This window comes from Haemaphysalis longicornis, unplaced genomic scaffold (genome assembly GCF_048455015.1).
Source record: "Haemaphysalis longicornis isolate Haplotype H1 unplaced genomic scaffold, Haemaphysalis longicornis Haplotype H1 scaffold_6, whole genome shotgun sequence".
Classification (NCBI taxonomy): domain Eukaryota; kingdom Metazoa; phylum Arthropoda; class Arachnida; order Ixodida; family Ixodidae; genus Haemaphysalis; species Haemaphysalis longicornis.
The window spans coordinates 55,067,918-55,212,096 of NW_027526407.1; the positions used below are offsets into that span (position 1 = coordinate 55,067,918).

The window sequence follows — 144,179 nt, forward strand, 5'->3', positions numbered from 1 at the left end:
GAGGGAGAAAATCGCGAACTTCGAGAGGCAAGTAGCATTACAAAAAGTTTTTGGTTTAAATATGTTGATCGGTAGGTGTCAATTGGGTCTGAAGGAGGCCACGTGAAGATGGCGTGCATATCTTCTAACCAACATATTTTTCAACTAATATTGGTGCCCGACTTGGAGGTATTGTGTACCGCGAGTTCGGCTGACGGTATGGGGTGGGGCAGTAGGTTTACCTGCGTAACTCATCTCACTAGGAGAAGGAGGAGGAGGAAAGCGAACGCAAATGCGGATAGGTTATCCAGGCTTAGAACCCGGACGGCTATTCGACACTGGAGAAGGGGTGTGCAGGGGTTGAAAGAGAGGGCAGGCGAAAAAGAGTGGATAGGAGCGGGGCCGCGCACACACTTGCCAGAAATGCCTGTGGGGATAGTCAAAGTAATATCATAGCATAGTGGACCCGCCAAAAATGACGTCATTGTGGCGTCTGCAGTAATGACATCCCTGTTTAGTTGATCACATTTGCTTAGCTGCAGAATGCTAATGAGTTTGACAAATTGAGTGAGGTAATTGATGCCAATAGTGGGCAAGTAATTAAGGTTTCATTCTTTGAAATTAGTGTATGCCCTGGAGCTGGGCCAAGGATGCTAACGAGTGTCACTTAGTAAAATTTCATTAGCGATAATCTGAACGAATATGCAACCTTGGACTCAGACGTCGCACCACCACGCGACTGCCCCGGGAAGCGCCCTACTATGACACGTCAGGTTTATGAAATATGCAAGCTGTCATTTAGATGACCACTCGCTCCGGAATACTGTGGCTGTGCGAGGCTATCACGTGGAAGGAGGGAAAAAGAGGGGGGGGGGGGTAGTGCAAAGACGGCCTTCCTCATTCACATGAGGAAACATGGGACTACAGAACGGGTGTACCAGCACCTCTCCCGTCAAACAAGAGTAATACCCCTGTCACACGGCAGATCTAATGACATTTGCAGCAAATGTCATTCGCTCTAAATGTCATTAGTTCGGCACTACACGAGAATACCGAATGACATTTGAGGCGAATGACATTTAGCGGCTAACTGAGGTCCCGGACCTCAGTTAGGGGCCAAATGAGTAGCCTCGACAGCAGTAGCGCGTCCCTAGACAGGAAAATTCAGTAACAAACCAAAGAATACTGTTTCAAAAACTGTCAGTAAACTTATATTTTCTTTTTTGTATTGTTTTTCTAATAAAGAAAGACCAGCAGGTACTAACAAAAAAGAAAATCTCATCCCCAGTGCGCGCGCTACCTTAATCCGGATTTTTTGCAGACTTGTCTCAGCTTGTGATGTCTACTGATGTCACCTAAATCGGTGGTTTTCTTGTTTTTATTTAAAAATATTCCTTTGTTACGTTTTTAAAAAAAAATATTACGCGTGAAAACATTCTAGATGCGCTTGAAATGTAATTTTGCGGTTTTGCGAGCTCGCTAATCGTCACCGCTACCACAATCAAATGACATTTGTTCCGCCGTGCACACCCGCACGGCCGAGCCGAATGTCATATGTCATTTACATCTAATGTCATTCAGTTTGAATGACATTAGATTTGCCGTGTGACAGGAGTATTAACAATCTTATTACACCATACTGACGAGGTAGCCATATTCTAAATGAAGTGGACAAGGCGTTTTAATCCAAAATACCGCTAGGCTGGTCCTAAGACCTGATTTCAAGGGGATCTTCCATGAAATGGCACGGATTGCTGTTGAACGATACACGTGTCTCAAGGTTTGCTTAGGGGGGCATCTAGTTGACGGACTGGAAGCTTTGGATCGCCAAAATAAGACACCTAACGTCCCTCTGAGGATGTCTAGGTATTCGACAAGCTCGTACAGTAGCTACAGTATCACTGCATCAAGAGTTTCCAGTGGTTTTTGGGGCACGTCCGGGATATATAGAGAGACGCAGGCCACGCAAAGAGTGGGGGTTAATATATAAACTGACGGGCAAGGAGGAATGACAACAGCTTGGAGACAGCGGCAGACCTCTGCTAACAGTACGGGCTCAGGGCGTGGACCTCGGCTGTTGCGCTCCAACGCTCTACGATGCTAATGGTTGTGAGGCAGGGGGAATATTGATTAAAATCCTGCCCTGCTCCCTGATTTCTTCGCGCGTTGGCCGAGGCACTGCCGAAGGTCTTATCATCGTTGGTCAGAGGCAGTATCGAGTGTGTTGTGACTCACTGCATTTCATTAGGATAAAAATTGAAAAGAAGTGTGCTCAAAGTGAAACCTTGTGGAACCCCAGCAGGCGCTGCAATGCAACAACGCTGGACACCACTACAATGAACTCAATTGGGTTAGCGGTGTTGATTGCTCGACGCCCTTGCGTGGAGGAGGAATTTCCGGATAAATATTCAAGAATTAAAAAATGTTCTTTTAATCTTCCATAATCACCAGCAGGTGTTGGGTGTTCATTGAGCGAAGAATGACTTCTAGCTGCCTCTATCCAGCTACGGCCAAATCTATGCCGAATCCACTTGTGCTGTATCCTGCTGCTCACTTCGCGGCGCTGCGTTCTGCCCCTGTCTAAGGTCTCCGCGTGTTTTCGAGTTCTCGTCTGTTTTTTGTTTTCTTGAGAGGCATTAACGTTTTTCTGGTGATACTTAAAAAATGCCCATCATGCTATCCTAATTCTCAACTTGATTCCTTTTAACAATTTGGATGGGAAGTAATCACATAGGAGAATATATTTCTGCTCGACTCTGAATGCTTCGTAAACCGTGCACGTCAAAGTGCGACTGCCCAGATGGCCGGTTCTATATATATGCAATATCAAACACCACCTTTATTGGCTAGGCGAACTACATTGTGCGGCCTAAGCTTAAACTACGTAGTCCAAACAGTGCGCTACACGCTACACGGCAACTGTAATTGTAAGCACCTTGCCAAAACGTACGCCTAAAGAGGGTGACTATGTATCTCATTACGGTACACCCACTAGCTACGTTTCAAGGTGCTCGGTATCTCATCTATGGAACGCGGTCGGTGCCATGAAGGAGACGGTCAAGAGAGGGATTTCTTCGTCTTCCTTTGGCTGTTTTTATTAAGGCGGAGCCCCCTAGGGGCTAGGGCTGTTGGAGTCTCATATCGTGTCCGTAATCGTCGTTTCATGTAGTCACGGTACTAAGGCACCGGAAACTCGTTTACGCCTCGCGGTAGAACGTAACGCGTATACTAAAAGAACACCGGGACACTCGTTTACGCCTCGCGCCTGAGAGAGAGAGAGAGAGAGAGAGAGAGAGAGAGAGAGAGAGAGAGAGGAGAGAGAGAGAGAGAGAGAGAGAGAGAGAGAGAGAGAGAGAGAGAGAGAGAGAGAGAGAGAGAGAGAGAGAGAGAGAGAGAGAGAGAGAGAGAGAGAGAGAGAGAGAGAGAGAGACTTTTATTCTGTTCAGCCCCTTGCGGGAGGTCCAGCAGCCAAGGGCTTCGGGCTTCAAAGACACGAGACTTTTACAGCAAAGCTGTACACCTCTACCCCCCAGCGGTTCCACCTCCGTTGGAAAAACGCCAAGGCGCCAAGAATACACTTATACACTGCATGCTTCACCCCTCCCCAGGTTTCACGTTAGTGGAGATGGCCCGGTATTTTTTCTTTTGCTAGACGTTCTGAAACGCATTACAAACTTTCCCACGAGTTATCGCTTGCCGTGATTTTAAAAGTGAATCTGAGTAGTGTGGTGACACCGTCCTCGTATATTTGGGGCTCGACCACCCAAACCTTATGCCGGCCGGGTGCACCCCTCATTCACGGGAAACGACCTGGAGGATTTACGATTCACACAGCGCCACCGTGGTTCGTGCTTCGACTGAGCGATCATACACCACTTTCCGCGACTTAGCCCAACCAATCCTTTCTACTGGAAAACAGCGCGCGATTGGAAATGGCCCTACGAAGTAACAAAAGCCTCGCACATCTCCTTTTTGCGGTGGCATTCCGCGTGTTGACGTCTCTTCCTTTGGCAGCGTGGTAACGCTCGGGATACTGTAGTTCAACGATATACTGGACGTGTGATTACAGTGGGCGATCCCAGATGTCTTCCCGGAGGTTCTAAATCGGTGCTCCCAACGACTTGTACCCTAGGCAGATTGCCTCACTGAGGCCAACTAAACGTTAACCTGCGACGTCCCCTATCCGTGTGAGTGTATGCTCAGAATTTTCATTATTGATGCATTCCTGAAAATAGTGCGGAGAAAGCGAAGAATTGGATGGAACTAAACATGCCTTCGCGCACACAGGAGCGAACTGCCTGTTCGAGAATAACACTTGTATAAAATTTTTATATCTTGGGTCAACATTGTCCTCTTGACTGCCCCGGAACGACAGCAAACCCCATTCACTCCGACCACGAGTATCAACAGTAGTCAGGTATAAAAATCATCTGACGACTTTCCTCCCCGCCTTAGAGCACAAGTGTCACATCATGGAGCATACACTCGAGCAATCAACCAACGCAACGCGTCTATGGTTGGTCCGGGGAAACGTATACAAGAACCTTGGAATCGGTTCACGGCCAAGCTTTTAATGGAACTGCATGAAGAGTTTTTCGCCGTGGTGATGTAGGCGGATAGATTCCAGTCGTTGGCGAAGCCAACATCAATGCTATACTCGGTGACAACTTAAGAACGGCACCGGAAGTTGCCGCCTTATCACCGTAGCCGGATGTTTCTCCGCGCGGCGCAAGTAGGGCGTTACTGGGAATATTTTGAACATGGCGTGAGCCGTTCCCGTGATTTTTTGGACTTAATATGCTTATAAACGACTCCAGTGACGACAAACAAACTGCGTAAGACAAGGCAGACGATATCACGCATTCATAGCAAACCCCTGTCAAAACGCGCGCGCACTGACGTCACGGGTCCGGCGCTTTGGCGGAGTGATACATTACATGAGGTGGTGCCGTTCTTGAGTTGTAACCGAGAATAATGCTAACTACCGCAGACAACGTACGTCAGCGACATGCCCCTGTCTGTTCATAATCGGCCACCCATAACCGACTTCATCCCTGTGGCGTCTTATTCGACGAAGTATATTAACAGCGTAGCTGTTTAGCGAATCGTACTTTTTCGTGTCCGCAGTTAAAATTACGAACAAATTGCCGAGCGCACGCATGTGAGCGCGGGACTCGTGGCGACCACCCGGCAGTTAACAAAACCAAGAAAATGCCAAGCGCTCGTGCGTGCGTGCCTCGCGACGACCCCCCAGCGTCTTCTGCGCACGTTTGTCGAGCCAAGAATACCCACTTAGGAAGATTGGCCAAGACTGCGGCGACCGCATGGCAGTTAAAAAACCAAGAAATTGCCCAGCGCTCTTGTGTGCGTGCCTCATGGTGACCGCCCAACGTCTCCGGCGAACGTTTGTCAAGTCAAGCATGCCCACTAGGGAGATTGGCCAAGATTGACCAAAAAAACTCCAGCATTCGCCGTAGTCGTGGCAACATTTGCCCGGAACGAGAAATACTCCAGCATTCACCGTAATCGTGGCAACACTTGCTCGGAACGAGAAATACACGTCATAGTGTACGCCACTCCAAGCATGATGTCCAATGATTACCACTTCAAAAAAAAAAAAAAGAAGCTCACACTTATAGCAACAATGATGGAGTAAAGGTCGTTGCGGCAGCAAAAAAGAAGCAAATCGGCCACAATCGTGAACTTAAATCTCCGTGATGGTCGTGAAGGTTGCGTACAGCTTAGCTACCTTCAAGTATTACGCGTTAGTGTAAGCTTTCTTCATTTTTTTGGTTAATTTGCTTTCCAGCTGGCTAATGTCCAGCGAAATCTGACCATCACCAGCATAAAAGCTGTGGGAGCGAGCTTTACAGTGGCGCGAGATTGCGAAGGGAACGAAGCTTTCTATTATCATTTCTTTCGAAAGCAGGGTAAAACAGACGAGTCGGAGTTGGGCAACCATTCATTCTGAACTGCCCACGACTGCCCACGCTCGAATAGGGGCCGAAGCGAGCAAAAGCACAGAGACGCCGGAAAAGGCCGCAACGCTGATTACCATATAACTGCTAAATGATAACAAACTGTTCCAATCATGTCGGCAGTTCGCTGCCGCGGTGCGCTATTGCCGAAGCGGAGCCTCCCCCTTTTCCCGGCGTGCCTGACTAATGACGGCAGTCAAGGGAACGTTCGCTAATTGCTAATGAGCTAAGCCTAACCGGCGCTCATTTGCATCCACAGGACATTACGGCGCCGGCACCGTTCAGTCGGCGCATGAGCGCGCGCTAATGCCGCTTTCTTGCCGGGCATGCGCGCGCTGCAGGAAAGCGCACCTCCCGAAGCGAATTTGCGCTCTCCTCCCCCTCTCGCGCGACGATTAGATGGCTCGTTACAAGGCGGCCGCGCGGGCCGCCGATTACGGGCGCACGTGCGATTACGGGCTCCTAGGGACGGTGCGGCCTCGGAGAGCGTGCTGCCGGGATAGGTCCCGGCAGGAAGGCCCATTCGCTTCCTCCTCTCCCATTGCGCAGTGAGTGTATTTATTGCTGGAGGCTATAACGACGTCGTCTGGAGCTTGGCCATCTGAAGCCCGCAGTTGGGCAAGTCTCCGGGATGTTGAGAAAAGATGAAGAAGGAAGGAATGATAATACAGTGCATGAAAGGCAGGGAGGTTAACCAGGTTACAGTCCCGTTGGCTACCCTACGCATGAGAAGTAGGGAAGGAGGGATTTAAAGAAAAAGAAAGGGTATTGAAAAGTCAGGGAATAGAGCTTTAGGAGCAAGAAAAAAAAAGATAACTACAAAAACAAAACAACGTGCGATAATAAAGCCTTAACTGAAATGGTAAACTAACCAAATGACAAATGAACAATGGTACACAGTGTCTCTGCAATCGTTCAGACAGGTCTGTGTCCTTTGAGAAACGAAGTAATGCTTTTGTGGCCTTTTGGGACAGTGATGGGCAACGCCTGTGACACAAAACAGTCTGCGCAGTTAATGGCTGGTTGTTGAGTTTCCGGAGTGCGGTTGACAGGTGCAGTCTCTGCGTTGCAAACCGGGCACAGTGACGCAAGAGGTGTTCTATTGTCTCGTCCGTGGCGCACGCGTCCCAAGCAGGGATGAAGAGACACTCAAAGATCGACGTACAGTATAAGGAAGTCCTCGAAAAAGGAAACTGAGTTTGTTTCAAGCATACTTCGTTAAAAGCGGGATGGTTTGCTCTCTATACACTGCAGTTAGGACAGTGGAAAACTTTATTGAAGAGGGGTTCGAGAACTTATACCCCTATCACACGGCAGATCTAAGAGCAAATGTTATCTGCTCTAAATGTCATTAGATCGGCACTACACGAGCGTACCGAATGACATTCCAGACGAATGGCATTTAGCGGATAAGTGAAGTTGGGGAGCTCATTCAACGGCCAAATGAGTAGCCTCGACAGCAGTGGCATGTCACTAGACGAGAAAGTTCAGTAGTAAACCAAATAATACTGTTTCTAAAAACTGTCAGTAAACATATAGGTGTCTTCGATTTGGCTGCACTCGCTGCACTCGCTGCACTTAGCGCAGAACTCGCCTGTTCAATTTTTGAGTGCAGCGAGTGCGGCGCCTGCACTTTTCTCTTCGATTTACCGACGGTGCAAAGTGCACCGTCAGATGACGGTGCACTCTGAGTGCAGAGTGCAGGCTGAGTTCATGGCTTTCCCTGAACTTCCCATGGAGGAGGTGCAGTGGCGGCGCCTGCGGTGAACTGGCTGAACTAATTCTGAACTCATGCTGAAAGTGCAGGCCAAATCGAAGGGACCTTATATTTTCCCCTCCATGTTATTTTTCAAATAAAGAAAGGTGAACAAGTACTTACAAAAAGAAAATCTCGTCCTAAATGCGCGCGCTACCCTGATACGGATTTCTTGTGAACTTGTCTCGGCTTGTGATGTCTACTTATGTCAACCAGAACGGTGATTTTCTTCTTTTTTGTTTTAAAAAAAGGAACTGTTTTGTGTGAAAAAACTATTATGCATGAAGAAATGTTAGACGCTCCTGAACTATATATATTTTTTTTGCGATTTTGAGAGCTTGCTAATCGTCACCACTTTTACTATACCAAATCACATTTGTTTCGCCCTGTAGACCCCCACGGCCAAACCGAATGTCATTAACTACTAATGTCATTCACTTTGAATGACATTAGATTTGCCGTGTTGCAGGGGTATAACGCCCTTTCATCTAACGACAACGATGGCTGAAAGGCGCAGCTTCATACTTAGAACTGCGCATTCGGACGGGACAAGGAAAAGAAGAGACAGGGCGGGCGCAGCTTCCTCGTGAGGGATTCGTTCGCTGTCGTTGGGGTTGTAAGGGGTTCACAGTTTTGGTGACGGTACGGTAGCCATCAGCGATACTAAGAAAGCTTCGCTTTAAATCCGAACTGCTTCGGCCGTGTCGGTGTGCCGCAATCCGATAGACGTCGGATTTGTAACGCGAAAGACGCAGGTTTGATACGACCACGCAAAGCGTTTCTTTCTTTAAGCGCTTTATGCGGCTTCGCTTGTCATCATCAGCATCGTTTTGTGAAACCCATTCTGTAAAGCTGGCATTCCTGCAGTGCACTTTGCCCGGACGAATAACGCCATCAGTGGGCATAGAAAGCTTCGCTTTAATAAAGCTATAATAATAATCATCATCATCAGCCTTACTAGCCCCACTGCAGGGCAAAGGCCTCTCCCATTAATCTCCAATTATCCCGGTCCTGTGCTAACTGCGACCAATTTATCCCCGCATACTTCCGGATCTAATCTGCCCACCTAACTTTCTGCCACCATCTGCCACGCTTGCCTTTTCAGGGATCCACTGTCTTACCCTTAATGACCAATGGTTATCTTGCCTTCACATTACATGCCATGCCCACGTCCATTTCTTCATCATTTGTACTATACTCGGTTACAACTCAAGAACGGCACCACCTCATGTAGTGTATCACTCCGCCAAAGCGCCAGACCCGTGACGTCAGTGCGCGCGCGTTTTGAAAGGGGTTTGCTATTAATGCGTGATATCGTCTGCCTTGTCTCAGGCAGTTTGTTTGCCGCCATTGGAGTCGTTTATAAGCATATTAAGTCCAAAAAATCACGGGAACGGCTCACGCCATGTTCAAAATATTCACAGTAACGCCCTACTTGCGCCGCGCGGAGAAATATCGGGCTACGGTGATAAGGCACAGCGCCAACTTCCGGTGCCGTGGCTCAGTGGCTAAGGCGTTGCGCTGCTGAGCACGAGGTCGCGGGTTCGATTCCCGGCCGCGGCGGCCGCTTTTCTGATGGAGGCGAAAAGCAAAAACGCCCGTGTGTACGAGATTTCGGCGCACGTTAAAGATCCCCAGGTGGTCAAAATTAATCCGGAGCCCTCCACTACGGCGCGCCTCATCGCCTGCGTTGCGTCGGCGCGTTAAACCCCACAATCAATCAACTTCCGGTGCCGTTCTTAAGTTGTCACCGAGTATAGTATGTCCTTAACACGCGTTTGTTCCCTGACCCACTCCGCTCTCTTCCTGTCCCCCAATGTTACACCTATCAGCTTCGGTTCCATTGCTCACTGAGTCGTCCTCAATTTAAGTTGAACCCTCTGAGTGAGCCTCCAGGTTTCCGCCCCGTAGGTGAGTACTGGTAAGATGCAGCTGTCACACACTTACCTCTTCAGGGACAATGTTAGGCGGCCATAAGGTATAATCAGCCTGTTTTATGTCCACGGCAGGATGAAGCCTGTTTCACTGACTTCCAACTGCCTCTATCCTGCGTGGTCAGAATCCATTCTTCTAGGCGAGCATATTTTCTCGTCTCATCCCTCAACCAGGTTGTGGTGTTATACCCTTGGTCTTATCTCTTTCTACAGCCGTTCGTCACTCTAACGGTACTCCGATCCTTTTCTCGGTACCGCATCGAGGTATTGGTCTTCCCCTATACCTCTAGTCCCATCTCTTAGTGGGCACTTCGTTACCCTTCTAACATGGTTCTTCTTCTTCTTCTTCTTCTTCTTCTTCTTCTTCTTCTTCTTCTTCTCCTCCTCCTCCTCCTCCTCCTCCTCCTCCTCCTCCTTCTTCTTCTTCTTCTTCTTCTTCTTCTTCTTCGTCATCATCACCACAATTACAATTATGATTACCGCATCATCATCAGCATCATAATCATCATCAACGTTATCATAGTCACCATAATAATCATCATAATCATCATCAGTCTGTATACGCCCACTGCAGGGCAAAGACCTCTCCCATAGATTTACAATCCTTCATATATAGATATCCATACGTCTACCAGTTGCCAAATCTCCCCTTTACATGTCCAGCCCCACTCCACCTCTTTGTTTTGATTTCAGCTAGGATTTTCGACACGCGCGTTTGTCCCATAAAACAAGAGGCCCGTTTTTTTATCGCTAGGCGTTGCTCCTATCATTGCTGTTTCCATGGTTTGTTGGGCCGACCCGAATAATCTTTCGATGACCTTCTTTGGAAACCCCAACTTTCAATGACATAAGCCATCACCCCGGGGCACAATAGACCTTCTTCGTATGTCTTACCTTCGTTGTGGCTCCAACTTTTTCCGACCTAAAACAATGTGTGAGTTTTATCAGCGTACTCGCCCTGTATTGGCGGTGAGCCCGACCACGGGCGGCGCTGCGAAGCGCGCCTCCGTGCCGTCAGCTTAGGGATTCTCGCATTTGTCGTCTGCTTCACTCCGGCTCGCTCTCCCTGCTGTTTCTATGCGCCTGGTTGACGTCTGACGCTCGTCCGCACCTGATTTTGCGTGTGCGTAACTTTTTACCATAATAATAGACTTAAAATCGCATACACTAGCTCTGAAAGTGAGTTAAAGTACAGTTTTGTATACCGCTACGGAAGAAACATTGCCGGCGTCACCCCATTCCTGACGAAGCCGGTTCTGTGCACAGCGCGAAGGGCCGGAGTTAGGCGTCAGCTTCTGTATTAACCAGCCTTTCGAACAAAGGGAACAGCCAGCTGGTAGTAACCGACAACAGCGAAAATACAAGACCAAAGCAAATTCCAGGCCTTCGGGGCTTTCGGCTTTGACAGAAGGCATTACGATTCCCGGTAATCACGTGCAAGGTAAAACAGTTTTTAAAACCTTGCAGAACGCTGGAAAGTATTGTGTCACATCACTTTACGTTGTCATGCATGAAAGTATGCCGACATGAACTGTGGGCTGCAAAAACTGTGGGTTAAGTTTCAAATAACCCACTGTGTATAACCACGTGCTGGTTTTATACCGGGATTCGAACCAGTATGAAGGTGTATAGAGCAAAACGAGTCACGTCTACGGTAAATATACAGTAACACTTTCCTTTGTTCAGACCTCGAGGGATATTTCGGTACATCTACGTCAGCCATATCCTAATTTCAGATAAGCGTTATAGGAAAACTGCACTCAAGAGGAGAAGGAGGAGGAGGTGGAGAAAACTTTTATTACCCGTAAAATCGAGCTGATTATTATGCCAGGTCCTCAGTCCAGGACAAGAGAGCAAGATGAACTTTCTTCAATTTATAGAACCACAATCCCGAGTAGACCAGGATTTCTTTTTTACGCCTGGAAGGGTTGGAAAACATTAAAGAGCCGCTTGGGAAAATTCATCGGCTTCGGTTCTTGTAATATATACACGTATACTATTTATTGCATTAGTTAGCGAATTTATCAAACCTTCAACACCGTAATCATGTCATAATTGTTCGGGTTGAGAGTCAGTTCGTTATTATTACGATAGTTACGATAAGAATTCGGAGCACGAAAGCCGCCAGTACTCGGGACAACGTTGTCTAAGGCACGATCGCGGTGCATAGCACAAACCTTGTCATTGTATTTGCATGTGAACAAGCAACGCACGCTGCCGGTGTGCCCCTTTTTGCACGCAGCCATAACTAAAGCCAATTTGTGAAAAAGGGAATGTATGCCATACAGCCTGAAAAAAAAAAAATCCACACGATCTTTGTGAGCCTCCCAAACATCCCCAAACCTATTATAAGACGTTTGTGACGGTGTAGAAAAGTTAATGCGATGGGCATAGAAAAAATAAAAAAAACCTTCATGTGATACAAGTCAACAACAACTAAAGAAATACAAGACAGCCGCTTTCTTTCCTGCTGTGCGATGCGCGTGTACGAGCCCGGCGCTTGGTATACGTAGCGTTAGAGTGTTGTCTTCATAAGAGCATCTCAAGAATACTGTAGGGAAACCTACGCATTTTGCATACTTATCGAGGAGCTCTTAGCGCTGAACCTTGCGAATAAACTAGAAAGGACGAGTTAGACACGATCTTCTTACCGATGCTGTGAAGAAAGTTGTTCTTTCGCTCCTAGTCTGTTGCAAACTGATGGGGTATACAGCTTGAAACTATTCAGATGTGTCAGAAGCTGGCGAAAATAACTGAATTACCAGAAATACGCTTTTAAATGCAATAAAGCACCAACGCGGGCTTTTTATAGCACACGCACTACTGCCCCTCACCAGCGGAGTGTAGCAGACGACAGCGGCGCGAGTCCCTAAGCCGACGTCATAGCCAGGGGGCGCCACTCAAACATCTCACCGCCAATACGGCCGTGAGGCGGTCGGCGCAGAGTCTGGCAATCTGCTGTGCAGCAAAGCTTTGTATAGAATGGTCGTACTTCCCGTTTCTTTCCCTGTTGTCCTTTCCCCATTAAACAATGCTACCATCATCAGCGCTCCTTTTACGGCGGAATAATTTCAATGTCTTTATAACTTTTTTTTTTTTAGTTTCGACTGCAGATTACAGGGCCTGAAATACCAGTATTAGTTTTCTGGTCCCCGGTTGCACATCTGAGTGTGTACAATTTCGGTGCTTCTTTACCTCCTACAAATTGTTGGCTGCGTCAAGGTTCTCCATTTAGTGCGTAAATATACATTTCATCTCGCTCAGAACCCCAAACCGCACCTCTGTATCTAATCTGAAACTTCATCCTATTTTTAATCTTCCTTCATTTTTTCTGCCTTGTTGAATGCCCTAGATATAGCGTCACCTGATTTACCCCTGCTTAGAAATTTGGACATTACCACTACCGTGTCAATCTTTATTATTGCAATTCTATGTACCTATTTGGGGCGCCTTCTCAGATGATTTTTATACGTTACGCCCCGCCTACTGCTTATTGCAACGTAGTTATTTTACACTTCTATGCTGTCCTTATCTTCATAGGGAGCAAATAGTATTTATAGCTTTGGTGTTAACACACGTTCTGAAAATGCCCCCTTGTATTGAATGATGGACATAAGGAAGGAAGATAGAAATAGAGAGAGAAAAGGAAGGAAAGAAGGAAGTGAGACATACAGAGAGAGAGAGAGAGAGAAAAGGAGGGAGGGAGGGAGAGAGAAAATGATGGAAAGAAGGAAGTGAGACATACACAGAGTGAGAGGGAGGGAGGGAGAGAGAGAGAGGGAGGGAGGGAGAGAGAAAAGGAAGGAAAGAAGGAAGTGAGACATACACAGAGTGAGAGGGAGGGAGGGAGAGAGAAAAGGAAGGAAAGAAGGAAGTGAGACATACAGAGAGAGAGAGAGAGAGAGAAGGAGGGAGGGGGGAGGGAGAGAGAAAATGAAGGAAAGAAGGAAGTGAGACATACACAGAGTGAGAGGGAGGGAGGGAGAGAGAAAAGGAAGGAAAGAAGGAAGTGAGACATACAGAGAGAGAGAGAGAGAGAGAGAGAGGGAGAGAGAGAGAGAGGGAGAGGGAGGGAGGGAGGGAGGGAGGGAGAGAGAAAAGGAAGGAAAGAAGGAAGTGAGACATACACAGAGTGTGAGGGAGGGAGGGAGAGAGAAAAGGAAGGAAAGAAGGAAGTGAGACATACAGAGAGAGAGAGAAGGAGGGAGGGGGGAGGGAGAGAGAAAATGAAGGAAAGAAGGAAGTGAGACATACACAGAGTGAGAGGGAGGGAGGGAGAGAGAAAAGGAAGGAAAGAAGGAAGTGAGACATACAGAGAGAGAGAGAGAGGGAGAGAGAGAGAGAGGGAGAGGGAGGGAGGGAGGGAGGGAGAGAGAAAAGGAAGGAAAGAAGGAAGTGAGACATACAGAGTGAGAGGGAGGGAGGGAGAGAGAAAAGGAAGGAAAGACGGAAGTGAGACATACAGAGAGAGAGAGAGGGAGAGAGAGAAATAACCAAAGAAAGAAAAAGGGGAGGAAAGGTAGAAAGAAAAAAAAACTGTGGTTGATTCCTCTCTCATAGGAATCGGAAAAAACACGAAAGGGAAAGGTGCAGCGAAATCTGCAGCTGAGCATGATTTGCGGGTCGGCGGCTGTCTTGTGGGTGTGCTTGGCGAGCGGCGTCCTGCTGGCGGGTCGCTTCGGCAAAGGTGTACATGCGTCCTTTCCGTGACGGATATGAAGCCAGTGAAATCTTGGCGTATCACGGCATAAAACACTTTCGTGTTAAAAAATAAAACCCGAAAACAAACAACCCCAAGTATAACGTACCCTACAGCTCCTGCTGACGTCCAGAGCGGAGGAAGCCATGGCCACAGCTTCCCAACACGGCGCCATGGACTAAGGGTGCTTAGGAAAATAAAGTTTGTTTGCTTCCTTACTTTAGTTCTAAAGGTTGCTTCTCCGCAAGAAGACCCTGTGTGCAGGGGTGCGCCCTTTACAGGCTTCTTGCTTTGTTGTACTGGCGTCACTTCTGTGATGGATATGGCGTCAGCGAAATCGGTGAATAAAAGACTTTCGTGTCAAAAAAGGGAATAAGAGGAGGTTTATGGGTGGTTGTGGAGCACAGAAGGCGGAGGAATAAATCATCATGCCTGGTCTCAAATTAAAACATCAGCCACTATAAAAAAGGGGCGGTGGTGGCGCAGGTCGTCATTTTGTCCTCTTCGCTCTCGCTCGGTTACCACGACTCAGCACATATGCGGTTTGCATCGCCAAGCCAAGAGGACATTTCGCGGCAACGCACTTATCTGTTCCCCTAGTTGCACCTCCTACGCTCAGCACACTATAGAGAGAGGGCCGTCGAGCTGTGTGGTGGTATTGGAAATTTTCAAGTTCAATTTTGATTTGTTTATTTCCACACCAAGGAGCAGTGGGTTCGGAAATAAAAGCTGTAGCGAGTTTGACAATGTCCCCGAGCCTAATACAAATGCCTGCTCGTCTCGCATTCTAGAGGCCCCGGGCTTGATCCCCGTCTGGACCTCAGTCTCCTTTATTTTCCAGTCCAGAGCAGTTTTGAGCAGTGTCTGGGCAGTCCGAACCTGCTTTCGCTATAGAAGTTCTACGGGCAAATAAACACGGAACGGATTTGGAGCAGTTCTGAGCAATCCAAGACTATCACAAAAGATGCATTTTGATTTGGAATTTCGTGCACTCGGTAGTTTCAGCGCAGGGTAAACTGTCATTTCTCGAGAATTTTTTTAGAGCAAGGCGATATTATTATAGAAACGCAAATACCAGTATAGACAATGGCAGGACAAAAAATGCGCGGAAAAATGGTTCTCCATATGCGTTTGACGATCAGCTTAAATTAAGGAAAATCCCTAAAGTGGAGTAAGTTTTTGCGGCGGGAAAGCTATGTGGCTTCCTGTGAAAATTCAAATATGTAGAAAAATTCGTTAAATTCACTAGTACCCATTAAAAAAGGTAACCATCGTACTCATCGAACTTTGGGCTTCGGGAACCGGTTCACGTCGTATACTCTGAAAGCGAAGTCCTAAGCTCCGTGCACGGGCACATACTTGACAGTTGCTGCTGTTATTTTAACAAAGTGATACATACTCACACACAGTTTCACATACCGCAGCGGGGCATTGGTGAACACTTTACGAAGATGAATCTATGCTACTACAGAGATCGTTACATGGTACAGACGCTGGTGGGTTATGTACATTTTTTTACTTGTAAATCAATTAATTAAAAATCGATTACTAACAGTGAAAGCACTGCCCATACTCTGAAGCCTGCATGCGTATACCTACGAAAGTTTACCATAGACACACAGTAATACTCCTAATTATTAATTCGGAGCATGGCGCGCATCATAGTTGAAATGCAGCTTCGTCGCGTTACCCCCCCCCCCCCCCCCCCCTTCCCCAATGGGATATAGAACAACGGTTTATAAGCAGTAATGTTTGCTGGTTTCGTTCGAATTTGTATGGTCAGCACAGCCAAAGCATTTGTATTTTTTTTTCATTTGGGTTTCTGCACCTTAAAAACGCCGTAAGTGAAATGTCGACTATAAGGTATACCTTATAGTCGACATTTCACTTACGGCGTTTTTTCACGCCCAAGCTTATATATAAGCTTGGGCGTGTTGGTACGACATCCTTGGAACAGTTCAAATAAACTACGACGAGACGGGACACAGCGCAGACTGATCAACAGGTGTACCTGAAGTATCCTGAAATAGGGTGGCTCCGTAAGCATCTATACATCCTTCAACACGAGAGAGCAGCTCTTTGTGAGGAAGAGAACAATACAGGTCTTTTATGTCCACGGAGCAGGCCGAAAGGCTGCTGCTCCTGCTGCCCTTAAGAAGTGTAACGACTTCAGAGGAACTTTTAATCAGAAAGGGATCGTGAACTGGAAGAATGTCCACATTACGTTTGAGGTATAACGCCAAGGACTTTTGCCAAGAACCATGCTCAGAGACGATGACTCGAGGTGGGCTGTCTAATTTGTGCGTTTTAACAGTGATAAGCATACGGAGGCTATCACTTGCACTTTTATCTCTGCGCTTGACGACGGTACACAATTTAAAGTCATTGTACAACTTCTTGGCTTTCGATTTGACATCGGGTAACTGCACGCCATCCTTACAACAAAACGAACAATCATTAGCATCACATTCTTTCGCATTGTGTATCGTAAAGGGCATTAATAAGAGTGTAAGTGACAGCCTCCGTACGTTTATCACTGTTAAAACGCGCATATTAGACAGCCAACTTCAAGGCATTGTCTCTGAGAATGGTTCTTGGCAAAAGTCCTTGGCCGCGAACATAGTCTTGACGTTCCTCCAGTTAACGATCCCTTTCTGATTAAAAGTTCCTCTAAAGTCGTTACACTTCTTAAGGACATCAGGACTAGCATGCCTTGAGGCCTGTTCCGTGGACTTTTATAAAAGACCTGATCATTCTATTCCTCACAAAGAGCTGCTCTCTTGTGTCGAATCATGCATAGGTGATCACGGGGCCACCTTGTTTCAGAATACTTTAGGCATCCCTGTTGATAAGTCCGCGCTGTGTCCCGTCTCGTTCTCGTCCGTCTGAGCTGTTCCAAGGATGAAATGTTGTATTGCGGACGGGTCACCCGCAGTTCTGTGACTTACACGGAACCCCCGGGACACACATTTATTTTGTTTCTTGTATGTACTAGCCATGTAACAACTAGCTCAGTCACGACACATCATAAATACGTCCATTAAGACAGGAACACCTCAGCTTGTATTTTTATTCAGCGCCAGGAATTATGTTAATTAAAAAATAATGAACAGTTTTTCAGTTGCTCCTGGTGTACCGTGTTATAACACTTAACCGGGCAGGAGAAAGCTCATACATTTTATTCGAGAGGTGTCGATATTTTCTTTGTACAGTAAAATAGGGAAGGTATGGTAAAATAGTGCCTGCGAGTGACCATTTCTGATCTGCATAATCTTTCACTACCGCGAGACAGCTATAAATCGCCTGCCATATAATAAGGCAAAAAGAAAACTTACAGATCCAAAATAAAATCAACCACAATTTTAAGTATGATGACTCCGAGTCATCCACTTTCCCACTCCCTTATAATAGATAATAATAAATACTTGTTACTCCGGGATAATTGAAATTAATTGCAATCTGCCGCGGTGGCTCAGTGGCTAAAGCGTTGCGCTGCTGAGCACGAGGCCGCGGGTTTGATTCCCGGCCAAGGCGGCCGCTTTTCTGATGGAGGCGGAAAGCAAAAACGCCCGTGTGTACGAGATTTCGGCGCACGTTAAAGATCCCCGGGTGGTCAAAATTAATCCGGAGCCCTCCACTACGGCGCGCCTCATCGCCTGCGTTGCGTCGGCACGTTAAACCCTACAATCGATCAATCGAAATTAATTACAGGTAAGAGAACTTTCATTACAACAGTGTCGAAGTGTCTTCTTTCAGATCGAAGGACCTTGAAATCGAAAATGTTTATATGATGAATTTTCAATGCTAATTTGGGTTGTCCATGAGACTGATGCACAACCCGGGCACAAGGTCACGTATACAGGTTCATTAATGGACGCTGAAATGATTTGAGAGAGAGAGAGAGAGAGAGAGAGAGAGAATAAACTTTATTACGAGCCCCATATCGGGGGGGGGGGGGGGTCGATGCCTTGGCCACAAACCGCAACACATTCACTTTACTATAGCAGGTTAAATATGACTAAATTTACATTGATACAGCGTTCTTGGTTTAACCAGAAAACTTGATGCTAGTTGGTGCTCGTAAAAGTACAGGCCAGTGGAATAGAGTAGAATAGAATAGAATAGAACTTTATTGGGAGTCACAGAAGGGTATGTCACTATAGAATATATTCAATACAGAAAGGGGTCCCACAGTAATAAACTGTAGTGGGATCCCTTGTTATTGATACCATACACAGAAATAGCTTAATTGCAGCTGCTAGCAGGATCGATTCCAACTTTTTATTACCTTTCTTATACAAAGAATAAACAATAACGACACTACGCATACATGGCGAATTGTTAAGATTGCAGGTATTAGCAAGAAATAAGGAGCATACTGAACAAATAAAACACACAGCATCAAAAATAACAGGAATAATTTAACAGAATAAAGCATTCTGTATTGTAAGCATGGAGGAAAGAATACTCAGGAGAGGCCCCTAGCACCCCAATGCATTGCGAAAAGTGTGGAGGAAGTCACGTGAATTTTCTTGAGCCCATAGACAATGTTGCTTACTTGTTTACAACTGCGGCGGCCAAATTTGGGCGAATAGAACGGACAAATGTTTAAGGCGCTTGGTATGTGGCTGCCTCGCTACGCTTGCAAACCAGCGCAGTCGCTACGAAAAACGTTTTTAAATTAGGCCAGTTTGAAAACTCTGCCGTCGGAGGCGCCTGCGTTCGCCATCCCGCCAGCCTGTTGCCATGACGACGACAAACGCTACTTTGACAGGCTTAAGAGCTGAAAAATCGTCCTTCTATCTCAAAAACGAAGGCCGTTTTTCGATTGAAACTTTGGGTGAGGGTTAGAATGGGCAAATTGAAGGCGAAATCAACAGCTTAGAAGATGACATCGCACCGAGGAATTAGCGACGAAGCTGTTTTCGCTTCGAAGCGGGATGGCAGGGCGACGCCATGTTAGTCAAATCAAACCGGAGACAGCAAAGGATGATGGGATAGAGTGCTGGGCTCCGTGGGCTCAAGTCATGGCGAGACTCGGCTTCACAAATGTGACGTCAGGGCCTCTCCTAACCTTTTCTTTCCTCCATGATTGTAAGTGACCTGCTTTACACAATTATGAGTGCAGTCAATACATATACGTACATATAATTTATACGAATGCAGTGGGCAGTGGACTGTGAAGAATGCATCTGAACAATATAATGTGTGAGTATGCAGTTTTCTGGACCTCTTATTTGTCTCCTCGGACTGCTAAGAACTACTTCAGAAGCGGCTCCGTATTTTAGTTGCCCATAGAATTTTTATTGCGGCAGTAGTTTTGAGCGCCCATGAGCTGCTGAATGCTGCTGTGCACGGGCAAATAAGAGATCATCTGTTTCGTATTCATTGTAACCACCCAGTCCTCGTCTGGCGTACAATTCACGAACTCTACGCACGAGCGAGACCATCTCCAGTATCGAAACAGCGAAAACCCGTCGATGCAACTACACTTGAACGCTTTCCAGAGCGACCCGCAGTCCGACTGCAGTCCCAGATGGTCACGTGACGTCACGCGTCTTTAATTAGGCTCTTTCCTCCTCCATCCTTTATCGACGCGGCGCGGGCGATAAAAGAGTATATATATATTTCGTCCTCTTTCCTAATCGCGCTAGAAGGCTCGCCGATCTGTGTGTTCAAGAGCGTCAACCGCAACAATCAGCCGAGGCGGAGGAAAGAGAGGATGGAGGGGGATTGTCGGCCCTGATCGGCGTCGTTTGTTGCGCTTTCATTCTCCTCACCCTTCTCCCACTCCGAGCCCGGCCGACGTAACCGTTAATCGCCGCCATGTTGGAAACGTGGGTGGGCATTAGCGTCGCCGACGCCGACCCGAGAGCCCGCCTCCGGGGGCTATCGCCTGCGGCCTGCAGGCTCCGCCCCCTCGGCGATGACGTCACAAAGCACGCCTCTTCCGGCGGAGGCCCGCGGAGACGCGATCGATGACGCCACGTCTGCCGCCGGCTCTCTCTCCGCTCCCAGGTTTTTTTTTTTTTTTTTCCCTTTGCGCTTTCTCTGAACCGTTACAGCCGCATTTGCTTTGCGGCCCCGCTATGTCTTCACCGTCATCGCTCCATTCCGACGACGTTCCTCCTTGGTGCCCGGGCTCTCTTTACGCGGACGTGATGCGGGGCTAAGCAGAAATTCGAGGAGCACTTTTACTGCGCCCATTCGCAGTCACATTCATCCAGGCCTCGCCCCCCCTCTCTCGCCAAATGTCGTCGTCGGTTCTTGCTTATTGTTTCGGCGTAGGCTGTTTCGTTTTGGCGGCGCAAGCGTGCTTTAATGACGCCGCCTGTAGCCGGGAATGAATGCCCGGCCCTTTGCGATCTCTCTCTCTCTCTCTCTGCTATCCCTTTCCCGGCAACGTGCTTCCTTTCCAAGCTGGGTGATTTATTATTGGCGGAGAAAGGCCCCCGCGAAGCTGTGATGCGTGGTTGAACTGTACGCCTTGTTGGGTCTTGCGCGTACGTACAATGGAGAAGTCATACAGAGATACGTCGGGAGCGTGAAATTGCCTCGTTTTCTTGGAATTGAGGGTTTGGTTATTCTGTGTATTAGATTCTGGCTTCTTTCGGCGCTTGCGATAACGCCGGGTTTGATACCTGGTGCGAACGCATCTCATTTTGTGTTGCCACAAAGTTTTCTTTTCCTTTTCTCAATGCGCTAAAGGATATAAGAGCTTATGCTCGCTTATTGAAAAAAAGCGTATGCTGGAACGCAATGGTATACAGCTGAACGTTTGGACACAGCAGCAATTTAAACGTTACATTAGCATGTCAGGTAACGGGATCAGACAGAAGTATGCATTGCTAGCATTTGTTCATTGCACAATAGTCAAGGTATTGAATGCTAGAAGCGTACGTATAGAGGAAGTCCTTACTTTGACAGCTCCTATAGGTTATCAGACAAGAGGTCTGAAGTATGTTACCAGCGTTTTAAATAAATCAGTCTGAATTGACTTTGGGTTCACTCTTGAGCAGGTGGTACATTCGCTTGTACATTCAAGTAGGATTTACGGCTAACTACTAGCACAACTGATTAAACGAAGGAAAATATGAGCACGAAACTGCAGCTGACCGGATAAATATAGCTGATTCAGTTATTTTTAATTGTTAGCGCCACTTATTACGGGCCTTGAGTTCTCCAATCAGGCGCTCAAGATAGATATTCCTGGGGGTTAGCTTATCACAAAATGATGCATATCATTCCCCGCCTCCTGCGAAACGGTTCGATGTGCATGCTACCTGCCGTATTTTCTCCTATATATGCGACGAACGTTATTACTGGACATCTGAGCTTTGAAATCGCTGAGATTGAGAAAAGATATGCATGTATGCTCCAATTGTTCAACGCCTCACTAGTAAAACGTGTTTGGGAGAAGGGGTGGAGAAATAAACTCTTACTGATCACAACGGAAAGAAATGAGCGGGAAATTTTCGCAGAATAAAAAAAAAAGATAGGAATTCGGCTCATGGCTTGATGAAGCAAAAGAAGGTGATTTTGTAACCCCTATTTATTCTTCCGTGAAACAGCAGTTTACGAACACAGGGTTTTCATTAGTGCACAATGCGGAGTTTTATTCCTTCTGTTATTAACGTTTGTTGCAAACTTCAGTAACGAGTGTGCTGATAGCAACTTTTTTTCCTAAATTCAAAGTTTGTAAATAGAACCTGTGTGTCTTACCGTCACTAACCTGACAGTGCACTTGAAGTACACCCTTCTCCAAATTTTTCATGCGTCAGAAATTCGGGTGTGCTACAGCAAGCTCCTCCATTGAGTCATCTTAACGAGCCGATCAGACGCCATAAAATGTCACTACGAGCTGTAGGGCACGAGTCGTATACAACATGTGATGGGCTTCCGAGTGCGTTCCCATAAAACACACGTCTACTGAGGAACTTGGGTCGCGCTCCTGTCGGTATCACACTCTGGCAATGACACCGACAAAAACAGTGTTCTGTGCTGATTAGCTACAAATTGGATGTAGAAAAGGTATACGAGCAACGTAACTGGAGTTTTGCGGGTGGATTTAATGGTCAGGCGGACACTGTTTGCAAAAGAGCATTTAACGACCGCGTGAACAATTACGTTTAACTCTTTAATTGTAGGTTCCGCAACACAATTGTTTGAAAACCACGGAACGTAAACCTTCAGATGTGCATCGGCGAAACGTGGCTCGGGTTCACGCTTGGATTCTCACAACGGTCAAGGTGTAACAAAGCGGTGGGCCCAGGGCCAGGACGGGGACCGAGCGCCAAGTGTTACAAATGGTAGTCCTTTCCGGGGTATGCGCTAAAAATATTGTCTGCCTGTCAATCAAGTCAACCACTTTCCGCCCCCCCCCCCCCAAAAAAAAAAGACCACATAACTCTGTGCAAATGAACTGCTGGTATAGCTCATACATGTCCACATCATTCAGCGCAAAATTAGCCACAGGCATATTTAAGGCAAAATAAATAAATAAATTTGGGGGCCACCGTTGTTTTTTTTTTAAGAATACACGTGGGAATAGTTTTTCTGGTGGATAATGGAAACAACAATCACCACAACAGCATACCCGCCGCGGTGGCTCAGTGGCTAAGGCGTTGCGCTGCTGAGCACGAGGTCGTGGGCTTGATTCCCGGCCGCGGCGGCCGCTTTTCTGATGGAGGCGAAAAGCAAAAACGCCCGTGCGTACGAGATTTCGGCGCACGTTAAAGATCCCCAGGTGGTCAAAATTAATCCGGAGCGCTCCACTACGGCGCGCCTCATCGCCTGCGTTGTGTCGGCGCGTTAAACCCCACAATCAATCAATCAACCACAACAGCATCAACAACGCTTTAAAAGAAGTGTTGAGGCGAGGTAAGACAAAAAACGCCCTACGACAAACTACATCACCTAGGTCTGTTCCCAGCAGTACAAAAAAAATTAAATCCTGTTCCAACCGGTGTGAAATCTGCTGAAACCGCAGAGCTGTGGCCCTCTTGTGTCGGCTCGAAAGGCAACGGGCGCTTACCGCAGAACGGCAGCGCCGCCGCCGAGCAGATTCTGCCGTTCGCGCAAAAAATGTGGCAGCTAAATGTCACCGGTGAGAGGCTCCCTCCCCTAGCGGGAAGGAGAGGAACCCACCCCTGCAAGACCAATGCACCCTCTATCGGTGGGTCTGGAAACCTGGCCCTACCGCTGCGTGACGCACGACCAACAGCAGACTCACAAAAAAGTTCGACCTACAACAGCTTTGCTGTTGAAACAAAAGATAGAGACAAAGACTCGCACTGTTTTAACAGTTGTCGCGCGAGCGAGGAGAACGCCGGAAAATTGAGTTGCATTTAATTAAATTGAGAGAGGAGGGGAAGATTTTGATGAGTGGGAATTACATGGCAGGGGAGGGACGTGGCTGCCGTCTTCGGACAACACTCACTGCGAAGAAGGCAGTTAAGCAGCCATTTTTTTATTGTAAGTGTTCTTATAACCATCAAGCGAAGAGCACATAGAAACCCCGATAATAAATGGTTGAAGTGTGCGTTCCGGCCTGCTGGGTCATCTTCGTGAATCATTATTCATTGTAAAATTAGTCGCTCGAACTCACGATGCCGTATCAATTAGGCCGAATAATAACATCGCTGAATGGTGCGTTGAAATTCACACCGAAAGTCATGCCAAGCGGACAATGCCCATCTTGGGTGTGAGGACGAAGTGACAAAATTTACGAAAAGATGTTCAAAGACGTTGTAAGATGGCATCTGACCAACAAGAACCGACCTGCAAAAAAGTTTGCAAGAATCGTTCGTTTTAAAGAGACGCTTTCTGTGTCTGACTGGTGGCGTTGAAAGCGAAAACGCCGAGGAGAAAAGTCAACTTTACACAATAGGAGGGCACAGGATGCAGATGATGATGAAACGCGAATGTTTCTTGAAAAAAAAATGCACTGCAGGAAACCCAACTCTCACAATGGGTTTCCACAAAGGTACATCAAGCGCCTCAAGAAACAAAATCCCTTCCCGTGGTGGGAATCGAGCCTGTTTCTTTCACGTTATGAAGCCGAAGTCTATGCAACTGTGCCATTCCTACACGGTCTAAGCAGTTTGGATTTTTAATTTTGACTTTGACTCAAGTTGCATTTTTTTGTACAAGTGGTAATCCACGGCGGTTTTATCGGGATGGTTTTGGCTCCGCCTGTTGAGACGCCTAAATTTATCTGTCCAGAAGCACACCGATGACTGCCTTCAAACGACCGTCTTTGTGGTCGCAGTTCATGCGATACGAAATTTGAAATTTGGCGGGTTTCACCCCCAGACTCTGCATCTGGGCTTTGAGGCAAGCTTGGAGTGGAGGGCATACCGATTTATTTGACTGCTGTGGGAAATTTTAACGCACGCAAATATCTCCAAACATCGGTATTCTTGCTTTTCGCCTCCGTATGAAAATCAGCTGCCGCTGCCGGGAATTGAACCCGCGTCGTTGGGCTCAGCAACACAACGCCTTAGTGGCCTTAGCCATTGAACCACTACCGCAACGGATATGATGCGGTGCCCTCCTGTGCCATTATATCCTTGAAAATCTTGTCTTAAATCACGCGTAGCAGGAAGTCGCCATCCCGCACCTAACATGTAGGTTGTGAAATGGTTTATTTAGGCTAACTGCCTTATCATATCGACACCATAGGAAATACGGAAAGTGAAGGCCGACGCAGGCATTTGTGTTCATTGATAATGACGACGACGACCGACGGCGACGACGACGATAATCAATCAATCAATCAATCAATCAATCAATCAATCAATCAATCAATCAATCAATCAATCAATCAATCAATCAATCAATCAATCAATCAATCAATCAATCAATCAATCAATCAATCAATCAATCGTTTAATAACGTGCCCAGTAACAGCCGGAGGGCCTTTGTGCTGCGCACGAAGAAAAAAAAACAGGCAATGTAAGATGCCTACACCTCACAAGTGATGCAATTAAAGGGCGGTGTTGCTGACACACACGCACACAAAAATTACACGCAGTCGTACACCAGAATATACAGGCAACCATAGAAAACACAAACACACACATATACACAAAAACAAGTACAGTGCCTTGCAGTAAGGCATGTGACACCCCGCCAGTGGTCGTCATACACAGATAATTTCAAAAATCTACATAAATGTAAACAAAGTTTAGTTGCACGAAAACGGGGTGAATCGAGATAGCTTATATGTAAGACAAGGATAGAAGGAATGTACATGTAGAGAAAACCAGACATTGATTAAGGGGAATATATGAAAAATAAAGGATTGTGTTGTCATCACTTCATGCCCAAGTGACCGCGCGTGAACAGAGGATAAAAAAGGTCACTTACATGACAACCTCACAGACATGTTTGCGGAACTGTGTCGAGGAATTATTAAATATGTCTAAATATTCGGAGTACTGATTGTACGTACATTGGAGGCGAAACATGGGGCATAAGCCACGCAGACAACTGGGATTCAAAAATGTTTCATGTCTTCTGGTGGATTTTTGCGGCACACGGAGTGGAACATGTTGCAGCCTTTCACCACAAGACACTGCGCCATGAATGATTTTGAACAGGAAAAGAAGATCAGCCTTAATACGTCTGGAGTTTAAGCACTCTAGCATCGGTACAGAGAATGACCCAAAATTCTTATGTCTAGCAAAGCGATGATTGAAGATAGATATAAACTTTTTCTGGACACTTTCAATATGCATACAGAGTGTTTTGGATGTGCTATTCCATACCACAGAAGCATACTCAAGCTGCGGACGACAAATAGTCGTGTACAACTTGAGAAAAGAGCCCGGCTCGTTGAACTCCTTTGATAGGCGACATATAACGCCAAGAGATCGGAGGACCCGCCGAGTGACCTCCCGGATGTGTGGGGAGAAGCTCAATTTACGGTAGAAATTCACACCAAGATCCTTAACCTCCACAAGGCGTTGTAGTGCTTCACCGTTAATGTTATAGGAGAACAATATGTTGTCAGTTTTTCTAGTGTATGTCATTACCTTAGTTTTTGACGGGTTAATAAGGAGTTTGTTGCGTGAGCACCAGTCTGAAAAAGACGTGACCGCTCGCTGGAGAGCGGAACAGCTTGCGGTGTTTGAAACAGCCTTAAATATTTTGACATCATCAGCATGTAAGAGAAAGTGACAATCATGAATTACCGAGGAAACATCATTTATAAAAATTGAAAAAAGAAGTGGCCCCAGAACAGAGCCCTGAGGGACACCGCTTGTGGCCTCGTAGGAGAGGGAAGATTGCACGTTTGCATGCACGAAGCATGGCCTACCCGATAAATAATTACATAAAAGGGATGTGATGGATGGTTTTAAATCGAGTTGACACAGCTTTTTAAATAATATATCATGGCAGACGACATCAAAAGCCTTGCTCAAATCGAAGCAAACGACATCGATAATAATTATAATAATCAATCAATCAATCAATCAATCAATCAATCAATCAATCAATCAATCAATCAATCAATCAATCAATCAATCAATCATTTATTTAACGCGCCCAGGAACAACCGAGAGGTCTTGATGCTGGCGCACAAAAAAAAGAAACAAAAAAACTAAGAATAACACAATAGAACAGGATGACTGTTCAGAAGAAAACTATCAGAGATACAATGCGCACAGAAATATTAGGATGACAGGACAAAAGTAGGTTAACATAGTATGAGAAATAGCTAATGATAATGACGAAAAGTCAGATAATATACATATATACATACATAGATACATACAACAATGCGCCAGATAAACTAAAAGAGAAGGATAGAGCAAATTGCACATGTGCTGTTATCTTATAACGGTAGAAACCTTGGAGGAAAACGATGACTGTGACCCATCAAAAACATCAAGGTCAAGAAAATAAAAATTATAAAGACTTTGTATCCTGTTGAGGGTTGAGTGCTGAGAGAGGCGGGTAGTTACAAGAAACGGCCTGCTCTCTCTTGTTTGCTTCCGCGGAATCCGAAAATTAATACTATTGAGCAGTATAGGACAGGATATAGTACCGTGAACGAGCTTGAAAAGAAAGAAGAGATCGGCGCGATTTCGCCGGCAGCGAAGTGAAGGCAGTGACAATAGTTGAACGGTGTTAGAACACGAGCCAGAGTCATTTTTAGCGAAGCGATGGTTGTAAACGCTTAGAATTTTTTTCTGGACACGCTCAACTACGTTACTTAAGGAATTAGAGATGCCATTCCAGATCACAGATGCATACTCAAGTTGAGGAAGACATATTGCGGTGTACAATTTGCGGAGTGGCATAGGAGAATTGAATTCTCTCGATATTCTACAAACACAGCCGAGAGAACGAAGACCCCGCATAGCAACACGCTTAGTATGAGCTGAAAAATGCAAGGTGCTATCAAAGAGAACGCCGAGATCATTGATCTCACAAACCCTACATAAAGACACAGAATTGACAGAGTATAAAAAAGATACGCTAGATGATTTGCGAGTGAAACTCATGACTTTTGTCTTTGAAATATTGAGAGAAAGGTTATTGTTTTTACACCATTCTGAAAAAGAACACAAATCAGACTGCAACAAGTGACAGTCGTTAAATGAATGAATTTCCCTAAATATCTTTATATCATCTGCATACAAAAGGAAAGAAGAATTGCGAATGGCAGAAGAAACGTCGTTAACATACATTAAAAAGAGGAGTGGGCCTAATACCGAACCCTGAGGTACACCACTGGTCACTTTGTAAAAGGAGGACGTTTGGCCATTGACGGCAACATAACATGATCTGTCACGAAGGTAGCTATGCAATATATTCACAACAGCGGTGTCAACATCAAAATGAGCAAGTTTAACCATAAGCATTGAGTGACTGACTACATCGAACGCTTTGCTGAGGTCACAGTAAATGGTGTCGACCTGTCCTCTCTGGAATACAGGTGTAGATATTTGCGTCATGAAACTGGCAAGATTAGTGACGGTTGAGCGGCCAGGGACAAATCCATGTTGATTATTATTCAATGCGTTTTTCACATTAAAAGACAGTATGTGGTGAAGGGCCAGCTCAAAAATCTTTGACATGGCACAGAGAAGAGAAATCGGTCGATAATTCGAGACATCAGTTTTGGAGCCAGACTTAAATACTGGAAAAACACGAGCAATTTTCCACATGCTAGGAAATGTGGAAGTAATAATCAATCAATCAATCAATCAATCAATCAATCAATCAATCAATCAATCAATCAATCAATCAATCAATCAATCAATCAATCAATCAATCAATCAATCAATCAATCAATCAATCAATCAATCAATCAATCAATCAATCAATCAATCAATCAATCATTTATTTAACGTGCCCAGGAACAACCGAGAGGTCTTGATGCTGGCGCACAAAAAAAAGAAACAAAAAAACTAAGAATAACACAATAGAACAAGATGACTGTTCAGAAGAAAACTATCAGAGATACAATGTGCACAGAAATATTAGGATGACAGGACAAAAGTAGATTAACACAGTATGCGAAATAGCTAATGATAATGACGAAAAGTCAGATAATATACATACATACATACATATAGATACATACAACAATGCGCCAGATAAACTAAAAGAGAAGGATAGAGCAAATTGCACATGTGCTGTTATTTTATAACGGTAGAAACCTTGGAGGAAAACGATGACTGTCACCCATCAAAAACATCAAGGTCAAGAAAATAAAAATTATAAAGACTTTGTATCCTGTTGAGGGTTGAGTGCTGAGAGAGGCGGGTAGTTACAAGAAACGGCCTGCTCTCTCTTGTTTGCTTCCGCGGAATCCGAAAATTAATACTATTGAGCAGTATAGGACAGGATATAGTACCGTGAACGAGCTTGAAAAGAAAGAAGAGATCGGCGCGATTTCGCCGGCAGCGAAGTGAAGGCAGTGACAATAGTTGAACGGTGTTAGAACACGAGCCAGAGTCATTTTTAGCGAACAATATTAATAATATTAATAATAATAATATTAATAATGATAATAAAAATCTATAGCGGGCTTGTTAAATCAGCACAGTTATGCCCTTTGCGTTAGATTGCCCATTTCCAGGCCTGTCCGCTACTTCTGCAGCATCACTATTGTTTTCAGGAACAAGGTTGGAAACACAAAACTTTACTCCACTCTCGCGCACAAAGGAAACGCAAGACGCTGTTTAGAAATGCACATGTGTGCCAGAATCTACCTTTTTTCCCGTCACATGGCAAGAAGTATTTTTGGCGTCAGTGACAATGAATGCGATTTGGGCACTTTTCGGATACTGTATCCTTCAGCAACTCCAGGCAGGTCTATGAAACGGACAGGTGTCGGTGGTCGACCATTAATACCAAAATTGAACCGCGTAGCAGGTTGAAAGGAAATCAAAAAAGAAATTCTCCCGCATGTATACCATTTTCGGCAGTTGTTACCCGGGCGTTCCTTTCCCTCCCCTTTAAAACCAACCCCGCCGGCCACGCATTTACGCATCATATAATCCGGTCCACAAAGTGGAAAAGTATGAGCGGAACAGCCATCTGCCCACCCCATTTTAACGTGTCACTTCGCGCGTAACACGTGGGGTTTGCGGACGCGGGCATACAACAATGCGAGTCCGATTGAACGCTGCGAAATCCCCGCTACGCCGGCCGCAATGGACGATGCGGCCCGCGTCATCCGAGAGCGAGTCCTGAGAGAGGTAGAGAGAGAGAAGCGAGGGCGGGGAAGAGAACGCACTCTCCCTTCGCCTCCAGCGCCGAGCGCCCGAACCCCGCCTTCCGAAACCCCGGGCATCGGCGCCGGCGCTCTTCAACAGTGCCATCCGCAACGCATTAGGCCTAGCGGTTAGGCCTAGCGCCGCCCCTTCCGCTACACAGACCCGGCGGGCGCGCTTCGAGCTCGGGCGCTATCGCGAGGAGCCCCCCTTCGCCTTCCTCCTCTTTCCAAATCCTCCTTCCCTCGGCGCTCGCGCGCCGGCGAACGCGACCGCGACTTCGGAGCTCTCCGTGCGCGTACGGTGTAGCGAAAGCCGCCGTACCCGCGAGAAACATCGTCCACCGTGAACAGAAAGCACACGCGGCGACTGCGTCTTCACAGAGCGTAGATAGGCGGCGTCGACCAGGCGAGCAGCAGGGAAGCTCGCGTCGTCTGCTAATCGTAGCAGACGACAGAAGCAGAAGACGAGAGAAGCAGCGTTCGGGAACGCATGGCAGATACGAGCGTGGCTGCTGCTGCGGCAGCGGCGGCTGCGGCCGCCGCCTCCACTGCTAAGTCCTTCTGCATCGAAGCACTGCTGGCTCGCGACTCCGGTCGCGGGACCCCGGCCTCCAAGTCGCCGGGCAGTTGCTCCGAGGGAGACCCCAGCAGTCCGCCTCCGCCTCCAGTGCCGGTGTCGGTGGCCGCTGTGGTTGCGTCCCAGGCCGCCGGAAGACTCCTGGGTGCCCTTCCGGGCTACCATCCCGTGCTTCCAGCGGGCCATCCGCTGTACGGACTTCAGGCTGCGGCCGGCGGCTTGCCTGCCGGGGCGTTGCCGGGACTTTTGCCGGGAAGTGCGTTCCACCCGACGTTGGCTGAGCACGGCATCAAGTCGCACGTGTCCCTAGACTGGCTAGCTAGGACGGCGGGCTTTTACCAGCGACCGGGTGACGTGATGTCAGGTTAGTGGCCTATTTCTGTTCGCGTCGGCTTACAATGCGCCCTTCCACCGTTCCAGCTGCATCTTATAAATGAGCGGTCTTCTTTAATAACAGTGAATCTAGTTGTATAACATGCCAAACTCTTTGGCTGACGCACAGCTTTTGGGAGCCATTCCACGAGAGCAAATTCGACTCAGCTTATCCTTTATATCCCACAAGAACCAGGGGATCTCCGTTGAGACTTGGAACTGATAATATTCACCTATAATGCATAACAAAACGTAGATTACTGCATTCACCATCGCGTGTTTTTTGTAGTTATTGAGAGTGGCTTTTTGGTCTCCGCTTATCGGCATATCTCAGATGCATTTGCAGTCAAATTAAAAGTACTCCTTTGATTGCTTTTGAGCGGTAATATGTATAAACGTACGCATGCGCCAAGCGCACTTGACACTGGAATGCCTCTGTTGTATATGGCCTCGTTCGATAAAAGTTGGAAGAACACGTTTAACATACCTCAGTTTTAAGGCTTCACGAATAAAACTTTCTGAAGAATACCAGATCAAGGCACATGTCTGCGAGAAGTGACCAGCTTTCGGCGCTCCTCTAAAAAGCGCACATGCATGTTTGCAAACCGGAACCGTGTTGTTTATGCGAATGAACGCATCGAGAAGTGAACAAAAAATAATGTTCGACATTTCTCTGAAGAAGTAGTTGGGTGTATGAGATGTGAAAGTGAGCCCTGTGACTCAGCGCGCAAGCAAACAATGAAGCGAGTGAACAAAGACGACATTCGTGTCCCGGTGCGGAGTTTTCATTAATTTTAGTCAATGCCCCACGTTTGTATGTTTGCATGTCCCATGTGTTAGTATTCGGGTTAGCGCTATGGCATGTCTGTTGTCTTGACACTGGCTAATCAGGCGGTCGGCGTGTAGGTACGTTTTTGGTCAATTCTTCGTATACGTATACGTATCAACCAGGGGTATTTTCGACATTAGCTGATGCTTCAGGTTTGTTTCGCAGACGCCTGTGTTTCTGCTGTTACTGGTGTTCCAGTTGAGGAAAATCCTACAAACCACGATGCATAATCCTCACCCCTCCCGGACTTCATACAGCTCACAAAGCTGCTGTTGTAGACCCTGCAGTTCTACTTTCGCAACGCTGCGAACGATTTATCGCAGAGTATATAGTTTCATTCCCACTTCGTATGACCCATCAGGCCTTGATTAAAACCCGGTGCTGACACGTGCGCTTTTTTCTAAGTATGTGCTAAATGTGTATAAGAAGTATTAGTTGGTTCTGCTAAACTAATTTCAGATGTAGGCAGGAAGTGTTACGTTGGGTACCTATTTGACAAAAGGATTGTTATTCACTTTCTATGAAAGCATTTAAAATCTTCTGGAATATTAACGTGTGACTGTGCCACTTGACCATGGCTGTCCGTCGCAGGGAAACCCACTCCCGATGGGATAAAATGCTCGGCCAAACGTCAGCGGAATAAGTTCCTTGCTTTGTTATAAAATTCAGTTTTTTTTTCTCTTTGGTATTACCGCACCATTCTATTCATCCTGCTACTCGCGTGGTCGATCCACCTCAATTTTTCAGCCTTAGTTTGAATTGTACAAAATTTCATTCACGCGAGCTTGTGCCCTAATTTGCGATTTTTGCCTTCTAATCATGACTGTTACATCTGCCATCTTTTTTTAAATGACGGGAACGTAGGTGCTTATGCGTTGTTCCTAATTTAGCCCTGCATCACTCGCCTAAATGGCTTTTTGTTATTTTTCGCTAAGGGCAAGTTTTATTAAACATATAAGAGTTTTATCAGGTGAAGATGAGTTACGTATCGGCGCTTTTATCTTTTTATTGTTGGCACAGTTAACATTATTTATAATGGCATAGAAAGAGAAAAATTTAGAGAGACACTTGGAAGAGAAAGGGAAACACTTGAGAGAGTGAAAAAAGAAATCGGCAGGGTGAGTTCCAGTAACCGAAAAAGTGAGAGTGTTGTATGAGGCGACGAGGAAATAAAACACTACAGAGTCGTTTTTTGTTGGCTGAGTTGCTGAGCGAGTTGTTCATTTGTAGCAGTGCGGTCAAGATGCTTTTGTACTGACCTGATTGTTTTTCATAATTTTTCGTCTCGTTTAGCGGTTATTAGTAACGGTAATGACATCCTGCTTGTTATTGGCTTATATTTTTTTTCTATAGTTCATCCATTTAAGCACAGGCATTTCTTTCATCCGTATGTATGTTGTACAAGGAAATGTAAGAGTGGGCAAGACAACACAAAAATACACGCTACCACATTAATACAAAGTATCTTCACAAAGTGAAAAATCATTTTCAAAATCTTAAGCGCACAGAAAGAATTCATAATGATTGTTTTGTCAGGAAGATAACTACAAAGAAATAAACATGTAGATAACATCACATATGATTGCGAAAAAAGAACGCAATTTTTTTATAGCCGGGTTGTACTTGCGACAATATATTAAGTGCGTGTGTTTCAGTTAGAGTTATAACGTTGTTCAGTGAGTTCTTGTTAAACCGGGCATTTATATCTTTGTGAAGCAAGTGGTGAATAAACATTTTGTTCATCGTAATTTTACACTTCTTGTAGCTTAAAACCATGCATGTCTTTAATGTGCTGACATTGGGAACATTTTGTGCACATACGTGCAGTATGCTGACAGCAAAATAGACTCAGTCTAAAAATTACACCACCATATTTATGTTTTCTCGTAGCAAGGATGTCCGGTAAAAAGAATGCATAGGAAAAAATTGGGCTTGTCTTAAGTGCAACACAACTGCTCGTATTTATTACAATCAATGCTTATTTTCAGGCTGTGCACTATGTCATAAAACAATAAATTACCAACTAAGGCCGTCAGCAGCTCCGTGGGAGTAATGGAGTTACACAAGAAACCATCACCGGCGAAAGAAAAATTTTAGAACTGATGCCACAAACCAAATCATTACTATCAAGTTTAGCATCATCTGTAAAATTTCATAACCTTGAGGGGTACGCCGAAACGCACATTAGCACATAAGTGTGAAGTTATAAAAACAAATTGTGAACGTTCCGAGAGAAAATCAGAAATCTAAGTAACTAATCATGGGTTGTTCATTATGGTGTTACTACTCAAAAGCTAAGGAGAAGGTACCCTGTGAAACGCGGGATAAAAATGAATTAACAAGGCGTCCGCAACTTCAAATATCTGTGTCACCATACAGATCCATGCCCGAATTCATGTTGCAAATTAGGCAATAGATTGTGCCATACGAATAATGCAATCCACTACCACCACCACCATCATCACCATCATGATCACCATCAACATCATCATCATGGGTCTAATTATGCAACCTGAGGGACAAGCCCCTCGCATTGACTTCTAACAACTTCTATTTTACGCTTTCCAAATCCATTCCTTGCCTGAATTATCTTTCAAATAGCTTCTCCTGCCGCGGTGATGGCTTCAGGCGTTCGGGCCATTTAATTTCTTTACTCACATTTGTTAATACTGGAGGTTTAATCGCGAATGTACCAGGGTTAGCAAATGTCTTTGAAGAAGAGCAATGGGGTTGTTTTTCTCATAATATTGTTGCAATAATATATATATCAAGTTGCACTTGCTGCAAAACATCCAACGATCACCAAGAAACTTCCTTATTAGCCCGGTTATTTCAATTAACTATTGTTCTCGGTAAAAAAGAAACCGTAAAACGGCTCGTCCGTGTTCACAAATGGGCTGTTGTATATCTGTGGTTTTGCCCTCCGGCACATATCGAAAAAAAATGAATTATCTCTGAAGGGTACCTGTCATATTACTTATTAATAATAAGTACAATCTCAATTGTAACACGCACTTTCTTTCTGATAATGAAGTAGGAGTTTCTCTGAATAAGAGTCCATCACTCAAGAGCGCACCGCAGCAGTAATGAAGCGGGCAGCCTTTTCCTGTATTTTGTCTATTTCTTTAATGCTTGTTTTTATGTAAGGGTCCTCAATAATGACTCATAGTCTAATGTAGGGAGCACAGAAGTTTTGCAGGCAAGTAGGTGTGCAGGCAAAAAGGTTTCGACTGGCGAGCTTCCAACTGGGTTTTTGTGACGAATAAACCGAGAAACTTGTAGCCTGTGACTTTACAGAGGAGCGTATTTTAACATCAGTAATAGTTGAGAGGATTCTTACCCTTAGCAAAAAAAAATAATTTCAATGAAAGCTTACATTTGCCAAGCACCACGCCTTGAAAAAAATTACCGCGCATAATTCTGCAGTTATTGGTCAGACTCAGATGCGGTTCCTATTTCCGAATATATCACACAATCGTCGGCACGAAGTCGCGCATTTTTTTATTGATGCTTTCAGCTATATCATCAATGTACGAAATAAACAGCAGCGGGCCGAGTAGAGCCCCGTGAAGCACCAGAACAAAGGTATAAATGAAACAATGATTTTGAAAACAACATCGTTTGCGGCCCTGCAGGTGAGCTGACGTCCAATAATTATTTCTTCATTTCTTTAGTTGGCACACAATCTTTCTTATAAAAACCCTCGTCAAATACTTCAAAGAAGTTCATAAAAATTCCCCTTGTCTATTGCTATCATTCATTGCCCTCGCGAAGTCATGGACTACTTGGATCAGTTGAACTGCTGTTGAGTGGTTCTTTTCAATTCCTGGATGGAAGTTTGTAAGAACTTTGCATGTTTCAAGAAGAGTATAAATATTGGCATGCCCGAGTAAGTTGCAAACTGTTGGTTCGAATGAAATTGGATGGTAGGTCCACTACATTGGTAATGACTAATTTTTATTAGCGTGCGGAGTATACCATGTTCACTGTGGCAACGTCAGGTATGGGCAGCAATGATATTACAAAATGTGGCAGCACACCATTGCCCTGCGTCAAACCAACTTGAAGGGCGCGTCGAAAAGACCCACTACCTTTTTGTTATCAATTAGAATCCCATAAGCGGTGAACACATCAGACCCACCAGAAACTGGTGAAATAAACGTCCAGAACATTTCTTAATACGTGGGGTTCAATTTTATCAGTTACTCACCGTTACGAGGATCTTTGCCTCCGCTAATTCAATTATGAAGCGGTGAGAAATTATTGCAAATTTTGTACTGTTAAAAGGTTGCTCGACTTGTAATTTACTCTTTTCATCAGCCGTTTTAACTGTCTTCCTTGCTTGGTGTATTTCGAGAAATGCAAGGGCTGCTATTTTCGGCCTTTTCCTCATTCGAGGTACAAAGCGATACACTCGTTTTCGGTGTCCTTGAACCAGTCGTACAATTTATGCATATCGCCATGGATTTTCAAAAGAAAACACTTCAAATTTAAAGTAAAGAGAATGTTACAGACACATTATCCGCACAAAAAAAGGTAGGATAAAATGAACACTCGAAATCTCTATTTATTGAAGTACCTACGAAAGTTTGCGCGGCAGCTTGATGTTAGCAAATTCCATGGGGACCACTACATAATAGTTGTTCAGCCAAATTGATCCACCCTCAAACAAAATGTCCAGCAGTGACTGCAAAGGCATATAATTGGGATTTAGTTCTATATGTAACAAATGAAAAGTAACGATATATCTAATGTCACTTCACCGGAAACATCAGACTTAAGTGAGAATGTCCACCAACATAAGCTATAGGTGAATTGAAATAGCCCAAGAAAACTTTTCTGTTACCGGGAACTACTTGTGTCCTAAACTGTCTTTGAGCCCACTATAAAATGACAGATGCATTATAGTGGGCTTGTAAGCAGCTGCGAATAAGTATCTGACAAGATTTACAAAATATACACTCCCCACACCCTTACGTCACGCGTGCCAAATATTTTGTGCCCTGTCTTAAACATACTGGTAACTCCACCACCGCTAATTTTACTGCCTTTCCGAAATAGAGTACACACAACTGGAACACTAAGAAACTCACTATCATATATTGCCCCAGTAAGCCATGCATCAGTCAACAGTACGACAGCCAGTTCATGACGAGTGTTGTATCACTTTGCCTAAAACGACAACCATTTGCTTCACCCCTGCCAAAATGACCATCTTCAACTTGAAGCTTGTTGTACACTTAGCTGACTTTTAACCTATATTTCCCCTATTTTGTACAACTGCTACACAGCTGGCCCCTTTATTACGGATAATGTCAAAAAATCTTCATACGGATTTTCTACTGCCTTGGAGTTCAAACAACGATGTCAAGATATATAAGTCGAGAAATGGAACAATAACAGGGCGTGATCGGTTTTCTACTTTTCTGCCAAGTCGATGAGTTCGATCGAAGCAGAATACTGTTTTTCCAGCTAACCTGCGAAAATCTCCTTTGTAGCTCTGTTCTCAAGTTCTCCATTTGTTTCTTCACTTAGATCCCAAATCCGTAAATAATCACACTATATTTTCGGCTCCTAATATTTAAGCCTTTCACCTGGTTTCAGAGCACGACAGGCTTTTCCTTTAATTTTCGACAATGCCGATTCGAGAATGATTTCTCTGCTATTCCCGGTTGTTAGCTGTCACCGATGCCGTCAGTGCAATAAAACCAGAAGCTTCCGTACAAAGTTTGTGTGAATTAGTGTGAACCGCATATTTAGTTTATTCTCCGGCCATAAAATAGCTTTTGTAGAATTTCTTTTTTGGCCGGTCCCGGATTTGCTCCCACGTCCCGCAAGCCAGCTGATCTTTCGCGAAAGGTGAAACTCAACAGCGTTCTAAAGAAAAGTTTTGGGCGAAATTTGGCTGCTGCTTTGTATTACTGGCATCGTGGGTGGTCACAGTTCTTTGTGGCCGTTGAACTGGCGCACACACAGTAGCAGACCAGAAACGTGCTTGGAATACTATAGAATCGTTAAAATTGTATGCACAAGTTAAATACAAAATATATTACCCTCATGTGTTCCTCAGGATCCGGAACAGAAACCCCTGTGTAAAAGCATGCCACAAATGATATATGCATTTAAATTAAACGTTCCACAGCTTGCCTGAATGGCTGGTAAGAGAGATTATGCTTGCCCTTGTATTTGTGTAAAGGTACAATTTTCTTTCTTTCCTGTTCTACATTCTTTTGAAATATGGGGGCAATATAATAGCAGTTTTGAATGCAATAGCGAACGAGAAACCTGTTAGGGATATCATTACATTTTTCTGCTTTTTGAGTATATATAATAAATAAAGCACTTTCTTCATCAAACAACGCATAGCTGAGTAAGTCTGGATCATATCGTCCTGCGAATTTATTCAGGGTAAACATAACTTGACATTTGAAGTTTCGGCCGCTTCTACGTGATAAAAGTGACGCTTTTATCCTTCAGCATATATGATTTACGCCTAATAAAAAGTTACACGTAAGAGTATGAACTGAAGAATGGAAAAAGTTCTATATAAGAATACTGAGGACGAACACAGCCAGGGAAAAAAGTTGGCTCAAAGTAACAAAAAAATGACGTTAGTGAAAATGTTTGTGGTCAAATTATTACGCAGTGCGATATGTCATTGGACAAGACAGTATGGGTTGCTCACTGCACCGCTAACGCACTTGACCTTTTGAACTTATGCTGGGCCCCCGCAAAGGCATCGTCTTCGTATCGTTGTGCTAGCGACCCGAATCGAAACCCTTGTGCAAAAACATGGCACAATGCATTCCTGTCTTCGAGCGGGGATGATAGCATTCGATTATATTATTGCGAGTAACTCAGAGCAAAATACAAGTGCAGTTCTGTGATATTTTATATTATTTAAAGCAAATACAAGTGCTTTAAGTGTGATAATGAAGCTGAATGTTTTCGAAAGGTGAATTTTCGATGTCGCGTGCACATGTATTTCTGAAATTAAGGTAAATGAACTCACCAATTTTGCCCTTTTGCTCCATAACCTCTTCTTCGCATTCTGTTCAGGGGCCTGTAGATGTTAAATAATGGTTCAGTGCACCAGAACACTAGTGGTTGGCCTCTGGACGTGACCAGGGATCTTAGAATTTTCAACAAACGCTGAGAGCGAACAAGCGAGCACGGAGTTGCATGCTTTGATGCTCTCTCTCTCAAATCCACATGAACAGAAAACGCAAACGCATGCATGCACGCACGTATGCACGAGCACACGCACACGCACGCACGCACACAAGCACCCACACACATAACGTCAATAGCAAGACGAAAGCCAGCACTCATGATTTATTGTATAGTCAAACAATTAGTCTTTGTGGGATTGCACCTGGCATTGTAGGATACTCCAACGACCGTTAGTGTGAGACTGAAGTTCCTCCAGAATTTGCAAAACACTAAAAGGGCATCAGATTCAGCGACTGTACAGGCATGAGAAACCGAATCCTGGAATACTAATCCGGTCATTCCTCCAGCAACATGGCCTGCAAGCAGATCCAGACCATGAGGTGACAAAAACAATACACGTCTCTATCATAAATGCAGCGGCACAAAACAAGACAGCGTTGTATACGAAGCAGTCATATCAGACAACAAAGCAATTCTGCTTGTTCACACGTACTATCTCGCATGCTTTCACAAAGGGAGAATGCTGTGCTAAAGTTCCGCTCCAAAGGTAACTTCAAGACTTTGCAGCCCCAAGATTCCCGATGTGGTGAATCAAAGAGCAAGGGGACGGAGTGAAAACCAAACGCTTGTTCTAGGTTTCTGGGTAGCTTGCGATATTTTGTTTACAGCTCCAACAAGCTTGAAGTGTTTATGACAATTACGACTACACCACACATCCTGGCCATTAGCTAAGAAGCGTCCACAACAGGCATGCAGTTCCGGTGCTCAAAGCACCGCAACGTTAAGTGAATGATAAAGGAACAGCATAGGAAAAACCTTTTTTTTTTTTTGGAAAGAGGCCGCTCATGAAAGGTCGCATTATGGGAACTAGATATCGTAAACACTATGGGAAGAACGCTTCTAAATGTAAGTGCCTGCTATCAGCTTTTAACGTCCGCTCATCAAAATGCTCTGATAGAAGACTAAGTGCCCCAGAAGTGTTGTTATTAAGGAGACAGAAATTGACGTCAATGGGAGCAGCAACATAACGCTACTGAAGACAGAGTGGAACAGTTCCAAAGGCTAAATCTTCGCAGTAAGATAGTTACATCTTAGGGTTCATTGAGCGTCAAGATCATCAAAAAGTGATCTTGAAAAAGACATTGTTGAATTGTACATGTAGCTCTCTTTATATAACGGTGCGAGAAATGGCAAATGACTTTAAATGTTAACAAAACATCGTTAATTCTTTTCCATCGCCGGCAGTCGTACCCATTACAAAACTATTTCCTGCAAGAGTCAGTTATATTGTCACGTGTTTCATCGGCGCCAAGAGACGACTGTGAGGACGAAGAAGTGGTTGAGTGCGCGTGCTCTCTCATCATTGTCATTCAGAGCTCTGGCGCTCGCGCTCGGAACCCTGGGCTCGAGCTATCCGATTAAAGAGGCTCCGGCTGCTTGTTCTGACCCGGTCGTCTCCTTCAAGGACCCCGGCTCAGCATCTGCGTGTTTATAGTACGCGACAATATAATCCGTTTGTTCGTACAAGAACGTCAGTATTACCTTTCTCACAAACCTTGCGTACATCTCGCACATAACGCACATAACCGTGTCCTCGGTTATGCTAACCATGTCCTCGGCTACTTACGTCGTAGCCTCAGACTGCCCCCGGTCCCCGTAAAAGTTCTAGCCTATAGTATTATTTTTGACAACCCAAAAACTGGCGCACGCATGTGCAGTTTGGGACCCCCATCAGTCTAACCTTTCAAAATGCATGGAATCCGTCCAGAATCGTGCAGCCAGTCTACACATACCATACCAGTGTGACCGAACTTAAATCTAAAGCTAACCTACCAAATCTTGAAACAAGAGGCAAAATTGCCCGCATATGTCTGTCTGTATACGTTTGCACCGTAAATTCTATCATTCGTCGCTTGGTAACTGTCATTCGCATGCCCACCGGTACTCATGCCGTACCAATCACCCAAAAGCAGTTTACGCGCCGCATGCCTATACTCTTGCGCATTTTGAGTCTTCATTGAGTCTTCATTGAGTCTTCATTTTCGAACTATCTCCTCATTGACGCCACGCACCATGCCAACACTTCCCAATTATCCATCGAACGCATCATCATCCTTCCCTAAGACGGATCATCTCATGTAATACCCCTACCTACGGGTATTTGAGGAAGTAATGATGATGATGATGGTTTGTGTTTAATGGCGCAATTAAGGCCAACAAGGGTAAAGAGCGCCAAATACAAAGTTATTTGATGATGACAGATGTACAATTAAATACTAAATTATCTTAGTGAAAACAAATGTGAAGCGACTTAAAATCTATGAAGATGGCTGAGGCATAGGGCAGGATGATTATGCGTGATGTGAAAAAAACTGTAAAGATTTGACGTCTGACAAAAACTGAAAAACACGCCTAATAGAAAACATTGGGTTGCCGCCCAGAAGTGTGATCGGTGTAGCGGGATGTGTTGTCTGTAAAGTTCAGGAAAATGTTTGCGTCGTGTGGTGTCGTGTGCCTTGCATTGAATAAGTATGTGAACTACGGATGGGGCCTCTCCTCACATGCCGCGCTGGGGTCTTGAAGACCCAGTGAGCAGATATGAGTGCGTTGCATGGGTGGGACCTATCCGTAGCCTAGCCAAGGCGACTTCCGTGTGTCTGCTGTGTGAGTCAGTTGTGTACCGTCCCAAGTGTGGCTTTATTACATGTAGTTTGTTGTCTGTCTGTTCACTCCAGTGTGTTTGCCATGTGTGTTTGAGGGAGTAATAAATAAACAAATAACTAAAATCTGTATCTCCTAACAAACCCTGAAAGGTCAGTTGCGGATTTTGACCGAATCTTAGGCTGGGACGCATTTCATGGTGGAGGCCTTGGAATTAGTCTGTAGCAGCTGCGCTATTGCTAGAATTGCACAGCACGTTGGGGACAGTGTTGTTTTCGTATTCCGCCTCCAACACTAATCAGGTCGGCGGAAGGGGGGGGGGGCTATGTTATACCTAACTCGCAGAAATTCATGCTACAAAACACTGCCTGTGATCGGAGATAGAGGGTGAAGCGCAATATTTTTGTATATAAAAATGACAGCTGGCCTTTCGTTCTGGAAGTCCTACAGTCCAAATCTATTAGCCGTTGTTCGCCGATTCTTCACAATGGTAAGTATCACGTGTCAGGATGCAAGCGTTTGTCTTGGGTAGAACCGCAGCATGTTCTTTTGGTGTGGGTCTTGTTAGTTGCGGCGAAATGTACAAGCCATGATTGTGATTCACTCTTCGCCAAGAACATCTCGCTAAACTCGTACAGACCACCCGCAGTTACACCTTATCAGCATAGAAGCGGGAGAGCGGTGGGGCCGAACGTTTGACTCTTGGAAACTGCATAGTGCAAAGACGCCATTTTATCGTAAATTCGTCTGCGCGCCCACGCAGGAATATTTGATAATAGACCGGTATGGCTCAAAGCATTTCATGCAGGCACACTTTATCTTAATACACCAGTTTGCAGTTAACTCATGCATCTACCTTCACTACACACCCAGTTGCACTTACAACGTTGGGGATGAGCTCGCGTATTCAACTGCAGCTTCGGTTCATGCTAAGCTGTTGTGCTTTGTTTTGATTCTAAGTGGTTTCTAATGGGGTTAGAATTACGAGAATCCCCGATTCCTTGTCTTGTTCGCGGGTGCACAAATAGCTGGTGTGTTCAATGCACAATAACGACCTGTGGGCGTGCTGGCGCTTGCGACAGGGGCGGGTGTGAGGTCAGGGGTATGCTCGCACACAGGGTTTGCATCTGTCAGTTGTGATAATTAGTACAGCCTCTCGGGGATCTTTTTCCGTGCTTTCCCGCTCACTTTCTCTGTAAACAATGCGCCAATATGAGCATATACTCTGTTTTGCGCAACTGCATTCATCATGCATGTACAAAGCACAAGATAGCCTTGGAATTGCTCTCGTAAGCAGTGGGATGAAGCGCTTCCACAGCTGTTCGGACATCATCCTATTCATTTGTGGCTCCTCATAAGCCGCAAAGCGTTTGCAAAATACTCGTGTATGTAAGCGCACCTTCGATAGATGGTACAGATAAACAGCTAAGCTTCCCGCAAGGGCCAATTTGCGGGACATAGCTTGGCATGTCTGCTATATTTGCCGCTGTGATGGTACATTCTGTTTTTTAGTATTATTAGCTTTTACTTCTTGTAAATCTTATCACTTCACGTTTCATGTGTACCAAGTGAAATATTTCATTTGAAGTCTAACGAACGCCCTGCACTGTGAATCTTTCTCTGTCGTTGTCTTGTTTTTGCTAGTGGAATGTCACATAGAAAATACTGACAGCGAATAGGATGTTATGCGAAATTTTACGGTGTTTCTATAGAAACAAGCGCAACATTCCACAAGGCGCTCAATAAATGGATCATCTTCTTGTGTCAACTTCTGCGCGGGTAATATGGGTGACTTTGCGGCTTCCAAAACGCACGCAATTTAGGAAGTAACTGACTCGCTCCTTGCCATACGTTTGGAATTTACACACTGTCGTGGATCGAAGCAGTGTGAATGTAATGGGAAGTTAAGATAATGACACTGGAGTGTTGACAACAGCGGCAATTGCCAAGTCAGTGTTGTAATCATTGTAATCGTGATAATCAACACTGGAATTGTCGTCATCTTTTGTAATCGGTGCGCTGCTGACAATGCTGACAATAAGAAGACTTTCTTTAGGAAATGCTTGCAGCATATTCATGAGTTTTCACCATGAGGGACGGAAAATCAACCTGTAAGTTAAGCAATCTTACGTCCAGTAATGGCGTATTGCTCCGAGAAAATATATCGGCTTAAATTTTTTGGTAACACGCAGCGTTGCCTCAACAACCGTGCTATTTCAGTGTCAGGTGACACAGTTGGGTTAATAAGCTTTAGGCAATATCATTTGACAGATCTGCAGCTATAAAAAACGGCGATTCTAAAAAACTCTGAAGTGTAGAAAAGGTGTTCGCACAAGTAACACCTACTTCATTTTGTGTGCTGTTATAATTGAGATTTTTACACTACCCCATGTGATAAAAATTGTGGATGCATGTTAGTATCAAAATTACCCGCTTTTGAAATCATCGCAAGTAAAATGTGGCAGTGGCACAAAGCTATGGAAACTTTTCAAGATAAATGGTGCCTAATCACTTGGAGATCCTTTTGTATTCCTTATCGATTCACTGTCCACAACACTTGTCACGTAAGCCGGTGCTAAAAATAACTGCGCTTTGTTTCAAGTTGCACTACATTGACTAAAGCTGCCCACTCTTGCTAACAAATCGTTCATAAATGGCGATTCTCATAAATGATCATACTCATTAATAAATGCGCGAGGAAAACATAAGGAGTCCTGATGAGTGTGGCAATAGGCTTGGTCGCTTTGCCGTCATTGATTTTTCGACTTGTGCCATTGCATTAACAGAGCGTATATTGACATAGGTGTCTGTAACTATAAACCTGGTAAAACATGCTTAACATTGTCACAGGAAACTAGCATTCGGTGTATACTTTGCTTTAGAACCAGTGACCGGAAACATTAGATCTAATCTAGATCTAATGCATCCACAATTATTACCATTTAGTGCAAGCATTCAGTTTCGAAACTGAATGCTTGCACTAAATTGTAATAATTTGGAGTGATGTCATGTGTTCATGACGTGTGACGTCATAAAGCATGAAATATGAATACCTATTTGCTTAAGACCCTGATTTCAAAAAAGAGCATCACTATAATTTACAGACGTGAAATAGTCATCGGTGGCATCATCATCGTCATCTTCACCATTTTTATGAAAGTCATGAGCTTCGTCACTATCTGTTGTAAGACACTGCGGGAAAGGCTCATAATTTAATTATTTCGAAGGATCCTGCCCTTGACTGCTTGTGCAGTCTGATGCAAAAGTAGTATAGACGGTAAGGATTTTTTGGTCTCAGGCCGTCACTGGTGCCGTCGCTGTCAGTGACACCGCACTTCTATTCCATCACGTAGAAGATTTGCAGATGAATTCCAGCCATTTTTTTGCCTCCGAATTTTTGCGCCCTACTGCTCCACCTAATTCTTTTTACTTTGCTCCACCTGAGGGCATTCATCGTGCTTAAATTTGAAGCATGAAATTTGGATAATTCGATCGTAACTTGCTTCTTGTTCATGTGAGTAAATGATCAGAACTTGCTCCATATTTATGGGAGTGAACAACGACATCGGAACGCCGTAGTTTTAATGTTCATACAAGTAGATGATTACTTCTATCTGCGATTACGTTACAAATTGGAACACCTATGTCGACGACACTGAGAAGAGAGCAAGGGATAAGTTTGGGACTTCAGCCTGTGGAGTGTTCACAACGTCGTCGTTACTACGATCACCACCATAGTCATGATAACCACTACTTTGACCAGTACTTGTTTGACCAGTCTTTGACAAAGTCGGAGTCACCCCTGCCTCTTTGCGGCACCCATTTCTATCTCTCGTCGGTAGCTCCTATTGTTTCCTGTCTTTCCCAGCTGTTTGCCCCGTTTCTGTGTATCCATGCTGTAAGTCGTGTAATCCACCCCTTGACTTTTAAAAGCATCAAATGCGCAGCCATAGTTCACGCCCAACTGATTTAAAGAGAACCGTCCTTTATTCGAGTTTTCTCTGCTCGCGTTGAAGCAAGCTTTATGGAATCTCCGGAATTCGGAGCTTTTTTGTGGAAACGTTGTGCAGAAATATGAGTAACTTCGCTGGTGAAGCTTCCAATTTATCTTTTTGCAGAGTTTGGTTCGTAGGGACATTTTGAACGCGCACGCACGCAGACGCACGCACGCACACATGCACACTAAAACAGACACACACTCGCACAACGTTCAAATTTCTAAGCTGAAACCCATTAGTGCCAACACTGATCCCACGTAAAGGGCAAAAATCGGGGCCATATGATCAAGGATCTACAGCTTCAAAAACTTAACAGTTCTTAGTATTGCTAAATTGCTCCGAAGGGCTCATACACGGCGCAACTTTCATATCTCCATCTCGCCCGTGCCACAAAACACGTTCGAAGCAATACAGGGCACATGTGGCCGGAGTCCTCGATCGGCACGACGTCAGAGATCTCGTGTGAGTACGCACGTGGGAGTATACTGAATGAAAGAACCAAGGCGTCCACCTCTTATCGCTAATAGCCGGCCGGAACACTCGCATTATCGCCTCCGCCGGCACGCACTCGGCTCCGCGAGCAATGAAGCGCCATTACGGTACAGTCCGCGGGTTCGGGTTGACATTACAGCGCGAGCGGCCCGAGCTCTCATCGGCGGCAGTTTATCGCGGCGACGCTCGCGATCTCGCCGGAGAGGCTTATCCGGTCGACGGCCACTCAGCGGTGCGGTTCGGCGGACGTGCCTTTCTGCACGCCTGCTGGCGTTGTGATCTAAATTAGGTGCTTGCACGCTGGGCTAGGCGACCTGCTCCTTCGGAGTACTGCGCGTGGGTAGTTTTGACTGGTAGCTTTCAAGGCACGAGAGTAGAGACTATTTGATAATTACTTGATATTGATAACCCGATCAATGCAGAAAGCCTGAACAAATACTTCAAATCAGTATTCACTGTCGACAACGAAAACATTCCGGACATCGACACCAGTGTGAAGTTGCCTTGGAAACCTTGAGGATGGAGTGTTTAAGTGAACAAGAAAAAAGGAGCAGGGCCTGATAGCATTCCTAACATTATTCTTACCAGGTATGCGGAATTACTAGCTAAATATTTGTGTGTCATATTTACCAAATCCCTTCCAACGGGCTCCCTAAAGGCTAAAGCGTGGCCTTTAGGAGGAAGCAGAAATGGCATTGCTAACTTTAGACCGAGCTCTTTGACATGTACTTACCACAAAATTTTGGATTCCATCATTCTTACGCATATAATAGTTTACCTAGAAGAAAAATGTATATTATCTCCCATCAGCATATGCTTCCACCGAGTTCTTTCAACTACACTCAATTGCTGGAATTAACACACGGGGTGTCGTATAGCATTGGCAATAAAAAAACTTAAATAATTTTTCTTGATTTCGCAAAAGCATTCAGAAAGGTGTGAAACAAGAAACTACTAAAAACGTGAGGTCGCACTAGGAAATTCTACGGTTAATAAATGGATCACTAATTATCTGACTGACCGTTAAAAGTAGCAGAAATTTTCCTCAGTTACATCGGGCGTTTTGCAAGGTTACGTCCTGGCTTCCATTTTGTTTCTTCTTATTAATGATCCGTCTGAAAACTTTCAAGTGAAAATCAATCTGTTCGATGAGGACTGCGTACTATATCGCGAAATAAACACACACGATGACCATATAGCATTAAAGGGACACTGAAGTGAATTTGTCAAGCTCCCGTTTTTGCTTGCACTGCGTAGACTGGCTCAAATTAGCACACTTTTCATCGTTTATCCGGTTGACAAATCGGTAATTATTTTACAAAGCGCGAAAGAAGAAAAACTACCATGCGCAGTTTGCGGCGGCCGCACCAACTAAGGCTGTGACGTTGGGAGGAGGGGCGCCGTGATTGGACGATGCCCAAGGTTAGCAATCAAACAAGTTTCGGTTTCGGTTTCGGTTCTGTAAAACATAACCAATGGCGTTGTTGGATGGGCATTCTCAATATCCCAGTAATCATCGTACCGCGCTGCTGCCATGTTGTCGGCTGTAAAATGAACAAGATAAGCCTCCCAGGACGGCTTGTAGTCGTAGCATTCACTACCCGAGACCTACGCAGTGCATGAACGCCCTCCGCGTACCCGCAGACGCCCAAATGTCATGCGCTTTTCCCCCATATTTGGAGCTTGCCTCCCTCATGCCTGTATCGTAAAAAGCGTGTTCGCACCAGGCCAAGGGTCTGTTCATTCTGGCCTGTGCCCACTGCCTGCAAGCAGTCGGTGCTTATGGCAACAGCACGCCAACGAGAACTCGCTAGCGCGCCAGTGCCAGCCTGCGCGCGTTTTGTGAACTAGTTCGTGTAGCCATGAACGTCGCGGCTCAAAAAAAGGTGAACTCAATATAGAAAACATCGGCGGTAAACAAAAACGTTAACTTACAAAAAAAAAGCACGTAACCGCGGGGATTCGAACTCGTGACTTGCAAAACACTTGCGGTGACATACCAAGCGCCCCAGACCACTGAGCCACGGAGCGGGATGCGAAGGTATTGCTAATATAGGGTATATATTGTACAACCGGTTTACACTTTTATTTAGTTTTGGCATTTCAAGCAGCTTAGGTGACTATTTGTTGTACTGCGCTCGTGCAGTAAGCGTCACCCGAGTTTCCACAGTAGCTCACGTCTAGCAATTGCATTTCGTAGACGGAAAAGCGTTCGCAGATGCGTAGTCGTGCTGCTGACCGCTGTGCTTGTTCGCCCAGCGCAAAAACGTGCTTCCCGCGCCCTAGTTTTACGCTGTACGGTAAAAATATCAGTTGATTTTATTTCCTTAGTACCTATATTGACTTCGCTGACTCTTCTCCCGCCTTCAAGAGGCCTTATATTTTCCTACTGGCGTACCAGTCAGCGAAGCGTCGCATGTGCGCTTGTGAAGCGCTTGTGTGAAGCGACCTTGACTTGGAGCTAGATACAGTGTACAAACAAATCAAGTAAAGAAAGGCACATTATTCCATTCACAAACGTGTCCTGGCTTCGTTTAAACTAAGCGAACGAATTGCGACCAAGCAATTTTTTTTAACCTCCTTGATTGCGACGACCCGGCGGCGGCCGGCGGACGAAACGCTGGGCCGACTGACTCTGTCTGAAGGCCGGGGAGCCGTGCAGTAGCGCAGCCAATTGCCAGCTCATCCCCTCCTGACGTCACACGAAAACGCCACAGAAAATGGGCGAGCGTAAAGAGAGGTGGAGAGCATTTTCGAATTAGTTTTTCTACTAAATAAAATCGCGTAAACGCGCCTAGAATGGTCGAAACATGGCCTGGGGACTCCGGACTACAATTTGCGCTAGTAATCCCGCAATGTTTACATATCACTTCAGTGTCCCTTTAAATACTGCTTTAAATTCGCGACTGGTGCACTGAAAATGGCTAATGTCACATATTGCAAACAAGTGTGCATTTTGTCGATAAGTCGAAACGAAACAAGTCACATTTTGATTACAGCGTTAACCACGTTCCCATAACTACAGTAAATCAGCATAAATATCTTAGAAATATTATAATTCAAGACCTATGATGGTAGGCACACATAAGTTGCGTAACTTCAGCCGCTTTGCGGCACTTAACGCTTAGATATACCGGCTGCACCAAGCTCCGCCTCCTCCGAAGCTCCTCGCGTACCCTTCGCTTGTGCAACCAAAACTAGAAAAACGGTAATATCATTTGGTCACCATTCATTCCCAAAACAGCAAATAAGTAAAGTGGAGGGAATACAAAGGAAAGCTATAAGGTTCATTTACAACCGGTACAGACCGAGATTCTCCGAATGAAATACTAACAAAAGGTGGCGTACTTTCTATAATGAATCAAACGATTTTAGTAAGTGCAAAACCTATGCATTAATTATTCGAAATAATTTAAACATTGATGTATCTGCCTACGTCTCATTTGATAAAACTAGAACAACATGCCTCAAACATCCAATGAGGCTGCTCTAAGCACTCATTTTTACGTTGGCAACGAATGGATGAAACAAACTTAACCCGAATGTTTGAAGCACTACAGAAATGGCGAAGTTTTAACACTAGCGAAAAATAAACTACATTTTATGCAAGAGGAAATATTTAGTTTATTCTCATTTGTGTGTTTGTGCGAATATTGTACCAAACTAAGTGGGTATAATACCATTATGTAGGACGTTCTTCCTTCTATAGTGTGCTTGAGCAATGTTGAATACCGAATTCAAGGCAACAGCAAATACACCGACGATTCTAGATTGTGTCCTCTTAGTGCTTATATAACTCTGCTCTTATTTGAAATAATGAGCCGTCTTATCCTTTTGCTTATTAATGTTTGAGTTCATATTTCATATTACATACGCCAATGTGCCAACCATTATTCAAGTCGCTGCATTTGTTTTCTTCTTGCAACTTTTTGTTGGCTCATGCTTGAATCCTGTTCATGGTCCGAAAATCTTAAATGTTTTATTCTTTTGTATCTATTGAGATCGATGCGTCTTTATTGCATCAATCTGTAACTTTCCACGCCCTCCCTGCGAAAATCCCTGATGGGATTGGCTTTGTGTCTAAATAAATAAATAAAATAAATAAATACTTAATGTTTAAGTCTCGATGGCACCTTCGCATGGTTTGGATTGTGCTGCGCATGCACAGTTTGGTCGCCCTGTCGACAGCGCCACTTGTATGGGCATTTGCCCAGTCCACTGATAAAATCACTGCTCGCATGGACGAAGAGGCTGGAAAGCTGTGTATACCTATGGTTGAAGATTCCCATCACGGGTGTACGAAGCTCGGTTGAACTCAGGAATATACATTTTTATTTTATTTTATTTATTAAGAGCACGCAAAATGGCACGCAAAGAGCACGCAAAGAGCACGCAAGAGCACGCAAATTAAGAGCACGCGTACGCAAAATGGCCACATGCGCTTACCTGGAACCCTGCCAGAATAGAACAAGAACTAGCCTGATGCGTGGCCCGTGACCGGTGAACGTGACCGTACGTCAGTAGAATATGCGCACGAGGAAGAGAGCTCTCGCTGTGGGAAGATGCCGCGTGAGTTGCGTCCGCTCTGCATGCATAATGGAGTAATCCGCTTCAAAACACTAATTAACCAATGCGACGAAAGGGACGCAAAAAGCAGTAGTAGTCTGGTAATCGCTAGTCTTTTGCCTCCAAAGTACTTAAGCAGACTTAAGCTCCCGAGGACATTATTCTGTTAAAATTGCACGATCAGTGTATACAATGGGAATCGACCATGAGCCCCTGTCAACTACGACGACCGAATTAACAGTTGCAAGAGCTTACAGTCTATTACATCAATAACCTGTATCATCCCTGCGATACGCTTCGTGCCTTCGCCTGTTTCGCTCCTCGGCAGCCATTGTGTTACGGAGGGGTGCCTACCGGTCGCCTGTCCTCCACGTATACGTGTCCGTCTCGGCGACAACCACTGTTTCAATGTTGGGCACGCGCACCCCAAATCCTAAACTATGGTTCGTTGGCCTAACTATAGCTGACAGCTCTACTTCTTGCTCTATACGCAGATCAAAAGGTCCCCACGTGCTCTAAATTAATCTGTAGCCCTTCATCACGCGCCTCAGTGCACAAAAAGAAAAAAAAAGTATGAAGATTGTTTGGAGAGAGCGATCCAGTGAATGGGATGAGAACGAGCAGATGAACAAGAAAGCAAACAAACTTCCGTTGACGAGATATTTCACGGGAACCGCGTGAGACGTTGCATCTATTTACACTCGGTTAATTTTCGGCTCTAGCATGTAACGTGTGTGTATAGGGCATGGAGAAAAATATCTACCGAGTGATTGGTAAAGTATTTTTTTGGTTATGGAACACACTTCAGCGCGCTGGTTGACGATGATTTAAAAGGAACACGGCACGAGCTCTGTCTGGCAAGAGTGAGAGTTGGTACTCAGTTTTGAAACTATGGTACTCAGCTTGGCCAGCGTTTGTCCAGCGTTCCATCGTTCTTCATCAACACTCTTGCTGTAATGTGTTCCAGAGCTGAGCAAGCTGAGCATTAGCTTGCCCGACAACATATTCTTGTGCATGTTCTTGCGCCCTCAAAGGTATGAGGCGTATGTTACATGCAAGCGTGCGTCTATAGGGCTGTAGTCATATATATATATATATATATATACAAAATCTTAAAGGCCGTTATTGTTCAAATGCTCGAAGTGTGAGAGAGAGATATATATAGATAGATAGATGTATAGAGAGAGAGAGAGAGAGAGAGAGAAAGAGAGGGAGGGAAGTGAACAATAAAGCAGTACCGGCGGGGCAAGATTTCTCTTCTATGGCTTTCCTTTGCGTGCGTATAGTACTCACTGGCGTTCTCCCTTTCCGGTTTCGCGGCTCTTATCTGAGACGGGCTAAAACAGGCCGCGTCTTCCGATAACCTGACGGAGTTCAACTGCTCGGGCCCGCGCTTGTCGCCTGTGCCGTCTTGCCCCGACGCGCGTGAGTGTGGGTGTGTGTGACCTCGAGCGCTTGCTTAGCGCTTGTAATTGTAGCTAGATTGCGTCCAGATTACGCTCTCTGAATGGGAGTGGAAGAGGATAAGGACTGTGGCCGACGGTGGAGGCGAAGTTTTCAAGGATCCTCGACCGCCCCTGAGTTCTCGACAAAGGTGCCAGAAGATAGTACGTCCAAACTGTTTTCCGAAGCACGTGCTCTTTCCCACGCCACGAACTGACGCTTAGCCGCACACGTATCCACGTACTACTTCACGCATCTTCGCCTGTTGAGCAGCTCGTTCGAAAAGTGTTTGGTCCATTCGCTTTTCAAATCAGCATACTGTGCGTAGCCGGATAATTCGGTATTTTAAAGGGACTCTGCAGCACTGCCGATAAACGCTTGCAGTCTTTCCTTCACGTCTGGAAGCACTGCGAAAGCTACAGTTATTGCCAGCCCGGAGCGGAAATGCGTGATTTGCTCGTCGCAGCAGATGCGCCTTTCGTGTCAGCTTTGCTTGCGTAGCATTTTTTAACGTGGCTGCCAAACGCGTTTGTTGCTGCAGCTTAAAGAAAGCGGCCAATAACCGCTGAATTGCTATAATGACGTAATTCGAGCGCTTGAAGAAGGCCAAAACCGGCTAAGAGAGAAAATTTTTTTGAGCGAGTTTCCAAGTTATCTGATGCGCATCTAGCAGTAATTTTTGACTGAGGTACTTTGTTAGCACCTAACTACTGAATGTGTTTGTTGACTACGTTCTGAGAACATTTAGTAAATAAAAATTAAAGAAAATTGTTGCAGGGTGCTTTTAAGGGCAAAAGAAGGAGGTTGGCTACTAAACTCTACTTTCAAACATTAGGTAAGACGTATAAGCCTTGGTTGCTGCAAATGCAAGTAAATAAAAAAGTATTCTTGTCTGCTAAGACTGTTTAGACGGACGTTTTTACTTCAGTAGGTTTTCTTGAAGACAGTGTCACAGATATTTATATAAGATGGCTCCTGATTGACGGACTGATGCATTAGTGTCCAGCATCTCCGGTGTAAAGGCTTACAAAGTTGTTTTTTATATTCTAAACCCAGATGGATTAAAACACTTGAAATTGTTTTGTAGGCCCTAAATATTTCTAGTTACCATAAAGTCGGCACAGTGCTCTTTTTTCGTCTAAAGAATTAGTCGGATCTCCCGGCGCAAAATTTTGACTTTTATGCCTATGTTTCGAAATAATGTTGCTGTTCTGTAGAAACATTTATTTGAGCCGACAAAAATAAAATAAAATAATGGCTGGTGTCCTCTTCTTGTTCGAAATAAAGTTTATTTACTTACTCACTCGTGTAAACGCAGTTTTTGGAAATCTATGATATATGTGGAACCTTTGAATTTGTACAGTACTGTTGTTGCGACCAGAGATTTCTCATATACGTGTCTCAAAACGAATTTCGGAATCTCACCAAGTCTCACCATTGACTAGTTGAAAGGAGTAAGACTTCTGTTTGGAACCATCTCATTATTTCATATTCGGGTAATGCTGTCGGATTGGTCTCTGCCGTTTAAGCGTTACTGATAACGGATTTGTAAAAAAGTCACAATTATGGGTTGCTTCACTTCAGTCGATGTTGAATGGATAACATCTGGCTTAAGCGTGTGGGCACAAAGCCCGCGACATCTTTCAGGCGCGTTAGTTTATGAACAAGTTTATTCTACGAAACAATGAACTCTATAGTGTCGTAACGCTGGCCACACCTCTTTACACTCTATCCTTACCTTCCCCTTCTTTTACCGTTTCCATCTTTTTTCCCATAGTTCCCCTTCCCAATGTGTAAGATATCAAACTAGGCCACAGCCTGGTTGACATTCCTGCCTTTCCTCTGCTTTTATTCCTTCCTTCCCGCCAAGAGATCTATTCAACAAACACCCAAAAAACAAATCTCAGGATTTCCACAATCTACCCTCCCCCCTCCCTCCCAATTTACCTTACACCAAAGCAGGAGCAGATGATTAGTGGGTAAAACAATGCTCCAGTTAAGACTGTGGACGACTGTACGTCCGTACTTGTTGACTTATTGACCTCAAGGCGCAACGTTAGGACTAACGTCAGAGACTTGGCCAATGCATCACCGCGGATACGTGCTTCTGTCTGGACATTTAACACTGTATGAGTTTTTGTTCTCACTCGTTCGTCTTCTTCCCGGTTAGGGAATTCATGCCCCGCTTTAGACAGAAGTCACTCCCTCTCCTACACACACGGACGACACGAAAAAACCTGACCAACTAGAGACTAACAGCTTCGCTGTAAAATGTGCTAAATATGGTCAAACTTTCAACTTTCTCGCTATGCAATGCCAGCAGGGACGTAAATGTCAAGGCACTTAAAAATGTGTAATCAATCTCTTCAATACACACTAGCATTGAAGCGGCGCCATCAACCGGAGCCAAGGTCTTCACCACAATCGCACGGCACAATCACTAGCGGGAGATTTTAATGGCAGCCGCCGGTCGTGCAAGCCAGTTCATCTGACGTCACAGAGGCAGTGCGTGAATGTGACGCGTGAGTCACCACTGTCTCATGCCCTATCCGTATTATCTCTCGTAATGCTTCGAGCTTTCTGTTGAAATCAGTACGACTGCTGTTCTGGCGTAGCCGTAGTCGGAACGAACCAAACTTGTTTTTAGTCTCCCGCGATCCCGTTAATTATCACGGGTAGTGAAGTGACATGCGCTGAAATGGAAAGCAGGAAATTCAATAACCTCTCCGCTGAAGTACAACGGTGTTACGCTCGCTCCTTAGTAGACAGCGAATCGAGGAAATCTGTGTGCGTGCTTCTAGTGCGCGTGAATACACTCATCACCTGTCGTCGTACTCAGTGTGAATACCATTACCTTCGAAGGAATTGTCTTTCTCGTTATGCGTAATTTCAGGCTGATAAGCTCTCATCCTGGGACACGTTAGACAACCGGGCCTCTGTTTTCTTTACTTTTACGATTCTTGTTCATCGGTACTTCTTCCTCTGCCCGTTTTGCTGTTCCCTCTCCATACTAAGGTGCAAGAAGAGCTATTAAAAAATTAGCAGTGGCTTAGCTCGGCTATGCCAGGATATACGTAGCGTGAGCTAAGGTTCAGCTGGTTATTCTTAGCTTTCCTGGTTGTCTGGCATTAGCTTGATTATCATGCTTACTGTGGCTAAAATGATTTCCAATCCAATTCCATCCAATCCAGTCGGGGCGGTGGCGGATCCGGCGCCCCAGCTGTGCGCCGTGAGATGTCACTCGGGAATGCACACCATGGCTCTTCAGGAGCCACGCGAAACTGCTCAACCTCGGCCAGCGTAGCTCACGCTACAATAAAGTCATTCATTCATTCGTTCATTGCCACAATGTGTGTGTCCACTGTTTCCCACGTTTACATCTCCACATTCTTTCAGACTGCAGATGATCGTGATATGGACTTTGCACGACCCGCTCTAAGCGCCGGGAGAGCTGTTAACGAGTCGATTTCTTCAGTGGCGGTGGCGAGCGCAAAGAACGTTCTGCCAGACGAAGATGGAAAAGAGATCGCGTTGGGCGCCAAGCGAGCTGGCGAGCGCTCAGACGTCTTCTAGGTGGAGGGCAGTAACAAAAGAATGAGGAAGGAAATGGGAGAAAGAAGAGGGGAAGAAAAGCGAGACAAGGCGACCCGTAAGTGAGCGACCAACGGGAGGAAATTACCACACTTCGGGAGGATAAAACGCGCCGTGAAGAACGCTGAACGGGAGAATGGGGAGAAAAGGGAGAATACGGAGAAAGAGAGGCTGAACCGTACTCTCCCGCTCTCCTGAACCGTACTCTCCCGCTCTCCCCAAAGACGTCGTGCAGGGAAAGCCGCTCAGCCGCTTAGCACTTTGTGCTCGCTTTGTTCTCGGCGCCCGAGCGTCTCTTGTGTCTGGCACGTTCACTTCCCGGCTTTTTCAGCAGGGAAGAAGCGAAGGGACGGCGGAGGAAAGGTGACGCTCCGAACGGGCTACCGGCGAGATTGGGAAAGGAAGGCGGGGAACAATTCGGGAAGAGAAAATGGGGACCTGGGGAGTGCAACGCCACCCAACAAACGAAGCCTGCTCCACCATCCGCAGGCTCCCGTTCGAATCAATTGATTTGAGTGTCCTGGTGAACTAACTGACGTCATCAATAGGTGTGTGGGGTAGCCGATGTTCCGCTCAGGTAAGGCGGAACAGTGCCTTATTTGGAGAGGAAGTCGGCATTCGTGTCTCAGTGGCGTTGTGAAGACCACCAGGCTGCACATACCAAGAGGAGGAGATTCGCGCGTTTTCGCCAAACGGGAAGGAGGGACGGGGCGTCATGGTGCCACGGCGCCGCGCGCGTAACGCCGATCTCGGGGAGCAGAGGCGCTACACTGGCGTCAATACATGGATCGTACAGGATCGATGGGAGGTTTTTTCGAGATGGAAACGGTTTCTCTTCCTCCCCATTTTTTTCTTTTTTGCCTTCCCACCCACCCACCCATTCTCTCTCCGCTTTGCGTACCTCCCGCAGCCCCCCGGCTTCCCCACTTGATCGCCCCCCCCCCGCCGTCTTCCCCTCCCCAATTCCCGAATCGGCAGCACAGGTTGCCATGGAAACGGTCCTCCCAAGATGGTCGCCGATCCCTGTGGTTCCGATCAATCCTTCTCTCCTTGAGACTCGCTCTCGCCTTCCCGCCAACTGCTTTGCTCCAGATTACTCCCAAGAACAAAAAACCGGGACAGAACAAATCGGGAATAAATGCAAAAGAAATGTAAGTCTTGGAAGGAGGTGATACGGCAGCTGTGGCTAGCTGTTTCCCAGAATTCTCCTCTTCTCGCATTTTTTGCCGCGCCCTTCTCTCAGTCCCCAGAAAATGAAGAAAGGACGAAACGAACTACATGGGGAAATCAGGAAAATGGGGAACGCGTACAAATAACAGGGCAGATTAGGCGCTCGCGCTGGAAGGCTTTAGGGGCGGCGCCATCTCGAACGTGACAGAAAGAACACAGTTGGAGCCGGTGATTAGCAGATTGCGGAAACGTCGAGCGCGGAGGAGGAGAGGTCCCGTGTTTCATATTTGGCGCTGCCTGCAGCCTGTATGATCGTCGACGCTTTTATCCCCTGCGGGGACAGCGATGAGAGCCATAAACACAATTTATTCGCGCTGTCGCGTTAAAGGTTAGCGTGTGTAAACCCATGCCTTGAGTTTTCCCGTTTTTTTCCTCTCAGGTTCGGGCGTTCAAAAGGCCCGCTGTTTGTATCACCACTCTCTGCGAACGATTTGGTTACGTAAAATGTGACGACACACACACGTCACTGGAATGTGAGCCCGAATGGTTCTGTTGGCGGTAATTGGCGGTAATGACTGTGGAGTCGGTTTGCACTGTGGAAGGCAAATGACATTAGAGCACGTTTGTAGCGCGGGTAACGGCATCGCGGCAGTTTGTATAGGATTCCGCTGAGGGAGGCTGACATTTAAAGCGAAGGCTTTCTTAGTGAGATCGATGGCGTCCTGACAAAAAACTAATGTATTTCCCCATACACCGGTTGAGTAGACCGAAAAGCTGCGATAAGATCTGTGTGGACACACGGCGCGTGCACGAAAGCGGGTTTCCGTGGTATTGAAACGGTTACTTGAAAATCACGGAAACGGAACGGTTCTAGGTAAGACAATACATGCATCGATCATGGAGAAGGAGTACAGAACTATATCTCCCTCCAAAAAAAAGTTCTATAGAGATCTGTACAGCAGCCGGGGCATCCAGGATAATACCGAACGAGAAAGTAGTTCAGAGGAGATAGACATCCCACCAGTAGCGACAGAAGTAAGGAATGCTTTGAAGGAAATTCAAGAGGGGCAAAGCACCTAGTGAGGATCAGATAACAGCAGACATCTCGAAGGATGGCGGGAAAATTGTACAAGTAAAATTGGCACACCTGTACACGCAATGTCTAATAAACGCGAGTGTACCGGAATCTTGGAAGAACGCGAAAATTATCCTAATCCATAAGAAAGGTGACATGAATTACTCGAAAAATTACAGGCCGATCAGGTTACTGTCAGTAGTTTACAAGGTACTTGCAAAGGTTATTGCTAACAGAATTTCTGCCACGTTAGATTTCAGTCAATATAAAGAACAAGCAGGGTTTCATAAAGGCTAATCAACAATGAAACATATTCACACGATCAATCATGTGATAGCGAATTGCTCGGAGTACTCTGAACCCCTATATAGCCTTCATACATTATAAGAAAGCATTTGACTCGGTCGAAACCTCAGCAGTCATTCAGGCATTACGGAACCAGGGGGTAGATGAGCATTATGTAAGGATACTGGAGAATATCTACAATGGGTCCACAGCTACCATCGTCCTCCATAAGGAGAGCAATAGAATACCTATAAGGAAGGGCGTCAGACAAGGAGACACAATCAATCCAATGTTATTCCCAGCATATTTACAAGAAGTATCCACAACATTGGATAGGGAACAGGCGGGAGTAAGGGTTAATTGACAATACATCAGATTTGCTGATTACGTTGCCTTGCTAAGTTACTCGGGGGAGGAATTGCAAAGCATGATTACCGCACTGGACAAGCAGAGTAGAATTGTGGGCCTGATGATTAATCTGCAGAAAACTAAAGTAATACTCGATAGCCCTGGGAGAGCGCAGCGGTTTGAGATAGGTGGCGAGGCTGTAGAAGTGGTCAGCGAATATATCTACTCGGGCCAATTAAGTTGTGACCCCGGATCTCAACCATGAGGCAGAGATTATTAGAAGGATAAGAATGGGGTGGAGTGCATTCGGTAGGCATTCTCAGATAATGAATGGCAGCCTACCATTGTCTCCAAGGAAGAAAGTGCATTACAGCTGCATCTTACCGGTACTCACCTACGGGACAGGAACCTGGAGGCTCACTAAGAGGGTTCAACTTAAATTGAGCACGACTCAGCGAGCAATGGAACGGAAGATGATAGGAGTAACATTAAGAGACAAGAAGAGAGCGGAGTGGGTCAGGGAACAAACGCGTGTTAATGACATAATAGTAGAAATTAAGAAGAAGAAGTGGACGGGCAGGGCATGTAATGCGAAAATGCGAAGGCAAGATCACCGTTGGTCATTAAGGGTAACAGAGTGGATCCCTATAGAGAAGGCAAGCGCGGCAGGGGGCAGAAAAAGTTAGATGGGCGGAGGAGATCAAGAAGTTTGCTGGGATAAATTGGTCGCAGTTCGCACAGGACCCAGATAATTGGAGGTTAGTGGGAGAGGCCTTTGCCCTGCAGTGGGCGTAGATAGGCTGGTGGTGGTCATGACGACGATGATGATGATAATGACTATATCTATTTCAAACGACGTATCGGTATACATACAATTAGATCGTTCGTAGATGCGCTTACTTAGGTCTCATGGGCTCATCCTTTGTGTGCGATTTAGGCCATTTAACCTTTGACGACCGATTGGGCGGACTTTCAGAGAAAGTTTTACGCACTTTTGACGCAGTTTTGATCTGAGGAAGCTTTCGATTTTTTTCAACTTTCTTTAGGAAGGCGTGGTAAAGCTTTTGCTTACATGTAGAATCGCACAGACGGTTCTAAGCCTACCTTTTAAGTGAAGGAGGGGGTGAAAAAGGAGGTGCTGTTCCATCAAACGTGGTCACTGATGAGGGATGACAAACACTCTACACACTAAACTTTTTTGCACCCTTTGCCAAAAAGGGTGAAGCATAAGTGGAAAAAGGGTGTTGTGAGGCCATTATACACTTTTTCTTGAATCTCAACACCCTTTTTTTAGCTGAAACGCCTGTTTGTGTAGAAAAAGGGTGTTGATCAACCTGAACACCCTTATTTTTTCGTAGGGTGTTGAAAGGGTGTGGAAAAGGTGTTCAGCTGTTGATTGATTAACGTCATGTATACATGTATAATTGCACTGTAAAGTACAAGATATCCCCTCATGCCCTCCTCTCCACCTCGACAAGAATGTCGAAATAAAAAAGTTGTTTGCTTGCAATGATCCCTCGTTTCCATATGCGGTGTGCCTTGTTGTCCAAATTTAACTTTGGCACGAGAAGATCGATTTGCACTTTTAAAATTAGAAAGAGTTTATTTTTGTGCCGGAGATGGTGTTGACCGACTGCAACGCGCTTGGCTTTCTCTAGGGTCCTGAAAGGGAGTGAAATAGGTTTTCAGTTGCAAGAGAGAGCGAGTGCGAGAGTAACTGTTTTTATTTATCGAGCAGACGCTAGCGGAGGTAACGGGTTGATCTAGCTTCTTTCGGTGTTGCGAAGTTTGGCTACGTTTTGCTAGGCTCTGATAATTTTTGTTAGGTTTTGCAATGTTCTTGCTGGGCTGGGCTAGGGGTGAGGTCCTGTTCAGCCGGATTTTGCAAGGCTGTATTGTTTCGTATTCGTATTGTTTTAAACGTCGTGAGGTATAAAACATCCCCCAGTTTGTAGAAAATGTTCTGTCCAAACGTGTAAACGGATATAAAATACCCCCAAATTAAAAGGTCTTTCACACCCGTTTTGTAGGTTGGTGGTATTGTGTTACACCCTTTTCTTTGCACCTTTTTCTTAGTTTCCTACACCCTAATTTGTAGCTTTACACCCTTGCGGGAAAAAGGGTGTTGAAATAATGACCACATTGAATAGGTGTATGGTATTTGATAAAATTTCAGGACTCATTGAACATAATAACTACCTCACGGTTAAAACGTTTTTGCACATCCTCATGCTAAATTGTATATGCTCACAATAAAAGTCATAACTACAAAATTACAGCTAAAATATGTTATTTTTGCCACACGCCCAGCGACTCTATCGGAGGACTTTCCTCTGCTGGCTATAAAAGTAAGAAGAGCAGATGTATTTTTAAGTATGTACGCACTCGCTGTCCCCATGCATCCAGTTGGTTTCTTGTTCAATTCCTTAGAGGTTCAAGTGTGACTAGTGGGTGTTGAATGTGTCTGTATGTTATTCTGCGCGCCCGGCCGATCCACATAGTCATGCGTAGGTGCGCTGCCCACACCCTTATTTTTGTGTGTTGAGCAACCTTAGAACCTTTTTATGGTGTCCACACGAACAGTCTTTTTTTCATCTTTACACACTTTTTAGCCAAAACAGCTTTTAAAGGTGTGCGCCATGGGACAAGAGTTTTACACCATTTTCAGCCACAAAGTGTTTAGTTTAGTGTTTTAGTGTTTAGTGTGTGTACTTCAAACCCTTCTAACATATTTTCCCTTCTAAGCTATAATGCAGGCATCCGTTCCGCTCGTTTGTGTACGATAGGCATACGACACGGGATACGATGTAAATGTATACGATGTATTTATGTATACGATGCGGGACTTCTCCGCGAAGCAAGCTTTCGCACTGCTTAGTAATTACTCGTTACCTCGCCTTTGGCAGTACATTGGATTGTGAAAGAATGGAATTAACTTTGCTAGCACGCCCGGGTCTTTTGTTTACGACATATATCCTTTTTATTGCGCACGAAACAGTTTTTCGAGGAAAAGGAGAGACGGCATTGTCTTCCGTTGGTGTCAACACAGTCTATCTTTGAAATCAGCGCTCTAAAAAATAGAAGAGAAATATGTCACACGAAAGGTGGACGCCAACAACTGCTCTTGAGATGATCATTGCGCGAAAAGCACGGCCTCAAAGCCAAGATAAAAACTCCGACCACCGTTCGTCCGCAAGAGTCGTCCTGGAGCGCGGGGCGTCACTGAGGCGAACCTCAAAGCGCGGACGAGGTCATCGTTGCGTCAATTGAATTGTACCGGAGGGGCGTGTCCGTGGAAGAGAACAGCCGCGCACTGATCCAGACCACCGGCGCCACGTGGTGCTTAATGCCACAAAACGAGATTACCCGAATCTGTTAACTCTCTCGTGCTCGTGTGTGTACATCAATCCGGGAAGGAAGGGAATAGCCCACGTCTCCCACTTAGCCGATGGGCGAAGCTGTCGGGATTAGCGCACGCTCGTATAAAGAACCCCGCGTGGCGTCCGCGACAGGGAGAGGCAATCGGCTTTCCCCGCGGGGTGGCGCCGCTGTCGGCGGTGGAGGGGAAAGGACTCGCCAATTAGCCGAATCGAAAAGCGTCGGGAGCCCGGGACTTGGTTGGGAGATGGGGGGAAAACAGTTGGGGAGCTCCCGACCTCTAAAAGAAAGAAGCGCGCACAAAACAGCAAAAGCGGGAAAAGCCAAAAGAGCACCGCGCTGAAAGTTAAGCGAGCGCCGCGCCACCCTGCGGGAGCTCGGCGTCGGGGAGGGAGTCGCGGCAGGGGGGACACGATGGCCAGTTTGCCGGAGGATGAACACGACGCGTGGGGAGCGCGAACAGGACGCGACGCCGCGTGGTGTGGGTTACTGAACAGGTCCGTGCGCGCCTAATGAATTTGCCGCGGTTTTTCCGCCCCGCTCAACACTTCCACCCTCCCCATCCCGATCCTCTCCTGCCAAACATCCCGCTTTTCCCTCTCTCCCATCACCGATACACGCTAGACCCCTCACATCCCTACGCTTTGGAATTCATGAGTGGAGAGCGGCGGCGCGGATGAAACAACGATAGGGAAATAGGGAATGGAGGTGGTAAAGGGCGCCCCCTCGCAGCGGGGGGCAGCGGAACAGCGCCCGGGTGAAGGTACCTCTCCCTGGATCTCTCGGTGCCGACAGACGGCGTTCCTATCTGACTCCTTTCTCGCTCTGTTAGTTCTAGGTTTAACTATTTAATAGGAAGAGTGGATGGTGGGGGTGCAAAAGACCGCAGACGCGTCTGCGCGCACGCTTCGCCAGTTCTGCGCGCCGTGTTGTGAGATCACAGCGGGGCGTCGTTTGCGTCGCGGGGTGAAGGGGGGTAAGAAAGAAGGGCGGAGGGGGGCTCACTTTTATGCGAGCTTTACGCGCAACCAAGCTCCCCCCTCAACTGCGACCCCAAAATTTCATCGCCCTGACAGATGGGCCGTGTAAACGGGCCGTTACTCGGAACCTGATTGCCGACACACGGCGGTGCCCCGTTATATATTTCTGTCATCGCTGAGCGTTTACGAGCGATGCATCGCAAGGTTCGCGAGGATGGGGTGGAGGGGGATGTGCGGCCAGATCGGTCACGCGGTCGGCTCGTGTGGGCAAGAGTGGCTGGGGCAAACAGGCCCTAATGACGCGCGCCGCTGGGCACCGGCCACACGTGTCCTCCTTCTGGGAGGGTCACCGCCGCCACCTAACAGTGCCGCATAGAGTGGGCGAAGCCAAAGCGATGGATAGTTAAACCTCCGCTACGAGCGAACAGGTTTTTCAGCTGACACCGAAGTCGTGGTGATCGATATGGTTCATCTATAGTCATGAAAAAATGAAATGCGAACATAAAAAATATGAACCAGAACACGGAAAATTGAAAAGTGCTGTTCGTGGAGATGAAATAATGGCGCACTATTGGTGCATTTGGAAAGCTACATTTACAACCTTTGTTGGTGTAGTAAAGCCACGCGTCAATTTGACCTAAATGGAAAGAAATCCCGCTATTTGTGGGTTTGGTTTATTATTTGTGATCGCGTCTCGTTTTTTCACGACTCTTAAATGCCCCAGTACCGTAAAGGGTAACCTGTGCTCTGGAATTAGAGCATGGTCTTAACACTTTGACCCCAGTGGGGATTAGTATTTGCGAATTTAATATTTGCAGGGGCAGCAGGAATCCTCAGAAGCAGCACAGGAAAAAGAATGCAGCGGAGAGCAAAATGTTGCGTTGTTTTTATTTGCCCTGTCCAATGCAAGGAACCATAAAAACAAAGTAGGCGCCAGTAACAAGCCTTGAGGCACGCCATTTGTTCCAAGTATGAAAACGAAACCCCAGAATATGTAAGTATAATAAAACAGACCCACAATGATCCTGTTGAAGGACGAACCTATTGGCGTTCGGGTCTGTCAAAAGCTACAGTAACCACTTGCTTCACGAGTAGAGCATTCGAAATTAGAACATCCCCTCCCGTCCACAATAGACATTCGATGATACACGTGCGAATAGATATATGTGCGTAGAACTCTACGGCTTAAGTCCCACAGTAAACGCAGCTTTGGCACCCTGACATGAATGTGGACGACGGAGTTACCCATACCTTGCAAATAAGACGAAACAACTTGCTTCACAAAAACAAAAGAAAGAGAAATGGATGGTTCAACATTATGCATTTCTTCTGACAACAAGCAGGTTCAACGTAATCAGTGCGCGTGTTCGAGAGAGAGAGAGAGAGAGAGAGAGAGAGAGAGAGAGAGAGAGAGAGAGAGAGAGAGAGAGAGAGAGAGAGAGAGAGAGAGAGAGAGAGAGAGAGAGAGAGAGAGAGAGATGAAACTTTATTCTGCAGCTCAAGTCCGAGCCGCGGATGTTCCATTCCAAGAAACCAACACGGCTAATTTTAGGCAGCCATCGAGCCGTTTCCCCTTTCAGTCGCGATGTGCAAATAACCGGCCTTAAATTAGCGTCCGTCCGCAAACAGCGTCCTGAGCGTGGGAGAACGCGCTCAAGAACACAAACCGAGTTGGTGGCAGTGAAAAAATGGCAAAAACGCGCGCCCTTCCAAGACTGCTTCTGCGAAGACAGCAGCAGACGTCGGAATTCCCCAGCGAACGCGAGGCTTCTTGCATCATGGCCGCATTACGCATGCATGTATTCGCGCTTTGGCTCAACAACGCGACGCCTGTGTCGTACACCGACCCGCCCGGGGGACGCCGGAAGGCAAGGTGTAGGAGGAGTCCCGGGTTGCAAAAGCGTTACCACCGCTACGTCTCTCGCGTTCCGGTATAACGCGTCGTTTTATGGCCTCTCGTTGCTTTCCACACACCGTCGCGGCGCTGGGAATAGAAATGCACCGCGCGTTGCTTGAACGCTCCGGGCTCGGAGTTGCGGAGTCGACCGGCATTCTGGTCGTCTGCGACGCTGCTTGTTGATTCGTCCCAGCGGAGGAGTCACGGAAAGCCTTTGCCCGTGATTCCCCAGCGCAACTTATCTCTGTCCATCTTTGTGTGAGCGCTCACTGTGGCCCCTCGGTGGTCTGGAATGTCGCGGTGCGTTTAGTGGAAGAATTTGCGCGTGGGGAACGGATGTGGAAGGCGGGGAAGAGTAGAAGAGTTGGTGCCGCGTCATATGTCAACTCAGAAATCATGATACATCTTATTGCGAGGTGTCTGTTGTGCGTCATCGCAAGCCCTCGTTTCTGCCCCCCCCCCCCTTTATGTAATGCCCAAGACAGGGCTGTTAAGGGTAAATAAATAATGATGATGATGATGCAAGCGGGAAGTATAAGTTGCGAGTCATATACGGAGAAATCGTGATACGTTTGACTGCGAGGTATCTGTTGTGCATACAAGAAGTGGGAAATATCTTTTCTATCGGAATCGAATTTGCGAGTTATAAAATGTCCAACATCGTGTAACAAACGTGAGACACACTTTTATTATGGCTGTATGCACGTCTGCGAGGACTTGGCAAATAAGTCTGCGCACGTATCACAAAAAAAAAATGGACGCGTATCTGCTTCTTTCGTTGCAAATGTCGACCTAAGACGACAGTATTTGTAGACATATACCAAGTAAATGCCTCCCTTCGCTTTCCCGCTCACCTCTCACGTTGTTCCTCTTCCGTCGTGCTCCTCCCATGGCAAACACGCTAAAGGTTTGCTCAAGTCAATTTAAATTTACCGCGTTCCACTGCTCCAGGCCGGGTGCCTCGATGCCAGTGCTGCCGTACGGCGGAGACTCCTTCAACGTTTATAGACACCGTTACCCTACTCCACGTGCGTCCCAAGCAGAACGCAAAACCTATCTAGTGGAACCTTTCGTAACTGTTGCCGCTTGATTTCTTAAAATGTTCCGAAAGCTATAGTGGCGCGGGCGACAGCAGGCGACAGAGTGAATTCTGTTTCTGCAGTGGATGTGGTATTTCATTTCGCAAAACTCAAGCACCTAAAAATTTTTCATAAATGAACGCTGTAAATATCCCTTGTGTATTGTTTTTCTGTATTATATTTGCGTAATGTCTTGCTCTTGTTCAACAATGTTGACTAGTAGGAACATTGACACCGGGCTTAGACACTTAGATTTGGCTCTGAGTATATAAGACTATTGCGCAGACTTCGTTTCACTTTGGCCGGGTGGCTGAATCGAGTCACAGACAGACGGACAAAAATACCAATATTTGCGGGCTTAAGGAGCCCAAGAAAGACTATCGTCTTTAAAAAATGAGGCACCTTGATTCCTAGTGGTCCAAGTACAGGGGGAGAGGAGTTAGCGCGTCGGTGTGGAGCCGTAGGACCGTCACTATAATTTGCCGATTCGATCGTTGCTGACCTGCTGTCAAATGACGGTCCAGCTAAAATCATCATCGCCATTGGATGGCAGAACATCAACAATTGAGTATGCAAGTCATATGGATGGTTCTCTCCTCAAGATGAACAACCACGACTTGTTCTTGTTGCGGGTCAGCCCACTGACATGTACGCTCCCCGCTCCTCACTAATTTCATTCCCCCTAGCCTCTTATTAAAGAGACCCTGCAACATTTTTCACTGTTTTTTTTTCTACATCTCAAAGGCTTTCACAACGTAGTCAACAAACACATGCAATACTTAGAACAGGGTGTCACAAAATACATCAGCCAAAAATTACTACTCTATGGCCATCAGATACCCTAGAAACCTGCTCGAAGATTTTTCTCTCTTTCCAGAGTCTTGGCGTTTTTTGAGCGCTCGAATGACGTCATTACAGCAAAGTAGCGGCTATTGGTCACTTCCTTCCTGCTGCCGCAATAAACGTATTCGATAGCCACTTTGGAAAAAGTCCACAAAAGCGAAGCAGAAACGGAAGGCGTATAGTTCTGCTGTGACGAGCAAATCACGCAGTGCCGCTCCGTGCTGTCGACAATGCTTCCAGACGAGAAGGAAAGAGTGAAAGCGTTTATAGGAGGTGTCGCAGAGTCCGTTTAATAGGAGGAATCTCAACTCCCTCTTCTATGGAAGGACAAGGCTGTGTCATCCGATCTCCGCTCACATAAGGAAGTTGTGCTTCAGTTTTTTGTTCTGATGATGACGACGGACAGCAAAGATCCCGGGGGAAGACATATTAACAACTTCTCTGTAAAAACGGCCCTCACATTTGCGCGAGTATTCTTATAAAATTAAGAGAATTCTCCACGGCCCTTATTCGCGCACTGATGAAACGCGACAAGGATAGCAAACACAGATTGCCCTTTGTTCGCCAGTCATCAAACGCATAGACACATACATTGCCTGTGCTAGTTTTTCCAGATATATGTATACCATGCGTCGGCTGCTGCCGCGCTGTGTATATGGACTATAGGGGCCCCGGTCTTCTCCCATCCACTTTTGTTAAGCTTACCACCCCCCATGGCTTGTCTCGGTAGTCATAAATTGTACGCACTCTCTTTGCCGGCTAGAGAGCGTGTTTGTTCTTCCGCGACAGCTTCGAGTAGCTGTTCCGCTGGGGAGGAAGATCATATTTGCCCCGCAGCTTGGGAGCAAGGCAAGGTCCGCCTTCCTGAAATCGCCGGACAGACTGTAGACGTCATTTGCACTTCCAGACAACACGACTTATGCAGAGAACACGACTGGGTGTGTTAATGGTGTAGCCAAGTCTCCTTGGTAAATCCCTCTGAGTGGGTGGATGGGTGGACATCCATCCATCCATCCATCCATCCATCCATCCATCCATCCATCCATCCATCCATCCATCCATCCATCCATCCATCCATCCATCCATCCATCCATCCATCCATCCATCCATCCATCCATGCATCAATACATCAATGCACCAATGCTTCAATCCATCCATCCGTCCGTCCGTCAGTCCGTCTGTCTGTAGTACACACTGAAATGCAACCCGTAATCTTCGAGTGGTTAAGAATGATTTAAAACGAGCCCAGAAAGTTATGTTGAACACAGGGCACATTAAATTCGAACAACGTTTTAGGGACACTTTCCATGTTGTCTTAACACTCTAAATATTGTAGCGCTAATCGTTTGTTGCAAGTTGGGCGAGTTGGTAGGTGTTCATAACTAATCACAGCGCGAAAGACTGGAGAGACAGAAGAATAACCACAGGACACAGGACAGCGCCTGTCCTGTGGTTATTCTTCTGTCTGTCCCGTCTTTTGCGCTGTGACTAGTTAGGGACATCTCGTTGCTGTAAACGTGTCATGGAGAAGTTCGTAAATATTTACTCAATGCTCCCTGCTATAGTGTCTGTGAAGCAAACTTACAAAACTTATTGTTTTAATTGAGATATCTTCAAACATTCAAAGCGACTTCCTTCACCAGTTACGCAAGGTCGGTCTTCGAGAGCTTTACGGCCCTGCCTCGACCTCCGGCCTTGATAGGGGTTCTCGGCGGAACAGCCTTATCGGTCGGGCCCGATACGTCCCTTTTGACAGGTTAATACGCTGCTCGCCGGCTGCGCGCTCTCCTTCACGAGAGATTAGCGGCGTCCGCTCACCCCCTCCCTCCCTCCACCTCCCCCTGAAAAAGCTCTACACGGCACCAGCCGGTCTGCTCTCTAAGCCGATGCACTTCATCCCGGCCGCAGCTCCATCTGTCGCCTGTAGAGTGGGCTTCGAGGAACGCTTTCACACCGGCGACGCGTACTGTATGTGCCGTGCCTTGTCGCCTGGGAACGTAAAGCACTTGCTCGCTTGACAGCTCTCTCTGTCGCGTTTTCGACGCTCTATATAGGGCGGAAAGCACCGCTTTCCGCGGGTTTCGTTGTTGACCCGAGATAGCGGAGATATGGCCTAGAAAGACAATTATTGCTGCGCTGTTGACTGAAGGAGCGCGAGGCCCGGAGACAACGGAGTACAGTCTCCAGGCTTTTGCGGAGCTTTTTTTTTTTATAGCTATAGTGGCGTTGCTAGACCACTTACCAGATATTTGTGTAGCGCGTCTTGTGAGTCTGGGCGTTTTCGTTCAGTTGATACTATCGACGTTGTATATTTCGTCGTACGACGAGTGCCAATGCAAGGGCGATTCTAAACGTCTAAGTGCTGTTGGTGTATGTAGTCGAGGGTTTGGCGGCATATCGTCTGGGCAGGATACATGCTAGAATTGGCTCACTGGTCACTGACCAAAATCAAAATATACAAATGACGTTTCGGGAGCACTACGGCTCACTGGTCACTGACCAGAGTCAAAATATACAAATGTCGTTTCGGGAGCAACAAGGGACCCGTAGTGCTCCCGAAACGACATTTGTATATTTTGACTTTGGTCAGTGACCAGTAAACCATTTCAATGCTGTTGGTGTACAACTACAACTACAAAATACAAACTATTTCATTTGAAGAGCTGGACTTTGCCAACTCACTCAGCTGCATTCCAGCAGCCAAAGAAGTTTTTAAACAAAGAAAAAATAAAGAAGAAATATTAAACAACTTTCAAATTTCTCGCTATAATGACGTAACATATGGACACAAGGGACGTGTTATAGATCGGAACTAAAACATTTTTATCAATTTTATAACTTCGCGTTATCGTTCAAGTGATACGATCGCAGAAAACCATGGGCCTCACTGCAATTTCCCAGTCATGTTTCTTGGCGGTGACTTAGGTCGACGCTCGCCAATCGCACGAACAAGATTCTGTGACGTCATAGAAAGTTGCCGGAAAGTGGCTAGGGAGTTTCCACAGTTGAACATGTTTTCTTCATTACCGCGATTATTTGTTTTGAAGCTTGGGATAAAATTGGTATTGTTGTAATCGGGACAAAACAGTCTTTTTTAATGAACTGAACTTACATTTTGTTTTCATGGCCCCTTTAAGACTTCTATGCGTGTACAGTCTTTGTCAAAATTTTGTGGGCCAAGCCGGAAACGTGCCGGCTGCAAGAAATTCAATGTAAAAGCTTGCGTCCCCTGAATCTTTTTATGCAGAAAAGCTAGCGAAAACACTTCTCTTTCTTACTGTCATAAAATAATTTCGCCATATTTAAAGGCAAAGCCGATTCTTTCACTTCTTTGTGGTCAAGAAGGCTTAAAATTGGCCCACAAAATTTTGACAAAGTATGCACGTATTTGCAGAACTGAGAGCTTTACAGAGAATATTCTTCTTGAATTCCTAAATCCATAAACAACGGTTTTATTTATGACGTCTTATCACCATAAGATGTCCCGTTCAATGAGAAAGCTGCCAACTACAACATATTCGGAGACAAAACTTTCATGTCGCTGCCTGCTCAAAGGACAGATGACGAGTATGGCTGATGATTGGAGACCGGAACTTAATAGCACGAAAAATCAAAGTTTTAGGCACTTATAATAGGCACTGTTAGGTACCATTTAGGCATTTGTAGGCACAAAATAGGCTCGATTCATATTTACTTCAGCAGAATATTTTAGGGCAAATTCTTGACTTGCCGTAAAAGCACCGAAAAAGTCTTGCGTTGTGGGAAAGTTATGTTATTTTCTTCGTGAAAATATAGCCACACAAGCGTTGATATTTTAATATATTTACGTGAAATGCAGGGTGATCCGCCAACGAAAGAAAAGCTTAAAAGCCATGACAAGCCAGACCCATCCCGGCTTTGCAGCTTGAAGTTGTGCCTCATTTCAGTCGATACTTGTGGGCAAAAAAACAACACTCAACGGAAGTTGGGGCAGCGTGCTTGTACTTCTCAATGCTCTATGAACCGATTACTTCTGGAATATCAGAATGTTTGGTACTCAGACCCTTCGGCAGTTCTTTTAGCACAGGGAATCAAGGAATATCATGTCAGACAGAATGGCAGAATTTAGGACAGGCATGACTCCATCAGCAAGCGGTCCTTTGGGGGGGGGGGGGGGGGGGGGGAGGGGGTGAACGAGAAAGGATCTGTTCTGAACCTTCGAAATGAGCTCAGCATTCTTTGTCAGAGTGTCGCTCAAGCTCTCAGCTGCGGAAATGCTTTCTGCTAAGACTGTCAAATAAGCACACGAATGTGCCAAGTCACGTTCAAGTGTAGCGTGGTGTAAATAATTGTGGCTGCGACGCTTTTATCGTCTGCAAAGCTGTTAGCACCAGCTGCGAATGTTTTTGTAGTAATTTTACGCCTTCATCCGAGCTTTTAAGGTGTAACAACGGGCTCTCATGGAAGAGGCACAATCAGTAACCGCTGCTTGAAGACCCAACTGCAGACCGAAGAAAGGTCTTACGGGTACTTATTCGTTGACAGAGCAGAACGACATCCTCAGGTCTTCACAGCAACGATGAATCCCACATGTAGCACAGGGAAATGCAATAATTCCGTACAAATTACTCAGCTATTCTGTTCTGCAGAATCAGATGACTAGGGAGGCCGCGGCAATAACACCATTCGGGAACTATGCTCTATATACCGATTATCAATATTACACAGCAAGCAACATTGTTTGCAACTAATTCCCTGCTGCGAGGTTTCGAAATGCCTTTGAAGGTTACCCAGCATGGCAAATATCTGTAACGACTAGAGTACTTCAGAAGTGCCGAAATGCTCATTCCTGTAAGCTCAGTTTCTCGTTCCTTCTTCGTCCTACACGTGCTGCATTTTGCCGTCCGGTGGTGTTCCCATGATGGGCGGATCACGGTGTTCGTGGCGTCACCGTAAAACTTTGGTGCACCATATTTGCACGTGGTTTTCCCTTAGGAGGCGTCTTTGACCTTGAGTGGCATGTGTGCGGCTGCATCGCGTTCATTTTCTTCTTTGCTATTTTCTTATTGAGTCAATGGGTAATGCACATGGGCAAAAGCTTCGCCGTTGGTTAGCGGGCACGTAGAACAAAACAGCTCGTGTAAACAGGTGTGACGTCGGTGAGGTTGGCTGCAGTGTCGGAGGTTCCGGCCTCTGGCGGGTCGGCCGATGTAGCGAGGTCGAGATGGCGGTGTTTGGCGCGGCTCGCGGATTTTTCTTGCGAACGGGGTGCGACAAACACCCCGCTGCGGGCTTCTCAAGTGACAACAGTCCATGCAGACCATGGACTCGAGAAAACAAAACTGGCATTTTAGGCGCTAAGATGGCCATAGGCCCATATAGTCAAATTAGGTGCTAAAAAGCCCCTATTATCAAAATGGGCACTTATGGGCACAATAAACTATTGCTTAAAATGCTCCCCTTCCCTTAGTTCATGCTTAAATGTTAAATCGGCTTGATAGGGACTCAAGGGGAAAATAGGCATTTTGCCTGAAGTCGCGGTCTCTACGTGATGATGACGTGTTATATATAATGGCGGCTGGCCCGGCTCTATCTGCATCTCCGCTTCAAGGGGCAATGAAGGTGCTGTGCGCCTATTGTCCCTTTCTTGTACGTAACGAATTACTCCTTGAGCTATCACCGCCAACCATTTGTGTTGATGTCCGGAAACCAAGATACACATGTTGTCTGCATATAGTATTGATAAATGCACTGACTTGCAATCCTTTTTTTAGGGCTCGAGGGAGGCCCGCCATAGCCACAATGAAAAGCGTAGGGAACAGATCACTTCCATAAGGCACACCTCGCGATACACTTCATGTGCTAGCGTTAAAAAGATGCTGATCGGGGAGAGCAGTTGCCGGCCCACCACGCAAGGCTAGGTCCGCCCCGTTAATTAAAACCATCGCCACCACTATGTCCACTCCTTGTCCTACCCTCCGGGCAAAATAAACCATCCCGGTTGCTACCAGTAATGAGGGAACACATCAAGGTAAAGTAGAAGGCCTTGCCGCTGCGGATAACATGGTTAAGGAACTGAATACAGGTCCCAGCAGCAGTGCAGCGATAAAATCAAGTCAAATCAATTCAGGTTTACTTGACATCAACACCATGCACATATCTCAGGAGTGCTGACAATAAGCTGTCAGAAGAGGTTTGACGGGCCCGAGCCCCACAATGTTCTTATAATACATGACACTGCAAAATGATTTACACCCTTTTTGTCTGTAACTAATACCCTTACACCCTATCCAGAAACAAAGAAAAACACCCTTTGAACGGGTTTAAGTAACGATGAAACACCTTAGAAAGGTATATTTTGTTTTTGCTAGCGTGTAAGGGTGTTATAAAGTACAAAATACTCTTAAAGGATGTTTTACTTTGTTTTCTTGCTAGGGTGTAATAGTGTGAGTTATAGACAGCAAAAAGCACCCTGAAGGGTGTAAATTATTTTACAGTGCATAGCAGTGCATAACAACGTATGCCTGTATTAAAATTCAACACGAATGGTTCGAGTGAAAATTCAGTTTTTGGCAGCAATTTAATAACCAATAAAATGCAATGTTTTAAAACTAGGCATTATTAACACAATGCAACAAGTGGCCTGCAAAGTAACCCATCAGATGAGTCAGATGAATACGATAATCAGTAATCATTTACAAATTTGCGAATTCACAAACACTTTACATTCATTCGTTCAGCGAACCAAGCAGTGCGGGTAACGTGTAATACAATTATTGTTTTCCGAAATTTGTTACGCGGTTAGGCTATAAAGGATAAGTTTCTGAATGAGGGCATATGTTTCAGTTTACACATGTTTACTGTACGTGTGTATCATGTATATATATAAAAAAACTCTGGTTGATTCCTCTGTCATAGGAATCTGTAAAGCACGAAAGGAAAATGTGCAGCGAAATCTGCAGCAAAGAGCATGATTTGTGGGTCGGCGGCTGTCTTGTGAGTGTGCTTGGCGAGCGACGTCCGGCTGTCGGTCTCTCCGGCAAAGATGGCGCCACTTCGGTCCTGCTCTGTGGCGTGTACAGTATACGGTTGCTTTGCGACGGTCTAAGCTTGTGGAACGCGAGAGGCGGAGTTTTTAGCTTGGACCGTGAACACCCGTCGGCGTAATGGCCACGTCGGCGTCGCCCGCCGGCGTCTTTGCCTCTTAGCAGCGCGTACAGCAACAGTTTTCTCACACGGGCCATCGCACCATAGAGTCTATATTAGTATGAAACTGTATGCATCGCACTGGGGAACGACGCAGCTTACGCTGCCCGATCGAGGCGCCAACTGTCGGTGCTGATTTGTGTCATGATGCACTGCGAGAGATCACGCCACGAACGCAGGGCAGGGTGTTCTCGAAGGTCGAGCTGGCCGACGCCGAGCGCTCCTCACGAGGCGCAGGCTCACGGGCGCTCGGTCTCCTTTTTGTATTCTTTTCAAGTAACAGAGGTACTAAAAGCTTAACCAGTTCTGCTGCTAAAAAATTATTACGGTGCATATGTTAATTAAAACAAAACAGTGGAGTTACTTTCAAAATCGTACAACTAAAGCCAGCAGATGAATTTTCAGGCCGTGTTAGTTCCTTTTCTCCTCTCACTGCCGCAAGGAGGCGCCACTCTTTAGTAAATCTGGGAGGGGACAGCCGGGGCGAACATCTGTGTTTGCATGTGGAGCGCGCTCCGCTTCGTTAGCGACGCGTGCGCCCTCTGGCGAGCGCGCGCGCGCTCGCGCATCGATGAAGCGTTTTACTCGCTGGGCGGGTGGCGCCGCGATGAATAGCGGTCTCGGAGGATGGGGGATGCGGAAGAGGAGGGAGAGGGGGGAAACACGCGGCACTGGCCCTTAATTGACGCGGAGTGAAGCGCTAATGGGATGAAATCAGCGGCGCAAGCATTCACTCTCCCTCTCATTCCCATCCTCATCCTTTTGCTCCCTCTCCGATGCTTTTCCCGCACCGAGTGCAGCAGCGTCGTTACCGGTCGCAAATTTGCGTGTATTGCGCGTCAGCATTATATCGCTGCAGCGTGCTCGGTGAACGATGCGCGGTCGTAAAATGCGGACCCGAACCTTCCTTCCACCCTCACTGACATTCATCGCCGAACGCTTTTGGTTGAGTCAATGTTGGCCCTGCGGATTGGAACCCCACGGGGGAGTAGACGAGAAATGTCGTCGGGGGAAACAGCATATTTGTCGATGTTGGTGGGCGGCGGCGATTTGGATTTTGCGTGACAAACTGCGTCGTGATTCTCCGGATGCGCCTCCGTTAACGATTCACGTGCTCTCGACGCGGCCGGGGATTACGGATTGCGAATTTCGCTTCAGAATTGCGCTAGCGTTACTACATTCCTCGATGGAAAAAAAAATGCCGGCCATGAGCACAGCTTCTCGTGCCCGTTTTTGAAATTTTGTGGTTATTTGTGGTTACTACAGTCGAACACGGATATATCGAACACGGGTATATCGAATTATTGTCTATATCGAACTCATAAATTATCCCCTTGAAAATTCTGTGTAAAAGTATAGGAATTCGTACGTTTATATCGAACCGTATTTTTCCCGACATTGGGTATATCGAACGCCGCGCGAGCTGGAAGGTGCTCTTCGGCGGTCGCTGCACCCCCGATTGAGGTTGAGGAGGATGTGGAGGAATGCGCGGGCATGGCGAAGACTGGCTCGCGGAACTAATCTCCACTACCGGAACGAATTTGCGCTTGCCCAGTCGGGCACCGCTACCGGCCGCCGTAGCGTTAGCGGACGGCGCCCGGTATGCTAAATCTCTCTAGGCACACAAGCCCGAACGCTCGAAAAATGTGACAGTGCGAGGTAGGAATGCCCCGACTGTGCACGTCCTTTTTTTTTTTTTTTTTTTTGCGGCTGCCTATGTTCCCCGGCTTGCCGAAAAATAGTTTTTTTTTTTCTCTCTCTCTGGGTCTGTCTTCCCCCGATGTCGTCTCGGGAAAGGGAAGAGGGAACGAAGGCGCTGGCGGCCTCCTCCTTTTGCATTTTGCTGCTGTTGCTGCTGTTTGACGAGTTGTCCCGCACCTTTCGGAGATCACTGTTTCTCTCGGAGATGACCATCGCGAGCGCTTTGTTGGAGTCCGTTCAGAGAGCCTTGGAATTGTTACCTTCAAAGTTCTTGTGGTACGTGCGCGCTGTTCTTCTTTTGCGTGCGCGTTGTGCATCGTATGCGAAGGCGCAGCGTACTGCTGAAATTTTCTAGTTGTGCAGCCTCGAGAAGATCGAGACCAGCGCCTTTAATTTCATTTCCAAGACGAAGAAGCATGCCAAGATTATCGATTTTTTTCACGGAAATAAAGCGTCCTGTTGCGTCGTGAGTTCGGCATTAGTTGTCATTCTTGAATGCGACGATCGGTAAGTGATCGTCCGCCATAGGTGAGGTCTGAGAGCCCACATTTTTTATATTGAATTCTTCATATATCGAACTATATCGCGATCCCCTTGGAGTTCGATATATCCGTGTTCGACTGTATATACCCTGAAGTTATGGCTGGTTTTCGGCGTGGGCGTTCCTCCATAGACTGCGTGGTGGACTTGGTAACGTTTGCACAGCAAGAAAAAAGTCGCAAACGCATTTCAGCAGCCCTCTTCCTTGACGTTAAGGGCGCCTATGACAACGTCGTTCATGAGGCTATTCTAGACGCCCTGGAGCACTTCGGACTTGGTGGGCGAGTTTACCGATGGATAGAAAGCTTCTTGTCCGGAAGATCTTTTTATGTCATGACGGAGGATGGCCCGACATCACAGCACTTTGTTCAACGTGGTGTTCCTCAAGGTGCGGTGCTAAGTCCAACGCTTTTCAACCTAGCGATCGTCAGACTTGTGCACGCTCTCCCCAAGAATGTCTGCGTCTCCATTTATGCCGACGACATTTGCCTCTGGGCTTCGGGGGTCAACCGACCACAGCTACGGGCACGACTTCAAAAGGCGGCCAATGTAACGCGATCTTACCTGCGGCAACAAGGTCTGAGTATCTCGGGTGACAAGTGCGCGCTGGTTGCATTTACCCGCAAGCCCATGTTTCGATATTCCATCAAGATCGATGGGAGGTTGGTTCCCTACTCCAGGCATCACAAATTTCTTGGTGTAATCATCGACAGGGACATTTCCTGGAGCGCACATGTTTCTTTCCTTAAGAAGAAACTTACCACCATTGCCCAGATATTCAGATTTCTTGCTGGAAAGACGTGGGGAACATCGGTAAGAGGAATGCTGCAACTGTACTCCGCACTTTTTTTAGGCGCCTTGCGTTACAGCTTGCCAGCAATTTCCCAACACTTGTACCACTAACCTGCGGGTAATACAGAGCGTCCAAGCGCAGGCTCTGCGCACGTGTCTTGGTTTGCCGCGTTGTGCATCAACAGTGGGCACCATTTGCATCGCACAGGAACACCCAATAGCAACGTACGTGGCTACTGAAACACTACGCCTGTACATCAGGCTCCTCACGAGGCTGCCTTCTCACCATCTGGCGCAGCTTCCTCAAAGTAGACCACGATCTACTTTTTCAGCCATTATCACAGCGCACAGGGCTGAAATCCCTTCAAGGTACGCCCCTGCGGCAACACCGACCTCCCCGTTGTGGTGCCTGGCACAACCTGAGATTCGTCTCAGTGTTCCGGGAATTCGAAAAAAAGCCCACTTGTCATCATTGGCCCTTCAACAGCTTACGCTGCTGTTACTGCATGAACGGTACAACGACCGGAAACATGTGTACACAGATGGCTCCGTAACGTCATCCAGTTCGGCAGGTGCAGTGTTTGTGCCAGCAGATTTTGCAACAATTCGATTCCGTATTGGCCATACCACGAGCTCGACAGCTACAGAACTTGCAGCCATTCGTGAGGCTCTTGACCATATCATCGGAGCTACTCCTCATAATTGGGCGATATTTTCAGATTCCAAGGCTGCCTTACAGAGCTTACGCGCAGCCCTGCGCTACGGCCCCCTACACCAACTGGTGACAGAGATAAGAGAAAAATTCCATCAAGCCATCACAGCCGGCCATGACGTAATTTTCCAGTGGCTTCCAGGTCACTGCGGAGTCATCGGTAACGTGCTGGCGGATGAAGCTGTCCGTACAGGCCATGAGAGCGACCGCACCATTCTACTTCCGCTTTCAAGAACCGATGCCGCCAGGACGCTTCGCTCCCTTGCACGCAAGATTACCATGCAGCAATGGAATACACCGGACTTTTCGAATCCCCGACTGTATATTCAGGATACCCTTTTTCGGCGCCGCATTCCGTATGGGCTGTCTCGACCCCAGTCAACTTTACTTTGTAGACTGTGGTTGGGAGTGACCTTCACGAAAGCCTACTCCTTCCTCGTCGGGATGGCCAGCAGCGCACACTGTGACGCCTGCGGGGCGGAAGAGACTATAGAACATGTGCTGTGTCGCTGCCCCGAATACTCGTCGGAGAGGAGCGTGCTTGCCACCGCGCTGAGCCGATTGGACAATCGACCATTTACGGTGGAAACTATTTTAAGTCATCGGTCTTCACCATCGACCTCGCAGAAGGCGACGAAAGCCCTTTTACGTTTCCTGAGTGAAACGAACTTGCTTGAAAGACTATAGTGCCCGAAACGGGACTAGAGTACGCGCTTTCCCACTCCTATCTCTTCCTCTTCTCCCCCCCTTTTTATTCCCTGAACCCCATTCCCCCAGTGCAGGGTAGCAAACCGGGCTCTACACCTGGTTGACCTCCCGGCCTTTCCGTTCTTTTTTCTTCTTCTTCTTCTTGTGGTTATTTAGAGAAGGAAAACTGAAAAAATGTGGTTGATTCCTCTGACATATAGGATTCGGTAGAACACGAAAGGGAAATGTGCAGTGAAATCGGCAGCTGAACATGATTTGCGGGTCGGCGGCTGTCTTGTGGGTGTGCTTGGCGAGGGACGTCCTGCTGGCAGGTCGCTTCGGCAAAGGTGTGCTGGCGTCATTTCCGTGACGGATATGACGTCAGTGAAATCTTGGTGTATTCCGGCATAAAACACTTTGGTGTTATCATATAAAACCCGAAAACGAACAACCCTAAGTCTAACGTACCCTTTAGTACTAAAGGTTGCTTCCCCGCAAAAAGACCTGTGTGCAGGGTTGCACCCTCTACAGCCCGCTTGCTTCGTTGTACTGGCGTCACTTCCACGACGAATATGACGTCACTCAAATGTTTGTGCACCCCGGAATAAAACACTTTCGTGTTTAAAAAATGCTGTGTACTTGCTGGCTTCGCGGGAAATGTCTTCGGAAGACACAAGTCCTCTGCCACCCGTCTAAGGCGGCCCCCTCCTCTCTCTATTTCTACCCTTCTCACCCCTCACGCTTTTTTCTTCCACTCTCGTTCCTCTCATAATAAATGCTACAAAAGATTGCTCAATTCGAATTTTCCGCCTTTGAACTGCTCGCGCCCCATATGCTGGTTCTTTTGTTTCGGTTGGGCTTGGGAGCAGCCGTAGCCGACTACACGTTATGTTTTAGTGTTGGCTTTTTAAAGACGATCGTCTTTCTTGGGCTACTTATATGCAGAAATTTAGGTCTGTCTGTATGTCTTGAAAGGATAAATTTATTATAAAACAATTCTGGTATCAATGATACAACGTAACAACCAGAAACAATTAAACAAGTGCAGCGCCGGTTGCTACAAACCTAATAGAGCGCGAAGGCTGCAAGTAACAGACACTTACAGAAACGTATAAACAGCTTCAAGTTGATTGTAGACAAAAGATTAACATACAAACAATTTAGAGTTGCTTACAACCAAAAGATTAACATGCGAGGTAAACAATGATACAATGACATTCGCTTCAAGAATGCAGCATATACAAAACAGGTTTGGGTTTATGTCACAACGGGTACTGTACCGCACTAACACACAATTCTAACACCAAAATCACTTGTTACAACGACAATCCCTAAGGACACAGCTCTGGAAATCTGGCATGAATAATAACCCTTTTGTTCGAAACCTCAATAAACCGGGTAGACCAATGCCGCAGAAACTCTTCCTCACCCAAAAGGGCCAACTCGCCTTCCAAAAAGGTCCCGAGGTGTTGTCTGAAAAAAGAAAGCAAGGGCCACTGCATACGTAGCCTGCGATTCTGTTATACAGCTCTGCAGCGATTACGCCATAGTATATCATCGCCAATTACTACGAATAGTTTGCCTAGGGGTGTGCCGGGGCACTGTTCTCTCAGTTGATACCGTGCAAGCCCCAAACTTGGAGCGGCACGGTGTATGATGCGCCAAAAGCAACGCGCAACACTGCAGCTTGAGAAAGTGTGAGCCGTGGATTATGGTTGACCACAGTTGGGACAGGAAGAGTTCTGTGTTACTCCCCAGCGAAATAATCTCTGTTTGTCTGTGACTCGATTCAGCCACCCGGCCAAAGTAAAGCATAACCTGGCATAACCTGCGCAATAGTATTATATACCCACAGCCGACTCTAAACGTCTAAGTCCGGTGTCAATGTCTATACTTGTCAACATTGTTGTACAAGAACAAGACATTACGCAAATATAAGGCAGAGAATGAATGCATAGGTAATATTTTCAGTGTTCCTGTATTTAAAAATTCATGGATGCTTGGTTAAATACTACATCAACTGCAGAAAACCGTCGCCTGCTGTTGCCCGCGCTCCTGGCGGCGTTTAAGAAATCAAACGGCAATAGCAACGAAAGGTTCCACTAAATAGGTTTCACGTTCCGCTTGTAACACTCGTGCAGTAGGGCATCGTGGTTCTATAAATGTTTCAGTAGGGTGCCTCACTTCACGCGCGTCTGCGTCGTACAGCAGCGCTGGCATCGAGGCAACCAGCGTGGAGCAGTGGAACGTGGTTAATTTAAATTGACATGTGCAAACCTCTAGCGTGTTATCTTGGGAGGAACGAGACGGGAGAGGAACAGCATGAGAGGTGACCGGGAAAGAGAAGGATTGCATTTACTTGCCAGGGGCGCCAGTCGACTATCGTCTTCCGTCGACTTTGCAACGAAAGGAGCAGATACGCGGCCATTTTTTTGCTCGCCTCTGTTGGAGACATTTTTAACGCGTTATTTTCCTGTCATAAAACCGATTCAACGTGTATTATTCCTACTATAAATAGATGATTGGTCGATTTGGTACACCATTAAAAAGAACAAACAGCGCAAAACAATGACACACAAGAGAGAGTAAGAGAAGGAGAGGACAGCGCTGTGTCTGTCCTCTCCGTCGTCTGTCTCTTTAGAATCAGAGCATGCTTTGCGGGTAGAAACGGATTCATGATTAAGGTCTAACTGCGCAACGCGACGAGGACAAGAGAGGGCGCTCGTTTGTTCACTCTCTTGTCCGCGTCCTCTTGGGCAGTTAGAAATAATTCGTGAATTCTGTTTCGCTGTTTCCCGCTGTTTATTCTTTTTAATGGTGCATTCTTAATTACAATAACGCTGGTATTGTCGGTTATGTTCTTATGTTTTGCATCAAATGTGTCTGAAGTTTCCTTTGCACTGAATAATGGGGACATGTATGAGTCGTGGCAGCAGTGTGCGTTTTGGAAGTCTATATTGGTTTACTTGGAAACTGCATAGAAAGCGGCTATCACGCCCATGAAGTGTCGGTCACCCAGGTCCATAGGCGCAATGAATTTACTGTACTGACAAACCAATTAAATTTTTTTGTGGTGCAAGCCGAGGAATTATTAGTGATTGCCCGTAGACTTTTGTATGACATTCAGTACTTGCTTTAGCCATGGCTCAACTCTTCGTTCTGGGCGACGTTAGTTAACTCCTTCATAATATTGGTAATTTTGTCAGACATTAAATGTAAACGGGTTAATGGAAAATTTAGAGGTAGATCTCTGAGGTTGCGTAGCGTCTCAGAGGGCGAAACTTGCTCTCAGTCAAGTCTTGAACCATTGTGAAGCTGGAGGATTTTTTTTATGGAAGCACTGAAGGACACACCACCAGCCATTGCATTAAGATTGAAATTGTTTATTTAGATGTTGCGTCATCACTTTTCACTGCGGTAGTACTAGTCATTGTCACATCCATCTATATCGTCGTCTTCCTCATGCATGACTGGCGCGCACGGATCGTTTTGTCCGCAGGCTTTTACATTTCTCTCAATGTGGAACGGGTAAGCACGCGCTAGCACCAGCGCAACCGGCTTCGCAAACTGGGCGTCTGTAGTGTCAGCTGTTTTGTGCTCCCCCCTTGAGGCGCGGAAGCACCTGAACAGTCTTCTTGGTATTTTTTGCGAGCACCACGCGCAAGCCTGGACGACGACGGGTGCTCCTCGTAAGGCGCGTGCTCACGAGTGCGGTAAACGGTGGGAGTAACTATGGTTCAGCCTTCTGATGAGGCCGCATACGAACACATTACGGACAGCAAAAAGATCTCCGCTGTTGAAACTGCGATTTCAGTACACCTGTCAGAACTACAATACAATACGATACAATACAATACGATACAATACGATACAATACAATACAATACAATACAATACAATACAATACAATACAATACAACACAATACAATACAATACAATACAATACAATACAATACAACACAATACAATACAATAGTTTTTTAAATAAACCTTACAAAGTTATGGGAAAGGAGAGGAAAAAGTTTTACATTAGGAAATTGACTAGCCCTAGTAACGGCCCGTACAAAAGGCACTCGCCCTAGCAATCAAAAGAGCTTTTCTCTCCGAGTTTACTGTCTTAGAACCGCTTCTCTAAAAAGGGGAGGTTTGAAATACGGAAATCAGACAAAATCACCGTCACAACGCATCCGGTGTTAAGAACAAACATTTGCAGCAGGGTGCTTACTACTCGTTATCGGAAATGGACAAAGTGGCGACGGAACGCATCCTGCCACAACACGAGCCAGAAAGACAGACCCTGCCGACAGCGAAGTTGTACGCGGAAGAGCTCCAATATAGACAAGAAAAAGTGGCACCGTGCGAAGCGTTCCCAGCAGCCAAGATGTCTACGTGACGCTCCCTTGCGACCAATACGTTCGAGGCGGGAAAAACTGGCCCTGACTCAGAAAGCTCTCTAAAACATTCAGCGTGGTACGTTTCTTTTAGTCTTCTATTATTCCATGGCCATCGCGACGTGTTATCTCGCACTCTACCTCCCCGGCTAGGAAAGTCCGATGGAACGTAAACAAGCTTGCGTGATGCTGAGTTCGGAGAGTGTCGTTGGCCAAACTGTTTTGTAGACGAGTTCGTATACCTCTTTCCGAAAAGGAGTAGTCTGGTTTAGTGCACCGGCAGTGAATAGACTCCCGTAAGAAAAGCAACAGAGGCCGCTCGCGCGATAGCATCCAGAGTGTGTCATGCCGTTTCAAGGCAGGCACCATCGCGCCGTCTAAGTCAATGCAAGCCCGAAGAAAACGAAATTCCCTTTTTCATCCCCAAGTTCCTCGTTTTTGCGCTTCTTTCCCTCTCGAAGGTTTCACTACCGCAGAAAGCAGAACAGCACTTCGGGACAAAAAAATGTCGTCTGCTCTTTCGTTCAGACGAGTGGCAGCTCCATTCGGTCGCGGCAGGTTGTAGACGAGCGCCGCCTAGCGGGCCAGCGGTAAAACAAATTTTATTCCTTTAGTTGGGGAAGAGAGAGGGAGGGCCTCGCGATTTATGGGAAAGAGGATGTCGGAGAGGGGCGAAGGGAAAGAAAAAAAGGGAATCGTGGCGGTGGTTCTCTACCCAGCCTCCCGCGGGACTTCCAATCACCCGTTGTTTGCGCAAGCACCTTTGGTTGTGTTTACAGCGGAGGAGGCTCGCAGCAGCGGCGGCGGCCGCTTTCTATTCCGCAGCGCCTCCTTATTTCAGCGCCCCCTCTTTCATCCCACTCGTCTTCCGCCTTCTATCGTTCCCGGCGCCTCATTCCCTTCCTTCACCATTGTGTATCCGCTCCACGCATGCGCTGTAGGCGTCCGTTTAGGCTTCTCGCCCACTTTCGTTTCCGCCTGTGTTGCCCTTTTTTTTAAACCGTATGACAGCACAATGCCTTAGCACGCCGTTCCTGCATTTTTTTCCTTTCCTTCTCATTGCTTTGGTTGGCATCTTGACGTGTTATTTGCGGGAGTTTACGATTTTCCACGCCCTCTAGAGTCCCATACATAGAAAGGGGAGCGCGTATGTTCCGTAGCCTGGTTTTATACCGCGCATCGGCGTGAAAGGCGGCGAACTTTCTCCTCTCCCATTCTTCCCCATCTTCTTTCTCCTTCCTTTGTCATGGGTCGACAACCGAGGCGTAATCATTACCTAATGCGATTTCCCGTAGCATATATACGCTGCTTGCTTCGGCGACGTCGCGGCAGAGGAAAGTGCTATTACTACTTTTGTTGCTCTAGATTCTTAGCTTTCTCCCTCTTGAGACTTCCCTCCGGACCAGCCTTCCTTCCTTCCTTTCGATCCCGAGAAAAAGGACCGAAACGCGCTTGTGAACGACGGGGAAATAAAGTAGAGCGGCGGGAAATGTCGTTACAAGTGCTTCTTTCTGTCTGACGGGCTGTTTGCACTTTCGCTTTGCATCCAATCGCGCTGGAAAGCGCTGGAAAGCGCTGGGGAACGCTGGGAGCCTGCAGGTATACGCGCACGGTTCGGGACCGTTCGGCGGCCACGACCCGCCTGGCTGCTCATTCCTATTCCCCCGAGAGGCAAAGAGAGCCGAACGTGGCTGATTCGACTTCACGGAGGGCAAGATTGAAAACGCTTTGCTCTTGTCCTTGTGTGTCTTCCTGCAAGTTGGGCTGCCTTGCTTAGCAGTCGACCAGGACCGCTTTGAAGCCTCTTGCTGGGACGTTCCCCTGGTGCGTGAACTTCGACGGCGTTTTAAAATGGTTGCGTTGTGTTTTTACATGTACGTCAACCAGCGCTGTCTGTCGCTAAATCTTTACTCTACACGAACGCATGACTGCGAAACGCGAGACACATTTGCGGCGGCCGCTCCTGTTTTTCGCTTTTGGCGGCGCAAATTGTCGTCCCCGCCTTATTTGCGCTCTCAATTTAGTTCCGGGGAAATCACTCGTCAATGAAATTTATGCCCCACATTTTGGGGACGATTCATCGAGCGAAAGGAACGACCTGAAACTTTGATGTAGGTGGCTTGTCTGCATAAACGAATGTGCCAAACAGTGGGGATACTGTGTTCGGTAATTTTATTATGTGCAGAGCACTTTATAGGCTCGCCTTGTCGTCGTAGCTCGCTAACGGTCGATGCGACTGCCGGAATCGTGGCGGCGCAGCGAGATAACGGACCCAAGTTGAACCCCGTCTAGCGTCGTCAGGGGGTCACGCTGAGGCTTGGAAAACCACGCGGTCTAAATAGTCATAACCGTTCGAACCTCGTGAACCGCTGGCGCTTGTCATACTTCTCCCCATTGTTTAGCGCAAACAAAACTGCAGGTACATTTCAGACAAAATCTGTGTATATAACCGGCAGCCCCCACGTTCATTTAGTTAGGAACGCTCGTTCGGTTGGTTTTTGCAATAGTAAGCAAAAAAAAAGCGGCCGCGCAAAAAAAAAAAAAAAGGCCGTTCAAAATGCCACAGAAAGGCTCCAGCCACCCAAGAAAAAAATGGCGCGTTCAAAATGACGCGGAAAGGCTCCAGCCGCGCAAGATAAAAATTACGCTTTCGAAATGACCAAAACAGCTCCCGCATACGAAATTAAAGCAAGCACAAAAAGAACAGAACTCCCGCTGGCGCAGTTTCAGGCAGGGGGAGCGCGAGAACTGCGAAGACGGGAAAATTGAAATGCATTGGATAGCAGCAGTCCATTATGGCCCATTATGGCGAATCACTGCTCTGCAATTCCGACAGCTTTCACATTGAGTGGAACGGCTTTTTTTTATTTACACTGCTCGCGAGAGAAACAGATCATACGGAAATGGTGCTGCGGGAATACGGCGTTAATTCCAGCGAAGTGCATGCTGAACTCTTCGGCACCGTTAACTTGATTCGCAACTCTTGTATCTTTGATGCGTAAACGGAACCTCCCCGTCTGTGAAATCGGCCAGACTATGTCGGAAGCCACCAAGCTGGGCGAGGGAAAGCGAGCGCCGGAGGAGGAGGGCACCTGGAAGTGGAGGAAAACGAACAGAAACTATGCGGCACATAGTGTTAGAATGCGAGGGCTCCATCCAAATATACATGAGGGAAATATTCGGCTTCCAGAAGCCCTAGGATTTCAGGGTAGCACAGAGGAAGTTAACTTCAAGGCTGTCGATGGGACGAAAAGAAGATTAGAATGCTGGTGGACGAAAAGCAGAGAGGGGAATATTGCCTAGGACAGTTACCACCTGTATCAGAAAGAAATAAGTATTCTGTGCCTAATAAGTTTTTTGTGCCGGCCGTAAGAGATTTTGATTGAGTGATTTTGTAGGGTTTAACGCGCTGACGCAACGCAGGCGATGAGGCGTGCCGTAGTGGAGGGCTCCGGATTAATTTTGACCACCTGGGGATCTTTGACGTGCACCGAAATCTCGTACACTCGGGCGTTTTTGCTTTTCACCTCCATCAGAAAAGCGGCCGCTGCGGCCGGGAACCGAACTCGTGACCTCGTTCTCAGCAGCGCAACGCGCCTTAGCCACTGAGCCACTGCGGCGGGCCGTAAGAGAAGCGTTAGTATTGAACGAAGAGTGTAAAACACAGGTATATTAGTTTTTTTTTGTAAGATGACACGTCATCACCTCGCTACAAAGGAAATACCACTAACAATCATCATCATCATCATCAAGCGGACCAGGGTAGGAGGAGGGAGACGCTACACGCGTGCTTGAAGGTCAAGCCACACGCTCCCGACAAATACAACATGAATAAAAGCCCATCAGCGCGTCTCTCTTATGTGCTCCCAGGAGAAAGCCCACGTGAATTACTGAAAACTGCAGGTTAAGGCCACGTCGTGCACATGTGGCCAGCCAGATGCCGATCATGTGCACACCTTTCCTTAGTGAAACGTTCCGTACATACGGAATTATGCGAATACGGAGTTCATACGGAGCATTGGGCACCCAGGCGTAGTTAACGCAGATAGTCTTTTCAAAAACAAAAGAATCAAAGGATTTTCCAGAAAAGAAACGTTTGACACCGTTTTCGTGTTTCTGTCATTATTAAAGCGGGAAATGCGGCTCAGTACGTTTTCGGTATGTTTTCCGTATTCATATGTGGAATTCGCACGGATAATGATTTGGCGTTTCTGGCTGTGTACAGAAATAAAACTGGTGCCGAAATTCTTTAACATAATACCGTATTCTATTCAAGCCTCAGAAGGCTTGAAGGGCAGAGCTACCGTGGCTTTGGCAGGCCTGTGACTTTGTACAGTTCTCTGTTCTGTGGTATAAAAGTATTATTATTATCATCATCATCATCATCATCATCATCATCATCATCATCATCGTCGTCGTCGTCATCGTGTGCTGCGGACAAAAAAAATATATGCCTGTTTGTATTCCGGTGGTGTGTCAGCAAAGATACAAGTTTTGTGTTCCCATAATCCGATATATACGGAACGTTTCAGAAGGGCTTGGGAAAGCAGTCATCATCACCATCATCACCCTTTTCAGTGCACAAATGGACGAAGGCCTGTCCCACAGATTTCCAGTCACGTCTATAGCGAGCTAGCCGAGTCCATTCTTTCCCCAAAAATTTTCGTACCTCATCAGTCGATCAGTTGCTTAGTCTACCTTATTTTGGTGCCGTTTCATTCTCAAAAGTATGCACTTATAAATATTAATTCAGGAAAGGGTGGGCAGTAGCCTAATAAACGATTAGTTTGTTTAGGAGGGTTATAAGCCCCCTCGGGGCTTTAAAAGCACAAAGAAAAGCACAGCGCGTCGGTCACTCCCCTCTTAAAGGAGCCCGTGTGCTGAAGACTGCAGATTCAAGGCCACGCCATGCACACGTGAACAGCCAGCTGCCGATCACGTGAGCACCGCCGGTTGAGGGAAGAGAGGTCCCAACGGAAAACGAGGCCCAAAGAAAGCGGTACCACTCTTTCAAAAAATTGGCCGCGTATCTGCTCCTTTCGTTGCAAATGTCGACGAAAGACGATATTCGACTGGCGCCTCTGGCAATTAAATGCATCCCTTCTCTTCCCCGCTCACCTCTCATGCGGTTCCTTTCCCGTTTCGTTCCTTCCAAGATAACACGCTACAAGTTTGCTGAAGTCAATTTAAATTTACGGCGTTCCACTGCTCCAAGTCGGGTGCCTCGATGCCAGCGTTGCCGTACGGCGGAGACGTGCGTGAATCGAGGCACACTACTTCAACGTTTATAGAATCACGTTGCCCTACTCCACGTGCGTTCCAAGCGGAAAGCGAAACCTATCTAGTGGAACCTTTCCTTGGTGTTGCTATTTGATTTTTTAAAATTCCGCCAGGTAGCGCGGGCAACCGAGGCGAGGGTTTTTGTAAATTGATGTATTATTTTATTTGGTATCGCAAAAAGCAGGCATCTGTAATTTTTTAATAAAGCAAAACTGCAAATATCGCTCATGTATTGATTTTCTGCCTTATATTTGCGTAATTTTTTTTCTTTTTCAACAATGTTGACAAGTATGAACATTAACACCGGACTTGGATGTTTAAATTTGGCTGTGATTATATGAGACTATTGCGCAGCTGGTGTTTCACTTTGGCCGGGTGGCTCAATCGAGTGACAGACAGACAGACAGACAGACAGACAGACCAAAACTTTCCTGTTCAAGTAGCCCAAAAAAGACTATCGTCGGTAATAACCAAAATTGTGGGAGAGAAGCCAAATCTGCTTCAGGAACGACTTTTACCGAAAACTCTTCCGTTTCAGCCGTTTTTTGTTGGTTTGTGCTTGTTTGCGTCCTTTCCTCCCGTCCGTCGTTCCTTGTGCGCTTTTAAACTTCCACGATATGCCAACTAGCCCAACTTTCAGTGTTGCCCGTTTTACTGCACGGGAAGGAAGGAAACAGGATTTAAACCACTTTTAGGTGTTTGACAGAAACGACGGTTATTTCATTTTCCCCTCTATTTCATACATTCGTATATGTCTGCTGTCTTTCACCACGCATTGCGAGGCCGTGCAATATAACGCGCTTAGAAATCCACTCACGTTCTCGCCATACCGTCTCTGCGCGACGGCTTCACTCTGGCGTGATGCTGAGAGGCGCCCGGGCGCCGCAGTCCATGTCTTGTCCGCCGAGTCCCCGCGAAACGATAGCAAACAGAAAATTGCAACGCTCAGCAAAGTTTTTGTTGCCGCGTCGGAGAACATGTTGTCGCTGACCGCGGCGATACGTGACGATAATACGGTTTATGACATCGCGCAATAGCCAAATACTTGCAAAGGCAATGGGAGAACTGACTCGGTTGTGATGTAACGTGGAGATAACGGCAAAAAACTTTGTGTTAGCTTGAGCTTTGGTAAGTCAATTTTTTTACCGGAAAATTTTGTTCGGACTTGCGGCTGTGAAACTTGTTGCCTTCTTTTTGGCTTTACAGCCCCTCCCCCTCTTCTTCCTCATTTTTGGTGCGGGTCGCAGCAGAATAAAACAGAAATATTTTGTTTTAATTCAGATCATGTCTGTTTTTAGTTAAAATTTGCTAACAGTTACAATTTAGTTAAAATTTAGCTAAAATTTGTTTTATTTACCAACTATTTTGATTTTGGTTTAGCGGTCGGACTGAGAGTTCGCGCAAGAGACGATCGGTTCCTTCTTGTAGTTGTGTGCGATATTAGGCGGCGCGTACGTTTATTTGATGGGGATGTATTTTTCTTGCCTAATATCAGTTACTTTGTATTCATCTAGCGTCAATATTCACTGATTTGTGTTAGGCGTTAAACTTTGAACGTCATATGATAGTCCCTCCGAAAAACTTCGCTTTCTTGTAATGTGGCGCTGCTCAGGGGCGTATACGGCATTCAAGAATTTAATTCAAAAATGGTACAGACATTCGAGTATACGTGTATAATTTATAAACAGGGTGTTTCAGCGAACACTTTCAAAAATTCTTAAAAATAGGCTCTTCGAGAAAAAATAAACCCTCTTCAGAAGGAGACTGCTAGCTGCGGCGGACGCCAGGTAGGCGTGCACATTATTTAGGTGGGTAATTAAAATCTACTAATTAACTTCTTAATTAGCGGAGTTTGGTGGCTATTGTAAAAGGTGATTTTGTATCCCCGGAGAAGACGTTTTCACATCATATTTTAAAACAACGAAAAAGTCGGTGTTTAAAGCCCTGTAGCGCGAGGAAACCTGCCGTTGTTTTTCGCTCAAAAACGCAACTCGGCGTTCGAGGAGCGCTGGAAGTCTTGAGCGAACGCAACGTCCGCTGGTGACGTGTTTCAATGAATGTGGCGGCCAAGCTAGGAAGCCTCAGCATGCGGCCACAGCCGCGAAAGCGTTCCTCACCCAGCAAACAAACCTTTCCTTTGTCTGATGCGCTTTCTAACACGCAACGATTGTGAACGAACAGCAGATAAACCTGACGAAAAAAAAAATGAACGGATGGTGACGTTTCACATTTTGCACGACTGGTAGCCACTTCAGATGTGGACAAGACAGTAAAAAAAGAAAAACAGAACTGTCGCAACGCCCACTAGGGCTCCTGAAACGGGCGACCACGCAGTGGGCGATATGGCTAGCTTTTTTCTTGCGCCTACCAACGGAACAAAAGATAACGCTAGCCGTGGTATAAGGTGATCATTGATCATTGAAAAAATACAGGAGGCGATGGCGTTGATATAAGCTGATTCCCTAGCGTGGGGAATCACCAGAGCCTTCTTGAATTTGGCGACACAGTCACTGCAACACGTCATCAGCGGATGTTGCGTTTTCACTACACTTCTGGCGCAACATGTTCGCTGCGTTTCGGTTTCATGCGGGAAAAATACTTGATTTTTGCGGGCTGCAGGGCTCTACAGATTGTCTTTTTCGTTGCTTTAAAAACTGATCGGTTATCGTCTTCTCCGTAGCTACAATTACAAACTCGCCATTGGCAATAACCGCCAAACTCCGCTAATTAAAAAGTTCATTAAACAATTTTAGTTAATTAACTATGTAATTCGCATGTTTCTCATAACTGCTCACGTCCGCCGAACCAGACAGCTTGTTTCTTAATAGAATTCATATTTTTCTTGAAAAGCCTACCTTCAGGAATTTTTGAAAGTGTTCACTGAAACACCCTGTATATATCCGTGTGTGTGCTTGCGTGCTTGCGTGCGTTGTTTAAGCGCAGGTGATGAGCCATATGCGGTTAGTCGAAAAGATGGAAGAAATGTCGTACCCGAAAGCTTGCTAAATTATTTTCTCAGAATGTCTCAATATAACGAAAATACCACCATCCTAGAAAAAGCCAACATAATTGCTATTCACCAGACTTGCGATGTCAAAGAAACAAACCCACTACCTTTCTGAGTTGTTTACCAAGGTAACTGTTAAACAAGGTAACGAATTAACCGCATAAGCGGCACCTTATACTTTCTACAACCGAGAGAACAGACTCGAGGTTGGGAAGGCTACTCAACAATTCATCACATCCGAGTAAGAGAAAAATCCGCGAAGCAAAATAAACCCTAAGGATACGAAAAGGCGTTTGATTATATAGACACCGAGCAGTACTGGAAATATTGAAAGATCAGGGAATATAGGAGAGTTACGTTATTCTCATGGGTGACATATACGAGGGATATACCGTCCACGAGATGAGCGAAAAGTTCTTCATCAGGTAAAAAGTGAGAGAAGACGTCATCTGTCTAAAGTTGGCTACCGCGTGCATAGAAAAGGTATTCAGGTTGCTTGTTTGGGGAAAGACAACTATAGGAGTAAATAACGAATATTTGATCAGCGCGTGATTTTCGGAACACTTTTGGTCGTATTCGGAATCTGTCCTTCACTGCAATTGAGTGGAGGATACCGCAATGCTTTTGCACGTGAAAATCGCTTTCAAGGATCTCCTTAAGGCCAAGGATCAAGTATTCAGAATACGGCGGTTCTCTTGTTTAGCCCGTCTCGAGAACACCTGCCAAGATCGCATCTGAAAGTGCACTAAGAAAGCTTCGTCGTGCGGTTAAAGCTTTGTCGTGGGGTTCAGGTAATTGGAAGTAATGTTAAACACACACGCAGAACCCTCTCCTTTAGACGAAGTGGATGAAAAGGGATGCTTGAACAAGTGGATAAATATGTTTTTTTATGGAGGAGAATTCAGTGCTTAGCAGAACCATGAAATATAAATCCGGTGTAGGACTAGTGTAGACTGATGTGCATTCGGTAAGCACTCCCATGAAATGAATGGCAGACTCTGCCAATGAAAATGATGGTGGAGCACTATCCTATAACTGACTATTTATGAGGCCGAAGCCTGGCGCCTCACCAAACGGATTGAAATACAGGTAAGCCCGTCAAGCCGTTAAAAGGAGAAAAATACGAGTGCGACAGCGTGGGGCTTTTTCTTTGGAAATTCGGTATAGCGAATATTCGCTCTTTCGATGTTCGTAATGGCTTCTGCATTGCCGGCGAGTGCTTCGGATATCGCATTTCAGAAACCCATCGTCTGCAGGACTGATCACGTCTGTCGCTTGCGAAGCTATGTGAACTCCTAAAAAAAGAGTGCCCTTACCTTTTGGGTGCGTTATTTCGGCGCGTTCAGCTGTGTTCCTATTGGTCGCCGGTCCGGCCGGTCTACGCCTCAGCAGCTGCGTTTGGGCGAAAAAAATTTAGGAAAGCTTCCACTCACACGCAAGACTTGAATGGCGGAGTTGTAGTATGTGAGCATAGTATGTGAGTATGTAAGTCTCATTGATTATTAGCATAGTTGCGGTGCTAGTAATCGTCGTCATATGCATCGAAGAGGTCGTCGTCTTTTCTCGGCGAGTGGTGGACGCAAAATCATGCTCAGCATTGTAGACTTCCATCAGCTCTTCGTCATCGACTCTAGGCAGCGGTGGCGGGATCTGTAAGTCGTCTCGGGAAGAAGTGGCACTCTCGTAACCATGTCTCCAATTATCCATAATACCTTCTAGACAATGCAGTGGCCGCGGTGGCCCCTCCAAAGAAGGGTGTCTTTTCCCCTTTAGCATTAGCGCTGGAGCTTTTTTTTTTTTTCATACACGGCAGCGCTTGACGTCAGCGCTGGAGTTTTTCTTGATTTTCTTTTCTTTTCTTTTTTGCTAAAGCCACTGCGCGAGCCGGGGACTCGGCGGTCGCCGCGATGAACGCGCGCACGAGGGCTCGCTATTTTCTCGCTCCTCGAAGTTTTGCCAGTTTCCCCAATCCCGCTTGCACCTTTGAGGAGGTCACACAGTTTTATCAATCCGGCCATTCCGTCTATCCCAAGCCCTGTAGGGGCCTCACGAAGGCGGAGGAGCGCATCCTCCTTCGCCTTTATACGAAAACTCTCTTGTGCCCGGCAATCTTAAAACACTTCGATCCCACTTGCACGGGGAAGTGTCCGCACTGTGAGGAAGATTGTTCTGACATTTTCCACGTGGCGTGGGCGTGCCAAAAAACCCCAAACCTACCCCCTCTACCCAACCCTTCCCGGGAGGACTGGGAGGCAGCCCTGCCCGGCTCCTCTGACCTGACGACCCAACGGGCCCTGGTCGGTCGGGCCCGGGCCGCGGCCGACGCCATTGGGCTTTTGTAAGGGGGAGCCCACCTAGTCTTTGTACGGGGCGGCCTCTTAAGGACCGCTCCCCACCCTCCCTGTCTAAACTTCTGTAAATAAATGTTTTTCAGTCAGTCAGTCAGTCAGTCCGCTCTACTCGCCTGAAAGAAAGAAGCTGTCGTCAGCACTGAGGAACCTGGACTCTCGGCGGCCATTGTCGAAGGAGAAGATTCTGTGTCACTGGCCTTCTCTGTCATCCGCTCAGAAGGCGATTAAGGAACTCTTACGCTTTCTACGGGCGACAAATTTAAGCTATAGACTATAGACTGAAAGCCTTCAGTGTCAATCACTGAACTTGAATGAATGAATGAAACAAATCTTTATTAAAACAACAGGTGCAGTTGTTAGGGCACCCGCCCGGTGGAGGGGATCCCTAGTCCGGGATCCCCTGGCTGCGGCTGGCTGCGCGGGCCCTTTGCACCAGGTCAAGCTGGAACGTAGGGTCCTTGCTGGTCAACCGCGCCGTCCACTGTTGTATAGAGGGGTTGGGGATTGGGTGCAGGTCCGGTGTCTTTTGGCACTCCCACACCTGATGGTATAGGGTACCGGGCGCTGGGCAGTAGTGGCAGGTGGCTGGATAATCTGTCGGATAAATGGCATGAAGAAGGGTACGGTGTGGATACGTGTTAGTTTGAAGTCGTCTGAACGTTGTTGCTTCATCCCTTGTGAGTTGGTGGTGTGGAATGGGGAAAATTTGCCGTTTGAGTCGGTAGTCCGCCAATATATCTGTGTAGCGCAAGAGAGGTTGCGGATTAGGTGGATGAGGTGGTGACTGCCCCGTGAGAGAAATGGCCCGGTGTATGTAATCGCGGGCAGCGGCGTGAGCCGCCTCATTCCCCTCCAGGGATTCGTGTCCTGGCACCCAAACTATATAAACTTCGGGAATGCTCTGTCTTGTTAAAAGAAGACGAAGTGCCGTTTCAGAAATTCGACCTTGTAAGTAATTTCTGCACGCTGCCTGAGAGTCGGTAAGTATGGTGATTGGGTACTGGGCAGTGATGATGGCTTGGGAACGTTTAGTGCTTCAGCGCTGGGCGTACCTGTCTGCTCCAATTTTTCTTCATTCTTTCATTTCTATTTTTTTTGCCTTTGCACCCTTTCCCACGTGCAGAATAGCAAAATAGGCTCTAGCCAAGTTAACTTCCCTGCCTTTCTTCTACATCCTTCCTTCCTTCGTTCCTTCTTTTGCTAAAGCCACTGCGCGTGCCGGGGACGCTCGGCGGTCGCCGCGAGGCACGCGCTCACGAGCCCTCGGAATTTTCTTGGTATTTGTTTTCAGCAATGATGAGCCTACGGCCAGTAACAGCAGCTCAGCTGCTAAAAGTTTGGTCGTCCCCAACATTTGACAAATTGCTAGACCACCCTGCTAGACCAAATCGTTAGACCACAAAGATAGATCACCCCGCATGCCGCATGCGACGCCGTAGCACCGAGTTCACGCGGGTAAACCCTGAGTGATGGGGAACGAGCGTCTTGGATTGGGGAGCGGAGGAGAGAGAGAAAGAAAACTTCTTTATTGAGCTAGGCTTGGGCTCAAATAAAAAAAATAGGTGGAGTTGCGCTGAGCGTGAAATTAGAAGAAGTGAGAACAAGGGGACCATTCGTGCAACAGAGCGACGACTTTGGGGCCGGACTGAGGCAACAAACTCGGCGGAGGAAAATTTGGGCCATAGAATGTATTCAGGCAGCGCAGAACAGGAGTGGTTGGATATCTATAGAAGAAGTCTTCGCCCTGCAGCAGACATAAATAGCACCCGCGTGTATGCGTTTCTTAGTGAGCACAGCCAGCCGGCATGTGAGCTTGCTATCGGGGTTATGTTACACCAGAGACTCACCTAACGTACATAAAACTCCCCACACTTAAATAAATAACGCCAAAACCAACCCTAAGATAGACCAAACAGTTCGGCTATAAAAAAAAATAACGTGCATATACTCTGGTATTCTGAACCCTTCCCCCACTCTAGTCTTGAGTGGAGGAGATCCTTGAAATCGATTTCCCCATGCATAAGCATTGCGGAATCCTCCCCTCAGCCGAGTGGAGGGAACAAGTGGAGTGGAGGGGGGACTCGGAATACGGCCCATTGTCTTCCTTCTGCTAGCTCATCCAGCTGTTCGCTGACCTGTATGGAGAACTGAAACCAACTTAATGCAGACAGAACCACCGAAATTGAAAATAAGAATGTTAACCAAAGCCCATCCAATACGGAAACAATCACGGTGTAAAAAAAATATTTACCAGAAGTCATGAAACCGACACAAAAAAAGTACAAAACCAGTAGCTGAAACAGACCTAAAGGGAAGAAAACTACCCGAAATCCCACTTGTAATGAACAAAGATGTTGATCAAATGGATGTCACGCTTGTTAAAGAATTTTATCTTTCAAGTATAACAAACAGTTCAAAACAGAAAAGAACAGAGCTCACGGAATTCCCCGAAAAGCTTGCATCCAGAAGCATCAAGAAGCTTGCTATCCAGAAAGGGAACCATTATACTACGAAATCATACGGTACAGGTCGGCTAACTAGATTATCAGAAGCACGTGGGTACATATTCAAACGTGCTCCTAGATGGCGCCTTGAATCACTTGGCTGCGCTCATTAAGAAACGCATACATGCAGACATAAATAAACTGGTGAGGGCGACGATTGTGACGTCTTGATGACTTGTTCCCTATGTGCTCTGTCTTTGATGGACGTGGCTTCACCAGGCACTCGCTGGTATACTTTCTCAATCGGATGGTTAATTTTTGCATTTCGTACGCACTCGACATCTATTGTGTTTGTTTTTCCCAATTGTTCATTCAGCTAAAGCGGCATTTCAACACAGCGTGTCAGAACGTTTTACGGCTCGTATTGGTGACATCGGCGAATAGCATACTTGCCACATGTGGAGCCGACAACAATATTTTTTTTTAAATTGCGATAGTATGCCCTTTGGCATAAAGTCCTAGAGGTAGAAGTTGGCACCCGTTTTCTGGAGGAAGTCCAGAAGACAGCGGTGGTGGGGCCCCCAGAAATGATCTGCTCCTTCTTGTGGTCATGGTGGAGAAGTTGCGCTTGGTTTTCGCCTTTTGGTGATTACGCCATAGCCTGATGCAGAGCCCAATGTCAGGCTGCCTCTACAACACGTTTATGTCCCAGTGCAAACACGAAGCTCGCTTCATATTTCGCGCAATGCTGACAGTGCACTGCTTGCACGTATCTTATGGAGAAAAAAAGGATTCGATGCAGTAGCCATCGCAACCTGAGTGTGTGCTGGCAATAGAGGAAGCACCAGCACTTTACCCGGGCACTTTACACGCTTCACATGGGCTTTACACGGGGACTTCACACGCTTTACACGGGCTTTACACGCTTCACGCAGAAGCACATTACACGGGCTACTTCTTCAAGTACCGTTGAAACGTTCACTTCTGAAACCCGCCTTTTATATATACAGTTGAACCTCGTCATAACGAACACTGATATAACGAATTGTCGACTATAGCGAACTAAACATGAACTTTGCTTGGTCACGCTTCATTTCACTGACTCCTATTCTCTTTATAACGAAAGCGAAACCGAGAGAGCCGCGTGCAATATCGGCTGTAATCAAATATTTGGTTCGCACGAGGTTCAAAAGTCGAAAGCGTGGAAAAACTTCCGACGTCCCAAAACACAAGACTAAATGACCTTTCGTGTGTGGACACTGAAAAACTTCATTCCTGCTCAGTGCAGTAATATTTCACCAGACAAGATCACATCCTTCTTCAAATAAATAAGTACGCAGGCCTGTTTTGCCAAACGAACTTTGCTCTGTTGCAAGTTCACGTTCTCTGGTTCCGGTACATTTAGTTTGAAATGACACAAGAAGACAATGAAGGGTTACCACGTTTAAAGTGGGTTCGAAGCCTCGAATAATGGGTTTTTGTATCTAAGATTTTTGGGCGAGAAGACTGTCTGTTTGTAAAACCAATTTTGCCTCTACTGTTACAACGAAAACCGGATATAACCAACTTATTTGCTGCGCCGATACCACTTCGTTACAACCAGGTTCGATTGTAGTGGCGTCCCGAAGAAATATCGACCTCGGAAATGACCTTACTTTTGGTGCAAAAAAGAAGTTTATTTCTCCTCTTCTTTCCGCGTTACGGGCATATCCTGTAAAAGACCAACCTTGCAGGAATGTCGGGCCTGTGATTGACTGGTTGATCTACTCTTAATCGCGAAGCACCAAGCCCACGTGGGGGTACAATGCTCTTAGTAAGCGGGTGCGCTCTTACGGGACTTCAGCAGGCGCTGTACTTGAAATGCTAAATGCCATTTTGAACACTATGTGATTTCTTATCGCACAGTCGAAGGATCGTAATGAATTAGGGTCACACCCGCCCTCGCACGCCCCTTCCCTTTTGGATGATTGCAGAATACTGGAGCCGCGCTTGTGCTACTCACTGGTGCGCAGGGCAGCCGCAGGCGGCGCTCCTGGGCAAGACGCGGCGGCCGCGGACGGCGTTCACGAGCCAGCAGCTGCTGGAGCTGGAGAACCAGTTCCGCATGAACAAGTACCTCTCGCGACCCAAGAGGTTCGAGGTGGCCACCAACCTGATGCTCACCGAGACGCAGGTGAGCTCCGGCGTCCGGCTATAGCTTGTATTCACTAGTGAGGCACGCATGCAGGCAACCTTGTGAATGCGCCGTAACTGGTTACGTCGGGCTCCGCGAGATGGCGGTACTTGTCCGTGCTAAGCACGTGATGTATATAGGGCGTTCCAAACTCTACCCCACCGAACGGAAAGTAATGCCTCGACTCCAATGTGTGTGCGATTAATAACATCTCTTTCAACATCAGTTTTGAGAATTGGGTTGAAACGGAGCAGACGACGCTTGCCGGTGTTTTTTTTTTTCTTCTGCGGCGTGCGGGCACAGTGGCACAAGCCGCGCCATGTCCGTGGCGCTTCGGCTACGCCTGTGGCCGTTGCCAGTATTGCCAAGCGAAAAAATTGACAGCTAAACGTTTCAGTGAATACCATGTATAGTCCCAGGAAATTTGGCTAATCTGCCATCCGGGCCAGTTTTTCATCACAACGGTGTCTTGCCGCAACGACGAAAGCGCGAATAACAGCACACTGATCGATAGTGGCGCCCTCTCAGTGCACCTTGCAGCCCACTCGCAGCGTTTGTCATTTGAGGCTTTTGTAAGGATAAAATTTCCGTTATAATAAAATTTAATTGCAAAATTATTTCTTTGTTGACTTTTTCTCGCCTTCATTATTTTTTCTAGCAATTAAAAGTGAAAAATTAAGATTTTCTGCTTCCACGCCCATTTTAGCTGTGGTCGTCTGCACTCTGCGGTGAATAGACGATCAGAGGCGTCGGGAGTACTGGTCGCAGTTTAGAAATTCCTAAAAGAATTTATTCAAACCCCAAAAAAAGATGCAAAAAAATAATATGGCCAGGAAAAGGTACCAAAACAACTATTTGGTTTGTAGAAAAATGTCTGAGTAGCAAAAAGGGCTAGTGCACTGAAAGGGCGCTGCAGCCGGCCGTTTTGCGGCCTGCCCGAGGCTTTCCTTGCAAAAAGGACCTTGCTGAAGGCCTCGGATGGCAGGCCAGCCACGCCACAACAGGACTGGCGGCAACATGACTGTCATGGAGGAAAGAAATCTTATGAAAGGCTGCGCTAGCCTTCCGGCGCATTGAGAGAAGTGTGGAGGAAGTCACGTGGCTTTTCCGCACTCTCGGGATGTCACTGGCACTGGTGCCGTGGCAAAGTTGGTGCAACGCCGGCCCACCGAGGCGTTACGTCACGGCCTAGCCGATATCCAATGGTTCACAGGCGTAGACGGAGCAGAGGTCAGGGGAAGTGTGGTGGCGAATGTGCTCAATGCATTAAACAGTCGAGACCTCCTAAAATGGTGTTTTCGGCTTCAATGCAGGTGACATCAGCGCTTCTTCTAAGCTTTTCTGTCCTCCATCTTGCGTGCAATCTTCTCGAGATCGCTATATACGTCATAGCATCCGTATGAATTGACGGCGGCCTCTTGCCCGCACCACTTTGTGCAAGGAATCTACATCGGTTCCAGAATTTTAGACATCCTCCATGTTTTACTCAGTCAGTGACCGGTATTTTACGCTTAAAAATATGACTTAGACGATGTTTTGTCGAACACTTGACTGAGTTAGCTCTCCTTTAAGCAGACCTGCCGACTTCCTAAACGGCGTGGATGTCTTCAACGGGATTAACGGCATGCAACTTTTTTTCTACTTTTAACTCAAAATGTGGTAGGTAATACGCGCATTTTTGTGATAAAGCCGGAATATCAGATCGGTACGTTGGAGAGGCACACACACATAACTTTTCCAATTGATAGCACTGGCTACGTGGTTTATTCATGTCAACATTACTTATGTCACACGTCTGTTATTTTTAGGGTTAGAAAGTCCTGGAGGAGGCACAATATAAGCGCGTGGTCTGGTGGACTCGCCTCGAGACAACGCACGCGTACCTTTAGCATGAAGCACTGTGCCTTTATTGACTTGCTTTAAATCCTTCACACTCATTTCGAAGGGCGTAGGCTTAACTCATTTTCGGCTCACGGTGAGGCTCCGCATCACTTAGCACACTCGTTTTTCCGGGTAATTCCAACGCACACTTCCACGCATGGCCGTTGTTGTATGTATGTGTCTTTCTCCTTTACGTGCCTGGTGCGGGAAATGAGGAATTGGTCTGGAGTTAGGAAAGGCAGGGTAGCTTTATGTGGCATCGCGGTTCGCCTGCCGTTCGGAGATTTGCAGCTGGGTGCGCGCTGCACTGCTCGTGAAAAGGGGGAGGGAGCTCCGAATAAGGGCTCAGGTTCTTGTTTGCCACAGGCATTGTGTGCGTCTAAACGTAGGGACCATGTTCGCTCCAGACCACATACAGCCCAAATCGGAGAGCCCAATTTCAGCAAGGTTGGTACATTGCCTGTAAAACAAAAGCTTTGCGCTAAGCACTACGCTCTCTAAAAAAAGGTCGGCGCACTTACTAACAGAACACTAACCAGTTACTTGTCCAAGTATTCACTAGGCACTTAGTTGCTTTTACTAACTGGTCATGCATGACCTAGTAAAAAGCTACGCGCGACAATGTGGATCTGCTGAGTGCGCAGCGCGACATAGACACATTCATCACGCACATATTACACGTGGACAATCAACAAATGAATTGAGCAAGAAAGCCAATGGGATGGGGTAAAGAGAATTTATTATAACCCACGAGGAGAGCGAGTATTACTACTTAGTTACCTCAGAAATACATCTGATCTTCTTGCTTTTATAGCCAGCAGCGAAAAGTCTTTTGAGAGAGTCGGTGGGCTGGTCATAAAAATAAAATATTGTAGCGATAATTTTAGAATTATGCAGTTTAATGTGCGCATATACAAGACAGCATCTGGATTTGCAAAAACTTTTTAATCGGGATTTGGCGTGGAAAAAGAGCTGTAGTTATTATGTTCAATAATTCATAGAATTTATTACTTCAGTGAATGTTAGTATCAAACCAGCAGCAGTTACTAAGTGCACGGTGTAGGCTAGTAACGGTTCCACACTTAGTGGTAGGACCTACGTACCGTATTTGGGGGAAGTAAACTCTGTAAAAAGTTAATAAATACAGCCGTTACTACCCTTTTACCAGCTTTTTTGTTAAGAGTGTAGGCAGGGCGGGAGTCTCTCGGTGCACTCTTTGATTTTCTAGCTCACACATTTCTACAGTTACCGAATTAACTCAAATATGAATGCATTCACTCTCACATAAACTCAATGTACCTGCCCGCTGCATTATAGTCAGGCACATCTAACTTCAAATTGGACACGTGGCAAGCAGTGGTCCCGCTACAGGAGCCGCCTATCCACAACCTTTTTTTTTTTTTTGGTGGTGCGTACTGGAAGGAAGTACTAACGGTCCTCCCTGATCCATTCCCTTCCTCTGCTTTCAGGTGAAAATCTGGTTCCAGAACCGGCGCATGAAGTGGAAGCGGAGCAAGAAGGCGCAGCAGGAGGCCAAGTCCCGCTCCGCCGAGAAGATGGACCAGTGCCGGCAGAGCCCCGCGCCGTCCACGGGCGGCGCCACGGCCCAGCCGCCATCTCAGCCGCCGCAGTCACATCGCCATGCGCATCAGCAGCAGCAGCCGCCCGCATCGCACCGGTTACCGCCGACCAGCGGAGGCGGAGATTACCACCAGCCGGACTCGCCCGCGGCCGCCAGGGACCTGCAGCTGAGGTTGCAGCAGGCGCACCAGCATCAACACCAGCACCACCAGCAGGACAGTGAGAGTGTGTCTTCGCGCGGTGGCAACAGTGACGCCGAACCAGACATGGCCTTGTCGCCAGGACTGGAAGACTCGAACATGGCTCTGTCCCTGTGTTCCCAGCCCACGGGCCGAAGCACGGACTTGATCTATAGGCCGTACGTTGTGTGACGCTAGGCCTATCCACAGACAAGGAACGCGACGTGCAACAGTACGCGTAGAATGCAATCCAGGGGGTCCTGGTGAACTGTGAGGGCTCGCTACATCCAGTTCATGCTCGCTCTGAAAAGTGGTGTGCGGACTCTCTGTGTGACGTCATTGCTTGTCACAGATCTAAGTCATTTTACAGCGACAGCTGTACGTAGTTTATTATAGGACATGTGAGCGTCCGCTGTGTGTCCGTCGCCTGTGTTCATCACCGTGGTTGTCAGACGTGGATGCCTGGCTACGAGAAAAATCTGCCCGTACAAGTGTACGTAACGACAGCGCAGCTCAACACTCCCCCTCGGTACGCGCCTCTGTGACGCTGTGGTTAAGGCGATGCAACTGCTAGAAGTAAGACTCTGGGTTTGATTCCCGGTAGTACAAGCCATATTTATGGCGACAGCTGGATACGAAAATAGCCGTGTAAAGCAGATTTCGACCACGTTGAAGAACTTTGGGTACTTTATGTAATGCCCCGGCATGCCTAATGACATTTGTGTAGGTTATGGATGCCCGGCCCAAATTTGAATCACGCGCTTTTGGTCGGAACTGTCGAGAAAAGAAATTTCTTCGGCCTGCTCATTACACCGCGATATTGTTCGGTAGTTTTAAGGGACAAAACTAGGCATGGGTCTGGAGTCCGGAGATAAAGGATAGATGCCCCTCTTCAAAACTGATAGTAACAACGAGAGCAATATCACGAGGCACCTTCTCGTTATCAACCCGTGATACGTATCCGAAGAAGTATAAATGATTGACAATGAAAATTTCAATCTGTGGCAACCAGTGACTTCACTTAGAGGATCGCCCATACATCCAGCTCTTTTTAGGCCAGATTTTATTCTATCTTAATGTTAAGTCACTTCGCCGCCGAACGCGTTTAGTTAAGGAGAGCTCAATCGTTTAAAGGCAAAGAAATCACCGATAGGATCACAAACACACCTTCATTTAGCAGTGTACTGTGGACTGCGGTCGTGTACACTAGTGGATACATCTCTTTTGCCGAATAAATGCATGGCGACGGACAAATGCATCGAAATAAATAAACAGGGTACGACTAGTGGGATTCGTTCAATTGAAGGGAGCGTATTTCAAACCCTTGTAGTTCAACGAACAGAGAAAATGCTTCAAAATAAAGGGGGGAGCCTCAGCGTACACACGTGCTTTTTAGCGTGGAATGCATTTAACAGAAGGCACAACTACTGGAGGAAATATTCTCGTCCCGTCGGGGCTCAGCAGTGTCGCCTGTTTTAACTTGTAAGAAGGCCGGCGTGTGTGCTGTGTTACACTTCATGGTGACGTAAGTTAAGGAATAGAGGCGGTCTCTATACAGACAGCTTTTATCCCTTCCTTGGGTGCATTGAGAACTGACGACTTCCTTTCATTGGCCTTATGTGCAGTGTCAAATGTCGTGCGCGTATGCCGGCTTCCAGGTAGGGTAACGCCAAACGGTGACCTCTGTCTTAACATGTGAAGCTTGCCATGCAGTACTGCACAGAGCTTGGATGATAGGTTCGGCTGACTCTGGTTAATGCTATTTAGAGAACGTTTCCAGCTGACCACGCACAACAGGAATAAGCATGACTACGTACTGTCACACGAGGGGGGACACTAAATGGGGGACACTAAGGGGGGACACTAACCGCCAGCTTTCCGACGGCTGCAGGTAGCTTTCGAAGCGTGCAAATTTTTCAATCCATTAATCTTCCCATTCAAGAGAAATCCGGGTAAATTAACATGGTGTACGATATCCGGGCACAGTCCAGAATACATGCGATTTGTTTTTAACGCATCTTTTAAAAGAAGCTGTTTGAAGCTGCGTAACATTCGTTATGAGGAGCTCATTTCATCCCGCCGGTTCCTTTCTACTCTGTGTTATGGTAAAGGATGGTGCTTCAGAACAACTGGATAGTTCAAAACATTCATCAGGGGAAGAAAAGCCACTTTTTCGTTAACTCTTGACACGTTTCCGTAGAAAATATTGCTCCGCCATCGCATCATAGGCCCCAGCAGAGGATTTTGCATCGTGGAAAGATTGCATCACTTCAGCAGAGTGTCATGAATTCGGGGCAGCGGCAGCCTTAGCCGGAAGTGCGCAAAGTTCCTTGACTTGCGACCCAAGTGTCGGACAGACGTTTAGGGTTGATCAGTATATGGTAGTTCCGTTATTTATTGAGTCCTCGCCTTCGCCAGCATTTCGTTTCCTCCTCAAACTATTTTCTTTTTCTATCTTGCCGCAGTTTCTGCAAAGAATGCTTTGAGTTCTGAGCTGGCATGAATGGCAATGTGGTCACATGCCCTTACGACGCTGGGAAAGATGGCATCCCAAAAATCCGTGCTCAAGACATAAATTACTACACAGAAGACGAATTCGCCTAAGAATGCATAGTGTCTTTTGTCCATGAAAATTCCACGTGAAAACTTGAACCTTGAAAACATTTATTCGATGTGGAAATGCGGTTGTGTATTTGTTTGTAAACAAAAACATACCCTGTGAGATCACCAACATGTGCAACACTTCTGATTTTCAATGCTGACAAAGGCAGTCACTTGCAGTTACGAACGTATATTAATTAAATGTTTCTAACTCAAAATCTTACACTTACATTCAACAACAGATATTTTTTCTGATATGTTATCTATCAATGGCACAGGCGTTACCTTATGGAGGTAACATTGACGTACATGTAGATGACGCAATAACAACGAATTTGGAGTATGTGAAGCATCGTGAAATAGTTTACTTTTACAGGTGCAGCTCGAAAAGAAAGCTACAAGTTTCTTAGCAATGTACATCAAGAATATGCAAGTGTGTGCCCGTTAGAGACAACTCCTGAAACAAGATGTATATTAATTTCTTATAAAGGTTTCTTTCCATTCAAGTTTTTCATATGGTGTAAGACAAATGTGCAGCTAAAATACACTGAACACTACGATACCAAAATGACAAGTTTTGACATGAGGCAGAATGACAAATGACAAGAGGCCAAAATGACAAGTCTGGACGCTCTTTGTGCAATATTTCTACACGCAAGTACCTTTCTTTAAATAGTATGCGATTAAAGTAAGATATAAGACGTACAGGAGGTTTTATTTGCACAGCACCCTTATGTAAGGTTGATGCTAGGTTGTTTGTGTTTAACCTTGCATGTAGCGAGCCTTCGAAACGTGTTCCAGGGAACACCGCATGGTGCAAAATGATTGGGTTTTAACCACCTACGTCGTCTAGTGGCTTGGTGGTCAACTGGCTAACAGCAATTCAGTAACGCCGAGCAACTCACAAAACTGGCATTATCACTTTGTGTTGTACCTCATGCTGTACATAAATGATCATTAAAAGTTCTTCTAGGAGTACCTGTGTTTCTCCTTGACTATTTTAACTCTGGAAACTTGTTTCTTATAACAGTCGTAACAATGATGTATCTGAGCAAGATATGAAGATGATTTCCTCAAAGCAGGTGGCTCCAAAAATGGCATTGTTTCCTCGTTTTTTCGTTTTTTCGTCGTCTCCTCGTTTCCAGTGTTATCGTATGTTTACACCTTCTTTTCGTATTGACTGAGCTCTATATCACGTGGGTTATCATCCAACTTTTGGGGTAAAAAAACTTCAAGAAATTTAAGTCCGCTTTCCAATTTAGAATTAAGTAGAATCGCGACCACAGAAGTTTGTTTGAATTATCAGAAGTTCCCATAAATGTGATTCGGGCAACATTCCAACTTTTGTTGTAATGAAACATTCATATTTAATAATACAAGATTCACACGCAATACTGAAGGGCTACTCACACTTTGGAAAAAATCCAAATACATGACTGCTTCGTCTTTACATTGAGAGTTCAAAACAGTTTTCTATGCCAAAGGTGCAGCTCTGATCCGTGTCTGCAGGTAATCGGCTTTGTTTGTGACTGTTCGTGATATAAGGATGCAAATGTGCAGCTAGAAGCGGTAAATGCCGCAGATACTTTCCGGCAAGGTCAAGCAAAAAGTACAAATGAACAGAATTTACACCAGGGAGCAGTTTGAATTAAGCGGCTTTGAAATACATTGAAAGCATAGCGGGCCAACCAAAATTTTGAAGTTGTTTTTTAATTAACCGAAAGTTTAAATTATTGTAGTTTGAATCATCGCAAGCCTACTGTGCTTCGTTAATGAGCCCCACTTGGTACACGAAACACTGTGTAAAGTATATATGGCAGAAAGCATGTGAAGTTGTATTTGACAGGACGTATGAGCTCAAGTAAAATATCGATATGCTTTTAGCTGGTTTAACTATGTAAAGTACATAGGGCAGAAAGCATTAAGGTTCTATTGTACAGGAAGTATGAGTTCAAATAAAATATTGATATACTTTTAGTTGGTTTAGCTATGTAAAGTAGTAGTTAGGGCAGAAAGCATGTACGGTATAATTGTGCAGAAAATATGAGCTCAAGTAAAATATTGATATGCTTTTAGGTGGTTTAACCCAGGGAGACTGCACGCTATATCTTATCGATACAAGCATCAACTGAATGTAACAGTGTAACGTATGCCATTTAATCATCGATATGTAAAGCAATTTTAAATTCACGGACTTATATATATGGTTGGTGGCCGTCGCCCTGTACCAAAGCCCTCGACATCATCATATCGTGGCATTTCGCGTCAGTTACAAGGTAAGAACGTTGGACTCACTTTCCTTGATTTTCCCCGACAGGCGTAAGACCGCAGAATTTACTCCCAAGTGCCGCTTTTTGTTTATTGATTCAAAGGTAATGAGAAGGGAAGGGTGCACTGGGGATAATATTGTACGCAGTCACGGGTGCTCCTGCATACAACGCAGTGCGGAAGAGGGGAATAAATGGGGAGGGAATACACTAAAGTTAATCACTGCCTATAACTACCACCCTTACACTGTAGCAATAATACAGAGGAAAACATTAAGGGTATTTCTTAATTTATAACATCCTTACACCCTAGCACAAACACAAGAAAGTTTTTTATTGTTAATTGCTCCCTTTTAAAGGGTGTTTGTAATTTATTTATGTTGGGGTGTAAGGGTGTTATTTACAGACAAAAAGGGTGTAAGTAATTTTACAGCGTAATATAGAAGAGGAAAGAGTTTATTGGGGAAGGTAGAAAGTCTCCCGCTACGGCGGCCCTACACGGTGCCGCTTGATGCGTCGAACGACGCGACCGACGGGCAGCGCGGCTTCAAGCGGCACTTGTGTGTAAATTCTGCTGTTTTCGCCTGTCAAGAACGCCCAGCGAAGGTAAGCGCACATTCTTCACGTCGTTTTATACGTTTTCGGAGAATCGGGCACCAGCGGAGGAAACTTGATCACTGCCGCTGATAAGTTGCAACAGACAGTTTCATCGTGAGTAGCCGTAGAAGGAAGCGAGGGGGCTGAAAACGTGGTAAGACATATTATAGTCATGGGAACTATAGTGCATTAACCTAGACGAAGTATGCTTTGCGAAGACACACTTTCGCCTGTCTGTCAGGTCTGTAACCATCACAACCGCGAGACTCGGCTGAAACGGCGGTGGAAAGGTGTGTCAAGCTCGTATAGGCCTCCTCCGCTGAAGTTTCCCTCCCGAACGCCGATTCATACATCCCGGTGGCTGGGCGCCATTAGCTTGGTGGCACATGAACCGTCTTGCGTTATTTCAATAAATTTAAACACATGCGCACGGCCGCATATAACAGCGGCAGTTTTAATTAGCCACTCCACCACTGCTTACAAATGTAAGGGGTTTCTGAAGGCAGAAAACGCTTCAAGGTTGCCTGCTTTATCCATATCTTGCGAACGACGCGCGGAATCTACAAATTCAGCTCGTCGTAGTTGATCGGGTGAGTCGAGGAACGAGCCTCAGGTTTCGCTTCAGCCGTCGCACGCGCGCATCGGGCCATGTGTCTCAAATTCACGTGACGATTAATCATGGCGACAGTCATAACGATCAGTCGCATGCGATTCGCATGCACCATTCGTCCATGTGTCTCGCGTTTCACCTCGGAAGCCGGGTGCGGCTTGCCGGATTCTGGATGACAACGTATTGAGACTTTCTCGCAGGGTGTTAGGTTGTGTGCTGTGCTGGATGGGCAGGCATGATTTTTTTTTTCAAAGCAGGATTATAGACTCTGACAGCTCTCTTTATACCTTTCTCTCTCTCTCTTTCTACTTTATCCTATCACTCCCCCTGTACTTCCCTTCCCCTGCACTGGGTTATGCAGGTGAGCTTCCTGCCGAGTTCAAAATATCCCCAGTGAATTTCCTTTCATTTTCCCGTCGCAAACCACAACCACCACCACCTAGACTATTTCAAGAAACGACCACTGTCGAAGTACATGTATGCCAAGGGGAGAATGTATATTTTCGCCAATTCGACGCTGGATTCAACGACCACAAAACTATGGCATGAACCGCAGCGCTGTTGCAGGATGTATTCCGTTTGCTTGCCTTCAGTGTGTCGCAAAAGGCTCTGTGCGTTGAAAGTGAAAAGTTTGGGGTAAAATAACTGCCTCCCGCTGACGCATGAATTCCGTTTGTAGGTTAGCTATTGTAACCTCGTTTTTTTTTTAACACTAGTGGATGGTGGTCTAAACACAAAGGCTCATTGTGGCAACACTCAGGGATTCCAAAGGTTGTATAGTTCAATGAATTCCGTCCGGTGAGCTTATATTCCAAATAATGACAGAAACGAGTTTTAACAGCGCAGCTGCTTAGCAATTCGTTGTTTCCAGTGTTTCCCGAAACTCAGTACGACAGTATACAGAGGAGAAATCACCGGCACCGGAAGGATTCGAAACTGTGTCTGGTAGGTCAATGGAGTTAGAATCCGTCGTCTTACCCACTCGGCTACGACCGTGAGTTAGTACCCGAGAGTCAAGCGGCTTACTCACTCGGCTGTCGTTGTGGGGAGGGGGATCACGCACCTGCTCGACACAAAACACGTGATACGGTACACGTTGCCCCGCGGCCGCCTAGTTTAAGTGTGCGTGTTCCGTACGTTAGTTCTACTTCTTCTATTTGCTTCGTCACCGTCATAGCAACAAAGAAGGAGTAATCGTTGCTGCAGCGAAGAATGAGCAAATCAGCTGCAATCGTGGACTTAAACCGCCGTGATGGTCGTGAAGGCGGCGTACAGCTTCGCTGTCTTGAAGTATTACGCATTAGTATGAACTTCCTGTATTGTTTTTTTATTTTTTATTTGTGTATGTTTACGAGACGATTCGTAATATAGCTCCGTGTAAAATATCGACAGTGTTGAATCAGATTTGAAGCAATCGTTGTGCCCTGAAGAGGAACGAAGTGTGAATGTACTCCGTCTGATGCAGCGTAAGCTTAACGCAGTACAAGATCATTAACGCATACAACCAGCTGGAAAAGAGCTGAACTTGTTTATATTTCTTTTATACAAACCTGTCTTAGGAAAATACTGCAGTACTCACAAACCTAATACCGCTGTGAGAGGTCGCTTGAGCTGGGATAAAAAAAAAATGCCGTCCGCAGAGTTCTCATAATGTGCCCTTTCCGGTGCTTTAACTGAAAAAAAAATCTAACGCCCAAGCTTGAAACGTAATAACATGGGTATAAGCCAACGCTCCGTATAAACAAACGGACGATGTCGACCTTAGTCACAGTAGACTCGGGATAATTCAAACTCGGATAATTCAAACAAGTTCCAAAATTTTGGTTGGCCCGTTATATTTTCAACATTTTTGAAAGCCGCTTAATTCAAGCTACTTCATTGCTTAAGTTCGGTTAATTCGTACATTTTGGTTGTACTTACCGGAAAATATCTGCTGCATTTGCCACTTCTAGCGCCACATTTGCATCCCTCTATCAGAAAACTCTCGCGTATCGCTAGCAATGAACTTGTTTCCCTTTCTGCCGACGAAAACTTTGTTTTGAACTCTCATGCAAAGACAAAGTGCTCATTCATTTATGATTTTTTTGCCAAGTGTGAATAGCAACTAGTATTATGTGTGAAAGATGTATTACTGAGTATATATATATATATATATATATATATACAGGGAGATAGGTCAGAAGTCTACAACGCCAAAGGAGGCATAGGGGTGTGGTTAGGCTCTTTTCTTTTTCACTACGGTTAATGAAGTAAACATTTTTTTTAAACATACAGAAGAAAGAAAGAAAGAAAAACACGCGCCCAGAGTGGGGACCGAACCCACGCCTTTCGATTACATGTCGAATGCCTTACCAATTCGGCTATCTGGGCGACTGTGTTCTCCTTCACTTTCTGGGCTATTTATATTTACTAGAATTGTATCTGACGCTTGAGGGTGGTAGCCAGCGCCACTCTGACTACACGGGGAGAAGGGGACCTTCTTTTCAACCCCCGGGGCGTGACTCAAACGTCTACAGCCTGTCATGAGCGGGTAACTGGCGGGAAGCCCTCTTATGCTACCTAGGCATCAAGGCTGCCAGAACCGAGACCCTCGCTAGGCTTTCGCAGAATAATATAGTAAGGAAATGAGGGGCTCGTTGAGGAAATACAGGGAGATAGGTCAGAAGTCTACAACGCCAAAGGAGGCATAGGGGTGTGGTTAGGCTCTTTTCTTTTTCACTACGGTTAATGAAGTAAACATTTTTTTAAACATACAGAAGAAAGAAAGAAAGAAAAACACGCGCCCAGAGTGGGGACCGAACCCACGCCTTTCGATTACATGTCGAATGCCTTACCAATTCGGCTATCTGGGCGACTGTGTTCTCCTTCACTTTCTGGGCTATTTATATTTACTAGAATTGTATCTGACGCTTGAGGGTGGTAGCCAGCGCCACTCTGACTACACGGGGAGAAGGGGACCTTCTTTTCAACCCCCGGGGCGTGACTCAAACGTCTACAGCCTGTCATGAGCGGGTAACTGGCGGGAAGCCCTCTTATGCTACCTAGGCATCAAGGCTGCCAGAACCGAGACCCTCGCTAGGCTTTCGCAGAATAATATAGTAAGGAAATGAGGGGCTCGTTGAGGAAATACAGGGAGATAGGTCAGAAGTCTACAACGCCAAAGGAGGCATAGGGGTGTGGTTAGGCTCTTTTCTTTTTCACTACGGTTAATATATACATATATATAGTAAAAAGTGGGTATAGCTTCTAACAAACCTGTTTATTGGTCGACGTTTCGATCCGATGCCGAACTTTCTCTAGATATATATATATATATATATATATATATATATATATATATATATATATATATATATATATATATATATATATATATATATATATATATATATATATATATATATGTGTGTGTGTGTGTGTGTGTGTGTGTGTGTGTGGTATATCGCTCGCAAGTCATATTTGTGAGAACTTCTGATAATTCCAACAAAATCGTGTAGTCCCCTGGAGGTCTTATTATCCCGAGTCTACTGTGCTAATTTTCAGAACACCCCTTCACATTGCGCCCACAATGATTCAGTAGTTCGGCTTTGAATGTTTTAGACTACCAACTTGACTTCATGCAAATTATTTGAACAGCCGGCGGTGTTTCTCTGAAAAAGAAAATGCCATGCGACCACGTTGACATTTCCGTCGAAAAGCTACAGATTTAAAAAAAAGAATATCTGATAGATTAACTTTTATGATGAAACGACCAAACGGCCTTCGCTTATCGCGTGAAATCCGTCGTTACAACACCGGCAGAGAAAACCCTGTCTTCACTTTCTATTCTTAAATAACGATGTTTCAGTTTCGCAGAATATATCCCAAATCGCGGCAAACTTTATGGCTTGCCTTAAGAGGGATCAATCGAGCCGGTCCACAAATACGGCTCTCCGTCGGGCAAGCTAGGAAAATTAGGGGCGGGAACAACGCTATGCACAAAGCACGGCCCGCGGGTGACGTCAGCGGTATGGTCGCTCAAACATCTCTGATTGGCCGACTCCGTCGCATAGGGCACCATCACAACTGTAAGATCTCCAATGGATGTACAAGGGAAACTACGGACGGAAAGCGGTATCCCGGATGGGGCGAAGTTCGGCCGGCGATCGGCGGAAGAGGCAATAGCTGTGACGTCACGCTTTGGGAATGGCGCCTTACTGGAACGCCACAAGGGAAAGGAAGAAGCTCTGTTACCTTATTCTGGCCGCTATACCAAACGACCCCAAAGATTCCATTAAAATCAGGTTTGTTTTGTTTTTAACTTGACCACTACGACTTGCAAAAAAATCCTATCTTCCAAAAAACTGTGTCGATGCTATTCCAAAGGCCTTCTCGTCATAACGTGTCCGGCATTGCCACTGTTCCATCCTGGCAACCACCCGGCGCGTTGCCTGGCGGTCCAGCCGGGCAGCAGCAGACATCGGCCATTAGGCTGATTGCCGCGCGACACATCCCAGCTCCGTTCGCTTCTTCCGCAACAAATGACCGCTAAAGCATAAAATTACGCGGTTCATTTGCCTCCACCCAGCGCGTGCGGCAAAATAAATGGCCGCCGAGAAAAAAGAGCGGGAAAAACAAAACGCGCGTTGACATGTGCAGAGTTGCCGCGCTCAGAGTCAACCTCGGCTCTTCCCTGCCCCCGGCGCTCGGCCGGTTTTGCGAAAGGCCCGAAAAGCGGTTGTTTTCCGAGGAGAGCAGTAAAAGCAGGAAATCGGTCGACTTTATTACAAAGTGGATGAGTCACGTCCCTTTTTTTGGCCTTCACCGTTTTGTGGGGCAGAAATACCCAACCGTCCAATTGTTTTCGTGCTGACCAGACAGTTCTTGAGGGAACCTTGAAGAGACTGGCGAAGCATGAAACGGGGCACGAAAATTGTTGGCAGCGATGATGTTGACGATGCCGCTTTCCTTCAGTAATGAAGGTCATTGTGATAGTGATGGAGGTCTCGAGAAAGTTGAGGTTACAGCGCTACCAGGTTTAAACTTTAACAGGTGAAGATGAGATTCAGGGAAAAGAATAGATTCTAAGGACGCAGTATGTGCTGTTGGGAACATCGAAGGCGCCCGAAGAATTGGCGAACCCAGAGGGGGGTCAGGATGTCCTGACCCCTCCATTGATTTTTGAATTTATGCCCCCAAGAAGATGACCCATCAAGTCGTAGAAAAAGTCTAGTGGATGATTTTTCCTAATTCTTGAATTTTTGGTTTTCCAGTATTTCGGTGAACAAAAAGATAATATCCCCCGCATCATCATCATCATCATCACTGATAGACGCTGACCCCCCCACAGAAAAAAAACCTGAATCCGCCCCTGGCCCTAACAAGGACATTAGTAACATGCTGCTACGGCTGCTGTTGACCATGGTGATTATGACCTGATAATTATGACTGATGATAATGATTATCAGGTTACTAGTGCTTCCTTTACGGGTGGGAGCACACTTGTCGCAGTTTGTTGTGAATGGTTTGTCTGACCACCTCCCATTTCCGATACTCCGCAACCGCGAAGACAACATACAACTCTGCTTCGTTAGCAAGAATGACACTTTCATAACCATCTACGTTCTTGTTCAAGGGCATATGATAGAAGGCTTAAAAAAGAGCCGCAGTTTCATCACTCCGTTTGCGTTTACGACGACGCTCCGGAGTTTGTTGAATTCCAATTGCAGATTCGGAGCGGTCACCGTGCTCCACCGCGAAGCGCGCCGGCTCCGCGAAGAGCAGGTACTCCGAAGCTGCCTTTGGAACGCAGCCGCTCCCGACAGAGCAAAGTGCCGAACCGTGACGGGAACAGGAAATCCCCAGCATCCTTTGCATCTCGCCTTCACCGAAATCGTCTAGTTCCTGCGGGCGCGTTCATCTCGCGCTGCGCATCTGGAGGAGACGGAGAAGGCGAGCACTGGCCGGAAGCGGCGACGTTGGCGACGTCACGCGGCTAACGTAAGCGCCCTAGGGAGTTCCGGCCGACTCCGCCGATTTCGGCAGAGCAACTTTTCTTGCTCCGCGGAGCGATCTCGGCTGCGACGGCGCTCCAGATCTGCCATTAGAACAGGATCCGGTTGCTCCCGATCTGCCATTGGAACGCGTCTGCTCCAGACAGAGCAGATGTGTCGCTTCGAAAGTGTTCCGGATCTGCCATTGGAATTCAACCCCTGGTCGCACACTACTTGCCGCTTCCACCTTCGTCCCATTCCGGCACGTCATCGTTGTTGTCATTATCTCCTACAGTCACCTTTGTGGCCTTTCCAGTTTTTAAACATTAGAAACTTGTCAAGGGCGCCTCGATGATGATATAAACGTTTTATCTGAGCAGAAACGGAGATGGTTGACCCGTTTCTCTCGTGCAGGGGGCATCCTCGGTCCAGGAGGCCCTGCGCACGTGCGGCCTGTTGCTCCCGAGATATCAGTCGGAGCTGGTTCCCCAGGTGGTCGCTAGTCAGCTAGCCCGACTACTGATCAAGGGTTGGGTTGGGAAGGAGGAAGGTAGGATTGGGGAGAGACGGCACTCCCATACCAGTGGTTTATTGTGCATGGGGATGGACAGTGTGTGCAGTTGGGAGAGTATAGTGCGGGGTATGGTAGATCGCGTGAAGACGAGTGCCGGGGAGAAAAGTGTTGGCCGGGAGTAGCCGTAGGATGAATTCTTCTGTCTTGTGAAGGTTCGAGTGGGGTGAAGAGCAGTCCTGGCGTAGGAGAGGCGAAGATTGCGCCATGTATGGTAACAGTCAGTGAAAGGAACAAAATTAGCCGCGTATCTGCTGACTTCGCTACAAGTGTCGGCGAAAGACAATACTTTTCTGCCGCCTCTGCCATATAAATTCCCCTCTTTTCTCCTGCGCTCACCTCTCATGCTCTTCCCATCCCGTTTGATCCTCCCGCGGTAAACACAGGAGAGGGTTGCTCAAGTCAATTCAATCTTGCCGCGTTCCACTGCCCGCACGCCTTCTACTGGAACTTTAAGTTACTGTTGAACCTCCTGAAACGCCGCCCTGAGATGGCGCCGTGAGCTCTTTTTGTATTTTTGTGAAAATATTTTTTCAACGCGGATTTTTTATTTACTATCGCAAATATCAAGCCAACGCTTTGTTTCAATTAACAGAACACTCCGAGCATCGGTTTTGTATTGATGGTTTGCCTGAAGTATGCCTACCGTTTTCTTTTTGCTCAACAGTGTTGACAAGCATGAACATTGCCCTCAGATTTAGTCGTTTGGAAATGCTTTGCCTATATAAATTTCTCGTTCGAGAGCTTTTTTAACTTTTGGATAGGCGGCTGAATCGAGGGACGGACAGACAGACAGACAGACAGACAGACAGACAGACAGACAGACAAACAGACAGACAGACAGACAGACCAAAATTTTCGGGTTTAAGTATTTCCAGAAAGAGGTGTGTCTTGCTGGACACGTGAAGACGCGAGCACGTGTTTTCTGTTCCCTTCCTCCTCGTTGCTTGCGATGGCGTCCAGCGTCACCCAACTCTAACCCCGTTAGGATGCATTAGCGGCGGTGGCTTCTCTAGCAGTGGCGACTTAGTCAATTTCCGCGCTGCGGTGAGCTCCGGCGCGGAAGTTGCGCACTCGTATCCAATTTCAGGGGAAATTGCATCGTCGCTAACGCACGAGAATGCGTTTCTCCGATCAGGCGTTGGCCAGGAATTTAAAAATAATAAGTTCTAACAACACAAAACGTACGATGCCGAATCGCATCAATGAGATTTCACTGCAGCTGAAACCAATCATAATTTGTCCTCGCTGGTGGTCTTCAGGGAATCCGCTGCAGTCAGTTTTCAAATCCGGCATTACTGCAAAGTTCCAAAAGAACGCCCTCCGCCGAAACATCACCCACCCTTCTTAAGGAGTGAAATATTCAATTTACTAAACGACCACGATCGCTCGTCCACCCCACAAAGTCGATAGCTTTAGCGCGGATGAGTGCACAGAATAAACGCAAATCATTTATTCAGGCTTTGATGTGGTCACTTGTTTGTCCTTTCCGCACTTGAGCCGAAAATTCGCCCATTTCGTATTTTTTCGCGATATCTCCGCAGTTTTGGCTGGAGGTGTGGCCAATTCTTCGTAATTTTTCGCATTTGACCCGAATGTTCGCCCATCCTGTTTTTTTCACGTAATGTCTTTGTACTTTGGGTGAGCGTTTTTTTGGAACTTTATGGTATGTGTATACATTCCTTGTCCCTCGCTGATCCCAGCCTGTCAAAAACTGTGCGCGGAATGACTCTTGCACATGCATTTGGTAGTGATGATGATAATGGTTGGTGGCTTCGCTTTTATGATGGGGTTGTGGGCGCTGCACATGCACAGTGACCTTAGTTGTGACGCCACTGTAAGTTCACCTCGACATCGTAATAAAAAGACACCTTACCTCTATTGGACCTCCGTGCAAGTCTGACTTATTTTGTTCAGATTCCTCCCTCTATTCTTCTTCCCCTTAACATCCTAACTTCCTTTCACTAACCTCTACTGCTTTCCAATTCCCTTTTCCATAAACTTAGAGCCCAGGGCTTCCAGAAGCGGGACGTTTCCCTCACTGAGGACTGGCCTGATGGATAATTGAATGCTTCTAACTTTTGGCCGGCCGACTGAATCAAGGAACAGGCAGGCAGACAAACAGACCAAGATTTTCGTATTTAAGCAGCCCAAGAAAGACTATCGTCTTTATAATCATGCAGCCATTATTCCATGTAAACGTGGGTGACGAGTGCAGCCGAGGTTACAGAGAACTTCAAACTAAGGCACAAACTGTTGACGGAAGTCGTGCTGCCACTATGTAGCCCTTCCCCGACGTCATTCAATCTCGGTAGACAGTCTGAAATACTAAGCCAAGGTCAACGTATTCATTCGTGTTGGAGAATCGGGGCGCGGCATCTTGTAGTAGAGCGTCTTTACACGTCCCGCATGCTTCTTTCTGGATTATGGGGACTATCCGCGGCCTCCCCATTACGATGACAGAAGAGAAAGGAAATTCAAGATCGAGAACGGAAGCTTGTCAAGTTAAAGCAAGGGTTGAGCCAAATAGAAGATGCAAGCATGCAAGCAACCGGGCATGAAAGCACACATGCATGCAAGCAACCATGTGTGTAACCAATTGCATCCATGCAAGCATGCAAGAAAGCAAGCAAGAAAACAAACGACTCGCACTGTGGGAAGTCTCACGCTTTTGGATCGAATTTGAGAGCTTTTGCGCACCCACTATTTTTGACGGATAAGAACAATCCTTGGCCATAAACAGCTTCGTTGTAAATGTTAGTGCCGGTACCACTACACCCTCGCTGATTATTCTCACTGTTTCGAATTTGCCGCATCTCCATAGTGCTCTGTGTTTTTTTTCTTTTAAAAGGCTATAGTTATTATTAGGCTACTTAATCGCGTAAATTTTAAAGCGACGCTTTCAATGCCTCACTTGGGGCGTTGACGTCCGAGTAAGCATACTGCAGGAAAGCCAACATTACAAAAGGGGTTTTACAAAGGCTACATCAATCATACGCCACATAACATACCAATGGGATGTCCTTGGCCACCTAACGGACCTCTCGTAATGCGCAAAATACAGTTGGCCGTGTCTAGAGTGCCGTCCGGCGGTATTATAAGCACTCCATTATATCGACGGCGTTTTGTAACAAAATTGCCGCGTCTGCAACATCGCCCTAGATAACGTCAAGCTAGGCAACATCACCTAAACATAACATAACATGACCTAACGCACTCAAAGAAATAACTTAAAACAGCAAAAGTAACCTAAGCTATAAAAATTATACTGTCATCTAAAGATTAAAAAAAAAAAACAGCCAAGAGCCAGTCTCGAGCTCCCGTCCTTGGGCTAAAGAAGCTAAGATGGGTCCTCCACACTGAAATGACCTTTTTTTCTTTATTGCATGGCAGAACACGCTAATACGTGATAGTACGAGGACTACATAGCCAAACAAACAAAAAAATACGCCGGAGTTAGGAGGAGCACGAACTCAGCAAAATTGAGGCAAACACACACAAGCGTTCATAACAGGCAACCAGTCAGGTGGTTGGTCATGCGAATTATACACACTATGTACACATGCCACATTTTCACATAAATATGGTTTTGTTGATCTTGGTGGCTCAGCATGCCTAGCATAAGCGACATCGCCACAGACTGTACAAACCAATCTACACAAACGGTTTCACCGGTGCTAGCCTATAGTCTTAAATATTCGAATGTCGTCGGACGGCCCTCTAGACACTGCGAATATAGTTTGGCAGTAGACGCGGTTAGCGATGACGATGAAATACATTCTCTTTGCACGGTTGTACTTTGGCTTTGTACTTCGTAGTGTGTGGGTTTGGACGTTGGGTTGGGACTTTGGCGGTTTGGATTTTGGACTTTGGAAGAGTGGATTCTGGACTTTGGCTTTGACTCAAATTGCTAGGGAGAAAGCTTCACGTTTTAACCAGATTTCTCTTAAAAAATGGGCTTTCGGACTTCTTTTTGTCTTCTTTATGCCTGTCTGTCCGTAGATTCAGCCACCCAGCCAAAAGTCAGTATATAATTTTCCAACAAGAGGTTTATATAGGCAAAACAGTTCCAGACTACTAAATCTGGTAGCGTACGTCAGACTTGTGAACATCTTTGTGAATTTGTGAATACGGGAAACCGAGCTTACATTGTGTAAAACGGCTATTGAAAATCACGAGAAAGGAACGGTTCTATAGATGAGACAATTCACGCATCGATCATGTAGAAGGAGTACAACAGTATACCTTTATCTCGTAAACCACATATCGGTAAACATTTAGATCGTGCGTAGATGCGTTTACTTAGCGCTCGAAAAATCGTAGCATGGGTTCGCTTTTCTGTTAAGCGCCAGACACATGGACGACTGTTGCACGCGATTCGCGCGCGACGGATCGTGGCGTAGTTCGCTGGTCGGAGGAGGCTCACGACGTGCATGCGACTGGCAAGCCAGATGCAGTCATGCCATGGTTGCGATCGTCGCGCGGCCACAGCCAATGAGCGCCCCAAGGTGTCATTGCTGAGAAAGTTTCTTTCAAAGCCCCGAAGAGGTGTCAGTAGCAATTCTGGGTATTTCGTGGGGCAGCTATCCGCCGCCGCCGCCGCCGCCGCCGACCCGTGCGCTCTTTCCCTGGTAGACACACGTTGCCAGCGGTACCTACAGCATGGACTAGCGGAATCATGGGTGCTAAATGTTTCCACGCCGCTGTACTGAAGATATAAAATCGCAATGTGTTACGTAATAGCACCATTCATTTTCACTTCAAGCCGATAAATGTTTCCTTTTCCTGCTCGGTTTTCTCTTGCACATGAAGTTGGAAGTTTGAAGTTTGAAGTTTATTTATTTCCATAAACATACACCTTTATGGCAGAAAATAGGGTAAAAAGTTGCACTCAGCAACTTGACGGAGCCCTACATCCTTCACGGTCAGAAACAACAGCGGTCATAAACAACAGAAACAACATCTCTAAATCGGTCGGAATGCGCCTATAGACAGGGAGGCCAAGAAGGAGGGTGAAAGAGTGGGCGGAGCGACACCGACGAGACGACGCATCGTACGCGCTCTTTGGAGCATGTGTCTCAAATCCAAGCGAAGGACTAGTCGTGGCGATCGTCGTGACCATCAGTCGCATGCGAATCGCATGCACCAGTCGTCCATGTGTCTCGCGCTTTACGGTTTGGGTCTTTGGAGGTTTGGCGATCGAATGGACGCGCTTTTAGCGATGGTACTGACGCACTTTTGACGCAGTTATGATGTCAGAAAGCTTTCATGCTTCTCTCATTTTTCTTAATTAAGAAAGGGACGGTAAATTTTTAGTCCCGCGTGTGCTTCTCGACTTCCTGTCCGCGATTATAAATAGACTGAAACCTGTCTTATGGTCCGCAAGCTTTCATTTTATAGAGTTGCCATGTGCCGCATGAACAGGGGCGGGGACAAAGGACAGCAATGCACTTTAGGGCTTCCAAGATTATGTGCAGCTCGCCCTCATTATAAATCACCTGGAGCAGTTTTGTAATATAGACTCCATAAAAGTGCTCTAGCCGCAATGCCGTTGGCTCCATTTATATCCAGAAATGCTATACCATGACAGCCGTTCCTCATGTTGACTCCAACTACAGTCGAACCTCGTTATAGCGAACACTGATATAGCGAATTATCGGATATAGCGAACTAAATACGAGGTTTGTTTGGTCACGCTTCATTTTAATGACACCTGTTCTTTTTATAACGAAACCGAAACCTCGAGAGCCGCGCAATATCGGCTATAACGAAGAAATATTTGGTTCCCGCGAGGCTCAAAACTCGACAGCTAGCATAATAAAAGCGAATTTTACAAAAAGCCAGACAAAACAAGCGTTTTTTTTCTTAGCTTAAGGATCTTTATTGCGTGGACACTGTGAAGAACTTCATTTCGCTCAGACTGTGCAAAGCCACCAGGCGAAGGCCACATTCCCCTTCAAGTAAATAAGAAGGCCGGCCTGTCTTGCCGAACAAACTTTGCTTTGTTGTAATTTCACGTTCTCACGTTACGGTCTGTTTAGTTTGTAACGTCACAAGGAGACTCATTTACAGCGGGTTCGAAGCCTAGAACAATGCGTTTTTTTATCTAGGATCGTTGTGCAATCCAGACTGCCGATTTATTAGAGCCGTTTTGTACATCTGCGGTTATAACGAATATCGGATATAACGAACTAATTTACTGCCCCTATACTTCTTTGTAATAACAACGTTCGACTGTCTACCCGAACATAGAAAACCCTTCATTGTAATCCCAGTTGAGGTGCGAGTACACAACGGTTGTATCCTCAGCATTAATTTCCGTCTTAAAAAGACTCCGCTACTCTCGCTCTCTCCCTCTTTCGCTGGGAGAAAGCCATCGCAAGGCGTGACGCGCGACTCAAACAATCTCCATTTCCGAGACGCATATTCGGCGCAAATTAGTTCGTCGCGGCGGGGAGTGAGGCGTCGGGACGCCATGAAAACGAGAGCGCAGTAAATTAGGCCTAATTGGGGCGACAGTTTCGGCGCCTCCGAAACAACTCCTCCGCCTCCCGTCCGTCCCTCCCTCCAACCACCGCGCGTGGCGCTGCGAGCGCGTAGTGCGCTAGGCCTAATGAAGTCACCGCGGCGTTGAAGGGAGCGCGGTGGCGGAGGGGGCTCCGAAGTCGAGCCCGCCGAGCGGGCTAATTAGTCTAACGCGTCGGTTTGGCTTCGCCGCCTCCTAAAGTGGCGGACGCGAGTACGACGACTACGCCTCAATCCGGAAAACGAGCTCCCCTTTCTTTGCTTTTTTCTTACCCGGACGCGGCTTGCACCGCCTGCATTCTTTGTGCATCGGTTCTCTGAGTTCGTCCATTGTAGGATGCGTCCCAAACTCGTGACAAACATTTTAAGGGAACGGGCAAGCCGCAATCGGTTCGCTTCCGTGGCTCACCCCGCGCCTCGTTTGTCCAATAGATATCGCGTGTGCTGCTTCGTCAGTTGGAGAGTTTGGGACCGGTAGTGTTATCCTATTCCAATCACGACTGATGAAACATAAAAAGCGAATTAGACTAGGTTTAGTAGTCTAAATGTTTGGAAGTGCTGTTGTTGGTGGTGCGTGCGGTGTTAAATAGTGATACAGCGTGATACGCATGTGTATGTGTGTGTGTCCGCGAGTGCTTGCGTGCGTCGGTGGATGTGTGTATGGTGTGAGGAAAGAGAGATTCACATCGAAACAGCAAAGGAAGGAAAACGCCGCTGAATGATCATTCAAATATGGCGCTGCGAGTAGCGATGACTGTTGCGCCGCTGTGCGAGGTCATGGGGACACGTTCTTAATAGAGGAAGGAAGGAAGGGTGTAGAAGTAAGGCAGGAAAGTTAGCCTGGCTATGGCCTAGTTTGCTATCCTGCACGTGGGAAAGGGAAAATAGGCAGAAAAGAGAAAAGAAAGAATGAAGAAAAATTGGAGTAGACACGTATGCCCACCGGAAGCACTAGCGGGAAGCGTCCGCTAACGTTACGGCGGAGGATACCGGGACCCGACCTGGTACTTGCGGATTCGTTCCGGTAGGGTGGATTAGTTCTGCGGGCCGGCCCTCGCCATGCCCGCACATTCTTTCCGCTGAGGGGCAACCTCCTCGCCCTCCCCGCGCGCGCGTGCGCAGTCGGGTCCCGGTAACCCGCCGCCGTAGCGTGATCCTCCGCTAGCTGCTGACGTGCCGCTGCCCCCGAATACCGCAATCGCATCCACAGCTACTTTCCCCGCTTTCCACGTCGCTCTGCGCTGCCCAGGCGTTTCCCAGCACAGATGTCTTTTGTTTTCGTCTTCATTAATACGAACTAAGCTCGTAATTTAGAACGCTTCGGAGTCGCATGGAATACTTTCTGCACCCTACGCCAACGCCAGCTCCTGGGGCGGCTTTCTTGCCCAATTTATTTCGCATTAAAAAAAATGTTCGCGTATATTAGGTGAAAGCGGAAGGATAAGGAAAGCGGAAGGAAGGATTTTAGGGTATACGTATATACCCTAAAAGGGCGTTTATCTACATATTAGGCAACTCCCTACGTACGTAGGGAGTTGCCTAATATGTAGATACTATTTTGTCGCACTGATTTCAGGAAGGCTACATAAATGGATAATTCGTTCTGTACTGAAAAAAAATCATGCGTCCCTTCGTCTAACGACGACGATGGTTGACCGCGAGGCTTTTCCGTAAGGGACTCCTAGGTTGTCGTCTGAGTTTATATTTTGACTCGCACACGGTTTAGACTCTGACTCATTGAGCTTTGACTTTGACTCGCACGCAGTTTGGGCTTTTGATTGCAGCGGCTTTGGCTTTGACCCTTCGCCGTTTTATTTCACGCGAAGAAAGCTTCGCGTTCAACCATCCCGCATGATTTTCCTGCCTAATTTTGCACGCCCACACAACCAACCCTCTCCAAATCCAAACTGCTTCGACCGTGCCGAAATGGATCAATCGGGCGGAATTCAGCTTGATCGATGGCCCCAGGTTCGATTCCGACCACCGGAGGCGTTTTTTTTTTTTCACTTAACCCCCGATCATCATCACCGTCAGAGAAAGTTGGCGTTCCTGCTGTGCGTTTTCGACGCGATATACGCCATCCGCAAGACGCAGAAAGCTTCGCTTTAACAGTCTGCGTTCGCAGACCTGCATTACGTTTTCCTGTTTATATAGAAACTGGCAAGGCTTAGGTACACACGAGGGGCCATAAACAAAAAATTAAAAATAACGTTGTCAAAGGCCTTCCTAGCGTCTCAAAGTCTGGACTATAGGTGGATACAACGTATGTGTACTTCCGAAGTTACTTTCGAATAGTTCCGAATAACTTAGTCTGATGGCTCCCTCCTCACTGAGGCTGTAATCCCCCGGTACGCGTCATATAGGTTGTATTCACTGGCGAGGCACACATGCAGGTAACCATGTGAGTCAGTGCGCCGCCACTGGTTACGTCGGACTCCGCGGGATGGCGGTACTTGTCCGTGCTAAGCACATGATGTGTGTCGGACGTTCCAAACTCTCCCCCACCGAACGCAAAGTATAATTCCTCGACTCCAATGTGAGGGCGATAAATAACACCTTTGTTGACACCACCGTTGAGAGTCGGGTTGTAACGGAGCAGACGACGCACGCCGGTGTTTTTTTTTTCTGCGGCGTGCGGGCACAGTGGCACAAACTGCGCCAAGTCCGTAGCGCTTCGACCATGTCGGTGGCCATTTCCAATGTTGCCAAGCGAACAAACTGACAGCAAACCTTTTCAATGACTACTATCTATAGTTAAAGTGGGCCATGAAGACAAAACACAACTTTGTTTAGTGTGAAAGAAACTTTCATCAAAGGCTTCAGTACCTCATTCAGCTCCATTTTAGCACCTAAAGGTGTTTGTTTTAACCGAAAAAAAAACGCGTGGTCTGGAAAAAGCTCGGATTTCGCGCTACAGTGACGTGTTATAGGCAGGAGTGACGTCATTAGGGTTAGCCCTAAAAACATAATTTTCATTGTTTTAACTGTCCGCTGGCATTCAAATGATGCGATCAAGCGGAATTAGCAATCGTCCCACTGCAATCGTCCAGTTATGTTTCTTAGTGACGGGTTAGTTCAACGGCCGCCAATCTCGCAAACACGATTTTGTGACGTCATAAAAAACCGTTGTCTGAAGTGTCTATAGGAAGTCACCACTGCTCCATTTATTTTCCCTAATATCCCCATTATTGGTTCGAAATTTGCGACAAAATTGGCATCATTGTTATATGGACAAAGCAGTCTTTCTAATGTTCCAAACTTTGATTTTGTCTTTACGGCCCCTTTAAAGGGTTGCATGCGCTATCAGACCCCCATTCGCAAACGTTTCACATCCCAACTTGCAGCATCGTGCGCAGCAGTCGGTTCAAACCCAGAGCGCAGTGCCCCCTCCTGACCGTTGCCCGCAGGGCTCCGCGCGCCCCCTAGCGCGCATTCGCCGCAACACGCAGCGCCACCTGGGCTAATTTCCAGCAATCTCGTTAGCGCTTATTGGATTGGCCTCCCTGCCCCGTCCTCCTGGCTCGCGAAGCGAAAAAAGAGCCCGAATAGCCCGCTCTCCCCTGGAAGATTACGGTTGCTTGCCGGCTGGCGGCGGTTAGCGGAGGCCCCTCCCACATATATCGTCTACATCGACGCCACGCTTGTTTTCCGTTCGGCTAGGCACTGCCCGGGGCAGTTTGTGGAAGAAAGTCGGCGACGAGGAGGAGAGAGCAGGCTTGAAAACGGGGAAGAAGAGAATTAACACAGGGAAAGGCGAGGGGGAGAGAAAAGGGAGTGAGGGTGACATAAACGAAGAGCTGCTCCCCGGGGGAAAACGCGGCGCGAGCTGGAGGTCCCCCTCGTTGTGATCCAATTAGCCCGATTCGAGGCGAATAATCACCGGTTAGGGAAGCGGAAGCTGCTACTGGAATATATGCATTTTTTTTTTCGTTTTCCCGCTGGCCGAGCTGAATAAGCGAAAGAGGAAAAAGCCGCTGTAATTCTCGAAAAGCGAGAAATGAATTCTCTTTTTTTCTATTACGTGTAAGCGGTAAGGTTTGTTAGCGAGCTTCGAATTTAGTATATGCGACTGCATGGCGACGCATGCGAAAAAAAAAGAATCCTGCGCCTGTCCGTCTAAAGACGATGGCGGTTGAACGCGAAGCTTTGTCGCGAGGGGTTCCTTGGTTGTCGCCTGAGCTTGGACGTTGACTCGCCCGAAGGTTTCTACTTTGACTCGTTGAGCTTTGACTTTGACTCGCACAAAGTTTGGGCTTTTGATCACAGCGACTTTGACTTTGGCCGTTCGCCGTCCGATATCGCACGAGAAAGCTTCGCGTTAGACGTTGGGTTTCATGCTTTTTTCGTTTAGTTTCGCACGTCCATGCTCCCCTCTCCAAATCCAAACTGATTCGTCCGCGTCAGGATGGCGCTATTGGAAAGACGTCGGTTTCATAATCCGGGAGACCCCGTCGATTCCGACCGCGGGAAGCGGTTTTTTCTTGAGGCGCTTGCACGATCATCATCGACGTCTGAGGAGGTGAAGGAGGAAAAAATGTTTATTCCGCGAGCGCTGGTGCTGCTGTTAGGGCACCTGCAAGTGGGGGGCGTCCCTATAGTCCGGGATGCCCTGGCCTTGGCTGGCAGACCAGGCCCTCTTCACCAGTATGCGCTGGGTCCCAGGGTCCGGACTGAAAGTTGGCTTTCCTGCAGTGCGTGTTCAGCGCTCACAGACTAATCAGTGAGACAGAGAAACCTTAGGAAACCGCGCGGAAAACCCGGACAGAGAGAGAGAGCTTGTGTACCCAACTTGCTAAAAGTCACGCTTTGGTGCGAGACAGAGAAAGCCTCGTTTTAAAACACGTTACCAGCTCTAAGAACGCACTTGGGCGGAACGGGTCGGACGCTAGACATCAACGGATAATTTCAATTCGGGACGGAATAATTTTATTGAGAAACAGCTCTAGCAAAGCACTCGGCCACGCCACATGCCACAGGTGCATGCCTAGCGCGGCCGGAGTAAGGATGGATATAATTGGCGCGAACTTCAAAAGGGAATCAGGAGAGCTGTACCGTGAGGCTCCGTGGTACAGATCCTGATTATGGGGACGTATACTCAGCATTGAAGACGGACCACACATATGAAGTGAGCTTGAATGAAAGAAAAAATGGATTATTATTGTGATTGATTGATTGATTGATTGATTGATTGATTGATTGATTGATTGATTGATTGATTGATTGAATGAATGAATGAATGAATTCTTTATTTCGACTTATGTACATCTCTATATACAGATATTTACGTATAAAGTGGCGGGGCCAAGGAGAAAAAGCTGGACTAGACAGCTTGGCTAGCCCTTGGCCCCTTGATTATTATTATTAATTATTATTATTATGGAATATTATCATAAAATGATTATTACCGTTGAATATGAGGCACCCTTGGCTAGGTTTTTATTATTATCGTATCCCGATTTCTAACAAAACGGTGAGCTAACGCTTCTACATTGAAGTAGCTTCTAGATTATAGCTGGTATACTTACCCTATCACGGCCATTTTGAAACCCCCCGTCCTGTACACTTACAGGATCCAGTACAAAACCCTTTTGCAGCCTCCTAGTCGTGCCCACATACGTAAGTATTATCTGTTCCTAATGACCATTTTTATTGGAATGAATTACCGGGCAACGCTGTGAATTGTGCCAGACTGAACTCGTTTATGTATGCAGAACATTGATTTTTCTTGAAAATGTATCCCTGTCAAGCCTAATGTACTCTTCGGTATCAATACTGTTTTATCCTCATTTGTATTTTCCTAGAGGGTTGTTTGTGTTCATGCTGCTTATGTTTCCACTCCTGCAATTGCCCGGGTAGGGCCTGCTGTGTGTACAAATAAACAAATAAACAAATGTTGTTTTGTTTCTTAATCTACGGGATGCAGCACTTCCCCGTCAGGCTTCACGCTTTTCCCCCTTCGTGCATCAGCGCATAGCGGATTGCGTTGAATCTATTGCATGAAAGAATGTCGAAATCTAATGTCGAAATCTCCTTAATAACCACAAAAATTGTGGTTGATTCCTCTGACATAGAAACCGGTAGAACACGAAAGTGAAATGTGCAGCGAAATCGGCAGCTGAATATGATTTGCGGGTCGGCGGCTGTCTTGTGGGTGTGCTTGGTGAGCAACGTCCTGCTGGCGGGTCGCTTCGGCAAAGATGTACTGGCGTCACTTCCATGTCGGATACGACGTGATTGAAATCTTGCTGTATCCCGGCATAAAACACTTTTGTGTTAACATATAAAACCCGAAAACGAACAACCCTAAGTGTAACGTACTTTTTAGCACTAAAGGTTGCTTCCCCGCAAGAAGACCCTGTACGCAGGTGTGCACCCTTTACAGGCCGCTTGCTTCGTTGTACTGGCGTCACTTCCGTCACAGATATGACGTCACTCAAATGTTTGTGCACCCCGAAATAAAAGACTTTCGCGTTACAATATGCCCTTGTATTTCATGAAATACAGCTAACGGTAACAGGTTGCGCGCAATATCGAACAACTGGTGAAGGATTACGCACAATTCGCGAACAAAAAGCTTTCCTTTCATGAGTTATTAATGAAGGACCAACATTTTAAACCACTGTACCGACGATCTGCAACGACAAAGTTCCACCAGATTACGTCTGCGGAGCACGGCCGTGTACCGCTTGTAGGCCAGGGAGGATTCCGCAGTACACCACACAATTTTCTCGACCGCTCTATTCGTTCCATTTCTGCTTGTTCGGCCACACGCTCTAATGCACGCAGGAACACAGAGCCAGTTCTTCCGGCAGCCGCGGGCAGCAGATCGGGCCGAGCGGTCGTCACCGCTGGCGGATAGGGCCACTTAGATTTAATTAAGAGCCGTTTGACGTCTTCCTTCAGCACCCGTTGCGCGGCCTCCACCCTCGCTCCCGGCGCCCGCATTGATCAGCGCCCACCGCCGACAGCGGCGCTAGCAGCGGTAACGGGATACCGTGAAGCCGAGGCGCCCCCTGGAGGGGAGAAGCGGCAACGCCCGCGCGGCCCTTGATTACAACTAAAGGCCGGACCATCCCCCTCTCACCGCTCCGCGTTGAAGACGGAGCCGTGGTCGACCCGTCGGATCTTTCTCCCCTCTTCCGCGTCCCTAACCACCCCTAACGTTTCCCTCGGGGAATTTCTGGCCACTTCCCTTCCCTCATCAGTTGCTTCTCTTCCTTTTTCCCCCTAGATACTCGCACTTCGCTTATTGGCGTGTTTGCATTAGGCGTTAACGCACCGCGCGTCACCTTCTCCCCTCTTTGTACGTTCATTCTCTCTCCTTTACCGCCCCACTTATGCTCGTTTCTTCTTCTTTTTTTTTTCCTCGTTATGCCTCCCCTCTCCCGCGTCCCAACAATAATTTGCGCCTGTGTATAACAAAAGGACGAGAGCGTTTCTGATTCACTGATCTCGTTAGAATATCACCGCCGCTGAAGCGCCGCGTCGTGGGTGGCCGCCCGCACGTGCGCGCTTGGGGGTTCGTCGGTTCGGGGTGGCTGAGAGCACGGGAGCGTGAAGCTTGCGGCCGCGGCGCAAGCCACCGGGAACGAGCGCGTTGTCACGTGTCTGCGCGTGTACCGTGACTAAGTAGGCGTGGATAGATCAATGTGCACATTCTTGGCTGCTGTAGAGCGACTCTGGCGATTATTTAGATTAACTAAGTCAGTAGTGCGGCAACGGTATTGTTCCTGCCAGTAATCAGAAACTGGCTGGCACACCGATATGCGATACTTGACGACCACGAGAGGACCGATTTGGGGCAATTTACTGGTCGGTGCGAGTTCGGCAGCTCGTGTTTGCGTAAGTGGAAATCGCGACTCGTTTAGACATTGTAAAGGCATACTGCCGATGCAAGGCTACCGCGGGGGGGGGGGGGGGGGGGGATTATCTAAACTACTCTCACTAAGGCGCAGGCTTACACAGGTCAACGTACAAAGAAGCGAAGCCGCAATTTCTTGCAATGTATACAGGCACGTTGAAATACACAGCTACCATACCTGTTGTCCGCCTAGAGCGTGCCCTAAAGCTTACAGTCTGGGAAAAGGAGTCCCGCAAGGCTCTGTCCTCTGCCCTGTCTTATTTATTCTTTTAATAGCCCGCGTCACCTGGCGATTAAAACTAGATGCGTCGGCCAGATTCTCCGTTCATCGAACTATACTCGGGAACAACTGCAGTGTTGTACACGTTCCTCTAAAACAGGAACGAAAGCTCGTTCCATCCCAATTTTAAAACGAGTTCCCGTTACAAGTTCGTATATTGAGAAAGGAACGCGTTCCAGTTACACTTCGAACATTGTAACCAGTCGTTACATTAACGTTACAATTGATTTTTTTTTAATTAGCAAATAGTGTCAGACAATCTTGAGGCGAAATCCGTGAGCAATCTTACACTCACGTCGAACTACGTATATTATACGAATATGAACACCACCGGCAACATATTATCTTGGAGAGAAAAAGAACCCAACGAAACGTTCCTAGACTAATTTTTTCAGGGAGCACCTAAGTGCAACTGTGGTGCTCGTCTATAACAAGTGCAGCTTATATGGTTCTTTCCACTTGGGTCTTCAAATGCGCAGTCATGATACTGCGTTTCAGATGTGCAAAAAGAAATTTACTCACATGCACGAAAATAAATTACAGTATAAAGGGGGGGATGTCCAGAACACATTTTCGGAACTTAGAAGAGTACTTCGTTTGAACTCAGCAAGGGTTTCATCTCGATTTTAGTGTCGGACAGACAAACCCGTTTTTTTTTTTTTTGTCAACACGTCGTTGGAAATGTTGAAGAGCCATTTCAATAAAGCTCTTGAGGGTACTACCGTGTTGTAATTGAGGATAAGTTGGTTCAGACACTCAGGCTCAGTAGACCACGTACGCTTGTGCCCATAGGCGTGGGCTAGCACGCAACCCGCCTCTCCACGGACAGTGGTTGTTTTGTGTATATTTTTTTGACGGCCGTTAAAGCACTCTATGGTGCCGAGCGCATAACTTTGACCGTTGTGGTTTGCTTCTTAAATTTTCCCAAGCACGAGCATCGGTGCCTCAAAAACAGAGCTTCGGAGTGTGCTGAGTTGAGAATACGTGTTCGCCTTTTCGTCGCAGCCTTGTCTCCTGTAACTTTATGCTATTTACTTAGCCATGCAATAAACAGTTTTTTAAGTGCGAATGCACTTCTTAAGCGACCCTGAACCTGCGTCCACCGGCGATGTCCGCGCTCGTGCGAGCTGACATGGCACATACCCACGTGGGGGATTGGCCAGGAATCTCCTCGTCTTCCTTGGCAACGGGGGGAGATGGGCGCGCGCTGCCTGGCCGCTGACATGGCACATACCCACGTGGGGGATTAGCCAGGAATCGGGCGTGAGAAGGGCTAATGCGCCCGCTTAAAGGAGTACTGACACGAAATTTCAAAGCTGAGATCCGCTCTAGCAATCAAGTACAACGACAACACAAATACTGTGCATGGCACATACCCACGTGGGGGATTGGCCAGGAATCGGGCTTGAGAAGGGCTAATGCACCCGCTTAAAGGAGTACTGACACGAAATTTCAAAGCTGAGATCCGCTCTAGCAATCAAGTACAACGACAACACAAATAGGTGTCTGTGAATAAATGCATCTTTCTTTCTTTGTAGTTGCGTGTGTGTGTGTGATCTTTCTTTCTTTGTAGTTGTGTGTGTGTGTGAGATCTCTCTTTCGCGAACATTACCGAACCGCGCAAATTCAACTCGTGCATTCGCACTTTCACATTCTTCCCCTCGGGGAAATGCGGGGAATTTTTAAGTTTGGCCTCCGGCTTCTCGCTGTCAGAACGGAGCAACTCTGCGCACGTCAGCAGCCACCAGCTACGACGACTCGGCTCGCCATGGGTGCTCGGCTGAAGCCCTGGTCGGAACCGGTCCGTAACAATACACCACAGTCGTCACACTGCTATGATGCTAAGGAAAGGTGGCACAATTACTCCTAGCAAAATTACAAAACAAATCGTCAAAGTAAGCCTGGCACATCCCGAAACCCCAAGTCCGCTCAGTGCGTGAGAAAATTCACGGCGGCGCGTTCGAGCGCCATGTCCGTGCCGTGGGGCGATAGAACGTCCGAGGTCACATTCGGCTTGCAGTTCTCAAGAATGGTTGCTGTTGCGCATGAGATGTAGCTCTCGCTCACTTTAGGCGGCGGCAGCGGCAATATTTCAATAATGCGAGGCTGGGAACTTGGCGCCCTGTTTTTAGACGCGATGAGCGCAACGCTGGCGACCCAGCAGAGAAGTCTCGTACGGCCCCTTCGGCTGGCTCGGCTGCCTGTACTGTAAAGAACACGCGTGCGCTATACACGGTGCATACACGTCTTCTCCTGCTGAGCTTTCACGTTCTACTCTTATGTGCAAGAAAAAGTCGCGGCAAAAGACAAATCAAAAGGGCAGAGAAGCACCGTCTCATGCGCATCTGCAGACGACGTAGCGATATGGCCGTCCGCTCCCGGCGCAGCCTGCCCGGCAGCCTGCGGCCCGCTGCGTGGTAGAGTTTTAACAGTCCGTCCGTTCCGTCGTGTACGTTGCTACCGGGTTTACCGGGACCCGTCTGGGCCCTTGGGCATTCGTCGCGGTAGGGGGATTAGTTCCGCGGGCCTGCCTTCGCCATGTCCGCGCCTCCTCACCCTTCCTCCTCGCCCTTCCGCGCGCGCAGACGGGTCCCGGTCAACCCGGTAACAACGCAAGCAACGGAACGGATGGACTGCTAAAACTCTCTAATTGACTTTCGAGGAAGAACGTTCTGTAGAAGGGTGCGAAATTGGGCATCCTATAGGAAGAGAAACACAGTAGTGGCCAGTGGCTTTTGTACTATAGCTTCAGCCCTAAAGCCTTGGCATCAAAAACAGTCAAACACAAACGATGGAACGTTTACAAAAGGAACGACGTTCCCTCTGCCGTTCCTCCGTAAACGAAACGAGTTACCGTTACAGTTCCACGCACTCTTAATGGAACAGTGGCGTTCCTCCGTTCCTCCCAAAAGAAACTAGTTACAAGAACGCCGTTCCTTGGAACGCCGTTCCGTGCAACACGGGGAGCAAGTTAAGAACGGCATTAGCTCATGTACGGTATCGCTCCCACTGAGCGACGGACCCGGATGTCAACGGGCGCGCGCGTTTTGAAAGGAGATTGGTATGAATGCGTGATATCGTCTGCCTTTTCTCCCCTAAAGTTTGTTTGTCGTTGCTGGAACAGTTTTTAAGCACATTGAGTCCGAAAAATCACGGAAACGGCTAGTGCCATATGTTCAAAATATTCCCGGTAACACTGGCGCCGCGCGAAGTGACATCCGGCTGCGGTGATGAGGCACAGCGGCAACTTCCGTTGCCGTTATTAAGTTGTACCCCAGTATACAAAAGGCATTCTCCATGGCACTCGTATACCGCGCAAAGGCTGCGCAGGTATACGTAGCGCTTCCGGAGCGTCAGAAACACCCCATTTTGTTAACACCGCAAGAATTCAGGTGACGAGATGGAGATTTCACCATCTGATTTTATTGCAGTCAGCAAATGAGCGGTGATGCATTCTTAACTGCGGAAAAAAGCGCCTTCTTCTAGACAGATTCAACAATATAGACTGAACCATTCACGCATGACGCATTCACAGAGCATGTGGCAGTACAAAGCATGATTTCATTGATCTCTGAAAGCGTAATAAAAACTGATGCCATGCGTTAACTGGTAATCGTGTGGTGTTGTAATACGCAGCTCTCAATATAATGGCGACAAACACCGCTGAAGAATCGTACAACTGAGAAACGCGCCCGAAATGAGATGACAAATACATTGCGATTGGTAGCAATACTAACGCATCATCGCAATCTCCAGAGGAACTAGGCGGGACTGAAATGGTGAGAGACATTCGTAAATTAAACAAATAAAAGGTTTAATTTATATTATGTGTAGTGGCTTTTACTCGTACAGTCGCTTTTAGAGTGCATGTTGGATAGTATATTGGATATAGAGCAGATATGACTGGGCTCGCTTCTGCTGCGTTATCACGCAGTCACGCGGATATCTCTTGATGCAGTCTGGAGGTGTATTAGACTGCTAACACTATGCCCTTCAGAGATGCGCTAAGACTATAATTGCTTATCTGTAGATGACCAGAGCACCCTCTTTCTCCAACCCCTCGAATCGGGTCACTTTAAATAAAGTTCGCTCTTTCTCTCTCTGTCACACACGCACACACTCGCTCACTCACTCACTCACTCACTCACTCACTCACTCACTCACTCACTCACTCACTCACTCACTCACTCACTCACTCACTCACTCACTCACTCACTCACTCACTCACTCACTCACTCACTCACTCTCACTCAGTTAATCAGTCACTCAGACTATCGGCGCGGGACCTAACTAGTTTCAGATTTTTTTTCTGCAGTCAGAAAATCAATTTTCTGGTATCTAATTGCATTTCGTTATTTCAGTTCACCCCCCCCCCCCCCCCATTTTTTTTCTGTGGATACAGCAGGTACAGTCTGGATCGCCGACCCCTCCCTGCGAAGAAAATTTTGTGGCGGCTGAACCTCCGTCATGGTGTCGGTTGAACCAAGGCAGACACTTGGAACGCCAGGTGTTTCGCGATACCTCAATGCCGGCCGTCTGGCGATCGCCGAAAAAACAAATAGAAAAAAATAAAAAGGACGATAAAAAAATGTGGAGGTGCCGGGGTTCGAACCCGGGGCCTTTCACATGCGAAGCGAACGCTCTACCACTGAGCTACACCCCCGGACGGCAAAGCACGCACAAAAATGTTGGACGTATTCTTTGAGGAAAAACTATTATGGCAGTGTCACCATTCTTTGCGGCAGAAATACTATTTATTGCAGGGTAACTAACCGATTCAATGTTTCATTGCGAAAAACGAGTAAATAAGCCTCTTAATTTGGTTAACTGGTTGAATTGGTCATGGTGAACTGGTAAGGCCAGCAGTCCTATAGCTAGTGACAGGGCTTGCTACTCCTACTCCGGAAAAGGGATGACCACACAGATGAGTGGTGACCGTTTGTCATTGCGGGTGGAACCGCGCGAGGGCAAACAAGGAACGTTAAAAATGAGGTACAAGGAAATGCAGCTAGCAAAGTTGGGAGAGAAATTAAATTTCGATAGTTAATCGTAAAGGTAAGCCCTGAATCAAAATACAAAGTAAATGGTGCAATGAAAAAGAAGAAAACCACCCCAAGAGAAAGAAATGGATAAACAGCACAGCGCGAAATACATATATCTTGAGACACTAGCAAACCTGCGAACAAGGACTTATACATCCTCCCTTTGAAGTGGATCCAAAAGGAAGTTATTCTCTTCCTCTCTCTCTAATGAGTGCAGTGTCCAAGGTCGAAGGATCTGCAGCACCTAAACGAAGCATTAAGTCTAACCCCTATAGTTTGTTCGACACTTCTGTCGTTAGACAACTAGACCCTAATCGTCTTTTAACCGTCGCTTGCGGTACCTATGAAAGCAGTTTTTTTTTTATTTTCTTTAATCTATTTCATGTTTCTTGATACATGAGGATGCGGGAGAGGATGCCACTCAGCGGCATCTTGACGAGGCCCCCGCACCTTCCGCCATGGGCAACATTAAGCAGCACATACAACAGCATTTTGTTGTCAACCAATAAGACCAAAGAATATGTTGTCAAGTTTTCAACAAGTTACGCACAGATATGTCAAATGCATACGTATGCAAATGTAAAAGCAACTATGCACGCATGCGAAATACTTGTTGCTTTTCTTTTCGTTAAAAAAACATCTTTTGGGGCTGCAATGGAGCTGAGTGAGATACTGAATCCTAGTTCTTTCAAAATACACGAAGTTGTATTTTCTCTTCATGGCTCCTTGAAGCGAAAAATGAAAGTGCCCTTGACTTAATATTCCTGCGCACCTTAAAAATCCCCAGATGGTCTCCACTACGGCGCGCCTTATATTCCAGGTGAGGGGCGTATAATCCAGGGATGGTGTTTCGGCGTCAGAACACCCCTCGAAGTTTTCAAAGCCGTGCTCCCCCCACCCCTTTTTTCGCCTTTCTTTCGCCCTCGCTATTTACACTCTGCGTTCACATATTAAAATAGAAAAACAAAAATAACCCGCCGCGGTGGCTCAGTGGCTAAGGCGTTGCGCTGCTGAGGACGAGGTCGCGGGTTCGATTCCCGGCAGCGGCGGCCGCTTTTCTGATCGAGGCGAGAAGCAAAAACGCCAGTGTGCGCGAGATTTCGGCGCACGTTAAAGATCCCCCACGTGGTCAAAATTAATCCGGAGCCCTCCACTACGGCGCGCCTCAACGCCTGCGTTGCGTCGGCGCGTTAAACCCTACTATCAATTAATCAGAAAAACAAAAATAGGGTTGACAATTAAACTGAGATATTGTTTCGGCGCTGGATATCATTCCTAAAATTTGTTTTTATAGCTGCGGCGTGTATACCACACGCCGAAAAATGTTTCTTGCAACGCCACTACTCCAGGTGTATCTTTGGCGCACAAACGCTAACCCCCCCCCCCCCCCCCCTTCTTTCTTCCATTTTTTTCCTTCAGCCTTCTCTATCCTATCCTGCCACCGTCTTTAGCTCAGATTCCGTTGCCCAATGGACGGGCGTTAATCTGGGATCTTTAACTGGCTATATTGCTTTGTATTATTCCTTAAATTCAGCTTCGTGACCTATCCTTCATGCACGAAAGACGTGAGGTAAATCAGAATTTATCTATGAAATTAAATTTCCGGTAAAATGTTATGTCGTCAGGACACGTAACTGTTTTCGAAGATCTGAGTTTCAATAGTAAACTTGTTAGAAATAAATTTAGCATATACAGATAAAGATGAAATTGGGGGACAAAATCGGACTATTTTTCGTGGCGCCATGTCGGCGCAAAATTGTCCCAGCAAGCACTTTCATTTTTATCCTTCGGGCAGCTCAGAAAAAAAAAAATCGCAGGCATAATCCTGAGAACAACAGTATTGTAGTATTTTAAGGCGTAATAAACAAAAGCCAGTGCTGGGTGCTTCTTCTCTATCATATACAGATAATTGTTTTAAATAAATAAATAAATAAATAAATAAATAAATAAATAAATAAATAAATAAATAAATAAAATTGATTTCAGCGATGGTTTACATCTAGAGGATTCTAAAGCTGCGCTGTATCGACACGAATTACCTGAAAAACATAATAATATAAAATGCTGCACTATTTCGAAGCTGATTGAAGTAATTGATGGCAGGTTGTGCAACCTAAAATACCGCGCAATGAAAATGAAAATAATCAATATAACGAAAACAATTAAAATATTGAGAAAAAAATAGGTCATCAGCTCTCCAAGTCATTCGCCCTCCTATTTCGTGCGCGGCGCCGACTTACGATACTTTTATTCAAATCATATCCAGTACATTTATTTACACGTATTAATGCAATTAGGTCCGCACAAAACGGGCCACAGTGATTGCTTGTGGTATCTAGCCACCATACCTGTGGACAAGCTTGGATGTCTTGGCAGGTTTAATATTTTGTTCAGCGCAAGAGTTAATGTCGGGCACACTATTTTGTAGGCCGAAAAAAGTGCAAAAAGTTTCGTGGATGCGTTTCTACTTTGCTATGAAAAAAAAAATGGCAAAAGCCGCTTTTGGCTGCACGCCTTCCCAGCGAGTAAAACTCAAAACCGAAACCGAAAGTGCAGAAGATTTCTTTCCTGCTACCGCATCGCCATCGGCAGCACATTCAAGATGGCCGCCTCCACAACAACTCGTACGTGTTTTCACGAGCGCAGACACAAACTTTTCGACGCAAGTCGCGGATAGTGAGACGTTAATTACGCAACTGAACTGAGGTAGGTAGTTTAATGTGTTACTGCGCTTTCGGCTACACCACTACAACAATGCCTGCGCTAACGGCACTGTTCTTAGCGCTTGGTCAATCGACGAAGGCTGGTGACAACAGCGTGCTGACTCAAATTGCGGATGAAATCATGCTCGCATCTTTCGCCGTGTTTTACCGCAGTGTCGGCCGTTATGATGCTGAACTCTGGATTACTGGTTTGAATCGTGGCAAAGACAGCTCTTCGATAAAGGAAAAATAAAAACGGTGCGTGTGCGCGATGTTTTGAAGTGGTAAATGACGTCGAAGACGACGAGATAACGAGGTTGTCCGAAGCAACTTTGAGCTGTCCACAATTGCGCACATCGTAGCTGTGGCTCATGAAAGTTGAGGTTTAAAATTTTGAGATTTGTTTGCAGCGGCCAAGAAATAAAATAAGACTGCAGCAGGAGCTGGGTTACCTCGGCTTTGCGAAACGAGTTGTCATTTAAAGCAACCGTAGACGATTTTTCTTCTTTAGCTCAAGGCAACGGGGATAACAGCGTGGTAGGTTACGGAGAATGGCTTATTCGTTGTCGTATTACCAATTCATCTAAAACAGTAATGCAATCAGGGTAAAATTTCGGCACCGTGTTTCTCAAAGTACAGGAACGTGTTCATTTCATTTATTTCATTTCATTTATTGCATACTGCAGACCTTCGCAGGTCCAAGCAGGTGGTTTGAAAACAAGTATGCTGATGCTGATCTCACTTAAAGATTGACTGCCGCGAATTCCATAACGCTACTTTGAATACGCAAATTAGTAGCAGTAGGTTTTCTTTTGCTACTAGCCCTGTTGACGTCCTTATTTGTGTGCGTGTGTGCGTGCGTGCGTGCGCGCGTGCGCGCGCCTTGCCTGATACGTTATCTGCGTAGGTAAGAAAAAGGTGAAGCCGACAGCAAAATTAACAGCTATGTATAGAGAGGGATACTTGTTGCAACAAATAAACTAAGAGTAACTGGCTTTCAATATATAATCGCGAAATTCAGGGGCTTATCTACATCTGCATTGTTTAATGTATACACCTTCTTGAACGTTAACTTCGTTACACATAATCATGCAAAGACCTAAGGTTTTTCAAATTTCACTGCTATTGAAAAAAATCTTTCTATAAAAACTGTTTTTCTACATCGAAATTAGTCTTGTGGCACTTGTGGTACTACAACATAAGTAATATATAATTTAGCCAATCGGTCAGTGTGAAGCAGTTGTTTTTCGTTTATTGCAAGAAAATTACATTTTTCAACCTCCATTTTCTTGACTTTTTTTTTCTGTCGCCTGTTTCATTGTACTGAAACTAAACATTACTGCCTGTTTGTCCAGAGCATTCAAACTTCCCGCTTTCCTGGACAATGGCGGCAGCTCAGCCGACGATGGAAGGCGCTGAAGCAGTGAGCGAGCGGCCCATCGTGCCCCGACGGCCAAGGTTCGACCCTGATGACTACCAGCTTCGCAAACGCAAGGCCTCTGGCCAACTGCCTCGTCGAGAGAACGACGTGTATGTCAACATGTCGACAAACTTCAAAGGGCAGTTAGAACGTTGCCGAAAGCTCTTGGACAGTGGCAAAACCGAAGTGTTCATCCACGCCATGGGGGCCGCTGTTGGCCGGGCGATCAACTTGGCATTGCAGGTGGAAAGTCATTACCAGGGCGTGGTTGAACTGGACGTTCGCACTTCTACTGTCGGTGTCATCGACGATTTGGAGCCTCTGGGTGACGACCTGGAGCCGATGACGCAGACCCGACAGTCGTCTGCGGTCCACATTAGACTCTTCATGCCAACTGCGGACAAGCAGACATGCCCCAGTTCATGAAAAAGTTGCAAGAAATTCATAAAGCTGTGGAGTTGTTGAAGGTGATTGAGTGACGTGTGGAGTCAGCGAAAAAGCCAGCTGCAGTCAAGTCAAGCATGGGCTCTTGAAAGGGTTCTGTGAAAGCTTATAAAACTATGAAGTTGCTTCATTTTGTTTGTGAGTCTTGGCCGGCCTGTCTTACTGTGTGCTTTATTTCTTGTGGCTGTACGTTTGGTTCAATCATAATTTCTTAAACACTGATGTGTTTTGTTTTTACTTGATTTACACAAATTCCAATTGAGGAAACCGAATGGAGTCTGCAAGTTGCATCGTGCACAGTGTTCACAATGAAAATAAAGGATAAATTAGACTCGTACTTTAACCAAGATTTTGGAAACATTCAAGTGCGTCGCACAGTTAAAGAGAGGGCTGTGTGCGCCTTTACAAAGACTATATGAAAGAAATAATTTTTCTTTCAGGTGCTGCTTTATCAGTACAGCGTGTAAAAAAGCCTATTTACTACTTTCATACAACTGTAGAGGTTAATTTCGGCCCCGAATACTGATCTTTCAGGAAACAAAGACAGCCACAAAACTCAAACGTTGTTACTGTTCGTGAAAAAATTTTGAGTGAAAGGTGCATCGCAAAGTGAAAATGTGGGGCGTACAATCTAAATTACAACTTCTTTTATTATTTTGAGGTTACAAGAACCAAAGTTTCGGCAAATGCTGGATTTTAATGTTGCCCCGTATAATTTTCCTGTCAGTAATAGATCCAAGAAGGTATAACAGGGGCAGCTGGAACCGCAGGTGTTTTTTTGTGCTCGAAACAAAATGTCACAAACCCCGATAAAGAAACGCAAAAAAAAAAGAGAAAAAAAAAACGGTGCTTTTCGCACGAGTGACCTTATGACGTTCGTGGAAGCCTGTAAGGACAAGTTTCACGTCAAGCGAAACCAGGAACCCTTGTTGCTCTTGTATTCGTCCTTTTAGAAATCAACACTCGATGGGCGTTAGAAAGAGGTAACACAAAAACAGCCTCTAAACATTTCTCTTTGTGGTGTTGGTTATCTTGACGCCTTGAACAGGGGGAGAGGTTGTGTGCATTTATTTTCACGGTTTCGCTTCCACACAGTGGTTCCGGCGACTCGGTGAGCGGAAGCGGTTTAGCCGGTTGGGAAAAAATCAGAACAGACTGCTCTCATTGAGATCTGGAGCAGTCTGCATTGATACCAGCCCCAATCATTGTAGTGGGGGTGAAGTGCAAAAAACCTCTCCTTGAAAAAAAAACGCAGCTACCACATTAACCGTATTCGCCGTTTTAAGTCACAGTGGTTCCGAGACGGCTCTGCGCGAGCCGCTACACGAGAACCAACAGCGGCGTCCAGATTGGTGGCGCCGTCTGTCGTCGCGTATACAAGACGCGTAGCAGGTTTTCTTTCTAGTGCGCCGTTACGAGCGCTCTTGTCGGCCGCTTTAGGCGCCGCCCTTTTTAGAGCGACGGAACTGTAACAAGAGTGCTTTGACGCTACACTATCAGGTGGAGCCACGCATCCACCCGGGGGTACTTGCGCCATTTGCGCATTTTAGCGGGGTGGTAAGGTGCGCTTTCTTTGGAAGGGAGGAGTCGCGCTTCTCTGGTGTGCGCCATCGGTCACATGCTAGGCTGCAAGGGTAGATAGGTTTCGTTGTTTGGGATGTCATTCCTTTCTTGTTATTCTTTTGGAAGATTTGCAAAACAGTGCATGTGAAAGGCCATTGGGTGTTGTATGCGTGGAGTTTCAGGATTTGTGACGGCGTCTTCGGGACGGACACGGACAGTAACAAATTAAACCGACTAGCTATAATATTTCTATTATTGTAATTGTTATTTATGTTGTTCTTGGAATGTGCATTTTACAGTGGCTTGAAGGTGTAAAAATTATTGCATTTCCCTAATTGATTACTCGGTAATTTCAGCTTATTTTTAAAAATTTATAATACATATGTGTCCTGAGTATTCACAGAACAGTGGAGGTGTGCTCGAGCTAACACGTCATCTTAAATTTTAAAAGGGGGGCAATGTGAAGACAAAATACAACTTTGTTTAACTTGAAAGAAAAGTTCAGTACTTTACCCAACTCCATTCCAGCCAAAAAGATGTTTTTTAACCTCACAGAAAAAAAAAAAAACGCCAGAAGTTATAAAGCACTTTCATATTTCGCGCTACAGTGACGTTTCATCGGCAGGAGTGACGTCATATGGGCCAGCACGAAAACCATAATTTTCGGTGTGGTAGCTGCACTTTAGCATACAAATGATGCGATCCAACGGAACTAGAGGCCTGACTACAATCCAGTCATGTGTCTTATATAGCGATGGGTGGCCGCCAATCGCACAAAGATTGAGTGAATTAAGTCATAGAAAAGTTGCCGTAAAGTGGCTAGGGTGTCGCCAGTGCTCCACATGTTAGATGCGACTGCATCTCATTCACTCGCCTTGTCCCTGCATCCGGCGTCGTCGGCGTTGTCGTCAGCGTCCGCCCCTCCCCCATTCTCCTCGCCGCGCGAGCTGCGCTCTCCGCAGCTCATACCCTCTCCTCTCCGATAGCGAACACTCTCTCGCGAGGGGCATTGGATTGAATTCGATTGGATTGGATTGGCTTGGCTTGGCTTATCTTGGATTGGATTTGGATTGGATTAAAGTGGATTGTGTTGGATTGCGTTGCGTCATAGCCGCGGCAGGCGCACTGGCGCTGGCGCGTCCCCTCACCGTTATGCGCGCTATAAAACGCGGCGGCTGCGCCGCTCTGCTCCATCGCTCCAGCGCTGTTCCTCCGCTGTCCAACGCTGCAACGTGAACCCCCTATGCGTCGCATCTACACAGGGGTTCCCGCGAGGGGAGGTGGGAGCTTTTTCTTTAACATCTCTATTATTTTTTCGAAATTTGTGATCAAGTTCGTATCATTGTTATTAAGACAAAGCAGTCTTTCTAATCATCAAAACTTGTATTTTGTCTTTATGGCCCCTTTAACTGAGCTATGCCGGAGCCACACATGATCTCACTCATTTGAAAGAGAAAATGATGTGAGCTAATAGTAGGGCTCGTCGCTTCCGGGTCTCATTTAATAAATTCGCCTTAATTTTTTCGGTTTCTATTTTGTGTGTGCATCGTCGTTTTTTTATCAGGAATGTACAAACTGCTAAGCCCGTTCTTGCTCTTTTTTTTGGAAATATATATAGTGTGGTTTCGGCAATATGTTATTACCATCAAAGGACATAAAATAGCAGAAATGAAAAATGTCATAAAATTAAGGCTTCGACGGACGCCCGTAGGGTCTGGAAGAATCACTGAATAAAAAGCGAAGACCTCCATCACGAAACAAAGAAAAATGTATTGGTGTTCCCGACCACCTGTCGATCGCAAGTTTGTTCACAAATTTCCAGAGGCCTAGAAGTCAATCCATTATTTGCTGTTGTAGTCGGCATTCCCGCCTTCTAATTATTTAAAAATGGGAACGCAGTGACTCGATGCATTTCACCGTAAATTTAACTACCGATGGAGTCACGATAGCTTAATCTAATTATAATGCACTCCTACAGGACAGGTCGGAAGTGAAGCTGTCTATACAAGCGTACTTTTGGAAACATCGAAATCCGCTTGCTAACCTTCGTCGCGTTTTTTGTTGTTTCGACTTGTCAGGGCGATCGTCAGTGTCGAGACGCCGAAAAGACCGAAAATAAATCGTATTTCCTCCCCAGACCCCCGCCCCCCCCCCATCTCTATCTATCTATCTATCTATCTATCTATCTATCTATCTATCTATCTATCTATCTATCTATCTATCTATCTATCTATCTATCTATCTATCTATCTATCCGTCCGTCCGTCCGTCCGTCCACCCTTCAATCCACCCATCCATCTATCCATCCATCCATTCATCTATCTATACCTGACTGGAGGTTATGGGTAAGACGACTTTCCCAGGTGCCCTCTGCAGTACGCAATGAGCAGAACGTGTGCACTGCGTACTACGGAGAGCATAGGAAGCACACACTTCCTCCGCACTGTTAACAGTACGCAGAACATCCACACAGTTGCTGCAACTGCACAGCGCGCAGAACTTCGACATTGCGTAGTGCAACGAGCGCACATGGATCGTGCACGCCGAGTAGTGCACAGTTCGCAGAAAGTGCTCTATGCGCTGAGCAATACTCAAAAAGAGCAGACTGTGTACTGCCCCCAGAAAAATGGCGCAGCTTGCACTGGTGGTGCAACGCTGGAGAAACAGCAGAGCCGGGGGTCGAGTTAGCTTCTTCCCATCTGGAATTCGCTGTCATTGCGGTGGACCGACCGGAACGGCCTTGGCTAAATCCGGCTAAACTTGGCCTCACCCCTCAACACTTATTTGAGCACTAAATCCGGCTAAACTTGGCCTCACCTGTCAACACTTATTTGAGCACTAAATCCGGCTAAACTTGGCCTCACCTGTCAACACTTATTTGAGCACTAAATCCGGCTAAACTTGGCCTCACCCCTCTACACTTATTTGAGCACTAAATCCGGCTAAACTTGGCCTCACCCCTCAACACTTATTTGAGCGCAAGGCCGTCCGCCGGCTGAGCCCCGCTATATCTCTTCTTCCTCCAGTCGACCTTCTTTTACGCAGGGCGTTCTCCGAGTAGAGTTGAGCCCTGCTGGGAGGCTAGGCCGGGAGGTTAGCGCGTGCCCTCCGCTCTTTGCTGACGCGAGCAGCTTTTGCGCTCTCCTTTCTGGCCAGGAGGTAACGCGCCCGTCTTTTTTCTTGGTATTTTTTTTTCTGACGCCACTGGACCAAGCTGAAGCTGAAACAGCTCCGCTGTTAAAAGTGCGCACTGCGTACTGCACAGCGCACCGAAAATACGCACCGAGTATATTGCACAGTTTGGAGAGTGCACTGCATATCTATAGAGCGGATGTCCTGGCCCCTCCCGGCGGTGTGCACCCGGCGGTCGCAGAAACTGCCTATTTCCGGTTCAAGCTGGATTCGGCAAAATGAATATTCGGCCGTCTTCTATACTCGTTTAATTTCCCGTTCAAACCGAAATGCTACAAAGAATTGGGACAATAGCCCGAAATTAATCGAATTTCCCTTATTAGCCCGCAAATTATTTTTTAAGGAGACAGATAATATGCAAAAAACGTTTAAATCAGCTATCCCGGCAGGAGCCTGTCCTTGTCACGCGTCGATTTGAGGGTGCAGAAGCCGTGACTCCTACTCAGAGTTCCACCGTGGAATTGGGGTTCGCCTTGCATGAGAAACCGAGAACCACTGCACGCTAATTCCTCCGTCCTCAAATATTCAGAGAGAGAGAGAGAGAGAGAGAGAGAGAGAGAGAGAGAGAGAGAGAGAGAGAGAGAGAGAGAGAGAGAGAGAGAGAGACATTCATTTTGAGAAGGAGGTAAAGGAAGGCTGGAATGTTAACCAGGCTATAGCATAGTTTGCCATCCTGCGCGTGGGAAATGTGAAAACCGAGAAAAGCGAAAAAAATAAAGTGCAAGTAACAGAGCATAGAGGGGTGTGCCCGGCGTTAGGGCACTATATGTTCGAGTTCAGCGATTACC

The 144,179-nt window shown here is 46.5% G+C and overlaps 2 protein-coding genes and 1 non-coding gene across 3 annotated transcripts; 2 read left to right on the top strand and 1 right to left on the bottom strand.

Annotated features, from left to right (window-relative positions):
• The first annotated feature begins 30,359 nt into the window (after positions 1-30,359).
• On the top strand, positions 30,360-101,936 carry LOC144141569 (uncharacterized). Its single transcript, XM_077673112.1, has 3 exons — positions 30,360-31,023; positions 97,943-98,103; positions 101,454-101,936. Exons 1-3 carry the CDS (start codon positions 30,573-30,575, stop codon positions 101,934-101,936), a joined length of 1,095 nt encoding a protein of 364 aa, XP_077529238.1. The 5' UTR covers positions 30,360-30,572.
• A 31,683-nt stretch (positions 101,937-133,619) lies between these two features.
• On the bottom strand, positions 133,620-133,691 carry Trnaa-cgc (transfer RNA alanine (anticodon CGC)). The gene has a single exon. It is a non-coding gene; the product is annotated as a tRNA-Ala (tRNA).
• A 2,962-nt stretch (positions 133,692-136,653) lies between these two features.
• On the top strand, positions 136,654-138,810 carry LOC144141570 (ribonuclease P protein subunit p20-like). The gene is made up of 2 exons (XM_077673113.1): positions 136,654-136,776; positions 138,128-138,810. Exon 2 carries the CDS (start codon positions 138,157-138,159, stop codon positions 138,616-138,618), a length of 462 nt encoding a protein of 153 aa, XP_077529239.1. The 5' UTR covers positions 136,654-136,776; positions 138,128-138,156; the 3' UTR covers positions 138,619-138,810.
• Positions 138,811-144,179: the final 5,369 nt, after the last annotated feature.

Excerpts from the sequence above, each read along its gene's own strand:
- LOC144141570 (XM_077673113.1), top strand. The coding sequence starts at position 138,157 with ATGGCGGCAGCTCAGCCGACGATGGAAGGCGCTGAAGCAGTGAGCGAG.
- LOC144141569 (XM_077673112.1), top strand. The coding sequence starts at position 30,573 with ATGGCAGATACGAGCGTGGCTGCTGCTGCGGCAGCGGCGGCTGCGGCC. Across the intron at positions 31,024-97,942 it reads ACCGGGTGACGTGATGTCAG|GGCAGCCGCAGGCGGCGCTC; the intron begins GTTAGTGGCCTA and ends ACTGGTGCGCAG. Across the intron at positions 98,104-101,453 it reads TGATGCTCACCGAGACGCAG|GTGAAAATCTGGTTCCAGAA; the intron begins GTGAGCTCCGGC and ends CTCTGCTTTCAG.